This window comes from Rhipicephalus microplus, chromosome 5 (assembly GCF_043290135.1).
Source record: "Rhipicephalus microplus isolate Deutch F79 chromosome 5, USDA_Rmic, whole genome shotgun sequence".
In the NCBI taxonomy this organism is placed as follows: Eukaryota; Metazoa; Arthropoda; class Arachnida; order Ixodida; family Ixodidae; genus Rhipicephalus; species Rhipicephalus microplus.
This window is the reverse complement of record NC_134704.1, coordinates 172,670,560-172,814,738: the sequence shown is the minus strand read 5'-3', so window position 1 is coordinate 172,814,738 and position 144,179 is coordinate 172,670,560. Positions and strand designations below refer to the sequence as shown.

At 46.1% G+C, this 144,179-nt stretch overlaps 1 protein-coding gene across 2 annotated transcripts; it reads right to left on the bottom strand.

Moving 5' to 3' along the window:
* Window positions 1–44,369: 44,369 nt before the first annotated feature.
* On the bottom strand, window positions 44,370–118,638 carry LOC119173316 (uncharacterized). Of its 2 annotated transcripts, XM_075894465.1 has the most exons (7): window positions 118,553–118,638; window positions 117,393–117,448; window positions 85,022–85,150; window positions 73,014–73,153; window positions 65,734–65,801; window positions 61,510–61,590; window positions 44,370–44,560 (listed from the first exon to the last, which is right to left on the bottom strand). In XM_075894465.1, exons 3-7 carry the CDS (start codon window positions 85,139–85,141, stop codon window positions 44,424–44,426), a joined length of 546 nt encoding a protein of 181 aa, XP_075750580.1. In that variant the 5' UTR covers window positions 85,142–85,150; window positions 117,393–117,448; window positions 118,553–118,638; the 3' UTR covers window positions 44,370–44,423. The 2 variants fall into 2 exon arrangements, with proteins under 2 accessions (XP_075750580.1, XP_075750579.1); XM_075894464.1 differs by lacking the exons at window positions 117,393–117,448; window positions 118,553–118,638 and adding an exon at window positions 97,727–97,806.
* Between the last annotated feature and the right edge of the window lie 25,541 nt (window positions 118,639–144,179).

The window sequence follows — 144,179 nt, the reverse complement described above, 5'->3', positions numbered from 1 at the left end:
TGGTGAAAGCGCACGACACTGGACGGAAGGGCTATGCCTTTAGCGACGCAAGTCGACGAAGGGGACACCAAGACGTCACCGTGGTCGATGTCCTCAGAGGTCAGGGTCACAATTCGCTCTTGATGTGGCGGTGATTCCAGATCTTCGCGAGCGAACAGGCGTAGTGGCTTATAAACGTCTTCGTCGAACATGGAGTCCGTATTAGTTAGGTGCAGAATCCGTTCACCACAACATATAGCGGCCTAAGAAGAAGATATGAAGTCCCACCCCAGAATTAGCTGGTGAGAGCACCGGGTAAGCACAGTGAACTGGATGTAATGCAGGATGTCATCAATAAAAACACGAGCAGTACAAAGAGCAAAAGGGCGGATAGTGGTCCTCTGGGCTACGACTAGAGTGGGTTCATTATGAGGTGTCATTACTTTGTGTAGGCGTTTCACAAATCATAACTAATCACAAAAACTGTAGCACCGGTGTCCACCAAAGCGTCCACGAGAACTCCTTCCACCATAACAGACACCATGTTGAACGGGCGTGCTGGAGGAAGATCAGTCCTACTGTTACATGCAGTTTCTCCTCCGAAAACTGCATCATTTAGTTTTCCGACCGGTTGTCAGTGGTAAACGAGGCTGGCCGAAAAGGAGAGGAGGAGCGACGGAAGGGGGAAGGTGATCGGCGTCGGCTTGAACGGTAAGTGTTCCGCGTCTCAGTCGATGCGGGCGGATATGAAGACCGCTGCTGTCCAGATGAATAACGCCGGGCGTGAGAATCCCCAATTGGAAAGTCCCGTTCGCGCATGTCGTACCCGCTACGCTCGTCCTGTGGCGCTTGCGGCAGAAGCGTGATATATCGCCACGATATCCACAGTAAAAACATGTTGGGCGAGACGGGCACCAAGGCGGGTAGTAGAAGGCGTTCGGCGCACCGGAAGATAGCGCACTCAAGTGGGAAAACGGAGGGTCGGGTGGCATTGGCTGTAAGTGTACCGGTGGTGCTGCAGCAACCGACGTGAACGATGGCAGCGGCGGCGTAGAGTTTACGTTGCGAGGAGGTGCGGCCGCAACTTGCGCGTACTTTGGAAGCCTGGACGGAGGTGGCTGTACGTGGGCTGTACCGGTGAATGATGTCAGTTCCTCCCTTACGATGTCACGCAACGTGACAGATGGAGAAGGTGGTGAGAAGCCCATTGATTGGAGTTCTTCGCGTATGATCTCCCGTATCATGTCACGCAGGTCCCTGTCTGCTGGGCGGTGTTTGCTATTGCCCGACTGAAGGCGAACAGAATCAAGTTCGTCGATCCGCTGACACGTAGAGACGACGTCAGCGAGAGTAGAAGGATTCTGGACAACCAGGGCAATGTAGGCAATGCTTTCGATGCCCTTCAGGATGTGACAAAGTTTGTCTGACTCTAACGTCGAAGAATCGACGCGCCAGCAAAGCGCAAAGACATCCTCGATCTACGATATGTACGACTCGCCGGGATGTTGTTGGCGAGTACCTAGGGTTCTCTTCGCTAGGGCAGATCGAACGGCAGGTGTGCCGAATACTCGGCGAAGCTGCTGCTTGAAGGCACGCCAGTCGGTGAGGTCAATCTCGTGGTTCAAGAACCATGTCTTGGAAACGCCCGTGATATAAAGCGATACTCGGCGGGGATTGTTAGAGTCGTTCCAGTGATTAGTTGCGCTTACTCGCTCGTAGTTATCGAGCCAATCCTCCACATTTTTGCCGCGAAGACCAGCGAAGATCGGATGGTCGCGTTGGTGGTTTACGATGTAAAGAGGAGGGGTTGCGGCGCAGGAACCGGAGCAGAAAGGGCGTCCGCCCACACACTTTGAAACATGTTGGCGGACTGAGGGTCCAAGCGGCGGCCTAAACGGAGCGCCAGCGAGTAGGCGTTGTGAGGAGAGGACAGGGATCGTCAATCCACCTCCACCACGTATAACGACTCGGTTGTAACGAGGTTTATTGGCCGTGAACTCGGGAACGAACAAGCGCAATTGATACGAAGATGAAGCGCACGTTCAAAGACGATGATGATTGTCAGCCAGAACAGGTGACGATTGACTGGTGTCGAGATGAGGCTGAAGCGCATAATAGATGCCTACAATATATATATATATATATATATATATATATATATATATATATATATATATATATATATATATATATATATATATATATATATTGTACCGGTGCACATCGGCGCTAGCTCTGTGCCAGTGAGAGAGAAAAGACGACGACGTTCGTGTGTCGTGCTCTCGGCCTCTCTTTTTTCTGTGCTGCAGCGGCCTTGCTTGCCCTGGCGAGATTTTTGCTGAAACTCCTCCTAATAACACGCTTGTTACATTTGGTAAAGCGCTGCTGGGTTGTTCCCCATTTCGTACAGGAGCTCCCCAACCAGACTATACCATTTGCCCCCGGAATGCCCGAGAACACCACTCCTTCCCAAGCACCACCCACGGTCCTGTGTGCTGGGATGCTTTCTCAACATGACCCTGCGATGTTCGGTGGAACTGACGAGCTTGCCGTCGAAGACTGGCTGGTAGAGTTTGAGCGCGTTAGCGGTCCCAGCAAATGAGATGACCCTGCTAACTTGACGCGCGTCAGCTTCTATCTGATCGATGTGGCGAAGCTATGGTACTACAACCATGAAGCTTAGTGCACCACCTGGTGGGCATCAAGCAAGTCATCGCTTTGTTCTTTGGTTGCCCTGGATTGCGCAAGCTTCGCGCCTAACATCGCCTTGGTTCCAGAGCCGAAAGAAACGGTGAAACGTTTACGAGTTATATCTAGTACGTCATCGATCTGTGTAAGCACGTGAATGCATCTATGGCGGAGTCTGACAAAATAAGGCACAAACTGAAAGACGAATATGACAATGCATTTCATATGCTGGTAGCCAAGTGACCTCAGACAGTAGCGCAAGTCATTGAACTGTACCAAAGCTTTGACGAGCTGCGCAAAGAACGCCTTTCTACCGGTCGCGCCGTAATTCCCATAGTGTAACTCTCATCTTTGGAAGCTAAGAGCACTGGCGCTGATTATTTCACCTTATTGCCGCTAAATAAGCAATACATTCCGTGAGGAAGCAACTTGTCAGCTCTCTATTGTCACGTCTGTCACCGAGAGTACCACGGCACTGGATAACTCGCTCCGTCGTGTCATTCAGGCTCAAGTTGCTTAGGCGGTTTCAACTCCTGCACTACCAACGCCGCCTTCAGCGCCTCTCACCTATACTGAGGCCACTACCCGTTCCTATGCTCGACTGACGCCAACACCATCCACCCCAGTCACCAACTTCTACTCGCCACCACGCCCTGTTCACCAAATATGCCCGGTTTTCGCGCAACCCCCTTAGCCTCCCGGACCACCTCACAACCCTTGGCGCACTCCAGACAACAGGCCCATCTGAAACGCCTGCGGCACTTCTGGTCATGTTGCGCGTCACTGTCATCGTCAGTGCAGTCTTTATGCCAATAATTACATCCCCAACCTTGACTACATGCCACAGCAGCCAGCATATCCTGTTTCCGCTGACTTATCGGGCGCTTATTCGCGCCGTGCCAGTTCCCCCTCACGTCGATCTCCTCCTCCCCGGCACCGCTCTATTTCTCCTATACTCCGCCGTAGCAACCCCACGCAAGCGGAAAACTAAGAGCCGCAGTTCCTGAGGCACAAACTGCGCCCTCGTCGAAAATTTCAAGGCCTCGTCTTTCGCCTCCAAACGAGATTATGGTTATTATTGATGGTGTCGCGACGAACACTCTAGTCGATACAGGAGCTGCCATTTCTGTTTTAAGTGAGCTTTTGTGCCGCAAACTTCAGAAAGTGACAATACCTGTTTCTGATCTTTTATTACGGATGGCGAGCTCGCAGCACGTTAAGCCTGTGGTGGCGTGCACGGCACGTATTTTTATCAATGACGCATTCTACATTGTGGAATTCGTTGTCCTACCAGATGCGTCCCATCACGTGATCCTTGGTTGGGACTTATTTCTAAACTTGATGCGGTAGTTGACTGCGCTGGAGCTCGACTCGCTTTGTCCCCTTTCAGTACCAAAGTCGTTGACGTCCCGAGCCCGGTGCCTAAATTGGTTTTCGCTGCTGACGCTATCATTTCTCCGTTCTCTGCCACCCTGGTGTCCATTTCCTCTGACTCTGTTTGTGATTTGACCGCCCTGTTTATACCGTCTGAAGACTGCGCACGCCGACAAAACCCCATACTCCCGTTTGCCGTCGTTACCCTTGAGGATGGTGCCGGTGTGGTCTACGCGTGCAATCCCTGTCCTTGCTCGGCAACTCTGTTACACGGCGAATGTGTTGGACATTTAGACAGTGTTAAGGCCATTTTTGGGTGCAACGTGTGAAAAGACACCATTGACGATAAATGCCGTCACTTCCGCCGCGGCTACCACCTCCCCTGTCCAAGACATCCTCCTACGCCAGTCCAGCGCACTAAGGTTGTTCAACTGCTTGAACGCTTTCGTGCCTCTTTTGACGTTGACCAGCCATTATTGGGGCGCACGTCTGCAGTGGTTCATCGTATTGACACCGGTCGTCATGCTCCCCTGAGACAGCGTTCATTCCGAGTATCGCAGGGCGAACGCCGCGTTATTAGCGACAACATCAATGACATGCTGAAACGGGGCGTGATTCAGGAATCGAACAGTCCCTGGGCCTCTCCTGTCGTGCTCTTGAGGAAAAAAGACGGTTCCATAAGATTTTGCGTTGACTACCGCCACCTAAACAAGATTATACGGAAGGATGTTTTGCCCTACCACGCATCGTTGATGCCCTGGACTGCCTTCAAGGAGCCGAATGTTTCTCATCACTGGATCTGCGCTCAGGCTACTGGCAAGTGGCCATGGCTGAAGCCGACCGTCCGAAAACAGCGTTATCACCCCTGACGGTTTACAAAAATTTAACGTAATGCCTTTCAGCCTTTGCAATGCGCCTGCTACCTTCGAAAGGATGATGGACACCATTCTCAGAGGCCTCGAATAGTATACCTGTTTATGCTACTTAGATAACATAGTGGTTTTATTCTCCAGATTTCCCACCTCATATCGCTCACTTTGAACAAGTTCTCGAGTGCCTCACTAACGCTGGCTTGCAGTTAATTCTAAAGAAATGTCATTTTGGCACCCTTCAGTTCATCATCCTAGGCCACGTCGTCTCCAAAGAAGGAATTTCGCTAGATCCTACCAAACTTCAAAAGGTTGAATAATATTCCAAGCCCCACTCTCCAAAAGAACTGCGAAGCTTTATTGGGTTGTGTTCATCTTTTCGGCGCTTCACCCGCAATTTTGCCTCCATTATATCCCCTTTGACACAGCTTCTCGCCGGCAGCAACGACCTCTCAGCTTTGAATGCCGATTGCGATGAGTAGTTTACGACGCTTGGCCTACTTTTCACGGGTCCTCTAATTCTGCGCCACTATGACCCCTACGCGCCTACAGAAATACACACGGATGCTAGTGGTGTCGGCCTCGGCGCGGTACTCACCCAGCGAAAACCAGACTTTAGCGAGTACGTTGTTGCATATGCCAGTAGTACCCACACAAAGGTGGAGTCAAATTACTCCGTTACAGAAAAGGAGTGTTTGGTAATTGTTTGGGCCATCGATAAATTTCGCACCTACCTCTATGGGCGTCAGTTTGATGTTGTTACTGACCACCACGCGCTATGCTTGCTGTCGTCCTTGAAAGACTCGACTGGACGCCTGGCTCGCTGAGCTTTACGATTACAGGAGTATGATATACGTGTGATTTATCGGACTGGACGAAAACACTCGGACGCTGACAGCCTATCTCAATCGCCACTGCCTTCCGACTCTGCCGGCTCACGAACTTCCACGGTGCACTTGTTATTCATCATCTCTGAACATGACCGACATGCCGGAAGAATAGCGCGAAGATCCCTGGATCACTTTCCTGCTTGACAATTTCTCTCCACGGGCCCCCTACTCCGCCTCATGCACCGTACGTCGTCAAGTCCAACACTTCGCACTTCGTGAAGGCTTGCTGTATTCTCGCAAATACCTTACCGACGGCTATAGGTGGCTCCTCATGATCCCCCGTTATTTGCGCGCGGACATTTGTAGTGCCTTCTACGATGACCCTCAGTGCGGTCACGCTGGCTCGTTCAAGACGTACTCGCATCGTCGCCTGAGGTACTTCTGGTGAGGCATGTATCGATACGTTCGCCGGTACGTTCAGTCGTGCCCTGCGTGCCAACGTCACAAGGTTCCTACTCACAGCAACGCTGGTCCTCTACAGCCATTGCCCTGCTCTGCCCCGCCAACCACTCGACCGCGTCGGAGTCGATCTCTTCGGCCCACTCCCGACCACTATTGACGGATACCACTGGATAATAGTCGCCATCGACCACCTCACGGGGTACGCAGAAACATCTGCGCTACCAGCCGCCACTGCGAAAGACGTCGCGTGGTTCCTTCTTCGTCATCTCATTCTGCACCATGGGGCCCCACGTGAATTATATACTTAGTGACCATGACCACGTCTTCCTCTCAAGTGCCATCGAGGTTCTCCTCAAAGAATACCGCATTGTACACCACACCGCTTCAGCATACCATCCTGAGACTAAAGGCATGACGGAACGCTTTAATCGTACCCTTGCCGACATGCTGGCGATGTACATGTCGGAATACCACACAAACTGGAACGATGTACACCTTTTCGTCACCTACGCCTGCAACTCTGCAACTCAAACTACCACTGACTTCTATCCTTTCTTTCTCCTGTAAGGACGCGAACCTTCATTTTCTACGGACACCATTCTGCCGTACCACCCGGAAGTTTTCGAGGGCAAACCCATCTTTCAAGCTGCTGCTTATGCTGAAGAATGCCGTAAACTGGCTGCTCGTACACCACGCAAGATCAGTCGCACCGAAAATTCTGTCATGACACCTCTGAGTCTGATGCCCATTACCCCCAGGAAAGCTGGTTTGGCTTTGGGTACCGTCCACAACTCCCGGAATTTCCAATAAGCTTTTGTAACGGTACAACAGTCCCTGCCGCATACTGGAGCAGACATCTCCAGTAAACTACGTCTTCGAGCCTGTCAACCCATCGCCCGATCATCGCTGCCGAGGCCACGAAACTGTTCACGTCACGCGATTTAAACCCTGCTACGACCCACCAATAGCGTCTTTTTCTTAAGTCGCCGTAGCCAGGATGGCTCCTCTTTGTGCGGGAAGGAAATCGTACCGGTGCGCATCGGCGCTAGCTCTGTGCCAGTGAGAAAAAAGACGACGATGCTGGATGGACGGACGGACGGACGGATGGACGGACGGACGGATGGATGGATGGATGGATGGATGGATGGATGGATGGATGGATGGATGGATGGATGGATGGATGGATGGATGGATGGATGGATGGATGGATGGATGGATGGATGGTGGATGGATATGGCTGTACCCTTTAGATCGAGCGGTGGCTAGCGCAACCAAGCCGTAATACTTAATGAACCAAAAACTAGATTCATTTTTTCCCTTTAAAAAGTAAGGTTGAGGATTCGTACTTTGCAGTGAAGGGTTTAATTTTCACTCGTGCCTTGACTTTAGCCACCAATCAGATAACCTCCTTCTAGTTATTTCTACCCGCTCAAAGTCTATTTTGCCCTCCCTCTACCTAAACCCCAGTGCTTTGAAAAACTCTGCGCCATCCTCCTGAACTATAGGGTGAAGCCCTTTACAGAACATTATCAAGTGTTCGACAGTTTCTTCTTCCTCTCCACACGCACTGCATACCATGTCTACCCCTTCATACTTAGCCCGATATGTCTTGGTTCGCAACACTCCCGTCCTGGCCTCAAACAGTAGAGAACTACCCCGAGTATTATCATAGATCCTTTTCTTGGCAATTTTCGGCTTAAAACTTCAATAGAGCTCCTCCCTCCCCGCTCCTCCCCCACTTCTCTGAATCGCTTCTCAAATTTTATGTTGCAGCTAGCTTCCCTGCCCTCAAATGATGTCCATCCAATACCACCTTGTACTCCCTGATTTGGTGTATTCGCGTGAGCTCCTAAGGCAAGCCTACCTATTCCACGTTGCTTAATCTCTAATCTTGCTTGAACTTCTGATTTCATGCACAAGACCACATTGCCGAACGTCAGCCCAGAAACCATGACCCCTTTCCATATTCCTCTCACAACATCATACCTATTGTAATTCCACAGTGCCCTATTTTTCATCACTGCTGCATTCCTGTTACCTTTAGTCGTCACGTATATTTCGTGTTCCCTCAAGTACTCGGTCCCATTGCTTATCCATACGCCCAGATATTTGTATTTATCTGTTATCTCTAGCGTGACCTCCTGTATTCTAAGCTCACTACCTTTATTGTCGTTAAAAATCATGACCGCTGATTTTTTCTTAGTGAATCTGAAATGTAACCTATCTCCCTTATTACCGCAGATGTCCACCAATCTCTACAAATCTTCCTTGTTGTCGGCCATTAGCACTATATCATCTGCGTACATCAATACTGGTAGTGCCTGTTCAATGAGGTTTCCTTGTTTGAGGATAGAAATGTTGAAGCCCAGTACACTTCCCTCTAATTTGGCCTCTAATCCTTCTAGGTACATCAGGAATAATAAGGGTGACAGGGGACACCCCTGCCTAAGCGCCCGTTTTACCGCTGCAGGCTTGGATACCTGTTTTTCGCAATTTATTACTACCTTGTTACCTTTATAGATATCCATTAAAAGATTAGTGACTACATCTTCCATGCCTAGTGTGTCCAGTATTCCCCACAATTCCTCTTGAACCACGCTATCGTACGCCCCCTTGATATCCAAAAATGCTAGCCACAGGGGCCTGTCTTCCTTTTCTGCTATTTCGATGCACTGCGTCAGTGAGAACAGATTGTCTTCGAACCTCCTATGTTTCTGAAACCCATTCTGCAGTTCTCCCAGCACCCCCTCATCCTCTATTCATGCCTGCAGTCTTTCCTTTATAGTCTACATCGCCAGCCTGTAGGCCACTGATGTCACTGTTATAGGACGGTAGTTGTTTATGCCAGCTTTGTCCCCCTTTCCTTTGTAGATCATGCTCATCCTGCTAAGTGTTCATCCATCTGGAACTTCACAATCGATTATTATTTTATTCACCGCTTCTCTCAAAGCCTGCTTAGGCTTTGGACCTAATGTCTTTATCAGCGTAATTGGAATGCCATCTGAGCCTGTAGATGTACCACTAGGAACTCTTTTCTCAGCCCTTTCCCACTCTCGTTGTGAAAATGGAGACATTGTGCTACTTGATTCATCCTTGTTTATTGTGGTGCATAAAGTACTTCTTTCTTGAAATTTTTCTGTCACCCTTGTTCTTATATATTCAATAGCTTCGTCCCCTTCTGGCCTAGCATCTTGAGCTGTAGTTATAAACCTCTGCTCTAGACTCGTCTCATTTCTTGGGGAGTTTAGATGGTTCCGAAATTTCGCAGCTGCCTTTCTATCTTTTTTATGTACTTCTGCCAGCCATTGAGCTCCCTTTCTTCTAAGGTGTTCATTGATCAGAAGAGATGCATCCCTTTTACAGCTTAGAAAGATTTCCCATTTTCTCTGTCGGTTCACCCTGCTAGCTAGCATGTCTGTGTTCCCTAGAGGCTTCCTGACGTTTTGCTATGGCTCTCTTAACTTCCTCATCCCACCAACGTTTGGGTTTGTGTCTTCTTTTCCGGGGTGACTTGTTACGCGTCTTAGCAAGCTCTAGCTCAAAGAGTCTAATTAGATTCGTGTATGCCCACACTGTCTTATTATCCTCCGTGATTACTTTCTTAATTTGTTTAGTGGCTATTTCAATTTGCCTTTCTGAATAAAAATTTTCCTGTAGTTGCTCATCTTGCCTCCTTCCCACTTTCACTGCTCTTCCAAAACTTAGCTTGATACGTTTGTGATCACTACCCAGACTTCTGGAGCCACCTTCATCTATGCGCATTCCCCTGAGCTTATCATACATCCTATGTGACATCAGTGCATAATCTATCGTCGACTGCAGCCTTCCTACCTCCCATGTTATTTGCCCTTCACACTTCTCGGTACTGTTGCAAATGAAAAAATCAAGCCTTTCACACATATCCATGATCATTTTGCCTGTTGGGTCGGTATAACCATCTAAATCTTCTATGTGCGCATTCATGCCTCCTAGTATAATTATCTCGCACTCTCTTCCTAACTCCTGAATGTCCTTTGATATACACTCTACCATTGCCTGGTTTTCCTCTCTGGCCTTTGCTCCCGTCCACAAGTACACGAAACCAAGGAGTGTCATTTGACCTGCCACTTTCCCTTTTAGCCATAAATGTTCCTTGCACTCCTGCTTGACCCTTTGGCAGTCTGTACATTTATGAATGAACGCACCAATACCACCCCCCTTTCTGCTGCCTTCTGTTCTATTGCAATATTCCCACGCGTAGTCCGGATTGTTCGGAGGTTGTTCCATGTCCCGGAGATGTGTTTCTACAAAACCGTATACCATCGGCCTCTCTTCCCTTAGCTGTTCTTCTATCTCTTCCCACTTAAGCCTGTTCCTACCACCCTGCATGTAATATACCTTATGTCTGAATGGGCTCGGCGCTCGTGGCTACGTCTATTTATGCTCCGGACTCTACCTATCTTAGACATTGGTGCCACTTTGGAATCGTATCTGTCCATAACACCTGTCGAAGAGTCTCCCTGGTTGTTTTCCTCGTTACTAGCTATCCTGCACCCCGAAGGGCTCGCTTGCCCCCCAAAAAAGCTACTGCGCGTCCTGCAAGCCGCCAGCCCACCTCATGACCTAGCCGCCCATCGAAGTGAATTCTGTCTCGTTGAAAACCACCCCACCTATGCACCTCTCTGTTTATTTCCACCACCTCAAAGCATTTTTCTCAACTCATCCGCCATATCTCTTGCTTTGCGTTGACAACCACCCTTTGCAGGTTTCTATCACGAACCGGTACCTCCGGTATCGTGCATATCACTGCCTGTACCTGAGGAGAAGTGGCACGGATTTCATTGACGCCTTTCACCAGTGTGGTTGCTATTCCTGCTGTATCTTCACTTAAGACATTGTTTAAACCGCCTGAAATTATCGCGAGGTTTCGTCTATCAGCTGTAGTTTTGAGATTTGCGCTCACTTGCCTCATGACTGCTTCCAGCTTGCTTCTGGGAACGCCCCTACTGCAACCCTCTTGTCACCTTTTAGCCTCTCTTTGATGGCTTCTGTGCATCGATTTAAATTCAAGTCCCCGGCGATTATCACATGCTGTGACTTTTCAGCTGGAGCGCCCTGCACATGGGAATTACTTGCACCTGTGACGCCAACTGCTTTGTCCCCTCCCAGCCCCACCCTTACTTCGCTGAAGCTGGGCCTTGCGACAATTGAACCGGCTGAACCTGTTTTTTCCAAACTTGCTTGCTCTTTTTTCTCCGCCATGCTGGTTGCCGGTTCCCTACTGTTCTCTCCGTAGGCCATTCCTCTGTTCACCTTGGCTAGTGCTTCCTCAGTGGACTTCGGCCTTTCTCCCACTGCCGTCGTTTTCTCTTGCCCTGTCGCCAACACAGTCTGGAGATCGGTGATTCACATCAACAGTTCACTCTGGGCAACCATCATTTTCTTCATTTTTTCCTTGACCTTCCATTGCCCACACTTCGCGTCAGCCTCTTCTTCATCCACTTCTACACTTGTGTCCATTTTCAAACTCACCCCACATCCTGAACACTTTACAGTCTGTTTAACCATGTCTTTGTGACACCAATTGTCCGTATGAGTTGTCTCACTCGATAAATACAAAACTCTAGCCCTGCCCTACCAAAATGAGAAAGTCTAAGCTCTACTACAAAAATTTGCGTGTTCAATATACGTGCACCTCCCCCACGGGGTTTCAAAAGAAAGAAACTACAAAAAAATAAAAAATCAAACACACACACACACACACGCACTGACTAGTAAATACCTGGTGACTGACCCCCGAAAAGCCGTACAATAAAATAAGTGCTACAAAGATTTCAACTGCTGCCTTAATATTATAAAGACAAGCTCAAAACATGCAAAATCAGTTATCTGCGCAGTTGATCGGGAGCGTTGTTTTAGGGGCGAAAAAGGCAAGTTTATTGTACACTTAACTTGTACGTACACAAATGAAACATCGAAAACAAGTAAAGACAGTGTATACATCTTACAAATGTGCACCAAAATCTAATTGATCACTGAGTATCCAAATGTTACAAGTGAAAGGAAAATTAAAAAGAATCAAGTTAATCACATTTAACATGATAACACTTATGCATGAGTACTAGAGTGGGCGCATGGCTAGTACGGGACAACTGGAAACTTCAGCTGTCGCTCTCTTACTTTTAAGAAACGTGTGTGCCATCATCGAAGGAAGGCCTCTTCGCCGTGCGTTTCCAGCTGCTGATGTAGGTAATTGCACACAATGAGCCGAATTTTCTGTAGTGTGGGATAGGCGCCTCTACGCGGCTTGTGCCGTACTTCTGCTAAACAGCGTCACTGCCGCAGTACGTACAAGGTTACTGTAAAGACCAGTCTTGCAAACAGCCCATGTCCTGTTCTCATGCGCGCCGTGCGAAAGTCAAAGAGGCGTTGTACCATGTGCCAGACGCCCCTCGCCACCGAGCACTGAAACAGAGAATGTTGGGTCGTCTCTCTTTTGCCACAGTTTGGACAGCGGTCATTTGGAACGACTCCCCAGTGTGCCAACCGGTCACGCGTAGGCAATGCCCTCCATCCTCTCAACCAATAAAATTCGCGCACGTGATTAGGTACGCGATTGCAACGCCATTGTTTCCATTTTCTCGTGCAGGATGCTGTTTCTTCCTCTTTGATCAGTGTGCTACTTGTCACCATTTCGCTTATTTCTTGCGATGAAACATCTTCCAGACTGCATGAACCTATTGATTCCACTGTTCTTTTTAAGCCACTGGCAGCTCTGTAAAACTCAAGCGGAGTTTCTGCTCGTGGTCCGATGAACGGATTGGCCGTGAAAGTACCTTTTAGTGTACTGCTTCAGTACATCATAAGCCTGTACTTGGGGTAGTTGCAGTCATCGAACAGCTTCTGTGTTGTTTTCGCAGCCAGTGCTCTCGTGAACGTTGGTATATCTGGAAGGCTCAAGCCTCCACGGTTTGTGGAAAGCTGTAAAATTTTCCTCTGTACCTTTGCTGGTTCTCCTCCCCAGAGGGAGGGCCCCTCCATAACGGCGAGGCGTCCTGCAACCCGGCGAGGTAGCAGGGCGATGTGTGCTACGTAAAACGCAAAAGCGCATGCCTGTGTCTTGATGACTGTTGCTTTTGCCGTTAGTGACAGGTTAAATGAATGACTGCTGCTAGGACATCGGTAGATCTCCTAAACACGTCATCCCAGGTCTTTTTTGATACATCTCCTTCCTCAAAGTAAACGCCTAACACCTTAACAGCTTGAACGTATTCCAAGTCTCCTGGCAATAGTTCTCTGAAGCCTCCAAAGCGCAATGCCTTACATTTGGTGGTGTTTAAAAGAGCACCAGACAGATAGGAATACTCAGCAAAAATGTCAAGGAATGTACTATAGCTAGACAAGTTACGAAAAAAATACCGAAATATAATCGGCGTATGCTACAATTTTGAAGGTTTCCTTGTCTGGCATCGGGAAACCCACTATGCGCTCGCAGTTTGCAACCTTTCTAATCAAAGGCTCTAGAGACAAAATAAATAATACCGGAGACAACGGACAGCCTTGCCTCACCCCTTTTTGAATTGCAAAGCTTCTGGTCACCTCATTGTTTAAATAAAGACAACTTAAGAGGTACTGATAAAGTATTTCTACCAGTCGCACATACTGCTCTGGGAGGCCAAATATGCGCAAAATAGCGAAAAGATACCCATGTTCAACTCTATCAAATGCTTTGGCCTGATCAAGAGAAATATATACTCCTGAGATTTGGTTTTCTTTGGCATATGCAAAGAGGTCTCTGATGATTGTAAGAGGTACGAAGACGGAACGTCCTGGTACTGCACATGACTGCAAGGGGGACACAATCTCTTCCAAGAAAGGCCGCAGACGCCGTGATAGCAGCGTGGCTACTAACTTATAGTCTGTGTTTAGAAGGGTAATGGACCTCCACGATTTAGGATCTGACGGCTCCATACCCTCCTTCACTAATAGAATCACCCTTCCTTCGCTGAAGGACTGCGGTTTATGGCCATCACGCAACAAAATATTCACGAGTTCAGTGATCGCATCTCGATATCGAAGAAACGCCGATAAAATCCCGTGAGTATTCCGTCTGGGCCTGGTGACGTGGACATATTCATTGATTTTAGGGCGTACCATACTTCTTCTTTATCAGTTTCTGCGTATAATACTAAACAGTCTTCCAAGCCTAGCGATGGCAAAGCTTCGCAAAAGGCTGAGTTTAGCAGTAAACTCGTGGTCCAGTGCGTCATGGCCTGCGGTTAACAGTTTTGCAAAGTAGTCTCGGAAAACTTTTGAACTTCATCCGGGTCATTAACAATGGTACCACCCTCTTTCAGTGCCTCATCTATGTAGCGGGGCTGGCATTGACGATCTCGGTTTCTTTGCACATATGTCAAGTTTTCAATTTCATCTGTCGATAAGTGCATTTCTCTTGCGAGCCTTGTAGTCTGGAACCTCTGCTTTAGAAGATTTTTGATACTTAATTTTTTGTGCTTCAAGGTATTCGAGCATAGCGAACGTAGTTGACCCACCTCTTTCAATAATTTGAATGCATCGGAGAATCTCATTCATCTTCGCCGTGAGGCGAGCGTGGCGCGCTTTTCCTGCCTGTTGAGCTATGAGGCGCCAACGAGATTTTAAGTGGTCCCATGTAGTTGGAGTTAGGCAACCCACTTCTGCCAGTGAGGCCACCAGCTCAGTTTGAAATGCGGAAATGCTTTCGTCGTCATGAAGAATAGTTGGGTCCTCCTCCATGGTTTCTGGATTTTCGTTGTTGTGCTCACGTTAAACGCGAAGAGTAACGGAGCATGATCGCTGAGTTTCTGCTGGCTTGGCGCAAGCTGGACCACCTCACATGCTTGTAGGTTCGCTAAAAAGTCTTCGGGCACATAAACTCTATCAATTGACCATTTGCGGAAAAGTGAGCGTCCCCTGTCGTGTAAACAGGAAAGCTTCGCTTTTGGTTGGAAAAAATCTTCGTCAACTAACACGTAACCTCGACGGTTCGCCAGGCTCATTACGCCTGCTCTTTTAAGAAGAACATTATGTTATACACTTGAAGTTGAACCTTGAAATGTCTGTCGATTAACTATAGGTTCAGTGAGGACGGCTTGTGCACCGTCTGTGAGGTACGGTGTTTGCGTGAAAAGGCAGTGTTCGCCGTTACTACGGGTCATATTGATGGAACGCCAGGCTGATGTTTTCCAACCAAAACCAAAACGCCTGTACAGGAACGCTACCTGTGCGGTTACTGCTCATGCGCAGTGGTTTTCCCGCAAATGGTCAATTCGGCTCTGTGGAATGCCACAAGCGCGGGTTGCGACGAACCCGACTCCATGTAGAGTTAACCACCCATCTGACAGCTTGAGATCTTGAACTAATTGCTGTAGTTCTCTGGCGTAATAATTGTTGGCGCCTTGGCCGGGACCCCTGACGTATCGTGTAGTATCGAGCACGCAGTTGAAATCTCCGACAAGCACATATGATATCGGCTCGATCAAAAAATTTCTGACACATTTATAGAACCCGTTCGTTTCTGACCTCGTTACGGGCGCATATACGTTGACAAATCTGACTCGTTTGCAGTTAAGTACCACATCTACTGTTATGATGCAGCCTTCGGTGTCAACTAGACAGTGAGCACCCCTCCTCAGCGTTGCGTTCATGAAAACAACTCCTGTGCCACGTGCACGCGCATCTGTGAGTGAGAAGAAGGCCTCTACATGAAACCTTTCCTGAAACTCTGCAATGTCAAGCTTAGTACGAAAGTTTGTCTCCTGCAAAAAGAGCATGTCTACGCGATGCGCCCGCGTGAGGTCAAGTACTGCCTGCTGCTTCCCCGGATTTCAAAAACCGCGAACATTGAACGACATAAAAGAAAAAGATGCCATTGTTGAAATAAAGGTGGGGAAGTTGCTTAAAGGAAAAAAAGGTAAGAGAGAGGAGAGCCAAATGCTAAAAGTACATATCGTCATCGCTCACATTTGGTGACGTTTGCCGTGGTGGTGATCCCACGCGGGGTTTCTTAAATGTTCCCTGTTTAGCGGAGTCGCTGCCGCTGCTCCCACTACCTGGCTTGGATCGGCGTTGTGACTCGAAGGACTCGATGCGTCTGCAGATCGTGCGGGTTTGGTAGAAACCTCGATGTCCGCCAGTTTGCTCCGCGTTGGTGGTCGGCTTCTTAGCTGCTTCGTCGATGTCGAAGGCGTGGCGTTCATGTTCTTCAAGGTTGTCGACATTCCAAGGTTAGCGTTTGGTGTGCTGTCACTGGCGTCTGTCCCTGCCGTGGCAGAGGAAATCAAAGCAGTGCTTTCTGCGACGCCTGTTGTAATGGGTACCTGGTCGTGCGGCGTTTGGCGCTTCTCGGACGCCATTGATGCGCTGCAGTTATGTCGAGTTTTGATGCTGCCTACTAGTGAAGAAAAATCACTGGGCGTTTCCGTGGAACTCCCATTTGGGTGTTCATGTTGCGTCTGAGCGGGCTGTTCATCTGAAGTTGCCCCGCCTGGCGTACTGGCCGGCTTGACGCGAGTAGCGTCTTCCGACTGCGCGTCTACGATATCATCAGACAGGCTCTCTTCTTCCCAGTGGTCTGGTGTCTTGACTCGTGTTGTTTTCTTTTGAGGACGCAGTACTTCGTAGGTTCTAGATTGCGTGACCACACTTGAGGAGCTTGAAGAGGATTCTTCAATCGTTGGGAAGTCTTGGACACTCGGTGACGGTGTCTTCAGAGCTGCGTCTGCGTATGATCTGCGCTTGAAACATTCTTTGGTCGGGTGATCACCTCCACACCTTCTGCAGGCTTCACTGCACTCTTCCACAGCGTGTCCATACGCGCTGCACCTATGACAAAAAGGTGTTGCATAGGCCACGGTCATGTGTCCTTCGTTGTGGCAACGCGCACAGACGCGACGCATGCCACGGTACTCCAACATAACGCGGTGTCCGTGGATTGAAATGAAGTTCGGTGCCGGCTTTGCCATTTCCATCTTCACCACTCGTGTACCGGTAAATGTAGACTGACGTCGTTGCAGAGTAACATATGTTATACTACGTACTTTGCCGAAAGGCTGCAAAGCACAGACGACCGCGTCATCGGGTACGGACGGCGGCAACTTGTACACACTCACGAACACACTTGGTGGGCCGACAACTTCCACTTGAACTTTTTTCTTCTGAAGGACAAAACCTTCATTCACCTTGAGCTTGGTGGCTTGTTCCGCTGTCCTCGTTGCTACCAAGAACTTCAAAGCGCTGAGGTGTTGCAGGAACAATACCCCTTCGCTACCGGTCGTCTCTTCGAGACACTCGATGATCTCATCGACGGAGACAGCGCCTTCAGGAACGGTAAACGTGAAACAATGTTCTTTTGGATGGGTGCATACTTGCCTGGACGCCATCTTCCCAGGGGCCCAAGGGGTTGGCGACTTCTCGGCTGAAGCCCCGGGGAACCTGAATGCGGGTGAGACGCCGAAGAGACGCCAAAGAGACACCGAAGAGACGCTGCCGAAACACTGGACGCACGCGTCGGCGACATCCGCACACACACAATAAAACACGAACGCTGATGGCGAAGCTCCTTATAGCGGCACCCGTTCGTCCCGCGTAGTCGTAGTCGTAGTCGTAGTGTGTGACCAGTCTTACGTTTTGGCCTGCAAGGTGGTGCCGGTGGGAGATTTCTCCTGTGCGTTGTTGAACAATAAAAAATGCGTAGCGTGAGCGTTAACTAAAAGCCGAATTCTCCTGTCTCTCATTCCCTATTAGCAGCCATTGCTATGTACATTGAGCGCTATCTGACAAGAAAGGGTCGCTACGCTATACTCCTCAAGCGTAACCTCCTTGGGTTTAAAAAGGTTTAGGGAGCGTTGGGCCGCAGTGCCAATAATACAGTGAACTAGTATATATCATGAAGTCGAGGTGGTTAAAGGTGGTAAGTAGACACGAAGCGCAAGCCGTAAAAAAGTGTGCGTGTGCCACCTGTCGTTTAGTCCTTGGAATGTCCGCTGGATGACGGTGCTTCTATATCTAGAATATATGATGAAAACGTGCGAGATGGTGGTACTTAAGAGTTTTGAATATATGGATGAACGGACACACAGACAGATGCATGGACGCACTCAAGGATGGCTGCACCGACGGATGGACGCATGGACGGCCACAGGGTCGGATGCATGGACGAACGCAGAGACGGACGCACAGATGGACGTCCGGAAGCACGAACCGACGCTCGCACGGACGGCGAATGGACGCACGGATGGTCTCACAGGTGGGCGCATGGACGGACGGAAGCAAGAGTGAATGGACGGATGTATGCTTCGCCCCGCTCTCCATCATTCACTCCGTGGATATGCTGCCAATTTTTTTTATGCGGTAACAGCATAACTACATTTTACGCTCATGATGCGCTGGCGGCCGTTCTGCTAGGTTCACTTATGCCAAGTTTGGTATTACGGGATGTGAATGGATGTCGAAGGTATGACACTGGTCCAAACTTGATAAACATGAGATGCGTGTTATGTAACAACATGACTACATGCTACGCTTATTATGCGCTCGTGGCAGTTTCACTAGCTTCACATATACTAAACTTGGTATTACGCGTTGCGAATGGACAATATAGGTAAACGACACATCCAAACATGATAATCATGACATGCGTGTGATGTAACAACATGACTACATGCCACATTCTTGATGCACTCGCGTCCGTTTCGCTAGATTCACATATGCCAAATTTGGTATTACGTGACCTTAATGGATGACAAAGTTATGCGACTGGTGCAAACATGATAATCATGAAATGCGTGTCATTTGAGAACATGACTACATGTCACAGTCAAGGTGCCAATGCATTTCGACGGGACGCGGTGCACGTGCTCTCCGGCGTTCATTTCATTGCGTCACGCCGGCGTTCCCACACCGGGCGCCAGTCCTGCCTATACTCGCAGGCACGCGCCACACTGCGTTGCTTTCACGCATGCGCGTTTCAGCGCTTTCGATGTCCCACCATCATGAAATGAGGGAGACACAGTGCTGCCTGGGTAACGCATCGGCACAAAATGTAGTATGTCACATTTCGCGCTGGTTGCTGTCGGGCCGCGCTGACAGACGCTCGTCGCGCCGATCACGCCTGGCGTCAGACTGTAGAGTGCTCGCGTTTTGCTAGCGTGGCCTCGCTGCGCCCAGCCTGCGCGTGCGTCAACGTTGCGTCAGAGTACATTGGGCCCTTCTTGATGCGCTCGCGGCCGTTTCGCTAGCTCCACATATACCAAATTTGGTGTTTCGTTACTGTCACAAACATCTGCAAGACTCGTTTCGCCCGCACGCCCCATCATCAAAGGAGGGGCGCTTTTGTGTTGGGAAGATGACATCCTGCGACTGGCGACACAGCGTCGGCGCCGCCACGTCATCCCTACACCTGTACCGAAAGCAGAAACATGTGTGGAGGAAAAAGAAATTACTTCGAGAGGGGATGGGACGCCCCGAAAGAGTTTGTACTGCATCAGAATGGGCAGTTGACATGTAGCTAGCAAGAAGTGCGGTCGTCGGTGTCGAGAGTCTCGCGTCGGCGGCGATCATAGAGTAACCCGCGCAACGTATTGAGACGGCTGCAATTCCGGGCACCCTCGTCGTCTACTAAGCTGACGAGATCTTAAGCGATACCCCGTCAACTCCCCTACGTGTACCAAGCCCTGGCCTGATCTGTATGGAACTTTTTATTGTGACTTTTTAAAATATCATTAAAACCAGCTTTCAAATAATTAAATTTGTGTGCACTGCGTCGCCCTTAGAAGTTCAGAAGTGCCGACCATGATTGTTTTTTTTTTGTAAATGTTTTCTGTATCTCCTTCAATTTCCATAATGTTGTCATTTTAGTAACATTCCGCGTGTTTTTGTTTTTTCTGTACCTCTTGAAGTGTCCACTTAGAGCATTGTTTGTTTTGTAGCTGTTATTTTCGATTGCGCAAGCTTTTGTTGTTTCTTTTCAAGTTAATTTTTGTTAATTCCTTGATATTGCCCTTGTATTCATTAAATGCTTCTTTGCGTTTAATCAAATATCCGTGTATGCTCTACGAGTACGTCAGTCAGGCTCATGCACCACCACACGTGCAACCCCGCACGGGTCGACCAACCTGCAAATAAATTTGAGAAGTGCCACTTCGAGGCCTTTCAGGCGTCGCAGGCCGAAGCGTAAACTGGTAGCCTGTGAGTCTCCCGCACGTCGATGTTGGATTGGCGGGGCCTCACCCGAAATGTGTGACATTATCTGGCGTCTAAGACAGGAATGGCCGACCACGTGGTGATGTCTTGGAGACTGACATTACTCTGAGCGTTCTGTATGTCAACGTCCTAGCATTGTTTTGTTAGTATACAACTGTTTGTAACAATGGATGGCACGGAGTTTGCCAGGCTTAATTAACGGGGCGAAGCCTTAGGCTTTGTAGGCAAGGAGTTATACAATTTTGTCAAAGAAGAACGAAATAGACTTAAAGAGAAGCTCGATGCTGAACAGATTAGGTACATGCAAAGTATAAAACTCGAGGTGAAACGAGAAAAAGAGCAGTCCAGACTCAGAATACAAGAAGCGAAAGAGCGCTTTAAATTAGGACAGTTCACTATGCGGTCGGACTACTGCTCAGGCTCTAGAATTCTCCGTAGCGCGACCATTCATGGCCCGAACGAGTTGATACAGTCGTACAATGAGTACGTTGACATATTGCGTCAAAAAACTGACAGGAAGCGGCGCAACTTTGAGACTTTTGATGTAATGCAGGAAAGATGCAAAGAGACCGAATATCTCCCGCCGCCGAGGGCCGGGCAGGTTGGTAGTACTTGTGAGGTGGACAGTAGGTTCATATCTGAACCAAATGTTTTAGTTGTGGAAAGCGCTTTTGTGGCAAAAGAAGCCAATAAAAGCTGAAGAAATGATGACGAGGAACAGTGCCGGCAGGGTTCCAATGGTACAGAAAAACCCTGTGCAGGTGACTCGCCACAGCCACCGTGTACGTTCGTCTCCATGACGGCTAACACTGAAGTCCGCAGTACTACCAGATTGGCAGGTGAGAACCCCTGTAAATGCAATGGGTCAGAGCCATGTGCTGAAGTGCATTATGAACTGGACAGTACGGTTGTAGGTAGTTCTTTAAGGTGTGAGTGGCGCAGCCCTGAGGAATCCGTTTGCATTTTTCAGGAGCCGGTTAAGCTGTCCTCAAGTGAGGGTAGAATTGAATCAAGAAGAAATAATCCCGGCTGTGCCCACAGTGCATCAATTCAGACCAACCAGACTAGTTCTGCTAAGGATTTGATGGAAGCAGATGCTCCAAATGAGTGCACAGGGAAATGTGCCAAACGAAAAAGATACCATAAAGTACAAAAAATTGGCAGCATATCCATGGCGTGAATGATAGAGAGTGGGGCGAAGAATTCGTTCGTCCATTCGTTCTTGCTTCCGTCCGTTCATGCGTTCGTCTGTGCGACCGTCCATGCGTCCATCCGCCCATCCGTGCGTGCGTCTGCTCGTGCGCCTGTCCCTGCGTTTGTCCATGCATCCGCCCCTGCGTCCGTTCATGCGTCCATCCATCCATCTGTCTGTGTGTCCGTTCGTCCATCTATTCAACACTCCAAGTACAACCATCTCGAATCTTTTCATCATATTGCTACGTAGCTGACGTATCAGCGGTGAAAAGACGACAACGAGGAAGTGGTCTGTCGGTTGCGCGTGCTGCTTCCGTCTTAGTCGACGCCATACGCATCATTTTGAATATAGATTTTAAATAGACACACCTCGTGTCATTTTTACGTAACATCTTTGTGGTGGACGTGCTGGGTATTTCCCCGTCTTCATCACGAAGCTCCGCAACGGCCGCATCATCATAGGTCCAGCCATGTCACAGGTTGAACAACCATCGTCTTCGCCACCTGCCCCTACCGTGACTTCTACATACGTCGTTCTACCTCCTGCTCGTGATCCCGGTGTATTTTCCGGTCAGGATGGCGTTGACGTCGACAAATGGATCAACCGGTACGGACGGGTCAGCGCAAGCTATAGGTAGGACCCGACTCTTATGCTTGCCAATGTGCTTTTTTACCTCGATGGCCCACCGCGCGTGTGGTTCGAGACGCACGAAGCGGAGATTACGAGCTGGGACTCCTTTAAAGAGAAGATCCGCGACCTTTTTGGCAACACCATTGGGCGGCAGATCGCAGCGCGGAATCAACTGGCGGCCCGTGCACAGACGTCGACGGAGTCGTACGTCGCGTACATTCACGACGTCATCGCCCTATGCCGCCAGATTGACGAGCACATGAGTGAGTCGGAGAAACTGGCCCACGTGCTGAAAGGCATAGCAGACGACGCATTTAATCTGCTAGTTTACAACAACGTTGCCACCGTCGACGCCATCATTAAAGAGTGCCGGCGGTTCGAAGAAGCCAAGAGCCGCCGTATTACTCAGCGATTCACCCGGCTGCCCAACACGGCCGCAACCTCATCGTGTGAAGCCGCCCGCCAGTCCCCCACGTATGACAACGTCACACGTATTGTTCGTCGGGAAATCGAAGCCGCCTGTCCGGCTCCTCTTCAGCCACCCGTTTTCGCAACGCTCGCCTCTGACCAACAACAGTCGTCAGTGGCGTTAATACAAGCTGTGGTGAGGCAGGAGTGTGTGAACCTCGGACTTCCCTCGGCATGTCCCCTGACTCGCCCTGAAGTCCCGTCTTACTCCCGAGGACACGCTCGCCGTTCACCTCGAACAATGCCCTTCCGTAACCGTTCGGAATGGCGAACACCCGACGACCGGCCTATTTGTTTTTCCTGCCACCAGCCTGGGCACGTTTCTCAATATTGCCGCCACCGTTGGTCAAACCAACCACGTAAGACTTTCTCTATCTCGGCGCTCATGCATCCGACGAGCCCTCGACGTTCAGACGCCACACCCTTCAATTTCTATTCGTCGTCATCTTACGAGCCTTCCACTGACGCCCCTTTGCCCGGTCGCCGCTACCCTGACGCCCCTTCGTCCGGTCGCCGCAGCTCTCGCTCCCCGTCGCCGCTACGTCGCCAATCCCGCTCTCCGCCACCTCGGCGCTTTTCCTCGCCGAGCTTCTCTGGACGACCGCAGCAGGAAAACTAGATATTGCAGCTTATAGAGGTGAAGCTGCAATACCAATGACGACCGAAAATCCTCTACTGACGCTTCCCACGCACCATAGCCTGCTTGAAGTACAAGTCGACCATGTTCCTGTGACCGCCCTCATTGATACAGGTGCGCACCTGTCTATTATGAGCGCTTCTCTACGCTGCCGCTTACAAAATATTAAGACGCCATCTACGACGCAGGCAATACGTGTTGCCGATAGCGGTACTGTACCAGTAATCGGAATGTGCGCTGCTCGTGTCAGCATTGCCGGTCGTCACGCCGTGGTCCTTTTTGCCGCGCTAGCCTGCTGCCCTCATGACCTCATACTTGGCCTTGATTTCCTTTCGGCACACTCGGCATTAATTGATTGTTCGTCTGGTACCCTCAGCCTTGATCTACCAATCTTTGCCGACTACTCTGCAAAGCCCACCAGCCGCTTGAGCCCAACCACTTTCGTTCGCCTTCCACCTCGAGCCGTCACGTACGTGTCTTTGTCATCGACCCCTCCCGTTCCTGATGGTGATTATATCGTTACGCCAATTACTGACGTTCGGCTGACGCGCAGTGTTACTGTGCCCTGTACCTTCGCGACCATAGCGGATAACTGTGTGTTACTTCCGCTCCTTAACTATATTGTCACGGGGTCGTGACGTGGAGGAATGGAGCACACTGCGAGTCGAATAATAAATTGTTTATTTGGGCGAACCTGTGCCCAGCAAACGGAAAGTCGGACTACAGTAGCAGTCTTAGACTGACACAAAGAGAAGTTTATTAACTTCATACTCAAAAAAACTCTTTACATCATTTTATACATACAGTGCTCGTTTAGACACCCCTCTTGTGCAGTATGGGGCATACAAACTTCATTATTTATAGAGGAAACTTTGACTGACAGCGGCGACGGAGCGTCGGCCGTCGATCAACAACTGACAGGCGGCGAAGTGCGTCGGCATTTATACTCTTGCCATCTAATGTTCTAGCGTTATCGCTGGCCGTGGCGTAGGTTCCAGAATAATCTGTACAGTTCACATAGTGGGCATTATCTTATCAAAATGATCTACTAAAGTCCGGAAGCTTCTCGAAAACTGCACGCGCGTTTTGCGCTGAGAATTGTGTAGTGTTTTGGGGCGATAACAAAACTTGAGAAATGGAACGTGGCAATATATTCCCCATATAGAAGCGCCGCCATCTAGCGGACATTCCAAGGACTAAATGAGAGGTGGCACACGCACACTTTCTTACGGCTTGCGCTTCGGGTCTACTTCCCACCTTTCACCACCTCGAGTTCATGGTATATACTAGTTCACTGTATTCATGGCACTGCGGCCCAACGCTCGCAAACTTTTCTATGACCAAGGAGGTTACGCCCAGCGAGTATAACGCAGCAACCTTTTCCTGTCAGTTAGCGCTCAATGTACGTGCCAATGGCTGCTAATGGGAAATGAGAGACAAGGGAATCCGGCTTTTACTTTCTTACGGCTTGCACTTTGTAACTACTTCCCACCTTTAACCACCTCGAGTTCATGGTATATACTAGTTCATTGAGAGAGAAAACAACTTTATTTTAAATAAGAGAACCCCGGTTTGGGTCTACTAAAAAGAATCTATCCATCAGACAGGCCTAGAAGTTGCAAATGCTGGAGCAGTGTCTTCATGATGTCCGGGGAGGAGTCCGCCAGCCACTCCTCTAGGGTCGCAGGTTTTAGGTTTATAGGTAGGCTTGAGGCTCTCGCCCAAGGCTGCGCGACCACCCGGACAATCCCACAGAACGTGAGCATTATCCGGGAAGCCACCACATGCCGTGCAAGCAGGAGACCCATCTTTTCCTTGTATGTAGTGTTGAATGTGTGGTGTCATTAAAGAGTGAGTTTTGGCACGCCTTATCAGGGATGCCTCGCGTCTCGTCATGAAATGAGGAGGATCAGGATAAACCCTGCGATTGTTGCGCATCTCATCTAATCGTTCACGCTTTTCTAAACGTACCATAGCAAGTAATTCGGTGCATTTCAGTGAATCCGACCCCCACAGAGGAGGGCCTAGGAGATTTACGCAGGACATGGCGTGTGCCACTTTATTCCCTCTGATCCCCGAGTGACCAGGTATTCACTGTATGCGAACACGTAACGAAGCGTGGTCAGCTGAGTGCTTCGTAAGTTTGTTGTAATGCGCGTCTGGAATGTCACCTGTCCGCGAGGGCTAGGCAGGCAGCTTGGCTATCTGTGCGTATCAGTAAATTACGGGCATTTAGGTTGAGCGACAGCGGCAACATCAACAGCGAGTCCGGTCAGCAGCGGCGGGACCTGCTTTCTCTATAGCGGTCCTGGATGCAACAGGAAAAGTTCGGGTCGCAGCATCAGCACGGCTGCCATCATCCGAAGCTGCGAAGAAATGGCCATAGCTTTAGCGGTACTCCATAGCGGTGCAGACGACAGTCTGATTATTAGAGATTCTAAATCAGTGATTCGGAGCTATATTAAAGGCTGGGTATTCGAGGAGGTGGCACGCATGCTTAACGCCAGAGCTAGGAACTTCGCATCAGGCAAGATTACTGACAAGGCCCTCAAGTGGTTTCCCACTCACATGGGGGACAGTGGAACTATCAACATCAACAGCCGTAAAACTAGCAGCAACAACGCCAACAGCCAAAGACTAACCGGCATCCCACCCAACCATAACGAGGACGCCCACCTCATCTCGAGGCAACTTACCCGCCGCGACACAGCCACCCAGGGAGCAGCCGCCGCCGTGGTTGGGAGGAGCACCGGCCGAGGCACGGTGGTGGCCACAGACACTGGCAATGCCGAAATTACCACCCCCACCACGTCCGTTGCTGCAGCAACTAAATTTGGTGCAGAAGAGGCGAGACAACAGAGGCGCGCCGACTGCTACGGAGAAGAATTTCCTGCCACGTACCACGACGTGCTTTCGCGCTATAGCAAAGATCGGAAGAAATTTCTGCAACCCCACGTGCGCCTGGACAGGTCGCAGGCGGTGGACCTAAGAATGCTGCAGACGGGCCCGTTCACCAACCCCTACCCTCTGCACCGCTTATGGCCCACGCTGCACTCGTCGCCTGGCTGCTCATGGTGCGCGCACGAACGAGCCGATATGGCACTTATACTTTGGCAATGCGAAAGAGATGAAGATAGGCCACGAGAAAGGATGACGTGAACTAAAGGACCCACCGAAATGGGGCACCTTGCTGAGCGATGGCAAGCCGCCCTTCTCAGCGAGGCGCTCGAAGACCAGGTGTGGGCCGCCCAGCGGGCCAGGGCCGTCACCGAGGACCTCAAAAGATGTTCCTCGAAACGATGTGTCCCTGCCAGCCTAACCCCGGGCACAGCAACAATCGTTGGGCAAATAAAGTTTATTCAACTGAACTCAACTCATTTGGATTGGGCACAGTAGCTGCTTCTACTATGGCCGTGGTTTCTGCAATGCATTGCATACTAATGTTGTAATGGAAGCCCCGTGACAGTGGTAGTCCATCGGAAGCTATGCCTGTTCGAAAGCCCTCACCGGTATGAGACGGAGATGCCTCCGTGTACAAGATCCATTCTCCTGTGGGTTCTTGGAGATGTACTCGTGATTTACGTCGCCCTGTTTGGTTATCTCGATCAACGTGCCGCGGAACTAGTTTGACGGTGATCTGGTCGAGCGTCGCCCAAGGGGGCCGGGTTGCTTCAAATGCGACAGGTGCAGATATGTCATAGCCTAATTCATGAAGCAGGGCCTTGTGCGGAATGTTTGAGGCGCGTAAATTGTGCTTAGTGGTGAATTTGGGCCAACTCGTCGAGATTTGGTAGGATTGCAGTTCCTTGAAGCTTATCAGACTTTGCATAATGAGGGGCACCCAGTATCGTGCGAGAAATCTGACGAAGCAGGGTCTCGAGCTTGGATTTTTGGGTCTTGGTGATGTCAATATATGGATATTGATACATGACGCGGGGAATGGCTAAAGCTAGGGTCATGCGCCTGAGTTGGTGTTCTTTGATGCCACTCAACTTTCGCGTTGTGCGTTTCAAAAGATGGTGTACTTGCTGCAACTGTTATATTGTATGTCGGAGCCATTCCTTTAACTTGCCGTCATCTTGCAACCATAAGCCTAGCACTTTGATGCAGGGCATCCTGGGGATAGGGTCATTCTGTATGCAGAGTGTAACGGGTTGCCGGTCTTTCTGAGTGTTTGGACGCTTCCCATTCGTTACGACAATAAACTCAGATTTGGCACTGGAAAGAGTGAGCCCTCTTTCTTCAAGGTATCGAGAACTCGTGTCAATGGCCGATCATAGCATCTGTTGTATTTCTGATGGGGAACCCCTTCTAGCCCACAGGGTGATGTCATCCACATATATTGTAAATTGAAGGTCTTGTATTGATCTGAGTTCCCGCGTCAGACCATTGAGAGCGAGGTAAAAGAGTGTCGGTGACAGAATTGATCCTTGCGGAACGCCTCGTTGGAGGTACCGCGTGCGCGCGTTTGCTTTGATTACCTGCACAGCGACTGTGCGATCGGTAAGAAAATTTTTAACAAAGTTGTATAGCTTCTGTCCCGGTCGGATCGCCCTAAGGCCCTCAAGAACCGCTGCGTGGGTTACGTGGTCAAACGCCCCCTTAATATCAAAGCGAAATAGAGCAGGCAGTTGAGAGGTGCTGTGCATGGTGTACACATTCTGCAAAGCAAGCATCGCATCTTGCGTAGACATGTGTTTTCGGAAACCAATGACGCGCGGGTCAATCGGACAGGCTCTGTCCTGCTGCCAGAGTAGTCGCGTTAGTGCCATGTGCTCCATAAGTTTCCCTGGACACGATGTCAGTGTAATCGGACGAAAATTCCAAATTTAGTTTGGTGCCTTATTGGGCTTGGGGATAGGAATTACACTGGCCATTTTACACTCTGCGGGTATATTGCCTGTTTCCAAAGCTTGGTTGATGGTGTCGAGAAGAAACTTCAGTCGTGTTTCGGGCAAATTTCTTAACATCTTATTGCTTATGCCATCCGGGCCTGGCACTGTCTGCCTTTTACAAGCATCGATAGCCATTCGCAGCTCTCTCATTGAGAAAGGTCGGTCGAGATCTGAAGAAGTGTCGTCAGCAAATACCGGAAGAGGATTAGCGCAAGGGATTGTCGTAGCTGTTGGAAAGAAGGGGTCGGCCTAGTTCATTGTATTCATGGCAGTGCGGCTCAACGCTCGCTAAAACTTTCTAAAACTAAGGAGGTTACACCCAGCGAGTATAACGTGGCAACCCCTTCTTGTCAGATAGTGCTCAATGTACATGCCAATGGCTGCTAATGGTGATCGCAGCCTGCGCATTAACTAAAAGCCGAATGCTCCTGTCTCTCATTCCTCATTAGCAGCCATTGGCATGTACATTGAACATTATGTTTTATTGTTCAACAAAACATAAGAAATCTCTCACCGGCACCACCTTGGTGGACAAAATGTTACACTTGTTAAATACTACAATGACTACGAGCGACGAATGAATGACGCTATAAGGAGCTTTGCCCGTAAAAAGCAGCAAAGGCTTTAAGAAAACCCATCCAATTCAGAGGCCCCAAACATGGCACAACGCAACGAAAGGCACGTTTTTGTTTTGCCGCATTTGCCAGACAAACACGTCCGCTGGCGCCTGACCACCCGAAACGCGCAGAGATGAGGCATGTGGCTCTTTCGGGGCGCCGTTGAAAGTCATCGTGCAAAGACATTTCTCGTCTTTTCTCTGTAAGATTCGCCGAACGGAATGCAGAGGGAAGAGACGCTTTTCAGCAAAGCGATGCAATGGCGCGCCGGGACCTGTTCCGGTATAGCGAGGCGTCAATGACGGTATGCCTCCGAGGTATAGACTAGCGGAAAATTGGCGTCCTTGTAGACGCCGTTGTTTCTTTGGGGTTTCCTGGTCTGCTAGAATGACTCCGAAAGAACGACCACCTCGAGCACGGGTAAGTGTTGGGAGTTACCTTCCGTCAGTTGAGCGCCACCAATTGACAAGTTTTTGAGAAATAGTGCTCAAACATTTTGACTTGTTTTTGAAGTTTCTCATAAGATTTTGAGCGTTTTGTTTGTATTTGTTCTTGTCTGAGATGAGCCACTGTTTAAACTTGTTGTCGCGCTAATGTTTAAGAAGCTTTGTTTTAGAAACCTTCATTGATTTACGTTTTCAAATAGTAGGCTTCTTTGAAGACTTACCAAGTTACCTCTGTGTTCGAGGTCTAACCCGGATCGCGTGCGTCCTAACATGGCGAGATGTTCTTCGAAGCTTCTTATTTCTTAGTGAACTTCGGCGACTTTGAGCGTATCTATCTATCTATCTATCTATCTATCTATCTATCTATCTAGCCGCCTACGACTTTTAGCTTTCCTGGCCGTTTCGATAATGGTATCGATAGAAAACTTGGTACGGCATACCGTGACTGTATGAAGAACATATTTGACCAGTCATACCATGAAAATCGTGACGTGGATGTCATGAATGTCATGATTTACATTTCATGGTCCTGCAGCTCCTGCTGTGGTTTCTTCACATGGCATGTTGCAAAACTAGTATGGTATGGCATGATTGCTTGGCGACCACAAGCGACAGACCCTAACATGAAAAGGATTGATTGATTCATATGTGAGGTTTAACGTCCAAAATCCATCATATGATTATGAGAGACGCCGTAGTGGAGGGCTCGGGAAATTTCGATCACCTGGGGCTCTTTAACGTCCACCCAAATCTGATTCCACGGGCCTACATTTCCGCCTCTATCGGAAATGCAGCCGCCGCTGCTGAGATTCGGCCTACCTGTATTTACAAACATGGAATGGGTCTACAACAATGACTACATGCCAAGCTCATGATGAACTCGTGGCTGTTTCGCTAGCGTCACATGTACCAAATTCGGTATCACGGTACGTGAATAGATGAAGAACGCATGTGACTGCTGCAAACATGATAAAAATGATATGCGTGTCATGTAACATGACTACATACTACGCTCATGATGCGCTCGCGGCCCTTTCACTAGCTTCACATATACCAAACTCGGTATTATGCGACAGGAAGGGACGAGATAGGTAAATGACACATCCAAACATAATAATCACGACATGCGTGTCATGTAGCAACATGACTATATGCCACATTGATGATGTGCTCGCGGCCGTTATGCTAGCTTCACACATGCCAAATTTGGTATGATGAGATGTCAATGGATGACGAATGTATGTGACTGGTGCAAACATGATAATCACGAGATGTGTGTCATGTGAGAGCATGACTACATGCCACAGTGAAGGTGCCAATACATTTGGAGGTGACGCGGTGCGCGTGCTCGCCGGTTTTCATTTCGACGCGTCACCCCGGTGTTGCGACGCCAGGCGCTGGTCCTGCCATATACTCGCAGGCGCGCACCGCGCTTCATTGCTTTGACGCATGCGCGTTTCAGCGTGTCCGGCGTCCCTCCGTCACGAAAGGAGAGAGAGACGCAGTGTTGTCTGGGTAACGCATTGGCGCGAAATGCAGCATGTCGTAGTTCGCACTGGTTGCCGTCGGGCTGTGCTGGTGGACGCTGGCTCCACCGGTCGCGCCTTGCGTCAGACTATAGAGTGCTGGCGTTTTGCTAATGTAGCGTCGCTGTGCCCAGCGTGCGCGCGCGTCAACGCTACGTTAAAGTATATTGGGCCCTCATGATGCACTCGCGGTTGTTTTGCTAGCTTCATATATACTGAATTCGGGCCTGAGTGACGACCATGGATGACGAACGTGTATGACTCTTGCAAGCATGATATTCCTAACAAGCGTGTCATGTAAAAAAATTACAACATACCACGCTCATAGCGTGGTCCCAATCGTTTCGCTAGCTCTTCATATACTAAATATGGTATCACGTGACCTGCATAGATGACGAAGGTAAAGGAGACATCCAAACATGATAATAATGATACGGAAGCCATGTACGGCATCATTTACCTGAACTTAGTAACGTTGCGCTGATTTTAAAAAGACATATCAACCTTTCTCAATCATGCTTCGCATATCATTGATTCCCACTACACGTGGGATCTGCCAATTTTTTAATGAAGCGCAATAATGCGAAACTAGTGCTCGGCATGCGCACAAATTGCGTCTAGACTAAGATTTCTTTTGATATATCTGTTTTAAGGCACCTCAATATTAGAATTTTGTATACCGCTTATGGCGTGTATTTTTAAATATTTGGCATCAAAGATTGCTTACGTGCCTTACCTTTGAAATGGGAAGTATTTTTGTCATTTTCCTTTCATATGTGTGTGGGCATGACGTAGTGCGTGAGATCAAAGTGTGCTGTGGCGTGTGTTCTCTGTGGTGTCTTCCTCGTCAGTGAAAGGGTGCGCGAAAAAGAAAACGCGTTTGTGAATGACCGGAATACCGAAAACTTTCGAACAGTGCGCGTTTGTGATTTCTTTGAATATTACGCAGCAATATTGTTGAGGAGGGGGCTGTGTCACAAACGTCTTGCAATCCTCATTATGCAGGGGGAAAATTGTTGTGCAGGTGGAAACATCGTTGTGCAGGTGGAAAACTGGTTATATCAACATCGGCAACTCTTCAACATATGTCGTTTCGTGCAACACTTGTACATATATTTAGCGTCTTTTCATGACGTATTGTTCATAAAAAATTCAACACGATCACCTTCCCTCCGCGTGCTTCGCATAAAGTTGATTCCCGAGTATGTGGGATCTGCCGATTTTTTTTTAAATGATGTAATGCCAGCCAAACTTATATCATCGATGAATTTTTCGCAGTCAGTTACAATTTTAATTGTCACATAATAATTCATCAACGTTCTGTAGCAATAATCTTTCGCACTGCTGTGCGTTGTTAACTTGTCGCTTTGTAATACGAAATTAAACATCGTCTCTAAATATCAGCTGCTTTCTGTGCGTGCTTGGTACATTAAATGCGACGCATTTTTTAGGGAACATCAGTGACTTAGAGCGTATCTATCTATCTATCTATCTATCAATCAATCTATATCTATTTATCTATCGATCTATTCATCTATACATCTATCGATATATCTATACATCTGTTCATCCAGCTATCTATATATCTAGCCGAATACGACTTCTACCTCTCCTAATGACCTTGCTGATTATGCTTCCCGTTCTACCCACGAGGAAGCCCTAACAACCCCAATACCCTTGTCAAGAACTGCCGCTGCAAGGGGCCTTCGCTCCTTCGCCAACACAATGTCGGACTTGTCTGAGTGACGCCAGTGTCGGAAACCGCCGCCTGCATCAATTGGACCCATCGAGAAAGCTTCAAGTTACATCGGGCCTATCCCACCGGGATGCAACTTTACTGTGCCACCGGTGGTTAGGAGTAGCATTTAGGAAGGCGTACTCCTTTCGCCTAGAAATGACGTATAGCTCCATATGTGAATCGTGCGATACTGACGAGACAATAGAACATCTACTGAGTTCATGTGATCGTTTTGTGAGCGAGCGCAACGTGCTTCGTGAAACGTTACAGGAACTAGATAGATCTTTTTAAATGTGAAGCATTTCTTAGCGAACTTCGGCGACTTTGAGCGCATCTATCTATCTATCTATCTATCTGTCTATCTATCTATCTATCTATCTATCTATCTATATATATATATATATATATATATATATATATATATATATATATATATATATATATATATATATATATATATATATATATATATATATATATATTTCTATCCACTAGCCACCTAGTACTTTTGGCTCTCCTGGCCGTTTCAATAATGGTATCGATACCAAACTTAGTATGGCATAACATGACGGTATGAAGAACTTATTTGACTAGTCATAACGTGAAAATCATGACATGTATGACATGAATGTCATGATTTACCTTTCATGGTCCTGCAGCTCTTGTAGTGGTTTCGTTCATATGGCAAGTTACAAAACTGGTATGATATGACATGTTTGCATGGCGAACACAAGTGCCAGACCCTAACATGAAAATCATGACAAGCGTGTCTTGTAACAGCATGACTACATGCCACGCTCATGATGCATTCGCGGCTACTTCACTAGCGTCACATACACCAAATTTGGTATTACGGTACGAGAATAGATGACGAAGGTATGTGACTTGTGCCAACATGATAATCATGAGATGCGTGTTATGTAACAACATGAATACATGCCACGCTCATGACGCGCTGGTGGCCGTTTCGCTAGCTTCACTTATATTAAATTTGGTATTACGGGACATGAATGAATGACAAAGGTATGATACTAGTGCAAACATGATAAACATAATATGCATGCCATGTAACAACATGACTACGTGCAACGTTCATGATGTGCTCGCGACCGTTTCGCTAGCGTCACCTGTACCAAACTCGGTACTACGTGACGCGAACGGATGACATAGGTAAATAACACATCCAAACATGATAATCACGACATGCGCGTCATGTAACAACATGACTACATTCCACACTCATGATGTGCTCGTGGCAGTTCCTCTAGCTTCACATATGTCAAATTTGGTATTACGTGACGTCAATGAATGAAGAAGGTATGTGACTGGTGCAAACATGGTAATCATGAGATGCGTGTCATGTGAGAACATGACTACATGGCACCAATACATTTCGATTTGACGCGGTGCGCGTGCTCACCGGCGTTCATTTCGTTGCGTCATGCCAGCGATGCCATGCCAGGCGCCTGTCCTGCCATACTCGCAGGCGCGCGCCGCGCGGCGTTGCTTTGGCGCATACTCGTTTCAGCGCGTCCGGCGTCCCTCCTTCACAAAAAGAGGGAGACGCAGTGTTGTCTGGGTGACGAAGTGTTGTCTGGGTAGCGCATCGGCACGAAATATAGCATGTCGCATTTCGCGCTGGTTGCCGTCGGTCTGCGCTGACGGACGCTGGTCGCGCCGTTCGCGCCTGGCGTCAGACTATAGAGTGCTCGCACGTTTCGCTAACATAGCGTCCCTGTGCCCAGCGGGCGCACGCGTTAACGCTACATTGGAGTATATTGAGCCCTTCATGATGCGTTCACGGCCGTTTTGCTAACTCTCTATATAGAAAATTTGGTGTTACATGACGTCAATAGATGACGAAATATATGACTGGTACAAACATGATAATCCTGACACGCTTGTCATATAAGAACATGACAACATACCACGCTCATAGTGTGTTTGCGGGCGTTTCGCTAGCTTCAGAAATTCTAAATTTGGTATCACGTGACGTGAATAGATGACGAAAGTAAACGACACATCCAAACATAATAATCATGACACGGAAGTCGTGTATGGCATCATATACCTCCACCTCGCAACGTTGTGCTGATTTTAAAGTGGCATATCAACCTTTCTTATTCGTCCTCTGCATACCATCGGTTCCCCACTGTACGTGGGATCTACCAATTTTTCGAAGAGAAGATCCTTGATTTATTGCTCTACGCGTCCCGGGCCAGCAAAGCGACAAGGGCATTACTAGGTTTTATAAAGATTACCGGACTACGTAGCCGCTTATAAGCGTGCAATAGACAAGGTCACATGTATCCACATGGTGCCCTTCACCTTTCCTCTCTTTTCTTTTAATTTCATTATCCCTTCCGTAAGTGCAGTACAGCAAAGTGGATGTGCGTCTGGTTGACCTCCCTGCCTTTCACTTTTCCTTCCTCCTCCTCCTCCTCCTCCTGGCCGTTTCGGTAAGGGTATGGATAATAGAATTGGTATGGCATAACATGACTGTATGACGAGAAATATGACTATTCATAACATAAATATCATGATATGTATGTTATGAATGTCATGATTTTCATTTCATGGTCTTGCTGCTCTTGCAGTGGTTTCGTTTACATGAAATATTGCAAAACTGGTATGATATGACATGACTGCATGGCGAACGCAAGTGACACACCCTAACCTGGAAATCGTGGCTTGCATACCATACACGTTATGACTACACGCTACTCTCATAGCGTGCTCGTTTCGATAGTCGCATATAAAAGAAATTTGGCATCATCTGAGGTTGATTGATTGATTTTTGGCGTTTAACGTCCCAAAACCACCATATGATTATGAGAGACGCCGTAGTGGAGGGCTGCGGAAATTTCGACCACCTGGGGTTCTTTAACGTGCACCCAAATCTGAGTACACGGGCCTACAACATTTCCGCCTCCATCGGAAATGCAGCCGCCACAGCCGGGATTTGATCCCCCGACCTGCGGGTCAGCAGCCGAGTACCTTAGCCACTAGACCACCGTGGCGGGGCAGCATCATCTGAGGTGAATAGACGACAAAGGCAAATGTCATGTCCAAACGTGATAATCATGAGATGCGGGCAATGCAAAACATGACTACATGCTACGCACATAGCATGCTCACGGCCGTTTCGCTAGCTCCACATATACCGAATTTGGTATCATGTGACGTGAATAAATGTTGAGGGTAATCATGACATGAATGTCATGTACGGCATAATTCACGTCCGCTCGTAACGATGTGCTGATTTTGAAGCGACATATCAACCTTCTTTGTTCGTGCTTCGCATATCATCGATTTTCACTGTACGTGGAATCAGCTTTTCCTTTTCATGCAGCAATATGTGGCGCATACTTCGCAGTTATAAGAGGAAAAAACATGAAACCCCGACGCATTCGAACATTATTTTTCCACCACTCTGCCGTGAAGCACAACTAGCACCGTAGACTGAGACATGAACCCGTAGCTGATAGTAGTGAGTCAAAGCATGCAACTTGGTCCTTCTGACGTCTATAGTAGGTACCAAAAGCAAAAACATATATAATTACAACGTAAGCACGTTATCATCTGAAAGAAGAAAAAAAACACCTGCAATAAATAACTCTCCATGAAACTGCTTTCAAAGTAGCATACCACATATACACGGCTTTCAGAAGAAAGTAATCTTCCAATAAACGTTCATTTTAGTATTTTCTATCTTGTGGTCGCCATTTTCCAGAATTCGCTACACTTTCAGGGCATGCGAGTGACTTGAAATCACGCGCCTTCATTCAACCCAGTGGCACGTTCGCGGGCACCCGGCGGAAAAATGGCGCCGGGTGCAGCGTGCGCCGATAGCAGGTCAGGATACTCGCGGAGAAAACGCAAGCGCGGAGTCGTTACTTGCCTAGATAAAGGGCTTCTAACGTCCACTTCAGTTACTTTATATGGTAAATTTAGGAGGCAGAGTTGCACATAGGTCCGCTATCTTGCCTCCTGAGACGTCCATGGCGTGCAGGAAATGACATGGACATCTCCTCTTCCGAAAGTGCGAGCCGACGCAGCCCAGCGGCTCCGTGTTTTGTCGCTCGTTCATAACCCGTCGCCGGCACACTGACTTTCTCTTCGAAAAAGAAAAGAAATGGAAAACTAGAATAAATAATAGTCCTAAATATTACTGATGGTATAGGTTGTTCGATGGCAGTCACAATAAGATATTTTTGTTTATTATAGCAAGATAGGAAGCCTTGACTCCATTTGTCGAGAATCGTGTACACGATTCGCGGCAACTTAAGCTCTGCAAAGCACTCATTTCACGTAGCTTTTCGCTGCTTCAAACGATTATGCTGGTGGCTCGATAAAACAATCACTAGAACTATCCTCCCATGTTTTACAAAACGCAATCAAATGAGAACTTTAGGCGTATTTATACGTAGCTGTGGAATCCGGTCAACTGGGCGCATGCAGCACGGAGCACGACCTCCTCTATAGATTGGCGACCTGCTCATACCGGTTCTCTCTATGGCTGCGCTTGACTCCAACTTTGGAGGGTCACGTGTTTGTCTAGTTACAAAAGTGTCACGAGAGGCCACCTCAACTTAACCCCATAGCAGCCGACGTGACAACTTGAAAAGGGCGTAGCTCCATCAGAACGGTTCCTGCGTTTCGAGTGTTCCGCGGCAGGTTTTTTTTTTCTTTTACCGTCGGAACGGTTTCTAATGTACCGCGGCAGATATATTTTTTTTCTTCCTTCAGTAACTTGCGAGATGATCTTGGAATTTTCTGTTTGACTAGTGCGCAGAGACGAGGCCGAGAACGTGAAGTAGGCGCATTGACGGCATGCCTCGGCTCATCGCAGCGGTTCCAACAATTACTCAACGCGACTGCTGTGTGTTTGCTCTGTGAAAAACTTTCTGTGCTGCTGTGTGGTGAGCATCCACGCGTCCTTCATCGTGACAACATTGTTAATAAAGTCATCAATGTAAAGGGAATGTCAATGGGAGCCCTGCCGTGCGCGACTAGCGGTTCTCACAGGGTGCCGCCGTTTAAATAAAAACATTGATGGCACTTGGTTCTTCAGACATGACATTTCAACGTCTTCATGGTCGAGGAGTCTGTCATTATTCACTGAAGTAGAAACCTCTAAGGACTATTGCAGCTGTGCAATTTATTCCGCCCATTTGAACGAAGAGAAGTGCTCAAACTGCAATGCTCGCATTTGCGTTTGCTGTAGCACATTGAATCATCCGAATCTCAGTTTCAGAGTTGGAAGCTGTTTAGCACACGTATTGCTACGAGATCACGAATTACATGGAGTACGATTAGCTCCAGGCGTTTTATAAAGCAGCGTAAGCTACGTATAACCACGACCATACTTTACACACAGTTTTTATGCATTACGTGGACCAAGTTGCTGAACTTACCATACATTTAGCCTGCTACTAGGAGTGGCACTTAATCATTTGTTCCAATGACACCAGTACACTTATGTTACTTACAAAGGCGAAATTCAAATGCATTCTCTGTAACTGCAATTGACCCGAATCTTTCTGAAAATATATTTTGCTGCACTTACGCTTAAGCCCATTATTTCAGAAATTCGTCTATGTCATACTAAAGAAAGTTCTCATGCAGAAGGAACACACTTCATGCATTGTAAAACTTCAGTACATTTTATTTGTTTGCCAGGCTCATACCTTGAGCACCTTTCGTGACTGTGGCTTGGCGTGCAGCAACTTCCTTTTCGCATGAGTCTCGGTTACGTTGCTGGAAAAATTTGCCAGAAAGGGTCGCAGAAACTTCACGAGAATGAGCTTAACAAGTGCAGTTGTATAGGCTACACTGTCATTCCTTTCACATTTGAACAGGGGGTTCTTAATGACAGATGGAAGCACGGCACACGTGAACTTCTGCAGTGGCTGTGGTCGTTTGATCAGCAAAGGTACCACTCGTGAGGCAGCATATTCAATCAGGCTATCAAAGGCAACAAATGCTATGCTCGGGTACGACAGTCCACCCCTATCAATGCCTGCAATTATGGCAGTTGTCGTCGAGTGCGACTTCGGCGATTCGAGCTTCATGATGCATTCTTCACACGCAGCCTTCGTCCGTCTGCGAGAGATGGGGGTACGTTGTAGCGCCATGCTTTGCCGTGGCACATTGGAGAACAAAAAAATAATAAACAAGCAAAAACAAACTTGGCGCGCAGGAGCGTCGCAGCACGGGCAGGTCGCTAATCTATAGAGGAGGTCGTGGCACGGAGTTACGGCGCTGCGCCGCGCAGACACCACTAACACTGACGTTCAATAAAAACGGACAACAAAGTCATAAATCCCAACACCAACAAAGAAGTACTTCCGCACTCAGCGGGATCGCCTCTGCTTGAGCAGCGGTGATGTTGGCGCCAGTGGCGCAGTGGTCGCGAGCACCCACATAGTCGTAAAGTTGGCTTTCCCTAAAATACACTTTTTTTTTGCGCATGAGAGATCGCTTGGTGAATGGAGGCTGGAGCGGTGATTTCTTTCAGTGGCACAACTATAATACTGAAAGGTAGCATACACAGTAACTCCAACACCCACTGTGTTGTAGCGCTATCTACATATTGTCACGTTTCTCACGACAAACTTGATATAATGGGCTCGTTGAGTCGACTATCCAAGCAGCAGCTTAGATAGATCGTCTTTGTCCTCTTTCACTCATGAATTTCACCCAAGCAGACCATGTGGCAATATGAGGGAGCAAACCAGCTGCGGAAGATCGTCAATAGATATAGTCTTTTTTGGGAAAGTCCGACGCGAAAATTTGGTTTGTCTGTCTGCCCGTCGGTCGACTTATCTGTCAACCGAAACGGCTACAATTCAATCGCATCCACAACGCCACTTCATATTGCATCAGAAGAGACATTTAGCCAATATTTTTTGCGATATTATTCATTTAAAATGATCATCAACATTGCTCTGGTTTGGGCGTTCATACTTCTGCGTATTATCGAATAAAAAGCAAATGTTGCGCATACCATGCGGCAAAACATCACGTTAGTATATTAGTATATGGTGGCATGTTTTTTTTTATACTAAAAGGCACACGTAAGTTATACTAAGGAGCGTAGCCTTTAATACGCTGCACTGACAACGCTATGCGCGAAAAGGCGGGTGTTTCTACGCTTTGCTAAGATAATACTGCTCTGGCGCCAACCCATCGTCTTGCATTCTCCACAACACGGCCTCCGATGACCGCGCACACACCGCACGCACTTGCTATATCAGAGGCCATGTTTACGTTTTTCAAGATAACTGCCAGATGAAGTTCAAGTTTCACGTGGCGTAGGCAGCGCAGAACGTATAATGAAGTAAAGTAGAGTGCTTTGATGAGCTCGTTCACCTCTGCTACCCGCATCGAGTATTTTTTTCGCCAATTTTGTCGTACAGAGCGCATCAAATAAACGTTTTATTCACTCTCTCTAGAAGGAATACTATCATCTTTCGGCGATATTTGCAGTGAAACATGCAGATATGGGGCCAATTTTACCACCTAAGTAAGTGTACGGCTGTTGTTTTCCAGCAAGAGCATTTACTAGCGCTCGCCGTGGCCAGCGCCCTGAACATTCATTGTGGTTTACCGTTGTGCAGCGCCCTCGCAGTAGCGTCTCGAAACGCCGTGTAACACGCGTTCTCCCATTGAAAACGTATCCGTTCAGCAGGCCGTGCCGTGGCGATAGCAGCATCTCCAGCTTGGGTTACAGTGTCGGCTTTAGCTAATGGAGACGTGTTTTCTCTCTGTGATCACGGCAACCGTGAAATGACTTGGAACGTAAAAAATGTCAACGTAGAAAACGCCAGGGCGGCAGGAGTGCCGCGCCTGAAGGGCGACGGAGCATGCTAGACGACGACCGAAATGTAGCTTTTGAAGCCAAAGTTTCGGCTCCGGTGTTGAAGTGTCTTGGTCACAGGTGGCGTCGAGGCCAAGCCTGTGCAGCAGACGGCACCCTGAAGGTGTCTGCGACAGATAATTGATCTGACCAACCCGACCAGCTTGCCGCACCTTTGCAAAAGAGTTCTGCATCTTCAGCGGCGGGAGTTGGCTGTTGGGGGTGGCAATGGGAAGGTCTATAACATGATTGTACGTACACTCATTGAAGAAGGACGTCCGACTGGTGCTCATGATGGCGACGCAGGCGAAGATAAGGTGAGCCGTATGGGACACAGAATCACGTGTTGTCCTATACGAACGCGTAGTGGCGCCTTCACTAATTCGCAAAAGAAATGACTGTGGAGCAGCGTTACTTGAAAACAATGGTTGTATTAGTAATTCAAAGATACCGTCAAACGGCCAATGTTGCATGCGCAGTCGTTCGTTTTCTTGCGGTATGGTTGAGGCATGCACCGGGAACCGAAGCAGCTTAGCAGTTCAGAAGGCGATGCGATGCGCACACCGCCCGATCGCGCCATCGCCCCCTACTCTTGTAGGCAGAGCTCAATGGTCCTCCACATGTTTATTTCTGCATTGTACCACAGTTTCCCAATTCAAATGCACATATTTGACCACCATATGCATGTGAACGACAAGAGGGGGGGTGGAGATAGGGCAGCCGCTCTCTTGGTTGCATAAAAAGGAGGAGCACAAGGACAGCCCCGCAGATTGGGATAATAGGGAGGGTCACTGCTACTCGCGGAGGGGCTCACACTCCACCCTATACATTGTTAAATAGGGAAGTGGAGCTCCGAGGACCCTTCGCCCCCCCCCCCCCCCTGAAGGGGAACGTTGTGCGACAAGTTCCCGCAGCATTCGTTCTATAGGCACATTTTGTTGAGCGTCCGCAACAGCTCTGCGTATGCAGCTTGCCATGGGATATTCCTCGACCACTGCGTCCGCACAGCTGCTGTGGGCGCCAAACTAAACCTGTCTTATGTCTGTACGAGACATATTGCGCTGCGCTATCATGGCTCCCGTTTTGATGTGGCCCATTACCACAAGTCTATTTTATGCCATGCCTTTCTCCAAAAAAACGTGTTACCTAAATACGACCGCTGTTTTTTTTTATTTGCTTAGCAACCAAAAGCAAAGCATTAGTATTGGTCATCGACGTGTTAGTTATGACTAACACGTTATGACTCACGGGAAGTTCTTTTCAAGCGGACATTTGCTTCTTTCCGGTATTAGGATGCACTCTTTCTCGCATGCAACACACGAGTGATACTCGAGTTTGAGTGCTTGGGCCACAGGAGTTCGACCGTTAACAGCGCTTTGGTGCGAAGCTCATTTTCATGTGCAGCCAAGCAGGTGCCTATTTCTTTGGTTCTCCTGAACTGCAAACACGGAACTATAGTACAGAGTAAGAAAAACACCCCAGCGTTTTCCTTACGCTGCCACAAAAATGCGCCGCTACGCTCGAAAAGCCGGTGTTTCTTGCGCCACGCTGAAAATGTGATGCTGTGCACGAAAAAGCACTCTGCCGAAATTATCATGCTAGCACTTGGTAGTGGAACTCAGCGGCAAGTTTCCCGGCGACGGCACTGACATATTGCATTCATACGCAGTGTCTCCTCTATTTTATCAAAGCCAGCGTGATGCGGCCGCTTCTACGTAGAGGAGGCGCTGTCTGAGGCAAGGCAAAATATATATGGTCAATTGGCCGGCAGAAGACTATCATCTTTCGAGGAAGGAAGGAAGGAAGGAAAATCGGAGGAAAAGAACGGCAGGGTGGTTAAAGAGGAAATTCGCAACGAAGCTTGAAGATAGGTGGCCATACTTTCCTTTCATTCATTTTGCCCTCAATCGTAGATAGCTTTACTGAAAGAGTGTGGCATGTAAAATAAACTTCGAAAAAGCAAACAAAGCAACTTCTATGTAATAAATATTGCAAGACATATTGAAATTCAAAGGTATGAAATACAGCTGAATGCAAGCGTGAGTATGATCAGAAACACATAGGGCAAAGATGGATAGGATATGTGGGGTTTAACGTCCCAAAACCACCATATGATTATGAGAGACGCCGTAAAGGAGGGATCCGGAAATTTCAACCACCTGTGATCCTTCAACGTGCACCCGATTCTGAGCACACGGGTCTACAGCATTTCCGCCTCTATTGGAAATGCAGCCGCCGCAGCCGGGATTCCAACCCGCGACCTGCGGGTCAGCAGGCGAGTATACCTTAGCCACTAGACCCCCGCGATTGGGCGACAGGGCAAAGAAAATGCGAATAATACGTATGTGCAATATACACCTCACGCGTCATCACGCAAGTAATCGATCTTGTATGGAAGAAAAAAATAGGTCTTCATTTGAAATTAAAACAATGCCTGAGGGGAGGTGGTTCATCGTTGAAAGTGCGCAGGACGAAGGCATGGTGGCAAGTGTATTACGGCGGCTAATGGCGTGTTCATTATGGTGGTGATCTAAACGAGCTAGCTGATCGATAGGACGTAGTTGTCATGAACTGAGCTCTCAAAAGTTGATAATCTATTATATTGTGAAAAAGTATCACACGGGATTATTTGCGACGTGATTAAAGAGACACGAGCCATGGTAGAAAACTTGAGCCGTTTATTTTCGCTACACACCACACTAGCATTTTCCTGAAGCTATGCGACCGACGTTATGACTATGCACAGGGTGCGTGGAACGAAGAACGTGTTCGATGGGCTTACACGCTGGAGAACGTCAGGCGGTCATTTAAGGGCGCCGCCTTGAGGAGTACAGCTATCGTTATAATAACATGAAGTCTAAAGAATGTAAACCTTGTTCGTACAGACACCCGAACTAAAATATATAAAATTTTGTTCAGTTTTTTTTAAATATATCTCAGAGAACTAGGCTATTTCTACACATTACATATAAAGTTTTATTGATTTGAAAAATACTCAATTGAAGAATACGTATACGGAATAGAAGCCAACGTTTACAAAGCAATAAAAGCGCCCCAATATAGCGTATATTGTCTCGGGGTCGGGACGTAGAGACGATGGCCGCAGTTGGTGTGTACAGGTCTCGCGGTGTCCAATTCGTGGACATGTCCAATTCGGTGAAACGCGTTAAGTTTGGCCAAAAAAAAACGGAGAGTCATGACGACATGGTGCACTTGGCCTCGTCAGCGCACCGAACCCGCTAGCACAATTCCGGGGGGTAAAAATAAACTAAATGGACGAAACGTTGAGTAACAGAACTCGCAAACTTGGCAAGTCTGAACGTGGGTATGAGCTATTTGAGAGGTTTGAAGAGCGATGCAGGGAATGCGTACCGACCTCTCAGGGGTGTCCGGCTGCCGCCCTAAACTTAATTCAAGGGTTAACGTGGTAGAGTTCATGCAAAGCCTCGGAGAGTTGCGTACGAAAGCGGATCTGAGGGAGCAGCATTCGTTGCTGCGAAACGTATTCCGTCTTTATGATTGGTGTCGAGAGTTGGGAAAGCAGCGTGGCGTCAGAATGACGTCGCGGAAGAAAGACCGGAAACAGGCCGCGCCCTGCTCGCCAGCTCCAACCAATCAGCGGAGGCCGAATTGGACACCCCCACGATTTGGACACTGCGAGAATATTGATGAAACTCATTTTTTTTGCCCTAACTCAGAGGCGTAGCCAGTGCGTCTACTACAACTTCTAGGCAACAATCTACTACATTTGTGAGGGTTCTCAAACACTAAGGCTTGGTCTACGCCCTGCATTACTGTCTTTGCGGGCGTAAACTGAATACAGCAAAACTAAAACAAGAAACGCGTGTGGCAATATGACGAAGCCATCAGCACTATGCAAAACAACTAAAGGTGATTAGAAAATATGTTTATTAACTAAAAATTTGCGCGAATATAGTACTTCACTTTTTGGACGGCGGGGTAATCGAAAAATAGGGGTCCATTTATTTTAGTAGTCCCCTTCTCCATCGTTGCATAGATCTCGGCTATGCTTAGGCACCACAGCGCCACAAGTGTCCACAAATTGGTCGATGCATGGCTGTGGAACAGAATCCTTCAGGGCTCTTCGCGTCCAAAGCACGCACTCTTCAAAAGAAAACCGCAAAACAGAAAGTCACATACAACAATTCAACTACAGAGAAACACCACAATTTCGTAAACACACAGCCATAGAAAAGTACGCCAATCAACATGCGTGCAACTATTGCTAAAAAAACGCATTTGTAAACAACGTGATGCAATGTTAAAGGCGGCATAAAATAGCTTTGTGCAAAAAAATTGGCAGATCCCACGTGTAGTGGGAATCAATGATATGCAAAGCACGAATGAGGAAGGTTGATATGTCACTTTAAAATCAGTACAACGTTATGAGGCCGCGGTAAATTGTGCCGTAAATGGCTTCCACGTGGTGATTATCATATTTGGATGTGCCAAATACCTTCGTCGTCTACTCGCGTCAACTTATACTAAATTAGGTATATGTGGAGCTAGTGATATTAGGGCCGCGAGTGGGCTATAAGCGTAGCATGTAGTCAAGATTTACATGACACGCATGCGATGATTATCATGTTTGCACGTCTCATTTACCTTCGTCGTCTATTCACGTCACGTAATAGTAGATTTCGTATATGTTGAGCAAGCAAAACGGCCGTGATCGCGCTATGAGCTTAGCTTGTAGTGATATTTTACATTAAACGCATATCATGGTTATCAAGTTTTGACCTGTCAGTTACATTCGTCGTCTATTCAATTCACGTAGTATCAAATTTGGTATATGTGGAACTAGTGAAACGGCCGTAAGCACATCCGCTATGAGCGTGAAATGTATAGTCATGCTTTACATTACACGCACATCAAGAGTATCATGTTTGGACGTGTCATTTACCTGCGTTGTCTAGTCACGTCACGTGATACCAAATTTGGCATATGTGGAGCTAGCGAACCGGCCGCGAGCGCATCATGATCGTAGTATATTCTCATGTTTTTACATGACACGCGTGCCATGATTATGGTGCTTGCACCAGTCATATACCTTCGCCATACATTTACGTCACGTAACACCGAATTTCGTATATGTGGCACTAGCGAAACGGCCTCGGGCGCATCATAAAGGGCCCAATATACTCCGACGCAACGTTGACGAGCGCGCAGGCTTGGCGCAGTGACGCTATATACGCTAGCAAAACGCAAGCACAATTAAGTCTGACATCGGGCGCGACCGGCGCGGTCAGCGTCCGTCGGCACGGTCCAGCGGCAACCAGTGCGAAACGCAACATGCTGCATTTTGCGCTGATGACGTATGCCGGGCGAGGGCAACCCCGAGGCAATGCGTCGAGGTCAACGCCACGCGGCGCGCGATCGGCGCCTGGCGTGACATCGCCGGCGTGACGCGACGAAACGAACGCCGGCGCACACGCATGCCGGGTCACGTCGAAGACTACTGGTGCCTTGAGTGTAACATGTAGTCATGTTCTTACATGATAAGCATCTCATGATTATCATGTCTACACCAGTCACATACCTTCGTCATCCCTTCACGTGACGTAATACCAAATTTGGCATACGTGAAGCTAGCGACACGGCTACGAGCGCATCATCAGTGTCGCATGTAGTCAGGTTGTTACATAACAAGCATGTCATGATTATCATGTTTGGACGTGTCATTAAGCTTTGTCGTCCGTTTGCATCACGTAATACAAATTTTGTACATAAGAAGCTAGCGAAACGGCTGCGAGCGCTACTTGAGCGTAGTATGTAGTCATGTTGTTACATGAAACGCACCTCATAATTTTTATGTTTTCACCAGTTACATACATTATTCATACATTCATGTCCCGTAATACCATATTTGGTATATGTGAAGATAGCGAAACAGCCGCGAGTGCATCATGAGCGTGGCATCTGTCATGTAGTCATGTTGTTACATGACACGCATCTTATGATTATCATGTTTGCACCAGTCACATATATACCATCATCATCCATTCACGTCCCGTAATCCCAAATTTGGTATATGTGAAACTAGCGAAACGACCGCGAGCTTATCATAAGCGCTGCATGTAGTCATGTTGTTACATGACACGCATGTCATGGTTTTATGGTTGGAGTCTGTTGCTTGTGTCCGCGATGCAGTCATGTCACACCATGCCAGTTTTGCAACTTGTCATGTGAACAAAACCACCGCATGAGCAGCAAGACCATGAAACATAAATCATGACATTCATGACATACATGTGGTGATTTTCATGTTATGATCCGTCACTTATGTTTGTCATACATTCATGTTAGGGCACACCATGTTTTATATCATACCAATATCGAAGTGGTCGGGAGAGCTAAAAGTCATAGGTGGATAGATAGATAGATAGATAGATAGATAGATAGATAGATAGATAGATAGATAGATAGATAGATAGATAGATAGATAGATAGATAGATAGATAGATAGATAGATAGATAGACAGACAGACAGACAGACAGACAGACAGACAGACAGACAGACAGACAGACAGACAGACAGATAGATAGATAGATAGATAGATAGATAGATAGATAGATAGATAGATAGATAGATAGATAGATAGATAGATAGATAGATAGATAGATAGATAGATAGATAGATAGACAGACAGACGGACAGACAGACAGACAGACAGACAGACAGACAGACAGACAGACAGATAGACAGATAGACAGATAGACAGATAGATAGATAGATAGATAGATAGATAGATAGATAGATAGATAGATAGATAGATAGATAGATAGATAGACAGACAGACAGACAGACAGACAGACAGACAGACAGACAGACAGACAGACAGACAGACAGACAGACAGATAGATAGATAGATAGATAGATAGATAGATAGATAGATAGATAGATAGATAGATAGATAGATAGATAGATAGATAGATAGATAGATAGATAGATAGATAGATATCTGGTGAAGGATTTTCTATTGCGGCAGCAATCAAATGGACACTACGGGCAGGTTCTGGTCCTCGTCGTCAGCGCCACTGTTTCCTTTTGGGTGCGTGTGAATGTGAGTGCGTGTTTACGAGTGCATGCCTGTTTGCGTTGTGTGCGTGTGTATATGTGCGTGCGTTGTGTGTGTGGTGTATGTATGTTGCGTGTGCACGCGCGTACTGTGCGCGTGTGCGTTGTGTGTGTGGCGTATTTGCATTGTGGTGGGCGCGCGTCGTGTGCGTGTATGCGTGTGGGGGGTGCAGGAGTGAGTGTGAGGGGAGGGGGTGTGGGCGTCGAGCGCATGTGTGTGTACGTGCGTGTATGCGCGTATGTGCGTGTGTGTTGAGTGAGTGTGTACGTATGTATGCATAACCTTCAAGTAATAAAGTTCTGAAGAATATTATCTTTGAGTACATTACCAGGAATTCTAACCGAGCCATCACGGCTACAAGGAGCGCTCGCACTCCCAGATCAGCACGCACGTAAATACCCACCAAAGTGGACAAGAGGACGACTGCCATTGATATCAGAGCATCGGGCGCGTTATACGAACGTTTCAGATTCGGTGCCTGACGGCGGCAAGTTGTCTTCTCGTCCACTGAATTTTCCTCGCGTTTCTCTCACACTTCCATACACTTCAACCATCATATTGAGTAAATAAAAAGAAAAACCGCCTATGGTATTCCAATTCTGCTCAGAGCCCGCCGATTTTTTTTTCTTCTTCTTACACTATTTGCTCTCTATTTTGCCTTCCTTCATAGTCATTTCAACTACTGTATTGAATCTTGGGGACTCACATATAAAACCTATGTAAGCCATTAAGCGCATATTCAAAATCAGGCTCTCCGCATAATAACGCACATTGATTATCATGCCCATTGAGCTCCACTTTTTTCTTCACTAAATATTCTTCCTATTGCAAATATGATCGTCTTTAACTTAGCTGCAATTGCCTACCACCTGGTACATATTCCCGTTCTTTTATGTACTGTAGGCAATAAAACTACCACTTCCTCTAGCAATACACGTTTCTTCTCTCAAAACAATAATATCTTATTGCCCAAGGCGCGCACTAATTACGGACTAAAAACGGTGCGCTTCTCTGTCATCAAGGTATCGAACACTCTGCCTTTAGATACTAAAAGCTCTCCCCAATTAAATACCTCTAAACATTCAGTTCGCCTTTATCTGAATCCTTCTTTTAAGTTCTGACTTATGTGTAGTTACTGTCGTTGCCTTTTTTTGTGTCATACATTTTCATGTTCTTTTATCCATTTCTATTACTTTCTTTTTCTTCTGGATTATCAGTTAGTGTTTATTCCTATCGATTGCTTTATTTGCAGTATATTAGCTTCCCTTTTTTAGATGCGGAGCATCTTATACTCGCACCTTGTAGTGCGCCGTCCGCACCGCTTCTCGAACATTCGACAGCTGACGCGCGCGCATGCGCGGTCGCGCTGTCGCCCACTCTTCCACCATCTGTGCATCCCTTCCTCCTCTACACACCGCGCGCGCTTCACTCCTCCACCATCTGTGCACCCTTCCTCCTCTACACACCGCGTTCGACATCTACAATTCTCCTGATTCTCCAGTGGACGCGCATGTGGCGTCGCGCTTCGAGAACATTCAACAGCTGACAGTGCATGCGCCGTCGTGCTGTATATATACTCAAGGTCGGCGCTCGCTCGCTCAGTTGCCGCTCGTCGGTTGGTTTGTACGGCGCGTCGACGTCCAAGGTCGCGGTGAAATGAATTCCAACGAATCCACAAACACAATGATCGACGTCCCTTCGACCAGCGCCGCCCTTTCGCATACGTGTGTACGTGTTCACTCATTTAACACCCCCTCCTACAACCACGTTAACCAATTTAGCCATCGACCCAAGTAAGTCGCAATTTAACACCCCATTTCACAACCACGTTAACCAATTTAGCCATCGACCCAAGTAAGTCGCACTTTAACACCCCGTTAACCAATTATATGGTCCGCATCCTCCTCAGTGTTCCCCCGAGGGAAGCTGCGGGCAATTTTTTGATTCTCCTTTCTGTGTAAAATAATCTCTATGTTATTGCATACTATAATGCCTGTTTTATTGTTTTGTACGCATATCCACGCTTTTTTACGCGATCCTGCTCCTCTTTTATTTTTTCTTTGTGTATTTTATAACAAGAGGTCCCATTGCAGTGTTTACACGAAGGGACCTCTTTCTGTATACCTCTCTCCATATATAACCCCCCACCAAATTACACTAAATAAACTGAATAAGCTGGATAAACTAAAAAGGCGCAATTAACGTCCCCTATACCTTCATAGGCTTCATTATTTGTTGGTTTTCATTAGAACCTCACATCGATGCTCTAATGTTTACTGACAATCCATCCCGTGCCTATCACCGTCCAAAGGTTTGCTTTTTGAAATATTAGCATTTATGAATGTAGCTTTTGTTAGTAATATACTAGTACATATATTTGCTAATCAACGTCCTAAAAACAGCTGGATAGAGAAGCTATTTAAAGAAAGCACCAAAAGAATGGTGACAGGATCAACGTTTCTTTCTTTGTTAGACACGCTCAAATCGAATTAATGGATTATCAAGTAGGGGTTCAGAAAGAAAGCCACCGAAACATCAAGTGACAATGGACCCGGTACCTGGCAATATTATCTATTGACTTGATAGCAGAATGAAAGGCGACACGCATATCAGGCCCTACAGCGTCTCTCTCTCTCTCTCTTTGTTTACTGTTTCTTTCAGCATAACTAGAAACTATGCTTGGTATGAACGGCAATGAGCAATTTTTCCTTCTAATAAGAAAATGTTTATCTTCAATATCTCACCATACAGCAAAGTATTAAGTGAACTACATTTCTGAACGATCTCACAGGCGCAGAAAGCAAGTTTGCAACATTGTTTTAAGTTCCAGAACTTCTAGTAGTAGTGAAAAAAACCGCATATGTGCAATAAAACAGGGTTTTTTCAAAATTTTATTTTTTCTTGCCCCTTATTTGCACACACTGATCATACCACGTTATTTAGACGATGGCGTTCCAGACACTGCGATCAGACTCAACTCCGTCTTTAAGGTATAAGGCAAAAATACTTGTTTATTTAACTGCGTTCGGAAGCGCTCTGCTGTCACCTGAGCATCCCCGCGTCTCTCGCTCGCGCTCTTCTTCTTCTTCGTTTCCTTGTCCCAGCCCAGAACGTGAAAAATAATCAACATTCCCGGCCGCGCAAAGTTAAACACATAGTTCAAGTGGGTACAGTCTTTGTATCGGCCTGATCGCAAGGTGATCACCTTGCAACTTGATCTTGCAAGAACGAACGACACCGTCTGCACTGCGGTACACTTCCGTGACCCTTGCAAGCTTCCATAGCTGGCGTGGAGTGTTGTCCGCATGCACGAGAACGATGTCCCCTTGCTTCAATGCTGTATTTGATTTCGTGTCGGCAAAGTGTGCAGATCGTAATTGCAACAGGTATTCTTTTTCAGAATCAGAATCAAATTTTATTGTTACTGTGAAGTAAAGTCATTTCAGACAGTATACAGAAGGAGGTCCCGGAGTCGGAGACTGAATTGGGACCTCCTGTGCATGATGAACATAAAAACAAATAAAACATAGCTTCGGCAGGAAGGGAAAAATTCCAATAATCATAATGATATGGGTGATCAAGCACATTTCATAATATAAAGAAACCATGTAAACACGAGATGTAAAGAGAAAAAAGAAAAAATATATATAAATATATACACACATATATACACACATACATATATACACACATACATATACACATATATATATATATACACACATATATATACACACATACATACATGTGTGAGAGCACACTTTAGGGGCTATGAGAATGAAGTGCTACGTGTTGTATTGGTTGACAAAGAGCTTTTTAATTCTTTTACAAACGAGTGTGGATACATTACTTTTAAGATGGATGGAAGTGAATTCCATATGGAAAGTGAGCTAAAATGAGCGGTTTGTTTGCCATAGTTAGTCCGGGCTTTCGGTAAGATGAAGTTTTTGTGGTAAGCAAATCTAGTGTTGTTGGTATTGAGAAGTGAGGAGGATGGGATGATGGAAATGGGAAATGGCTTATTGATATGCTTGGATAAACAAGTGACTAGATTATACTTAACCAAATCGCGCACTGTAAGGATTTTGTAGCGGTAGAATAGTTGTTTTGAATCGGTGTAATGTGAACTAGAAGTGACTATTTTAATTGCTTTGTTTTGAACAGTCTGTAACGGTGAGAGGTGAGTGTTGTAGGTAGTGCCCCAGGTAGTTATACAGTAGTGGATGTGAGAATGAATAAATGCGTAGTATAGCGACAAGAGAATGGAACGTGAAAAAAAAGGGCGAGACCGAATGAGGATGCGTATACCGTAAGACAGCTTTTTCTTGACATCTAAAATATGAGAGTGGAATTTTAAGTTTCTATCTAGTTTGACGCCCAAGTAAACACAATCATTACTAGCGTGGATCGAATGATTTGTGATACTAATTGAGGGAGGCGTTACTAGCGATCGCTGATGTGATGAAAAGAGAATGAATTGGGTTTTTTGAGGGTTGAACTGTAATTTGTTTAGCTTACACCAGTGTAGTATATTGCGAAGATCTGTGCTCAGCTTATTTATTAAACAGTCTATGCTATTATCGGAACTAAAAATCGTCGTATCATCAGCGTAGAGCAAATATTTACAGTGTATGATAAAATTAGGTAGATCGTTGATATAGATTAAAAACAAAAGTGGGCCCAGAATGGACCCTTGTGGTACTCTTATGTTCGTTGTTGTTTGTTTGGAGTAGGTACCGCAAATACTGACCGTTTGGTTTCGATTAGGGAGATAACAGCGAAAAAATAAGAGAGCAGGACCACATATTCCCATTGCTTCCAGTTTTATGAAGAGTATCTGATGGTTAATAGTATAATAGTATCAAAGGCTTTTGTTAGGTCAACAAAAACAGATCCAGCTAAACTGCCATCGTCAATCGCCTGCTTTAGAAATTCAGTAAGATATAATAAAGCGAGATAAGTAGAATATTCTGTTCGAAAACCAAACTGAAAATCAGTAAGAATGCTAAACATTCGAAGGTAATTAGTTAGGCGCTTTTCAAATAATTTCTCAATTACTTTGCTGAGGAACGGGAGCACACATATAGGCCGGTAGTTCGTTACCAATGATCGGTCTCCTTTTTAAATACTGGGGTAACTCTAGCACGCTTAAGTTCGCGAGGAAAAGTCCCCTTTTTAAAAATTAGATTAATGACATGTGCAAGAATGTCAGATATAGATAGAGCAATCAGCTTTATGTGTGATGGACTGATGTCGTCTAGACCAGCGCTAGTGGTTTTTAGATTCCGAATTACCGCGGCTACTTCATCGGCAGAAGTAGGGAACAAATAGAAGGACTGGTGTAAGCGAGTGATTTCGTAATCTAAAACTTGGTCCGATGGCAGATTGTTCGAAAAAAAGAAGTCACTGAATGTATCAGCAATGTCACGTGGATTTGAGTGCACAATGCCGTTATGAATTATTGAAGTAATGCTTCCTCGGTCGCCGTTTCTATTTAGAAAGGAATTTACTAATTTCCATTTTTTATCGACGTTACTTCCACATTCCAATATTTTCTGTTCGAGGTATTTTCTTTTTGCTCTTTTTAAGTACGCACAGAGATTGTTACAGTATTTCTTGTACCTTGCTCTTGGCTTAACATTCAAAGGCTGTTTCTTGGTTTTTTTGTAAAGATTCTCGCGTCTACGCATTGCTTTAAGTAATTTATCAGTTAGCCATGGGTTTCGAGGTGACGCAATGGTCTTCTTGCATTTTTTCCTATGCGAATGGGAATGGAAGTAATGTAAAAGTAAAGAAAAAAAGCGCGTGAATGCTTCTTGAGGGTCGTCGGTTTCCCTTACAGCAAGCCAGTCTGATTTCGTAATGTTCTCGATAAGTGCTTCCTTATCCAAAACAAGTTTATGAAAGCATGCGGAACGACAAATAGGAGTTGAAATAGTTTCAAGAATAATGGGATAATGGTCGGTGATGTCACTGGTAAGAATGCCTGCTTCAGGAGCGACCAGAAGGTTTGATAGCGCATGATCAATTAGTGAGCATCCGCCGTCACGAGAAAGACGTGTAGCTTGAGTAATTAGGCATTAAAAACCATAACTGTGATAGCAGCTAGAATATGTCGTGAAGTTAGCGGACGCGGTATCAAGCAGGTTGATATTCATGTCACCAACGATAACTACATTTTTATTTTCTGACGATATTGATTCAAGCACATTGTCTAAAGCGTTGCAAAAATCGGTAATGGAGGTAGAGGGTGAACGATAAATACAACCCAAAATAAAATTTTTGTTGTCAATGTTAGGCAACAAATGATCAAATTCTACCCATACAGCTTCACAGTTAGGTAAATTTAGTGCAAGATCATGCCGTCGTTTGAACGCCAGGTTTGATAATACATAGATGGCTGCTCCACCATGATTGCTTGATGGTCTGTGTGCGTATTCAGATGAGTAGTTGGGGAAGCCGAAAAGATTTTTATCAGTGTCTGAAAGCCAAGTTTCGGTGATATAAATGATAGGAAAGAGCTTTGTGATTGTAGAGAGAAGATTTTGAATGTCGTCGTAATGTTTCCGCATACTACGAGCATTGAAATGAATAAGCGAACATGAGCTGTTAAAAAGAAAATGATCCACCTCCGAAGTGTTTAGGTAAACTGACATGGTGGATCAGATACAGCGATGGCGAAAAAAAAACAACAGCGTATGCGTAAAAAAAAAACAGGGATATCTAGATTATAAAAGAGAGATGAGATTCCTTAGCAATGCGGTAAACCTGACTGTCGGTAGTTTTCCTTGCCTTAATTGCACAATTCTCTGTCCATAAGAATTTCCAGTTATTGGCTTTCTTTAGAGTTAGAGCCTTGGTGAATAATGATTTATTTGTTTGCGTTAGGTGATCATTTACGTACACAGGGCTGTTGATTGCAGAAGAGATACCAAGATCCCCAAGACACAACTTAGCTTTACGTGCCTTAGAAATGAATTCATTCTTCTTCGAACGCGAGCAAAACCTAGCAACAACATTCTTTTTTTTCCTTGACCTTCGTCGGGACACGGTGCACAATGTCAAGGTCAGAGGGCACAAGGGGGCAACCTACAGTATCGCGAACTTTTTGCAAAATCTCTACACAGTCTTCCCCTTGCGTGCAGGGAATGCCCTTGATTTCTACATTGTTGATTCTGGAGTACTGTTCAAGTTCTTGAACCTTTTTTGAGAGCAAGTTGTTTTCGTTCAACAGTCTTGTATTATCGGCAGCGAGTACCTCTTTTTCTGAGCGCGGTGTCTCAACAACGCCACTCAGGATTTCCATGCTCTGTTTTAAATCGTCAATTTCGCTTTTGAGCTCCTTAACATCAATTCCTGAAGATTGCATTCTCAACAAGACTTTACCGAAGACATCATGAGCCAGACGGTCAGTCTCATTGTTAAAGTTCGCTTCAATTGCATCAATGCGCTTCGCAAGTTCGGCACACGTCGGCATCGCTTAACAGTTTTCAGTCACACCATAAATTGCAAAAGAAAAAAAAAACTACAGTACTTCGGTAGCAGCAGCAACAGTGAATTGAACAGAAGGGTTACCTTAGAATACTTATCTACTAACCTGCACGAAAGACAGAATTCACTTCAGTACGTGACCATCCCGCTGTCGCTGCTGCAATGAAGCCTTGGTGGGGACGGTAGCTTTATAAGTGGCGATTCAGAGCAGGAGCGTCACACAGTAGGGCCGCAGGAAGCTCCTTCCGGTGTCGTCAGGCTGCCCTCAACGGGTTCACAGATCAGCACAAATGATCACTTTGATCAGTCAAGGCCTATGGTAGCTCCTCCTCGCGGCGGCAGAATGCCCTACACGTGCCGGTAATCGCGCTGGAAGGGCGTGATAGGGTATCTGCACAAAAGACAGAATTCACTTCAGTACGTGACCATCCCGCTGTCGCTGCTGCAACGCTTCCAAAAACTTTCAACCAGCAGCTTCCTGTAGTTGTGTCTGCGTATGGCGTCTGATCGTTTGGAATTACTGTTGACTTCGTCAGCGGTTGCATACGGTATGGAAGTCAATCTTCGTCCAAGGAGAAGTTCGGCTGGCGTCAAAGTGCAAGGTTCTCCTGCATCTGTCTCGATGAAAGTCAGAGGCCCAGAGTTTACGACTGCTTCTACCTCCGCCAGCACTGTCGATATTTCTTCGTAGTTCAGACGAGCTTTGCCGATATTTTTTCGCAGCGGAAGCTTCACTGATCGTACAAGGCGCTCCCACCATCCACCCCACCAAGGAGCATTTGGTGCTATAAACTTCCACGTAATGCCGTTGGTGCTGAGGTGACCAGCGACGTCCTCTTCAGAGAACATTCGGTTTAGCCGCTTTATGTCTGCCGATGTCTTGTGAAAGCTTCGTGCGTTGTCAGAATAGATCACCCTAGGTAATCCTCTCCGAGCTGCAAATCGTCGTAGGCACAGCAGGAAAGCCTCGGATGTCATTTCCGAGACAAGCTCGAGATGCACGGCTCTAGATACGGCGCACGTAAAAAGTGCAACGTAGCACTTCGTGTCCCCTTTCTCCGTGCGTGCATACAGAGGGCCCGCGAAGTCGACTCCTACAACTTCGAACGGGTTCGTTGGTGTCACTCGATGACTTGTTAACGGAGCAGTCTCAGTAGTTCCTGGGCCCGCACTGAAACGCTTGCATATATTGCAGCCATGCAGCACTCTTTTTACCAAAGAGCAAGCTCGACAAATCCAGTAGCGTTCCCGAAGCTGCGTAAGTGTATCTCTAACTCCTCCATGTAAGACTTGAAGATGGGCTCTGTTTGCCAAAAGTGTCGAAAAGTGGTGACTTGACGGCATTATGATTGGGTGCTTGACATCTTGTGTGGAATGCATGAGGGATAAACGGCCTCCAACCCGAACTGTTCCGTATTTGTCTATGTAAGGGCGTAGTTCAGCGATTCGAGATGTAGACTCGACTGGTTGGCCGTTGATCAAAGTGGTGAGTTCTTCAAGAAAGCCTTGCTCTTGTGTACATCTTATCCAATACTGTTCAGCGTTCAGGATTTCTGGTGCCACGAGATGTCCTGTATGATTACTTCTTTTTCTGCATCGGTCAGTAAATCTGAAAATTCACGCAGTGACTCTGAGTAGCTGGTGAAGCCTGCTGTACCGTTGAATATCAATTATCGGAACTGAGAAGCGTGTCATTAGTGCGACGTGGACTGTTGTAACTTCACCTTGGGTGGCTTCCGCTATGTCTAGTTCACAGAACTGTAGGGGCCATTCAGACATCGGTTTAGTTAGCCACTCGAGACCATGCCACCATTTTGAGCTGCACAGCAGTCTTTCAAGCGTCGCGCCACGTGTGAGTAGGTCAGCCGGGTTGTCTGTTCCAGGACAGTATCTCCACTTTGATGGATCTGTAGTGCACCTAATTTCATTGACTCTGTTGGCTATGAACTATTTCTACTTTTTGGCGTCACCTTTTATCCATTACAACACAATGGCGGAATCTGTCCACATCGTGTAGTCAACTTGAACATTCCTCAAAGCCCTTTTCACGTATGCCAACATTCTTGAGCCGATTAAGGCAGCCAGCAGCTCCAATCGCGGCAGCGTTGTCTCCTTAATGGGTGCTACACGGGACTTCGCAATCAACAGTATCGGCTTCTCAGGACTTGATACGACGTATATCGCTGTTCCGCATGCCACTGGACTGGCATCGCAGAAAACATGTACTTGAAGCACATTGGTCTTCTTTGCTCCACCGCCCAGATAGCGAGGAACGACGACGTCTTGCAGTTGCGGCAGCTGGATGACCGAATCATTCCATTCTTTTTGCAGGTCATTGGGTAGGACTTCATCCCAGCCAATTCCTCGTATCCACAGTCTCTGAAACAATATTCGTATGGCAATAGTATATGGTCCTACAAATCCCAACGGGTCAAATACTCTTGATGCTGACTGCAAGACAAATCGTTTTGTACCCGTCTGTGCTGTCAAAAACCGGAGTAGATTTTCAACCGAAAAGTTCAATTCATCCTTTGCAGGATTCAAAACCAAACCCAGGACCTTGACCGAAGTCTCGTGAAGAACGACCATCTCATTACTAGTAGATTCCACTTGATTTTCAAGCGTGCGCATCAAATTTTCTGAATTTGTTGTCCATTTTCGCAATGTCATGCCGGCCGATTTCATTATTGTGCGCGCTTCTCGGCATAGTTTAGCGGCTTCCTCTTCTGTGTCGGCACCAGTGACTAAGTCATCCACGTTAAACGACTCGGCAAGAGTTTGCGCAGTTTGTGCCATGACAGCCGGTGCTCTTTTCACGTGGTAGAGAATAGTAGCTGTGAGCAAAAATGGGCTACATGTGGCTCCAAAGGGCACTCGTGTCATCCTCCACTCTTGCAGCTTGCCCTTGCATAAATCTCCTTCTGCAAACCAGAGAAAGCGGAAAGCATCTCTGTCGTCCTCCCGAATCGCAATTTGAAGGAATGCCTTTTCTATGTCCGCGATAACTGCCACCGGGTGCGTTCTGAAACGTAGCAGAATTTGCACGAGGTCTTGGTATAAGTTGTCTCCCTTTTGAAGGCAGTCATTAAGGGACTTGCATCCTTTGGCATGTGACGAAGCGTCAAACACCACTCTCATTTTCGTCGTCAGTGCTTGTTCACGCATGACTTCCTTGTGCGGCATGTAATATAATTTTGTCACCTCTGCAGGTACGTCACTGACTACTTCGGCGTGTCCTGCCCTCCAGTACTCCCTTATGGTACGGTCATACGTTTCGAGCAGTTCTTTTCTGCAGTTGAGACGGTTGACAAGCTTGTCCAGTCGAGTAACGGCTACTTGCCTGTTGCTTGCAAACTCGAAATTGTCCTTCCAAGGGAGGGTCACTTCATATCTTCCGTTTTTGAAGTTAATCGTTTGCTCAAAATGCCTCATGGTGTCGCTCATTTCAGGTGGCTTGTTTATTGCGTCCGTAATTTCTATGTTTTCAAGTTCCCAAAAGGAGCGCAATATTTTGTCGGAATCGGTAGCTTGGGCTTTTAGCACGCACACCATCATTTGTGAAGTAGTTGGGCGGGACACCAAGTGCGATGTGCTTCCCTGGAAGGTCCATCCAAGCTTGGAGTTCAGTGCGATCAATGATTCGTTGCCTTCGCACCGTGAAACTTCGCCGGTCAATACTTTCCACATCTGATCGGACCCAATAAGTACGCTGATGCCACTCTTAGTTATGATAGATGGATGTTGGAGCTCATCAACAACATCATTTCCCAGCTTCTTGAAAGACGCAACGAAGGCTACGTCCATTGCAGTCTCTGCGATGTCTTGGCAGATGCTTGGGATCTCTATTGCAGTTAAGACTATTTCCGCGTCGGAAAACTGGCTTCGCAGTCGTAGTTTTACTATGCGACGCCTCTTAGCCTCTTGGTCCGATGTATTTGCGAAAGTATTGAAGGCTATTCGAGTTGCTCCCACGCTTTTCAGCTTGAGGTGCTTCGACAGATCTTCAGTTACGAAAGTCCTCTGACTGCCACCATCGAAAACGCCTCGTATGTAGCGGCAGGTGTCATCATTCATGGCCCATGCTCTGAAAGTCTTAAGAAAAACGGAAGTGGTAGAGTCTTCCGTGACGGGTCTTCTTCCAAGTGACGCACAGACTGTCGAAGTTTTTTCGTAGTTCTTGTTAACGTAGTCTGACTTTCGCGAACACCTATCGGGATTGCACATGCTTGTAGCGTGTCGAGCTTGGCATTTGGAGCAGGAAATCCTCTTTTTGCAGTCCCGTGCCCGATGTCCTTCGGTGGTGCAGCGGAAACACCTTTTGTCGTTGGAAAGCAGTTCCTTCTTCTGCGTCAGTGACAAGTCAGCTGTGCAGGCTTCCGATCTGTGATGGCTGGACGAGCAGAATACGCAGTTGTCCTTTTTTTCTCGTACCGAGTTGCTGTGAAGCACAGATGACGTCGGTTTCCCACGCCGAGAGCACGTCGACTGACTGGCCACGGGGAGTGTTCCAGGTTCTCGTCCTTTGGCATCCTTAAAATCACTCTTCTCCAGGCTTTCCAGCTCGATGCACAGGAAGTTCAGCACACGGTCTAGTGTCAGGGGTGTAGCTTCAGCTCTCGAGTCATATGCCAACTGGACGGCACATGATCGATGATACTGCACGACTATATCCCGTGGAAGAGCACGCAGTAGGATGTCGCAGAGCATTGACGAAAATGACGACTTGTGCACACCCAAAGTCTGTAAGCCTCGGATATTCACGAGAACTTGGTCGTACAAGCTGCGTAGCGCTTTGGTGTCAGTCGATGCACGGAAAGGGCTTAACATCCGTAGCTTGGCAAAATATTCTTGCTCCAGGCGCGTCTTGTCCCCAAATCGCTTCTGTAGCATTTTGATGGCGTCACTGTAGCAACTTTCTGTCGTCGGAAGGCCCGAAATTACTGATGCAGCGTCTCCTTTAAGATACAGTCGCAGGTAATGGAACTTCTCTGTGGCAGTGATGCGATTGTTACTATGAACAATTTGGTAAAATTGTTCCCAAAATTCGGTCCACTTACATATATCTCCAAAAAAAGGAGCTATTGTCAGTCTAGGCAATTTAACTCCAGTTCCGTCTGATGGTGCTACGACTGTCTGGGCAACTGTTTCTTGAGTTCCGGTCGATGTCCTTAGCATGCGATCTTTCTTGCTGAGAATCTCAGCGAGAATGCGCGTAGCAACGTCCTCGTATTGTAAGACAGCGTTATAGTCGACCTCGAACTCCTCGTCAGGTATATTCGGCTCAATCTCGTTGTTCAGGTTTTTAAGCTCTTCGTTATTAGCCTTCAGCCTCTAATATATGGAGTTGAGCTTCTCATAGGAGGCAGAGTCGTTAGCGAGGAGCTCACTTGCCTCGTTTATAATCCTCGTGTTCTGTGCTCGCCTCGACGTCCGCTTCGACTTCAGTCGCTCCATGCCACTGCAGTTGACTGGTAGCCGTCCGTAGAGTCCTGGTTTTCAATCCCGGTTCTTCGGCACCAATGTTTAGACGATGGCGTTCCAGACACTGCGATCAGACTCAACTCCGTCTTTAAGGTATAAGGCAAGAATACTTGTTTATTTAACTGCGTTCGGAAGCGCTCTGCTGTCACCTGAGCGTCCCCGCGTCTCTCGCTCGCACTCTTCTTCTTCTTCGTTTCCTTGTCCCAGCCCAGAACGGGAAAAATAATCAACAACGTAATTTTAATACCTGGTATGATATTAGCAAACTGCAGGAACGCGGAAAGTAAATTTGCAATTTAAATAAACAAATATTTTACATTTATTTATTCAAATATGAAGACAAAGGGAAGGTTGTGAGTTAAAGTGTTCCGAGAAAGTTTACAATTTAGATCACATTTTAAAGTTATTTGCTGACGTATAGGTTGCAAATAATTCCGAGTTGCCTATTTTACAGAGGAACATTCAAGGCACTTTCATGAACAAAATTATAACTCTAATTTCAGAAGTACTCAGAAATAAAGAAGAAACAAAGTGGAAGGCAATTTATCATTACATTGGAGTCGTCACAAGCTATATAATGTGGGATTCCCTGAAAATCTTGCTTCAGTTGTCACTGAAGTCTAGTATTCTTTATTCGGTCTACTAATTTTATGTTCTTTGCATTCGGTCACGTTTGTTTTGGTTGGCTTAGGTCATTACTTTTGTTTCATCACATGTTTAGGGTTCGCCAGAGACAAAAACGACTAGATAGACAGAGCACAAGAAAAGGGAAGGGCGCCGTTGTTTCTTGGTGACCCTTTTTCGCGCAGTTTTTGTAACCACCATGTAGTAGCAACAAGCTCATGCATCCACTTTAGCTTCCTTTAAGCTTCGTGTTTGCCTTCGTTAAAAAGCTCGGACACCACGCTCTACTACAAAATGCATGCAGAAAACATTGAAAAGCGCATTGCTTTAAAAGCAATCCCTTCCTGATCGCCATTGAAGCTGCGGTTTTACACTTACGATGCCCATTAAACTCCAGGTCCTCGATAACACAGTCTTTGTAGTCAGTGAAGTAGAACATGCCACCTTTTGGAGTAGAATCTGAAAGAAACAGACACATTTCTGGCAATTGCTTCTTGCTGATACTGATACTCGCAAATTGACAAACAGAGCCAAATAACAGTAATTACATTGACTTTTTTTCTGTTTACACGAAAATTTAGGAACTCTATAGCCTGGATTATGAGGTATAATAGGGCGCTGGGTCTCTGTGAAATTTCCCGAAAAGCCTTTTTCTGTTATTCGTGGCATCGATAATGATGATATGCCACAAAATATATGTTGCAACGCATAATTACCCATCTGCAAGTGCGGCTGGGTAGACACTCAGTAAAGCGCCATCAGCCATGAAATACAAGAAAGTTATGCAACTTTATTCCAGGGCAAATGATAATCCATTTCAGGAGAAAAAACTTTTAGTGTGTTCTTTTTTACATTTGTCAGTAAATACTTCTAGTGAAACTGTATTCAAATATCTCCATATTGTGAAATCAGTCATCTATAGTTTTGTATAGCGATAATGAACCCACAGACTCGAATTACATGTCAGCAACTATACGCAATATCGTTTTGACAAGCCTGACAGAACGCGGCGCGTAGCCAGGCTCGTCGCACTAGCCACGGTGGTTTAGTGGCTGAGGCGCTCGACTCGCAGGTCGCGGGGCGGCTTTCCTGCCGTGGCGGCCACATTTTCGACGGAGACTAATATTCTTGAGGCCCGTGTACTTAGATTTCGGTGCACGTTAAAGAACACAAGGCGGTCGAAATTTCTGGAGTCCTTCACTACGGATTCTCTCATAGCTATAAGATGGATTTCGAACGTTAAAGCCGAGAAAATATTAAAAAGGCTCTGTTTGCTAAAGTATTCAAATGTGTTTGCTAAAGTATTCATTTATTGAGACACGCAGGGTGATGAAGATGAATCAGCGTAACTTGTTCACTCGGAATAGTGTACAAATCTGGACATATCAATACAAGGCGTTTGATTTAACGAGCGGTGCATGCCAATATTTTACAGTTTGTGCGTGCAACTATTAATAGACATGGTCGCCGATTGGGGCAAAAGGCAGTGGCGATAATGTACTACCACTTCACCTGAGTGAACAGGAATAGTACGACACAATTGTGGATAATTACCGGCAAGAAGGGCTGTAGCAACTGCTGTCACTTGCAAGTATGAACGAATATTAGAGAAAAATACCAATATCCAAGATGTCATGTTATGGTTGAGCAAAAACGCAAGCTGAAGCATTTAGGATTGATAAATTTTTGTACAGGGGGATTACCTCCGAAATGCTTACAGGTATTTGTTACTATAAGCAAATTCAGTTATGAGTGAACGCTGACCCTTTCTCTTTCTTGTCTGTCCTGTCTTCCTCTTTAGAATTAAAATAGCACTCGTTGCAACATCCATGGCAGCCACAAGTGTTTTCCCCAAGCATGCGCGGCAACTAACGAAGAAGTCAGAAAAAGCACATGAAAAATATACAGTTCTAAGAATAGATTGATATGATGGAATAATGTGGTTGTAATAAGTTTAAGTATACCAAGCACTAATGTTTAACATATGCATTTTTGATGTGTCCAGTTTTATTACTAGTGCTATCACTACCTTGGGCCAGTCGTCATGGTAGCCATGCATCCTTTTCCACCTTCCGGTCAAAGCCTTCCTTGTTTTGGAACATACTCTATTTCATTGCGCTAGTAATCTCATGGGCTCTGTCAGCTACGTCCCCATCCGTGGCCCGTATTAAGTCCACATCGATAACGACCCCCAGACATCGTGCACTCTGTGGGCTTGTGGACGCGCGCGACAGCTGCAGAAGAACGTAGTTCAAGCTAAGAAATGAGCGGGCCAACTCCATTGCGCGAAGGGCGCATTCGATGACACCAGCCCGCGCAGTAAGTGCTGCGCAACTGCATGCTTGCGAGCGCCGTCGAAGACTGCAGTTCAAGTAAGGACGAAAAACGTGCCAGTTGTCTGGAATGCGCGAAAAACACACCGAGCTGTGCTGGGGAGAGGGCTGCGTTCCGGAGGCAATAAACACTTGATTTGGCGGGCCGGACATGATCACACGCCATTGTGCATGCTCATATCTTCAGGAAAAATCAGCTCACGGCTCATACCCTTGCACGAGCTGTGTTTTCATCGCAAAGTTTGCGTGAAAGCCGTAGAGTGAAAAAACTCCCAAGCATTTCCTCGAGGGTGAACATGGTTAAGTGCGAATGCACGGGGTGATGCTATGAGGGGTATTTATTAATTCGCACTATTATATTTATTGATCACACTATAGTGCCTTTATGGTGTAATGGTTCCTGGGAATCGCAATTTGATCACACGGGGGAGTGTACGTTAACTCACTGGCGAATGCCAACGAATTTTAACTTTACTCCCCCTCATAGCATCACCCCATGCATTCGCACTTAACCATGTTCACCCTCGGGTAAATGCTTGGGAGATTTTTACTGATGATGATGGTTAAAGTGTAATAATGAATTTAGGTGTTGTTTGTCATGAAGCATTTGTACACAGATACATTATATACGAAGTATTATTTATTTACACTTCACGATTTTCGTACGATGCATTAAATGCACACATCGCAAGCGCGTCACACGCACACGCACAAACTACAATACAGATTAGCACCTATTCGTGTTATCGTTGTAGCTCACCGTTAGTACCAGCGCTTTGTGATCTGAGAAATGTACGGTGAGCGGATCCGGCAAGACAGAGCGGACCGTACAGTTCCTACTGAACGCCAAGTCTATGAAGCCACCGTTGATCGTGGTCGGAAACTCGAGAGACAGACACGTCATCGCGCGGCACGTTCACTGGCTCGAACGGCTTCGGGAACGTCCACTCGCCGTTGACGATTGCGAGCGGCGTCTTGACGCCGGCCTTCATCGCCCTTCTCCGCCTGACGCTTGCGTTGTCGTTCCGCTTCTTGGGCCGCGTTCGCGGCTTGCTGCTGACGCCTCATCTCGGCCTCGCGAGCGCGCAGTTCACCATCCGCTGTACGCTTCGCCCGCTTGTCCTCGGCCTCGCGAGCGCGAAGTTTGGCATCCTCTGCACGCTTCGCCCGCTTCGCCCGCTTTTCCTCGGCCTCACGAGCGCGCAGTTCGGCATCCTCTGCACGCTTCGCCCGCTTGCACTCGGCCTCGCGAGCACGCAGTTCGGCATTCGCTGCACGCTTCGCCCGCTTACGTTCGGTCTCACGAGCCCTTCGCAGCGCCGCCTTGTCTTCCAACGTCGGCGAAACCACCGCGGTACCGTCACCTCCAACGACGGGTGTAGTGCTGGCATTCGGTTGTACTGCATTCGTTGTTGATGGTAGCGTTGCCTCCGGGACATCTATCGCACGACCCGCTCTCGACGGGAGACTGAGAGAAAAGGTGGGCGCGCGAGAGAGAGGGGTGCGTGCGCAGCTGCAGCGAGCGAGGAGAGCGGAGGAGCGAGCGAAGGGGGAGGGGGACGCGCGCAGTGGCGTTAAAGATATAAGGCGCGTCACTGACACCGATATCAGCGTCGCGTCCGTGGCTTATTCGGCAGAGCGTCACGCTGCGGCCCGCCAAGTCCTCTTTCTTTTAAAGATAGAGAGAAGACTGTGGACGCCGCCGACGGCGGTGGATGGTTTGGGGTCGCTTATAAAGTGTATTCACACTTAAAAAATATCATTTTGCTCGCTTATCACCGCAGCGCTTTCTTACGCAGTGTTTGATCAAGTTACGCTACATTGTCTGCTAAAGCTGCAAGCTTTACTTCGTACATCATTATATTGTAAATTCCATTAAATCCACTGCTTAAGTCTTGCAGCGAAACTGAGACGCTTCTGTTTACGCACAAACACGCATCATAGTGCTTTTTGCAGCATGTTGTAGCCCACCCCTGCCACCCTACTTCAGCATTCTGATAGAGAATAACCGTGGTGATGGAATGTCTCTTTATGCTTATTTGACCATGTGTATTATCTTGTCTGTGCTTGTTTATTTATCTGTAAGTGAGCTACTACTCTATTTCATGCATCCAGTTAGGGCAAAACCTGCCTTTGTGTGGACTGAAACGTCTAGTTCTCACTATCAATGCTTGACATTTTCGTTGAAACTGTGACATTTTTTTTTCTAATTAAAAGAACTTTATATGAGGTATGTATTACTATAATTGAAATTTTCTCTAATACTCACCGTTATCCAACGTGTAGGAAAATTCGGGAGAATTTTCTTCGGCTTTCACATGAAATGAAATTTCTTCGCTGTAAACAAATGGAACAGTACAAATTATACTTGCTTATTTCGTGTTCGTATTTCGTGCCATTCTTGTGGTGCTAACTCTTGTAAACATCTCAGGAAAGGGCTAAGTGGAACTCCTTTTGCTAAATGATAGCCTAAAATTAATCAGTACATAGGAGTAATTCTTAAAAAGTCTTATTATACTGTGGTGGCTCCACATTCCTTTAGGTGTATCAAACAGCTGCATGCGTGCATACTGCGAGAGCTCACACCGATTTTGCATTATGTTGTGATGAAATCAGCACCAAGTATTTGTATTTGGTTATCGTGCTATAAACAGATATATATGGTGGGCAAGTAACACGGTGGCAACTGCGTCAAGAAGACTGCACAGGAGATGTATGGTCGCATAATATATTGGTGTTTAATTAAGCGGAAAACCATGCTCCTACAGCAGACAAGAAAAAATGGAAACAGAGAGGTGGTTTTGAGGGCAAAACAAAGTGCCTTCTATCGCATGAAAAGGCAGTGCGTCAAAGTCATTTCATTATGTTAGTCCACACATATGGAAAAACGTTCAGGAATGAAGGGCGGAGCAGCAGTTTTACTGGGCCCCTTGCTTAACCTGGGGTGCTGTGCAGGATGGCCTGAGCTTGACGGAAGTCGGGATCTTTCTGGCCTCTTGTAAAAATCCCTGTCGAACCAGCCAACAGTAAGGAAGGTGAAGTCCACCACTCAGTGTGTGCTCCATTCCAGTGTTTACGACAGAACATGGTGTCACATCAAGGGCAGTCTGCAAAGTTGGGCGGTGTTTTCAAACCAGAGGCTTAATCTTTCATTTGCTTGTCATTCCACTGAGTGCACCTATGCAATAAAAGTGTGAGAAATGTTTTACTGGTAATGTTTTTATAAGCACGGGCTTTTAAACTCATATGCAGACTGTTAACGTCGGCTCTGATAATTGTTTTAAAAGAATAGCACGTGTTGGCTCCCTACATTAGTTCTGGCCGAGCGCCTAAAAACATCGCGACCTTAGCTACACCCGTGGTCGGCCTGTACATTCTAGCGCTCTGCTCGGCCGGTGCGCGCCTCTTCGTCGTCTTCAGCGTCTGCTAGCTCCCTGAACACGTGTGGACAGCCCAGCTACTTCACGGGGTGGTATGCTAGGTTAGCTAGGTCAGGACATGCTATGACTAGGCTAATGTAAATGAACGACACAGAAGCAGCACCGTTGCTGGGAGCCGGCTGTTTTGCTCCTCTTTATTCTCTTCTTCCCGGCTTCTCTAGCCTCCTATCTATGACCTCATTGTTCACCACACTAATAAGTCATTTTCATAGTAATATCAAGGCAATTCAGCATCATCTTATTTGTCGTGGGGTCTTGACGTGGCCGAAGACAGGAGAGTGTGTGTTGAGATCAAACTGTTTATTTGGGCGAACCTGTGCCCCGTGAACGGAAAGTCAGATTCCAGTCGCAGTCATTCACTGATAGCGGCGAACGGAGCATCGGCCGTCGATTGACTTACAAGCCGAAAAGTGTAACGGCATTTATACACTCGCCATCGAACATGCGAGTGTTATCGCTAGCGGGACGTATGCACATTCCAGAATAATCTGAAATGCTCATGAAGTGGGCGCAATCTCAACAAAATAATCTACTGCACTTTTGAAGCTTTTTGAACACTGTAGGCGCATAACTAAATGCAGGAACGGCGCAACCTAGAAGTAGTTACTTCGTAACTACAGAAGCGAAAAAAACAAGGACAGAAAAGAGCGTTCTTTTCTGTTCTTGTTTTTTTTCGCTTCCGTAGTTACGAAGTACCTACTTCTAGGTTGCGCTGTTCCTGCATTTAGTTATGTCCTACCAACTTGCCCAAGCTTCCACGCTGTAGGCGCAGTTTCGGCTGAGACTCGCGCACAGCGTAACTAGGTGATAAGAAAACTTGACGAAGGAACGTGGCATTGCCCCCACTCCCTCTGACAAAGGCATCGTCTCGATGCTTCAACAGAAGATCAAAGTGCAATAATATTGTAAAAAATACAAATATATTGCAATAATAACAACAACAAAATACACTCAGTTCACTAACGTTCATGAAACGGCTTGAGGCGCGTGACATGGACGATCTCCGGGCGCGATCAGCACCGTTGAGTAATGCAGTCGAATACAAGCAGTCGGGTAGTAATACAGTGGGGTACAACCTCGTAGTCGACTGGGCCGAGACGTCGTACTACCCTGTATGGTGCGAAGTGCCGTCGCAAAAGTTTTTTACTGAGCCACGTCGGCGTATCGGCGTCCATACCCCCTTGCCTCGCCGCGGTGGTCTAGTGGCTAAGCTACTCGGCTAGTGACCCGCAGTTCGCGGGATCAAATCCCGGCTGCGGCGGCTGCATTTCCGATGGAGGCGGAAATGTTGTATGCCCGTGTGCTCAGATTTGGGTGCACGTTAAAGAATCCCAGGTAGTCGAAATTTCCGGAGCCCTCCACTACGGCGTCTCTCATAATCATATGGTGGTTTTGGGACGTTGAACCCCACATATATATCAATCATCAATCGGCGTCCATACCAAAACACGTTGCCCAGGCAGGTATTTTATAAAGCGTCGCCGAAGATTGCAACAGTGGCGGTCGGTCGTCGGCTGATTCGGGATGCGCAGGCGGGCGAGTTGATGAGCTTCTTCAGCGCGCTGAAGATAGAGGCTGACGTCGAGGTTTTCTTCGTCAGCGACGTTGGGCAGCATTGCGTCGAGCATCGTTGCCGAGTTTCTTCCGTAGACCAACGTGTACGGGTGCATCTACGTCGTCTCCTGTACGGCCGTGTTGCATGCGAAGGTCACGTACGTAAGGATGGCGTCCCACGTCTTGTGTTCGACGTCGACGTACATGGTCACCCTGCCGGCGATTGCCTTGTGTAGCCGCTCGGCGAGACCATTTGTCTGTGAGTGGTTGGTGGTGGTGCGGCGATGCCTTGTCTGGCTATGTCTCAAGATCGCTTGAGTCAAATCAGCAGTAAAGGCCGTACCTCTATCGGTGATAACAACCTCTGAGGCGCCATGACCAAGGACGATGTTCTCAATGAAGAACTTGGCTGCCTCTTCGGCGCGGCCTTTAGGTAGGGCCTTTGTTTCGGCGTAGCGGGTGAGGTAGTCAGTAGCTACTAAGATGCACTACGATAGAGCCATAGTCATCAGGAGGGATCTTGTCAATGGCGGCTAAGGACGAAACAGATGTGGAAAGACTATCCAAGCATTCATTGGTGAAGTTATTAGTGGAAACAGTAGATGCCTCCGTAGGAAGTGGGCAGCAAGAAAGCACATCTGCGTCCTTGTGATTTTTACCACACAATAGTGAATTCGTATTCTCGAAAACGTACAATTCATCGACCAAGGCGTGCTAATAAATTCTTGGGTGTGAAAAGCCAATATAAAGCTTGATGGTCTGTAACTACGGTAAAATCACGTTCAAGTAGATTAGGTAGGAACTTTTGCACTGACCACAAGGCAGCTAAACACTCCTATTCAGTAATGGTGCCATCTTCTCGGTATTGGTCAGTACACGGCTAGTGGCTCCGTGACCACTAGCATCAGTATGCAGGAGTGTGGGTGCTGTTTCATCTAAATGGCGAAGTACTAGTTCAAATGTCAGACGTTTTTCAGGCGACTAAACGCTTCTTTGCGGGCAGGAGACCACTGAAAGCAAACTCCTGAACCGAGTAATTTGTGCAAAGGTGCCGCTATCGAGGCAAAGTCTCGTATAATTGGGCGGAAGTATGAAGCCAGGCCAAGAAAATTACGTAAGTCTTTGGTGCTTTCGGGATGAGAAAAGTGAAGAGCGGCCGATATTTTATTCTGATCAGGACGAATGTCATCTTTACTCACAATGTGGCCTAAGACATTAATTGTCTTGCTGGCAAAATGAAAATTTTCTGTGTTCAGCTGAAGGACAGCGGTACTAAGGCACAAGAAGGCTTCGTCTAAACGGTGTAAGTGTTGAGGTAAGGTTGACAAGAAAACAGTGATGTCGTCCAAGTAGCGCGGGCAAGTTTTCCACTTCATACCACACAGAACAGTGTAATCATGCGCTGATACATTGCGGGTGCGTTTCAGAGGCCGAAGGACATTACATTGAACTCGTAAAGTTCGTGTGGTATTGAAAACACCGTTTTTTCTTTATCATTCTCATGGATCGGTGTCTTCAAGTATCCCGAATGTATAGATCCAAACTCAAGAAGTAGTGAGCTTCCTGTAGCGTACCAAAAACGTCATCTATACGTGACATATGGTATACATCCTCGCACGTAATCTTGTTTAGCTCTCGGTAATCTACGCAGAAGCGCACAGAACCGTCCTTTTTTCGAACTGAGACAACAGGCGATGATCAAGGGCTATCAGAGGGGTGCATTATGTTCCGTCTATACATGTCGTCAACGTTTTCTTCAATAATCTTCCACTCAGCTACAGCTACGCGAAATGGTTGACCACGAACGATGGACGTACCGTCAGTCTCGGTTCAATGCGTGGTGACGCACATCTGTCCCAATACGGGAGAATGGACGTCAAACGAGGTTTTGTGCTAGTGAGCATGACAAGCAGCTGTTGGGTCTGCGAAGAGGTCAGGTCGGAGGTGATAGTAGTTTTGAGGGTTGATATGGATGGGGAACATTCAAGAGGAGGATCTTCAGGGTAAGCGTCCTGAAAAGTTATCACAGATAATGTCTCAGGTGTAGCAATGCAAGCGATCGCTAAGCCCTTCGGAACCAGTATTTTTGCAGGCATTGGCTTTGTCGCGCAAACGAATGCGAAGCCATCGTCGAAACGGACCAGGCCTGATGCGAAAGCTATCCCTCTGGTGACTCAGCGTACGGAGGGTTGAACGAGCACATCGCCGCAGTCAATGACATCAAACAGAAGTTTGGCAATTCGCTGACTGTGCGGAGGTAACTAAGTGTCTTCTGCAGCATAAAAACGAAGTGTTGCGTCATCTGCGTGAAGCGATGAGGCAGTATTGTTCATGGAAAGAACGCGTTACTGGCAGCAGATGGACGCGGAAGCCGTTGAAAGAAGGTCCTATCCTAATATTAGCTGTTGAGTACACCATCTTATCACTAAAAATTGTTCATTTATTTGTGGGGTTTAACGTTTCAAAACCACCATATGATTATGAGAGACGCCGTAGTGAAGGGCTCAGGAAATTTCGACCACCTGGAGTTTTTTAACGTGCACCCAAATCTGAGAACACGGGCCTACAACATTTCCGCCTCCATCGGAAATGCAGCCGCCGCAGCCGGGATTCAATCCCGCGACCGGCGGGTCAGCAGCCAAATACCTTAGCCAGTGGATCACTGCGGCAGGGCATAACGAATTGAAATTTGTACATAATGCAAAAGTCCACCAATGTAGACACGTTCAGTCCACATAGTGAAAGGTCAGATGGCGTCTCCTTGAGCAGCGAGTAGCGTAGGTCCATCGTAGGGCGTAGTACCTTTGCAGAGACGGGCACACAAATCTGTGTGTATGACTGACAAACTAGCACCACTGTCTATACCTTCCACTTAAACAGATATCTTATTATGAGGATGTTCTGGACGGATTTTTCTAACTTCGCTAAATGCAGCTTCTCCCCCGGAAGCTGCGTAATTTAGTTTTCCTGGCGATGGTCGGTGAACTGAGAGGCTAGTCGAAGTGCCGACGTAAAGGAACTAAAGGGGACGGCGAGCGACGCCTGGCACTACGATAGCGAAGAGCCATTTCAGGAGTTGCGGATGGTGAGGAGGAGCAACCGTGAATCGTAGCGTAAGGACAGTTCTGGAAAGTGGTCGCAGTGGGAAAGTCGTCCCGGTCGTAAGTGTCAGACCCACGACGCTCGTCTCGCTGACGCTTGCGACAGCCACGCGCGATGGGTTCACGATATGCTCAATAGTAGCAGGTAGTCTCGTCCGGCATCATGGTTAATAGTAGGGTTGGGTGTTTGGGCTGGGAACTATAGAAGCTAGGTGTGCTGGCGCCGGTGGTGCATAGTAACGCTAATTCGTACTATGCACCTCGCGGCCATTTGGCTATTGTCTATTGTATAAATTTGGTAATGCGTTGCGTAAATGCATGACAAAGGTAAACGACACGTCCAAACATGATCATCATGGCATGCGTGTTATCGAACACATGACTACATGCTACGCTCATAGCGCGCTCGCGGCCATTTCACTATCTTCACATATACCGAATTTTGTATTACGTGACGAGAATAGACGACGAAGGTAAATGACACGTCCAAACATTACAATCATGACATTCGCGTCGTGTAAAACATGACTACATGCTACGCTCATAGCGCGCTCGCAGCCGTTTTGCTAGGTTCACATGTACCAAATCTAATATAACATGACGTGAATAAATGACAAACACATGTGCGAGGCGCAAATATGATAATCAGGACATGCAAGTGATGTGCGGAATAATTTACACGCCTCTCACTGCTGGTGCTGGTGTTATGTGGCTATAAAAACGTAATTGTATCTTATCTAGAACATTACTAATTGGGTTTACCGTGTACTACATCCGTCCGCCTTGTAACGTTGTGGTGATTTTAAAGTGGCATATCAGCATTTCTCATTCATGCTTCGCTTAACATCGATTTTTACTGCACGTGGAATGTGGCAATTTTTTTTTTTGCCTTGTGATCATGCATATTATTGACGTCATTTTCGTGAGGGAAATATTTCACTAAAGTCTTGATGAAGCGCGGCATAACACACTTTCATAATAAAACATTTCGTTCCAGTGGCACTCCAACCCAAGACTTCTGCATGGCAAGCAGGCCATCGATATGCCTGGAGCCACGCCATCGGTTGGAACTATTTTCGAGAAAGTCCTATGGTAATGTCATTTTGGGTGAGGAATGATTTTTACGCACGTAACATTTCGCTTTGGAAGCGTTGAACCACACCAGGCATCAAAACACGTGAGTCAAGCAATGGTTGGGCGCTTCGATGGTCCACCCATTCCAAAGTGCTTGGACCTATTAATTGATATTAAGGAAAAGGCATCAAAAAAGCGTGCAGCAGCATATGTGTGCGCTTTTTCCTACAGAGGCGTAGAGGGCCCTGCGCAACTGTACTTGCAATGGGCATTTTAGAACAGTTCCGCACAGACCCTAGATACCTTGCAGAACGTCTGAAGGATCTAAGCTATAACGTTCTACCCTTCAGGTTCACTGAAGTACATGAGCACTTACGTACCCTGTAGTTGGAAAAGCAAGGACGTAAGTTGCTGTATGTGCACCACGGTCGATTTCCGTTCTCTTGGCTGACCAGCATTCAAGTATCTCGTCGTGGTCAGAGTCTAGGATAGCCACGGCATACACGAAGCTTTCCATCACCTGCAATATTAGCATGCCATGAAAATACATAAAATGCATCTCCTAAAAAGCATGCATACGTAGTTTCCCGCTTTATTTATTTTTCCTCCCATAGTTCTTTTTATCTCTCAAGGTGAGAAACACGGTATTAATGTGTGCTATGAACTTGTGCACTACGCCCGCCTTCGTACCAGGTGACTTACCTTATCTAAAAAAAGCGTACTCGATTTGTTGTGCAAATATTGCAACCCGGAGATAGCCAAGATCATGCGCAACAAGAAGCAGGTACTCATTATTGATGCTGCAAGATATTGGAATCGAGGCGCCTGCGTAGTCTCCTTGGTGGATGTTCATGGCTTGCTCGTCCACGCAGCTACAGTAGTTACCAGCTTCGCCCATGAAGTAGACGAAATCGCCATAGCGGTAGCCCTTCGAAGCTGCACGGGAGGCTCTGTAATTTACTCGGACTCCACAACAGCTATAAGGAGAGTTTTGGCGACCCTAGTCTCTTCGAAGGCAGCTACGGTTGTTATTAAGCTCTTCAACCACGATAAGGGGGCAGAATCCTCGCACATGACCTGGTTCTCAACTCACATGAACAACATTGCCCGATCTACTCGCTACAACACTAGTGGGCACACCACCTTGCTCCAGAACTCACTCTCCACGTCGGCAATCCACCCCCTCATTGCAATTCAGCCTGCACGAACCTAGACCACAAAGACTCACTCGTGTCCTATCGCGAACTCACCTCTCCTCATAGGCTAGGACATTGAACTTTCCTTCCTCTTCACGCAAAGCCCAACAGCGCACAAGCAATCACTTAGACAGTTGCAGACCGGTACGTCCTTCACACAAATGACACCAAGCAGGATCAATCTTTACTTCCCTTTTGTATGCCCACTCTGTGGCCACGAATATAACGATTTCGACCACATGCTCTGGCTGTGCCCAGCCAACGTAAGCACAGACTTTCCTCACCAGTTCTCGAAGAACTTCGACCTTTGAAGCACAGAGCTCATCGCTCAGCACAAAGTTGTGCAGAGGTCCCGGATCATTGCCGAAGGAATCTATCTAGGCAGAGACTGCTGCGCCGCGCGGCGCACGAGCCACCCCCACACAGAAACGGCTGCTGCGCCGCACGGAAGTGACGTCATGCAGTTTCTGTTTAGGCGTTTTGTTTGAATAGTCGGCAGTGTCTAGCGGTACGTCTAGACATGACGATAGAAGCAGTTAAAATTACGTCCAAACGAAAAAGTGAACAAAAATGTTAGTTAGGTTTAGCGTGACAACAATACAAAACCGGCTTGTTTGTCATCTCAAACTGATCGGCAGATGTGGCGTAATTGGTTAAAGCAACACATCAACTGGTGAGGTCGGTGGTTCAAGTGTCGTTGCAGTTATCGATACTTCCTCTTTTTTTTTGTTCACGCATGTATTGTTTTACCATTTGCGCCTCCTCATCAGCCCGACTTGCTGCTGTTGGTGGTGGTCCCGTCCACAGGCCCTTTAATTATGAATCTTCGATGACTCTTGCAGGATTGACTATTTTTATTATGATAAAGTGTTTTGCGAATTAGTGCTCTTAATCGGCGAGACGCAAAAGAACACAAAAACTCGAATGCAGCTGGCTGCATTGGTTTTTTCGGCACAGGTGTCAGGAATGTTGATTTGCACGGTTTATCAAAGTTTTGATGACAGAAAGGTGCACTGCAACGTAGTCTCGGGCAAATTTTTTTATGTCGTTCAGTGTACCATCACCTGACGAGGTAACCGGCAGGCCGCTTTCTTTAAAGATACTGATGTGTCACCACAATGTTCTAGGCGATCAGCACTTGATAAACAATGCCCAAGGGCAAGTGCCGACGGCGTTAGCCCATCTAACTACAAAACAGCTTGTCTGCCTTGCTCAATAACACGCGCGGCCTGTGACAGCACGGAAGCATTCACGTAGCAACGGATGAGAACGGCCGTACGTGTTCGCACTTGACAAAACAGATGGCAATGCAGTAGCTCTGGCCTTCGTAGATCACAGGCTTCGTAAGAACATTACAATAAAGTTGTTTCCATCCATCGTATGAACACTTTGCCGACGCAATGTGGTTTCATGCATGTGCGTCCGGTCAATCACACGTGAACTGTGCGAAAGCATTTATTTCATCGTGGACCTTGTCCTACGCGACAAGCAAAACTCGGCAGCAAGAACACTTTTACCTTTGACAACACCACGCTTGGCATTGCAGTCTAGAAAATGCAGTACGTCCAACAACTGTAATCCGAACATCATACTGAGAAACTTTGTGGCGCACACACTTAGATGAAGCAGCGGCGCGGTGGACGGCCGCGCTAGCTCCAACCACCAGGTTCAACTAAGCATCCAGCAATCACATGAAGCAGCGACGACACTCCAGTCCTCCTTGGGGGCGGCCTAGGCCATGGCCGCGATTTCATCGGAGTTTTCACCACCTAACACATCACAGGCGGCTTCCATCTCGCAGTGTTTACCTTTCGCAGCCACAGCGCCCATGGCGCCGCCTGTATTTAAAATACTTGTAATATGTATTTAAGTAACAAACCTAGGCTAGTTGACTCGTTAAACACCTGCTTAGTAAAATTTTTGTAGGTTTAACGCATTACACACGAATAATTTACACATTTAACTAGCTTTAAGTAATAATTTTTAAAGTGACGTCACTTCCGTGCGGCGCAATAGCCACTTCTGTTTGGGGTTGGCTGCTGCGCCGCGCGGCGCAGGAGACGCTGCCATCTACCTATGCCGGCCGCGACCTGGGTAGCGTCGTCAGATTGATTGTCGAGGCTTTCGTCACCGCTTTCTTTCTCCTCAGGACCTCAGTAAAGTGCATAATCAATCACTTGCCCACGCTAATATTGTATTTCGACTTAAAAGTTCAGCAGTGCATGACTAAAGCAGGACATAAGTGTATTCTCGCCCCAAATGCAGTGCTGATAAGGATAAAATGACTTGATGTTTGATTTTTTTTATTTTCTTGTGTACGTTTCTCTGATTTTCTACCTGAAACTGACGCTCTAATTGTAAAATACATTGGCAATACAAGTGCGCAAATTTGTGTCTTGAATCGGTTTGATTGATATGGGGAGTTTATCGTTTCATATGGTAGTTTTATCACCATGTTATATGATACGCTGTAGTGAACGGCTCCAGAAATTTCGACCACCTGGGTTTTTTTAACGTGCACCCAAATCTGAGCACACTGGCCTGCATAATTTTCGCCTCCATCGAAAATGCAGCCGCCCCAGCCGGAATTCAATCCCACGACGCGCTAGTCAGCAGCCGAGTACAATAACAGCTAGGCATCCGCGGCGGGGTTCTATGTCTTGCATGGGCACTTAAAAAAAGGCAATATGATGTTTGACAGCTGAAAAATCATTGGGGGCTTTATCTTCTACGTACACTTCTTTACGTTACTGTGTTACCGAATACCTCCGAAAATCTGAGCATGCGTAGGCCTGTGTGGAAAGCGTACTCTACGCCATCTACTCATTATCTTGGCGTCGTCGCTGTAGGTGGGAGTAGAAGTAGTGTCAAAGATGGCTTCTGTTGGAGAAAACGTGAAACGTTTAGCTCAACCTTTACTTGAAGCTCATGATCATTGAGACGAAAATTACGCTCGTCTACAGCTATAGAGCACAGACTAGGCTAACGTTCACCTGCAGGTAAAAAAAAAGTCCAGCTTTGTCACAAAGGCGAAGCAATGAACGTGATAGCAACAAATTGGAAGGTGGCGTGTGGAATGGAAAGCTGATTGAAACGAGTCACGCGTTTCTCACGCGCCGATGACGCTCGAAACGTACTCACAGGTACAGATGCACGCGAATAAGTGTCTCAGTTGTTATTTCACTGTGTCTGAAAAGTGTGCGCTTTTCGCCTACGGAGACTGCAACAACTTCAGTGACCTTTGTGCACCCACCAACTACAATAGAATCGTTCCAGGTAAAGCCCGAGGCAAGCCAAGACGTATGATTCTCCCCCCCCCCTCCCCACCGCCAGATAAGGGCATGTGAGGGAGCTTCGCTTTTCTCCTCTAAGCGGAGCCAAGTACGCGTGGGTGATCAGTGCGCGCGCCGCCGCACGATCTGGCGAGGCGCACTCATTTCGTCATCTTGCTAGTAATGTTTAAAACACGATAATTCCTCCCGCGATGCCCGTCAGCAGCAGTAAGTGCTAGATATCATTAGCTTACCGTTTGAACGTTTAAGGACGTGCTCCTCGGTGGCTCAGTGGTTAATGCCTCACACTCAAGATTGAGGGGAACGTAGTTGAATTGCGCGCACCGCATTCTTTCTGGTTTTTGTTTCTTTCTTCCATTTTCACATATATTGATACCTATACATATACGGTGAGTGTCGCGGACGTCGACGACGGCAGCAAAATCTAGCCGAGGGTGCTCATACAATTTCTATCGCAATAAACTTACCATGGCCCACTAAAAAAGCCATGAGTACCATGCGAAGCAGCACATGGGGGTCGACGACCTAAAGTTCTATTCCGGACGGCCACCATTTTCGATGTTAACGCTTCCTTACACATCATTATTTCTGAGTAGTTTCTGTTGCTCGTCCCGTACTCTTGTTGGAGCATGCCACGCGGGTTTATCTCTACGTCACACGAGAGCACGTGCGTTCATCGTGCAGCTGCAAAATCTCGTTATCCGACACCATCACGTGATTATTAGGAGAGTGTAAGAGGAAGAGCCGACATCGTCTTACCCAGCGCCCTACACACACCGGGGAGCGTTAGCGCATGAGTGCGTCCTCGCAACGCTTGGGACAGCTGTTGCACAAGTGCAGAAGGGTGGTTATGCACACCGGTGAGCGTCGCCATGAGCTTGTTCGCATCTTGTTCGCTTCGTATTTATTGTATCGCGAGTGAAGCAATGAATGAAATAGCAGCAAATTGTAGTAATATACGAGGTAAGATGGCTGCTAACGCTTTTGTATTCGGTATGTCTATCTCTGCAAAACTTTCGTGTAAGCAAGTACAGTCGTCCTGGGAAAGAAGCTTCTTTGTCGCTCCATTTTCATATAGAGAGCGCATTACGTAGAATTGTATATGCACCAGGCACGTAGCCAGACATTTTTTACAGCGAAAGCTGTTGTGAGATCACTTTCCGGGCCACGCGCAGTTGCATGTTGTCCACCGCCACCGCCGGTGTCCGTAACTACATCACGCGAAATTATGAAAAAAAGCCTTGCACCAATGACACAGTGGGGCTGGAGCCCCGGTCCGCTGAGTACCAGCCAATACTCTACCATTGAGTTACGCCGGTGCTTGTAACTTGTCAAACTTGCCTTAGGCAGGCATGACCGCGCACCAATGGCACAGTCGGGCTCGAACCCGTGTCCACAGGGTGCCAGCCCAGTATTCTACCACTGAGCTTCACTGGTGCTTTTTTTCGTTAATGAATGGAATTATCACTAGTAAAGTACACACAACATACTTCATCAGAAGTCAGGCACACACAAGCGTCAAGAATGGGAAGCCACTCCGGAACGGGGTCAAAAGTCTCAACAACACTTCGCACTTGAGCAGCTGCTTCTCGGAAGACACATCTCGTCGACCATGGTGGCTCGGCGTGTCTATTCATCATGCAACTTTTCCATAGTGAATAAAGTCCCAACAACATAAACAGGTCATAAGGAGTATTATCAGTCAGACTCTTTTTGAATGGGAGGAACTTAATACCATGAGCTGTGATTGGAAGTTCTTTTCTTAATGTACTTTTTAGAACATTAGGCTCCACCGGTGCTTGTGAGTTGTTGTCAAACTTGCCTTAGGCAGGCTTGATGTCGAGAAATCAATCGTTTTAATACGACTTATAAAGCGTTTTACAACAGCAAAATAGCTACCAGTCGTCGCACAATGCGAATAGCGTAATGAGTGGGATATCCAATGCTCCAACCCATTACAAAATTTTGTTCTTGTTTCCCTATTAATAGTGGTGCATACCCACTTCAGGCTTAATTCCTCATCGTCATCAGCCACTGCATAGACAATTGGTACAAAATTCCTTGCACGTGTTTAGCGGATACCACGCTTCAAAAAATAATGACAAAAATAGCATAGCGAATACAAGCCTACTACCCAAAAGCTTATTAATAATGCACTAGTGGGTACCAAGCAAGTGTGCTTGCAGTAGTTACCCAATGAGTGTTTTGAAAACGCTCTGGAAGGCCGCTCTTCTAGCATTTCTGTGACTGTGCTGCGCCTACCACGCAGGCCTGGCGTTTTTTGCAAAAAAAAAAAGATGCCCCATTCCACGAGCAGTGGGAATCGATGTTATGTCAAGCATGAATGAGGAACGTATAAGTCACTTTAAAATGAGCACAACGCTACGAGGCGGACAGACGCAGTACGCCGCAAACACAATTAGAAATGCTATGCGCAATCACGTATCTAGATCAATATGAAAATATGCTGTTTAGAGTCACGTAACAATGGCACCACTAACGTTTACAACACCAGCACAAGCAGTGATAGGCGTGTAAATTATGCCGCACATGACTTGCATGTCGTGATTGCCATGTTTACGCCTGGCATTTGTGTTTGTCGTCCACTGAAGTCATGTAATACAACACTTGGTATATGTGAAGCTAGCAAAATGGCCACGAGCGCGCTATGTGCATAACATGTCATCCTGTTTTTCATCACACACATGTCATGATTGTCATGTTTGGATGTTTCGTTTACCTTCGTCATCGATTCCGGTCATGTAATACTAAACATAGTAGATGTAAAGTTAACAAAACGGCCGCGAGCACGCTATCAGAGTAGCATTTGGTCATGTTTTACATAACTCGCATATCACGATTATCATGTTTGATTGATTGATATGTGGGGTTTAACGTCCCAAAACCACCATATGATTATGAGAGACGCCGTAGCGGAGGGCTCCGGAAATTTAGATCACCTGGGGTTCTTTAAAGTGCTCCCAAATCTGAGCACACGGGCCTACAACATTTCCGCCTCCATCGGAAATGCAGCCGCCGCAGCCGGGATTCGAACCCGCGCCCTGCGGGTCAGCAGCCGAGTACCTTAGCCACTAGACCACCGCGGCGGGGCACGATTATCATGTTTGGATATGTTTTACTTTTGTCATCCGTTCACGTCACGTAATACCAAATTTGGTATATGTGAAGATAGCGAAACGGCCGCGAGTCAGTAATGAGCGTGGTATGTAGTCATGTTTTTACATTACACGCATGTCATTATTATCACGTTTTCACCAGTTATATACCTTCGTCATTCATTCAGGTCTAGTAATACCGAATTTCGTATATGTGAAGCTAGCGAAATAACAGCGAGCACACCATGAGCGTGGGGTTTAGTCATGACTTACATGACATGCATATCAAGATTTCTACGTTAGGGCCTGTCATCTACGTTCGCCATGAAGTCACGCATACTTTACCAGTTTTGCAATATGTCATGTAAACAAAATCACCACAAGAGCAGCAAGACCATGATTTGTTAATCATGACAATCATTACATACATTTCATGATTTTCATGCTATGTCAAGTCATTTATGCTCGTCATACAGTAATGTTTTGCCATACTAATTTTGGTATATATAGATGCCATTAGCGAAACGGTCAGGAGAGCTGAAAGTCGTAGGCCAATAGGTAGATAGACAAATACATTCAACCAAAGTCACCGAAGTGTGCTAAGAAATGCTTTGCATTCAGTAAATAAGTGCCGCCATATCCACGAGGTGAATGATGATGAGTGGGCGAAGCTCTGGTGGTAAACCTGGTAAACCATGAATCCTCCGTACATTTCACCGACTCCATTTTATTACAACGCTCCCCCTAGCGTACGTCGCCGCACTAAATCGAACAATTTTCTTCCACCAATGACACGCGCCATATGTGACATCATTCCTATTTTATAACATCTCGCATCTTTCATCACCAACTACACGTACCGCCGTCTAGTTTCTAACATCTTGCATCTTTTATCATCAGCTACAAGTACCGTTATCTAGTGAACACTGCAAGAACTAAACGACAGGTGGCTACATACAGGAGATGGTACCGCCGTCTAGGGAACACTGCAAGAACTAAACGAGAGGTGGCTACATACCGGGGACGCACAGCCCACACCTTATGGAGCTTCGCCCCTAAAAACTTAACGGGTGGGGGACACGTGCCCATTGTGCCATCTCTTGGCTACGCCCCTGATACTAGCCGACAGCCGCTGATGCCTGTCCAGAACCGCCGTCATGAGGTCACTCACGAAGACCGAGGCTGTGGCTACACTCGCAGCACATTGAGTTTACGGTTGTTTTCGTCTTTTTTTACGTATAATACAAACTTTTGGAGGACAGAGAGAAACAACTTTTTTCATGGCTTAGCAACGTCGGTGAATTCAATTTGTTTGTGTAACAGAACTCCTGAAGCACTCGTTGCTCTGACCAACTTACCCAATAGAAACACGGGTCATCTAGGACTATTAGATCAAGACGCTCGCGCGTCCTCTTCTAGGTCATTATGACAGCGCGTGCTGGGCATGCCTGGAGAATAATCCTGTCACTGTCATGTTAGCTTGACTTTGAGTAGTTTCTTTACTGCTTGAAAGTCGATTTTGAAAAACTGTGCTTGCCAGTAGGTACAACTACAAACTTGAACCTTTACTGCTTCTCAATGTCTGCTACCGTTTTCTCACGTATACGGCACACTACATACCCAAACTTGGAGTCCACGCTTTCAATGTTATACGTCACGACTGGTTCTCATAAATCTATGAAGGATCGAGCGAACGAACGAACGAACGAACAGATGGATGGATGGACGGACGGACGGACGGACGGACGGACGGATGGACGGACGGATGGATGGACGGACGGACGGACGGACGGACGGATGGATGGACGGATGGATGGATGGATGGATGGATGGATGGATGGATGGATGGATGGATGGATGGATGGATGGATGGATGGATGGATGGATGGATGGATGGATGGATGGATACACGGGGCAACAAAGGTACATATTGCTAAAGAATGTGTTGCATTTGAAAAGAAATAACATTTTTGGAAAAAAATACAAGGCTAACATCTCTCCCAATAGCAATCTTGGAAGTCTCCGCACGTATTCGGCACTTTGAGCACAAAGCTGCAAACCTTTGGTGGGCATCTCTTTAGAGCGAAAGCAGTGATGAGATCGCAACACGGGACGCATGCGGGGCCATCGTTGTCCGCCGCTGCCGCCGCAGCTAGCACTGTTCGTAACCACTATCACACGAATTAAGAGAAGTACTCAGTAAAGGAAAACCACCAAATACAAATAGGAATTTCAACCCCGATCCCCTGCGCGCCAGTCCAGTATTCTACCCCCGAGCCACGAAGATTTTTTAACAAAAAATACCTGAGCCGCACTGATGCTTAAAACTCATTTGCTAACTATCTTTATGCAGGCTTAATGTCGGGGAAGGCATTCCGCTAATGTGAGTAATAAAGCGTTTTAGAACAGCAAAGGAACCACCAGGTGTCGCTGAATGCGAATCGCGAAGCGAGTAGGTCGTTCACTGCTACAATCCATTGCCAAAGCTACTTGACCCCTATCAGCTGTGGCGCATACCCGCTTCCGAAATAATCCTTCATCGCCGTCAGTTGCAAGATGAAAACTTCCACGAAGTTCCTTGCAAGTGTACAGCGTATACCACGCTTCTCCGAAGAATCATGAACGACAGTTAAGTGAATCCCTGCCTACTACACAAAAATCATAATTATTTATGGCATAGTGAGCACCCAGCAAGTGTGCCTGTAGCAGTTACCCAAAGAGTGTTCAGAAAATGCTCTCATAGTCGCAGCTATAGTTCTCATAGTCATAGTCTCTCATAGTCATAGTCTCATAGTCTACGTGCTGCACTCTCAACGCGAATAGAACGTACCAAGAGTGTCCCTCGAGCGGTCGTATTCTCTCAAAACAGCGTTTTGTGATGTTTCGTGAGATCGGTATCCAAAAGAGTTAGCTGCCAGCCTTATGTCGTATAACCTTACAACCTGTTTGCTATTGCATTCATTGCTTCAACTTTGCGGTGAAGCTCTGACTTTTTACTTTTAGCACGACAATGACGAAACATGGTGCCTGGTCAAATCGACATTATGTCATAACAGTGTCCCAATTATAATAATATTGGTGATTGTTAAACTACACGTACGTGGTGGAAAAGACTTCGTGAGAACAGACTTATAATAAAGGTTTTTGCGCGTCTATAGAAGATCCTTCGACAACTTCAAGAACTGTTGAGCCCTTGGTACGTGGCAGCACCGCATTTCAGTTATTGGTAATTGTCACTTAGACTTCCCGCGCTTTCCACTATAAGAGAGCCCTGACGTTTATTCGTCTAGAGTGATAACTGCGGCACCGAACAAACAATCGCAATGGCAGTGTACCCGTCTCAGCGTGCCAAGACAAAAACTCACCGAAGTTCTGAATAGACTAGATGATCGCCTATTGTTGGAATAAAGGCTTCTGGGTTATTGGCCAAACCCATATTCAGCACAGAAATCTTTGAAAGCTTTCTTACATTTCTTGCAGACAACTGCCTTTAAATACAGGTTTTAGTGTCGTATATTATTTATTTATTTTGCTCTTTCCCAGTATTTTGTCTTCTCTCTCTTTTTGCAGCACCTCTTATTGGTTACCTTTTCTTCCCCTCTTCCCCTTATCCCCTTTTCCAGCACAGGGTAGCCAGGTAGTCTAAAAACTGGCTAACCTCCCTGTCCTTTTAAGCCCCGCCGCGGTGGCCTAGTGGCTAAGGTACTCGACTGCTGACCCGCAGGTCGCAGGATCGAATCCCGGCTGCGGCGGCTGCATTTCCGATGGAGGCGGAAATGTTGTAGGCCCGTGTGCTCAGACTTGGGTGCACGTTAAAGAACCCCAGTTGGTCGAAATTTCAGGAGCCCTCCAAAACAGCGTCTGTCATAATCATATGGTGGTTTTGGGACGTTAAACCCCCCAAATTAATTATCTTTGCTTCTCCCTGACGTTTATCAGTATGAGGCACCGCAATGTTCGGGCTCGACAAATCAGAATCTTTGGGAAGATATTTCTACCGATATTACAACATCCGCTGAGTCATTCCCAACAGATGCTAAGGCAGGTGCATAATGTGTATAATCACGTAATACCACCAGGTTAGCTTTAAAGGCAGAAACCAAGAAGTCACACTTGCTTTATGCACTTGTAATGTCTAACCATGATTTCAGCCACTTGAACCACAAATTTTGCGTCATACAACAGGGTCACACAGATTAAGTCTCACTTCGGTTCACAGATCGCCCCGCCGTGGTGGTCTAGTGGCTAAGGTACTCGGCTGCTGACCCGCAGGGCGCGGGTTTGAATCCCGGCTGCGGCGGCTGCATTTCCGATGGAGGCGGAAATGTTGTAGGCCCGTGTGCTCAGATTTGGGTGCACGTTAAAGAACCCCAGGTGGTCTACATTTCCGGAGCCCTCCACTACGGCGTCTCTCATAATCATATAGTGGTTTTGGGACGTTAAACCCCACATATCAATCAATCGGTTCACAGATCCTATCCTGGTGCAAAAATCTTTTCTGGAGCGCTTGGAGTACCACAAAGATAACGATAAGCGATAACGATAATAATTTGAAGATTACCATTGTACGCAGACGTCTGACTCTATATCATGCACAACTTGGAGAAGAAAGCGAAACTGGACTTACTGTACAATGGCTTGAAAGAGTGTTGCACATTTCAACTCAACAGGAGGAACACGTGCAGAACTACGCACTGCATACGCAGCCGCAATTCCGTAGCTTGATTCTCGTGAAACTTCAGTCTACAGTTAGAAGTATCATTTTTGTGCAATAATAATTTACCTTAAAGCTGTCTGTGACGTTGTGGTGTAATTTTCGTGCACCTCCTGGAGCTCCAAGCTTTCCAAGTGCCACGCTGCAGCAGCACAGGACTAGAAGTGCATGCCCTGAAAGACGTCTCATCTTTGGATCCTGTTTTATGAAAAAATACCAGTACATTATATTGTAGTTGAACTGGTAGAAACCTTAGACAATTATATACGGCAGGCTCATTTTGAACCCGCTAGCCACGGTGCCCGACTACTGAGCCAACAGTCAGGGTATCGAATGCAGGCCATGGTGGTTGCATTTTATTTTATTTATTTATGTTTACTTCTACATACTGCAGCCTTACTTCGGTTATCGCAGGAGTATTATTTTTTTCAACATCAGCACAGAAGCAGAAAGGCAACGCAACATTGCAAGAAAAAGAAAAACTAAAACAAAGAAAAAAACTAGAATAACACTCCTAATAAACAATGCGAGATCTAAAATGTTCGTTCAAAAAATCATCTAAAGGCAATGATCTGGTTGACCAAAGTGCAATATTCTATTTTTCTACAGTGTACGGAAAGAAGCTGAATTTAAATAGGTGAGTACGTGTACGCAATGCAGCGACATTGAGTTTGTGACTAGTCCTAGTGGATTTCAAATTATTGGGGCACAAATATTCGTTCATGTTTTGCATGGATAATAACAAGAATATGCAGCAACTTTAGACATTAGAAGTCGCATCGCTCGTACAAAGTTTGCAGACTCAAAGTATCAAACTGAGAGGGTGATAAATTCCAGGCGTAGCGGCGGAAAATGAAACAAATGGCTTTCTATTGAACCGATTTCAGTGTATATCATGTGCGATGCTTTATGAGGATTCCATACGAGGCAGGTATATTCGAGTATCAGACGGATAAGCGATTTATATGTGAGCAATTTTTTTCACGTGGAAAATTCTTTATTGTACAATTTAGATAGACCGAATTTTTTTAAGCTTTATTGCAGGTGTACTCGATATGTTTAGACCAAGATATGTTGGCTGTGAGTATGAGGCCTAGGTGCTTATAATTGAACACTTGTTTCATAAAGAGGCCATTCAATAGTAATCAAACCAAAAAACAGAGGTGTATTTGTGGAAGGAACGAGTGATTGTTGTAACAAAGTTAATGCTCATTTGCCATGTGCGGCACCAACCGCAAAACTGTGCAGAAGAGTGATTATGTAGAATTTGATCATAGTTGTTATAATTAAACAATACAGTACACAGTCGTCAGCGTAAAGGCGGTATTCAGCCGACACATAGTGTCCAGGACCGAGCCCTGAGGGGCTCGGTCCTGGACACATTCAGAACAGGCGAGTTTGAGCAACTCAAAAAAACATACTGGAAATAGTTATTTAAAAAGCTAGCACTTTAGTCAACCAAAACGTGATTGCTAAGAACAGTGTAGTTTTATGCGAAAGTTTGCAATGTGTAACATTGTCGAATGCCTTCGAAAAGTCGATGAAAATAGCATCAGTTTGGTAACCGAAGTCTAGAGCATGTGAAATGCCGTGTGAGACGATAGTTATAGCGCGAGAACAAAACGACGACACAGAGACAAGAAGGACACGAAAGACACGAGCGCTCGTGTCTTTCGTGTCTTTCTTGTCTCTGTGTCGTCGTTTTGTTCTCGCGCTATAACTATCGTCATGCCATACCGACTAGCCCAAGCTGCCACACTTCCGCCGTGTGAGAAGTTGAGCTATTGTAGAGCAACCTTAACCAAAACCATGCTGAGCATTAGTGAGGAAGTTACCGTTTTTAAAAAACGCCATGATATGCTTAAAGAGTATGCTCTCTAAAAGTTCGCATGAGTGAAATGTTAATAAAATCGGGCGATAATTTATTGGAGACTGGTTGCTGCCAGATTTATTCGTAGCAAGAATTTGGCTAATGTCCAGATTACAAAAACAGTCGAGGAGGTTAGGGACTTTTGAAAAAATACGATCTGGAACTGGACTCGCTCGCTGGATTCCGTGCCGACCGGTTGTGCCCTCGCGATTTCCGACGTCAGCGTAGATCTCGCCGTCTGGGCTGGCCCTGTACATCATCTCCTGACGCCGACCTCCGACGTAAGCGTAGCTCTGACCTACTGGGCTTGCCCTATGCCATCTCCTGACGCCGACAAGAGCTCTCGCAAGTGGTGCCCCGTCCTCGGGCTCCTGTCACCGTGTTTCCATCTTCCCTATCCCTCCTATCCCCTCTATATGACCTCACTCGTTGGCTTAGCGCATATATCTCTATATATATATATGTATATACATTTAATCATATTTTTTAACTCCTCCTCACCCCCATTCCTGGTGAGCTACTTTTGAGGTGTCGCACCGTGATACAGACAGTTACGGGGCTCACTTTTCTCATCCTTTCTCTCTTAGAACCACTCCAAATACGGTCAAATGGCAACTGGTCTTCTCACGATATTTATGAAGAATATCACAATAAGTATTATTTAGAAACGACATCAGAAAGAAGAGATTTTTATTTCCTAAGTTGAAAATTCAGTTCATAACCTCGTTGACAGACACTGAAACGTTACTGATTGAGTTATTTGAGCCGTTAAGAAAGCGAGGGATATTTAGGTTGTCACTTGTGAATACGAATTGAAAGTATTCATTGAACGCATTCGAAACAGTTAGCGGGTAACTACAGGGGACATTATCTGTAACAACTTTATTTGTCGCAGCTGAGGTGGGTACAACAGATGCCCTAAATTTTTTAAGGTTGCTTTTCAATAAATCTTGCAACGTAACATTGGAGTGTTACAGTGAGCCCCCTGAAATACACTCATTGAACCTTGCCAAATAATTACTTTGGATCGAAATTAATTCGAAACACCTCCTTTGAAGAATCATTTTGATCCGAAGTCCTTCTTTGTCAAGGTTCAAATCTTGTATACTAAGAAGTTCACCGTTTCATTTTAGACGCCACAGACTGGCATCATGACGCGACAGGTGAAGTACGTCACGCGATGTCCAGAGAAGTTGGGGGGTTTCCATTTCTGTTTTTGATTGGACAAAGTGCTGAATAGGAGTTCCCGCATCCTTTTCAAAGAAAGTCACCATGCCTATCACATCATTGCATTCGTTGAGGCTTCCGACAACAATAAAATACCCAGACAAAAGATCAATTACAGACGCATCGTCGACTCGTCAAAAATCGGTAAATGTAACGTAAACACAATGGTTGCTACGCACAAGAACAACCATAGTTCCTAGAATTTCCTTGTGGCCCGAGATACTATCGGAAAGTTTGCATTCAAGACCATTGTCTAAGAGCATAGGACCAACAAAACTAAATATAATACTGCGTCTCCTCAAGTAATAGTTTCAACAATCTGTTCTAAATGAAAATCTAGCGGAAAATCTTACAGAACTTTGCTGATTTTTATGCCATAAAAAGCCTGTAAGCGAAAGAGATATTCATAAAATTCCAGAAGTGTTGAAATGACAGATCAGGCTGGAATTAAACAAAAGCTCGTGCATGGAAGTTGTTGAAGTGAGCAGCTGAACTATGTTTGATGCAGATGAGCAGCGGCACACCACGCCAAGTACTGTGGAAATACTTCCGAAAAATGTCTTACACCAAACAGATTCTGTTTAAGATGGACTGGAGATATCTAAACATTTAAGATCAGACCGTAAAAATAGTCTGCCATGACGTCTGTCAGTTGTGATGACTGTGAAACCTGCAGACGTTATTTCGCTGCCATATACAGGGTGTCCCACGCAGCTTTAGCCAGAGTTAAAAAATTTATTGGGACACGTAATTACGACGCGACCAAATGCATGTTGCTCATCGTTGCCTGGAGTAAGTCAGACTATTTTTGATGTTCTAAAATATTGTATAATTAGATCTGTTTAAATAACTAACATTTGAAGGAACAAGTATGGATAAAAAATTTGAATGAGAAAGTGGTAGATCAGTTTGCGAAACGTCAAAATAGATTGTTTTGAACTTTATATCTCTTAAGCATCAGTGTTTTTCTGCTAATTACAAATGCTCAAGAAATACAAAAAATTACCACGTGACAAACCCGCTAGCGTGTCAGTGCGCACGATAATGTCAGTGCTTCCTAACGTTCCGCGTAAGAACAACACACTTCCCTCGCACCAGTTACCCCGCCGCGGTGGTCTAGTGGCTAAGGTACTCGACTGCTGACCCGCAGGTCGCGGGATCGAATTCCGGCTGCGGCGGTTGCATTTCTGATAGAGGCGGAAATGTTGCAGGCCTGTGTGCTTAAATTTTCGAGCACGTTAAAGAACCCCAGGAGGTCAAAATTTTTCGGGCCCTCCACTACGGCGTCTCTCATATTAAAACGGCAATTTTGGTACGTTGAACCTCACATATCAATCAAATCATCAATCGCACAAGTTCATGACAGCAATAAGCAGTCACAGTGGTTACACTTTTGTGGCCCATAGCAAAACGTTTTCATCGTGAAGCCACCACCATCGTTGCACCCCTGCCGAGACAGCACAATCGGGCAATTGCTTTTACGCGGAACGTTAGGGAGCACTAGAATCATTGTGCGCACTGGCGCTTGAGCGGGTTTGTCACATCATATTTTTTTTTAATTCGCGGCCATTTGTAATTAGCAGAAAGACACTAATAGCTAACAGATATAAAGTTCAAAACTGTCTAATCGGACATTTTGCAAACCAATCTACAAATTCCTTATTGGAATTTTTATCTTCGTTTCTTAAAAAGTTAGTTAATTAAACATATCTAATAAAACAATATTTGAGAACACAAAAAAATAGTCTAACTTCAGGCAACAGTGAGCAACATGCATTTCATCATCATCATCAGCCTGACAACGTCCACTGCAGGACAAAGGCGTCTCCCATGTTCCGCCAGTTAACCCGGCCCTGTGCTTGCTGCTGCCAATTTTTACCCGCAAACTTCTTAACCTCATCTGCCCACCTAACCTTCTGTCTCCCCCTAACCCGCTTACCTTCTCTGGAAATCCAGTTAGTTACCCTTAATGACCAGCGGTTATCCTGTCTACGCGCTACATGCTCGGCCCATGTACATTATCTATTCTTGATTTCGACTATAATATTCTTAACCGCCGTTTGTTCCCTAATCCACTCTGCTCTCTTCTTGTCTCTTAAGGTAACACCTACCATTTTTCTTTTCATTGCTCGCTGCGTCGTCCTCAATTTAAGCTGAACCCTCTTTGTAAGTCTCCAGGTCTCTGCTCCATAGCTAAGCACCGGCAAAATACAACTGTTATATAGGTTCCTCTTGAGGGATAGTGGCAATCTAGCTGTCATAATTTGAGAGTGCTTGCCAGATGTGCTCCAGTCCATTCTTATTCTTCTAGTTACTTCAATCTCGTGGTTTGGCTCCGCGGTTATTACCTGCCCTAAGTAGACATAGTCCTTTGCAACTTGAAGTGCACTATTACCTATCTCGAAGCGCTGCTCTTTTCCGAGGTTGTTGTACATTACTTTCATTTTCTGTATATTAATTTTAAGACCAACCTTTCTGCTCTCCTTGTCTAACTCCTGAGTTGCAATTCGTCCCCTGAGTTACTCAGCAATGAAATGTCATCGGCGAAGCGCAGGTTACTAAGGTACTCTCCATTAACTCTTATCCCTAACTGTTCACATTCTAGGCTTCTGAAAACCTCCTGTAAGCACACGGTAAATAGCATTGGGGAGATTGTTTCCCCCTGCCTTACACCCTTCTTGATTGGTATTCTGTTGCTTTCTTTATGAAGCACTATGGTAGCACTTGATCCCCTCTAGATTTCTTCCAGGATGTTTATATATACTTGATCGACGCCCTGATTCCGCAGTGTCTGCATGACGGCTGATATTTCTACCGAATCAAACGCCTTCTCGTAATCTATGAAGGTTATGTATAGTGATTGGTTATATTCTGAGCATTTCTTTATTACCTGATTGAAAGTAATAATGTGGTCGATTGTTTGGTAGCCTGTTCGAAATCGTGCTTGTTCCTTTGGTTGATTGAATTCCAATACTTTCTTTACTCTGTGAGCAATTACCTTTGTAAATAGCTTGTATACTACAGAGAGCAAGCTGATCGGCCTGTAATTCTTCAAGTTCTTTTCATCTCCTTTCTTATGTATTAAGATGATGTTAGCATTCTTCCAGGGCTCTGGCACTCTTCCCGTCAGGATACACCTCGTAAACAGGGTGGCTAGTTTTTCTAACACAATCTGTCCTCCATCTTTCAGCATATTTGATGTTACCTGACCCTGTGTGCTTCGTGGCAGAGTGGTTAGCGCTGCGCGTGGCGAATTGAGAGGTCGCTTGTTCGATGCCCCACGAAGATCAATTCAAACAGGTCGCGAATGTTTGGGCGAAAACCAGTTCAGAAGCTATTGCCAGTGACATCGGCATGAGGAGTTCTGGGAGCTGCGATTGAAGCGCGAGGGAGAGTCTATTTGCACCTCAACAGCTCGGGGTCACGCGATCCAAGGTAAACGTCACATATGACGTCAATGATAAAGGGATCGGCTTCAACTGGCACTGAACTGGCTACGTCTTGTCGAGTGAGTTTGAGGTCACTTGTCAAAAATAAGCAAAAACTCGTTATCTTACATTCTTGTGGGCGTCATCCACGCTGCGTAGTTCATTAACATGCATTTAGTCGCGTCGTAATTACGTGTCCTGGCTTATTTTTAAACTCTGGTTAAAGTTACCTGGGACACCCTGTATATATACTCAGTCAACCAAGTTTCCGTTACCTCAGCTTTATGCGGTGATTGGGTCGGGATAAGTTAAAGAAAAATTCGACACTTGTTCACTACAGGCTTGTGGCGTTAACATTTAAGATGCGCGGCGTTTCGTTATGATCGTTCCAGAGGTGTCAAGGAGCATTAGTAGTGGAGTTGGAAGGGGCGTTTTCTGGCGGAGAATCAATCCTAACGAGCGTATTAGTGTCATCCTTCCAGTTGTAACCAACTTCATCTCTTGATCTATAAACACATAATCAAAGCTCAAGAGTACACTAGAGGCATTATGTCAAAAGGATTTTGCTTCTTCCAATATCTTCTTTTTGGGGGTGCTTACGTGCGATCAATAGTATCCGAAAATACCAAAGTCTGAGCCTTTAGGTTTTTAGAAGTTTTAAGAACAAGTGTTATCTCGCAATAACCGAGCAACTTTATGATAATGGGACGTGGTCGACCGGCTTGCCGATGTCCCATCCTGTGGCACCTTTCAATATTCGGGTAATTTATTTTGTACCACTTCAAATGGTTAGACAGAACAAAGTAGGAGGATTCATCCTGTGTCTCAGTGAGATCATGCAGCAGCAAGTTATTATGGTGATATCCGTATTCTACATTACTACGCATAGTACTTGATTGATCTTAATTTGTAACTGCTGGATATCTCTGTTTACATTATTACCGCTAGGTATGCATGAGGGAAGCCATTCAAATGAGGAGACACGAATCTCCAAAGCATCAAACCTAGAATTGACACCTTCATCAAATTTCTTGATATTGTCGCGGTACAACGCGAATAAAACACAGATACACCTTGGGACGACGAAATCAGCATGTCCTCGACAGCTCAGTCACAAGATCGTCTTTTTCAGCCTCGAGAGAAACTAGAGGCCCACTACCTCGTGCCCGCTAAATACCCCATCATTGTTATCGTCCACATGTAGACACGCGTCATTTGCCTCTCTCCCAAAGAGCATCGCCCCGATGCGCAGTCTGTAATGCAGTTTTTTTTCTAAATTAAAGTATCATGCAATCACTCGCTGACGTAGGGTTTCATGCGGACTACGTGAACGAGTTCAGGATGGTGCTGGCGACGCCTTGTACTATACGAACAGTCGGGAACAACTTCGTAAGTGACATCGCTCAGTCGTCGCACAACTAGGTACGGTCCAAAGTATCTTCTTAAGAGTTTTTCAGAAAGTCCTCGTTTTTGTATGGGCGTCCAGACCCATACTTTGTCGCCAGTTTGGTATACGACTGTTCTGCGGTGAGTATTGTAGCGGCCTGCATCGTAGTCTTGCTGCTGGCTGATCCGTAAACGTGCAAGTTGCCTAGCTTCTTCTGCGCGTTCTGTAAACGTGTCGGCGTGCAGATGACGAGCAGATAGGCAGATCCCGTCGACGAAAAATTTCTTTTATAGAGTACTCCGCCACGTAAACAAAATGATGACAACGCTCTTGCGAAAACTCTTGGCGCCTTCCGAGATCTGCCATCCAAGTAGGTAATTAAGCCAAGCAACTCAGCGTCGTCTCGTTGTTGCTGCGCAATGGTGGTCGTGTCAAGGACACCGAGAAATGATGTTTCCTCCTCCTCGGGTAGGGTTGCCGACTTAATGGGTGAACGGGACAAACAGTCGGCGTCCATATGTCGCTTCCCTGACTTATGTACAACTGCCATGTCGAATTCCTGCAGCCTGAGACTCCAACGCGCTAATCGGCCGGTAGGGTCTTCAAGATTAGTTAACCAACACAGTGAGTGGTGGTCGCTAATTACTTTGAAGGGGCGGTCATATAAATACGGACGAAATTTCGTAACCGCCCATACCACGGCGAGACATTCCTTCTCAGTCGTGGAGTAATTAGCCTCAGCACGTGTTAACGTTCTGCTTGCGTAAGCGATTACCCTTTCTGCGCCATCTTGCTGCTGCACAAGCACAGCTCCCAGACCAACATTGCTAGCATCGGTGTGAAGCATCGTAGGGGCTCTCTCGTCGAAGTGGGCAAGGACTGGGGGTGTTTGTAGTCGCTGGCGAAGATCGTTAAAAGCAGCTTCCTCTTCGTTCTTCCACTGAAAGGTGACGTCTTCTCTTGTTAGGCGAGTTAGTGGTGATGCTATGCGTGCGAAGTCCGCGATAAATCGTCGATAATACGCGCAGAGGCCGAGAAAGCGCCTGACAGCCTTTTTATCGGTCGGCATAGGAAACTGGTCTACGGCTGCGATTTTTTCATGATCGGGACGAATACCAGCATGACTGACGACATGACCAAGAAATCGCAGCTCTTCGTAGCAAAAATGGCACTTCTCAGGCTTCAACGTCAGGCCCGCGGACTGTATGGCTCGTAAGACCACCTCAAGTCTTTCAAGGTGCTCGTCAAACGTCGCGGAAAACACTATGACGTCGTCCAGATATACTAAGCATGTTTTCCACTTCAACCCAGAAAGCACGGTATCCATGAGTCTTTGAAAGGTAGCAGGGGCTGAGCACAAACCGAATGGCAAGACCTTAAATTCATATAACCCATCTGGTGTCACAAAAGCGGTCTTCTCGCGGTCTCTCGGGTCCACCTCGATTTGCCAATATCCACTCCGCAAGTCCATTGAAGAGAAGTATCGAGCATGTCGAAGTCTGTCGAGAGAGTCGTCTATACGCGGTAGTGGATACACGTCTTTCTTGGTCACCTGATTTAGCTTCCGGTAATCCACACAGAAGCGCAGGCTGCCGTCCTTTTTCTTAACGAGGACTACAGGCGACGCCCAGGGGCTCTGTGAAGGCTGAATGACGTCATCTTCAAGCATTCTGTCTACCTGCTGTTGTATCGCTTCACGTTCTTTTGGAGCCACGCGATAAGGGTTCTGGTGAATAGGTCTCGCCGTTTCCTCGGTAATTATTCGATGCCTGGTTAGAGGCGTGCGGCCAACTCTTGATGTTGTCGAAAAGCAGTCTTGAAATTTGGCCAGTAACTCAAGGAGTCTGCGTCGGTCGTCTTTTGGCAAAGTAATGCTAACGTCCAGAACAGGCGCTGAATCAAGATTTAGCGACTCGTCGACTACCGCCAAGCAGCCTTCGGCATCTATGACATCGTCGAAGTAAGCGACTGCCGTGCCTTTAGGAAGCTGCCGGCGCTCAGCACTAAAATTGGTCAGCAGCAAGTTCGTACGTCCAGCAGCAACTCTGACGATACCTCGTGCGACAGAAATACCGTGGGTGAAGAGCAGCGAGCTAATTCGGTCCGCAACTCCTTCGGCGTCAAACTGAGCAGCGGCGGCCACAGAAACAAGCGTGCATGACTTCGGAGGGAGAACCACATCGTCATCAGTAAGACGCAGTTGTTTTGGTCGCGCCTCTGGGGAATTGGGTAAGCCCGAACTGTTCCAAAACGTAATCAAGCTCTTTGGTATGTTGATGACGGCACCATATTCCCGTAAAAAGTCCATGCCGAGAATTACGTCTCTGCAGCATGCGGCGATAACGACGAACGACGCAGTGAAAGGAGAACCTCCGATGTCAATTCTTGCGGTACATCTTCCCGAGGGCATCAATAACTGGCCTCCTGCTGTTCTTATATGAGGGCCTGTCCACGGCGTCTTCACTTTTCTGAGGCTGTCGGCGAGGTCCTGACTTATAATGGAGAAGTCGGCACCAGTGTCGACTAAAGCTGTCACTTTCTGGCCGTCGAGAAGAACACTAAGGTCAGCAGTCACAATTTCATCGTTTTCACGGCTTATCGGCTGTATGGCGTCGTGCTGTGGGGGCTTCTTGTCGTTATCTTTATGGCCTGCAACCTTGCCCCCGGAGGTCGCCGCTCTCAGTTTCCCCGGCGCGGGCTAGGTGACCTTCTTGTATTAAGGTTCGCATAGGTGTGGTGGTGCGACAAAGGCGAACGCGCGGGGAACGGAGAGCGGGACTGACGTCTCGGACCAGGAGGGTGAGCAGGCATTGCCTTCTCTGCAGTGGTAGAGCCGTCCTCAAAGTGATAACGGGCTCCATAGAAAGAAGTGTCGTCACGGCGCGGAGTGTATTCGTCATTGGCACGTCGACCGTCAAACCAAGGTCGTTGAGGACGGAATGAATCCCCTCGATGCCAGCAATGACGGGCAATATGTCCTGCACCCCCGCAGTGAAAGCATAGTGGACGCCTGTCCACGGTGTGCCATGCATCTTTTTTCCGGGTCGGTGGACGCGTCGATGCCCATGGGGTGGCTGTGGATGGCTGGTTGTATGGCTGTAGCGTAGGTGGTTGATGCAGTGTCTGCTCTTGCGGCGGATACGAAGGGGCCATCGGCACCTGGTGGTACGGCGTCGGCATAGCGGGTGGTGGACGTCGGAGAGCGGCAGCGTAGCTCATAGGACGCTGCTGAGAATCAGGACTAGCCGTAGACAACGCTTGGTGGATTTCATCGCGTACGACTTCAGCGATCGATGCGATGGGATTTTCGGCAACAGGATTCCGCAACTTCTGCAGTTCCTCGCGAACTAACTCCCTAATCAAGTCTCGCAAGCAGCTCTGACTCTCAGACGTCATGGCGATAGCATTGATTGGGACATTGCAGGACATGCGGTCATATTGCCTGCAGCGTTGATGAAGGGCCCGCTCGATAGCCGTAGCCTCCTTAATGAAGTCAACCACGGTAGTCGGAGGGTTGCGCAGTAGCCCGGCAAAAAGCTGCTCCTTGACACCGCGCATGATGTAACTCAACTTTTTATCTTCCGGGTTAGCTCGTTGCGGGTTAGCTCGTTGCGGGTTAGCTCGTTGAAAGAGACGAGTCATGTCCTCGGCAAACATTGCAACGGTTTCGTTGGGTTTTTGAACCCGTAGCTCCAATAACTGCTGCGCATGGTCCCTTCTATCGATATTGGCGAAGGTATCGACGAACTTCTCTCGAAAGTCGGGCCAAGCTGACAGATTGCCTTCTCTATTCTCATACCAAGTACGAGCACCGTCGTCAAGGTAGAAATAGGCGCGTGAAAGCTTTTCCTGTTCTGACCAATGATTTACCTTGGCAACACGCTCATAGTGGTCAAGCCAATCGTGAACGTCTTCATGGGCACCGCCACTAAAGCGATCGGGAACGAGGGGTTGAAAGAGGGTCACCTGAGATGGGTGCGTCGGAAAGCTGCCTTGGGGCGCCTGTTGCGAGCTTGCGTTGGCCATTGGTTGAGCTGTGCGGTGCCTAGCAGGTTCCGGTGAGTGAGTCAGCTCTGGCGCGAGGCCTCGCAACCGTCGACTGGAGCGATGCACCGGTGTTTCTACAGGTGACAATGCGTTTGGATTCGATGAGCGGCTCCCAGCGGGCGTGTGGAGCATCAGACAGGGTTGCGGCCCAGCGCCTCCACCAGTGTCGCGGTACAACGCGAATAAAACACAGATACACCTTGGGACGACGAAAGCAGCGTGTCCTCGACAGCTCAGTCACAAGATCGTCTTTTTCAGCCTCGAGAGAAGCTAGAGGCCCACTACCTCGTGCCCACTAAACGCCCCATCATCGTTATCGTCCACATGTAGACACGCGTCAATATCATCTATATCTTGTGGAATACGTTTCTGCTCCTACTTGACTCGATGAGCATTTGAGTCACTGAAGAGAAGTCAACTTTCGCAAAATCATAATCGCCCATCTCGTCGGAAAAAGACAAAGGACGAACCACGTAGGCTAGTGTTAATCTTGTTTAACTTAAGGGACCCCGGCTTCAAGTCTTCATCACAACGCAAAATAAGTCTGCTCACGCAGAATTTCGATGGAGGCAAAAATGCTTGAGGCCAATTTTGGTTTATGGGCACGTTGAAAGAATCCCGAGTGGTCTAAGTTTCCGGAGACCTTCACTACAGCATACATTATGATCACATTCATGTTTTGAGACAATAAACCTAATCTATTATTAATCAGATTCACTTTCGCAATAGAAATAGCACTCTAACTGAAAGAAAAGCTTCGTGGTTCAAATAGCCGCGTTTCTTTAGTTACAGGCAAAAAAAAAACAGCTGCTTACACAATGTATGACTGCCAGCAAGTAACAGACGAAATAGCCCACAGCCGTAGACCGCCAATAAGTGTGCACCATCGACACCAGGTCACTGTTTTGGAGTATTGCATTGCGCACGAGTATATGTTGGATACTACAGCGCTTGCACTCTGCTGATCCCTTTGATAGCGTTAGTGAACTGTCACTCATAACCTGAGGAGCGTGCGATATACAAGCATTAAAAAAAAGCATCGACACAGAACGGCAGCTCTAATACGTACTTTGTTCCGTGCAGGTGACATGTTTCATGATGAACATGTCACCTGCACGGAACAAAGCTCATACATAACATACGTAACAGTGACAAGCCGTTCTGCGGTGCAGTTCAGGCAGCTTTGCCCCGCCGCGGCGGTCTAGCGGCTAAGGTAATCGGCTGCTGACCCGCACGTCGCGGGATCCAATGCCGGTTGCGGTGCATGACTGCATTTCCGGTGGAGGCGGATATGTTGTAGGCCCGTGTGCTCATGCAGATTTGGGTGCACGTTAAAGAACGCCAGATGGTCGAAATTTCTGGAGCCGTCCACTACGGCGTCTCTCATAATTATATAGTGGTTTTGGGCCGTTAAAATCCACATATCTATCAATCATGTTCAGACAGCACATGTTTTTGATTAAGCGATATTGATAAAAAATAACATCGCGAACAACCATGGTTGATATGATTCTAGTGTCATAGCTATTCAATACGCGCCATTGAGGTCGTCTCCTGAATAGCGTGCTTATGTTTGTTGGTAGCTCGTCCGTGCTGTAGACGAAACACACTTAATTCTTGGTCTGGCGGTCTCATGCCGCCAGACCACGAATTAAGGTCATCCTCTTCTTTTTAGACAGTTTACAACAATGTCACACATAAATATTACCCTTAGAAGGAATACATCGTCAGTATGAAACGTATGTCCAATGAAAAGTAAACTAGCATTGTCTAAAACGTGTAGAGGAATGACAAGTATTTTTGTAAAATGTATAAATATGCCAAATTTTATCATAGACACAGCCTGGCAGTTGCTACAAAGTTGGCAAGTATTTTCACATTTGTTTTGAAAACAAACATTGCTTATGTCTCTCTGCATTGGCCGCTACATGTCAAGTTACTGAACTCCTGAGCGAGCGAGGCTCATATTGGCATCCTGAAAGTAACGCTATTAATTTTTTGGTACCTATTGTAATTATTTGTGGTAAAAATAAAAATTCTCATTCACAGACATTTATTTCCATTTCGACGTCATTAAGGCATTTCTTTACTACTACATACCTGCATATCTATTTTGCTAGTATAAGCACGCCGTCAAAGTGGGCCTTTTTCGAGTAGGTGGACTGTCAATGTGCATGATTTCCGGTGGCCAGAACGCGGCAACATGTCTGGACCATGGGCCATTTTGTGTCACAAACGTGCGAATCATTCCTCCTCGATCCCCCCAAAAGAAAGGTACCAATGCAGGCATCCGCGACCTCTTACAGGTGCCCGACGCCAGAATTTACCGACTGTTCAGTGGTGCTTTCTGTGCTGATAGCGTGTACTATTGAATCCAATATTGCGTATAATGTCACAATTAAAAATGGGTTCATTATATCCCATAGTGAGACGCTATCACGCGTAACTCTATACAGACATAAGCTACTATAAAATTATTTGATAAGTTCCGGTACATTCTAATTTGTACGAATAATTCTCGCTAACTGAGCACTTTGCGTGCAAACTTTGTTTGGTTTAAACGTTGCACGTGTAACATAAATTCTCCTTTAGAAATCAGAATTTCGGGTTAGTGCAACAAAAACATAATAGTCGAAACTTACCAGTGCGAAGTGACGGCAGTGATAACGTTGCTTACTTTTTTCGGTAATGGTAACAATAACGAGTTACCTTTCTTTCGGTGGTAACGTAGGATAGTAACGCGTTCCTTTTTACTGCGAAGGCTGTTATGAGAGCATTTTCGGGTCACGAGCAGTTGTCCGCCGCCGCCGCCACCGCTACCGGTGTCTGTAACCACATCACGCGAAATCAGAAAAAAATTGGTAGATCCCACGTACAGTGGGAATCGGTGATATGCGAAGCATGAATGACAAATTTTGATATATCACTTTAAAATCAGCCCAACGTTACGAGCTGGAGGTAAATAATGCCGTGCATCACTTCCGTGTCATGATTATCATGTTTGGGTGTGTCGTTTCCTTCGTCATCTATTCACGTCATGTGATAGCAAACTTAGTATATGTGGAGCTAGTGAAACGGCCGCGAGCACGCTATGAGTATGGTATGTTCTCATGTTCTTACATGGCACGCGTGTCACGATTATCATATTTGCACCAGTCATACATTTGGCAATCAGTTGACACCCCGTAACACCAAGTTTGGTATATGTGGGGCTAGAAAAAAGGCTGCGAGCGCGTCATGAAGGGCCCAATATACTCCAATGTAGCGTTGACGCGGCCGCACGCTGGGCACAGCAACGCTACGTTAGCAAAACGCGAGCACTCCATAGTCTGACGCCAGGAGCGACAACCGTCCGCCGACGCGGCCTGACGGCAACCAGCGCGAAATGCGACATGCTGCATTTCGCGCCGATACCATGGAGTAACATTACTCTATGCCGATGCGTTACCCGGACAGCACTGCGTCTCCCTCTTTTTGTGAAGGAGTGACGCCGGACGCGCTGAAACGTGAATGCGTTAAAGCAACGCAGCGTGGCGCGCGCCTGCGAATATATGGCAGGACCGGCGCCTGGCGTGGCAACGCCGGCGTGGCGCGATGAAATGAACGCCGGCGAGCACGCGCACCGCGTCATATAGAAATGTATTGGCACCTTAACTGTGGCATGTAGTCATGTTTTCACATGACACACATCTCATGATCATTATGTTTGTACCAGTCACTTACCTTCTTCATTCATTGTCGTCACGTAATACCAAGTTTGGTACATGTGAAGCTAGCGAAACGGCCGCGAGCGCATCATGAGTGAAGCATGTAGTCAGGTTGTTACATGACACGCATCTCATGTTTATCATGTTTGCACCAGTCAAATACCTTCGTCATACATTCGCGAACCGTAATACCTAATTTTATATATTTGACGCTAGCGAAGTGGCCGCGAGGGCATCATGAGCGTGGCACGTAGTCATGTTGTTACACGACACGCATGGCATAATTTTCATGTTAGGGTCTGTCACTTGTGTTTGCCATGCAATCGTGTCAAGTCATATTAATTTTGCAACATGCCATGTGAACGAAACACCCGCAAGAGCGGCACGACCACGAAATGTAAATCATAATATTCATGACATACATATCATGATTTTCATGTTATGACTAGTCAAATGTGTTCTTTACACAGTCATGTTATGCAATAACAAGTTTGGTATCGATATCATTATTGAAACGGCCAGGAGAGCTAAAAGTTGTAGGCGGATAGATAGATAGATAGATAGATAGATAGATAGATAGATAGATAGATAGATAGATAGATAGATAGATAGATAGATAGATAGATAGATAGATAGATAGATAGATAGATAGATAGATAGATAGATAGATAGATAGATAGATAGATAGATAGATAGATAGATAGATAGATAGATAGATAGATAGATAGACAGACAGACAGACAGACAGACAGACAGACAGACAGACAGACAGACAGACAGACAGACAGACAGACAGACAGACAGACAGACAGACAGACAGACAGACAGACAGACAGATAGATAGATAGATAGATAGATAGATAGATAGATAGATAGATAGATAGATAGATAGATAGATAGATAGATAGATAGATAGATAGATAGATAGATAGATAGATAGATAGATAGATAGATAGATAGATAGATAGATAGATAGATAGATAGATAGATAGATAGATAGATACTCTCAAAGTCGCCGAAGTTCGCTAAGAAATGCTTCGCATTTAAAAAAAAATTAGCAGATTCCATGTACAGTGGTAATCGATTATATGCGAAGCACAGATGAGAAATTTTGATATGCCACTTTAAAATCAGCACAACATTATGAGATGGAAGTAAACGATGCTGTACATGGCTTCTGTGTCATGATTATTATGTTTGGATGCGTTGTTTACCTTCGTCATCTATTAACGTCACGTGATACCAAATTTAGCATATGTAGAGCTAGCGAAAGGGCCTCGAGCAAGCTAAGAGCGTGGTATGTTGTGTTTTTACATGGCACGCGTGTCAGGATTATCATGTTTGCACCAGTCATATATTTCGTGATCCATGGACGTCACGTAACACCAAATTTCGTATATGTGGAGCTAGCGAAATGGCCGCGAGCGCACCATGAAGGGCCCAATATACTCCAATGTAGCGGTTGACGCGCGCGCACGCTGGGTACAGAGACGCTACGTTAGAAAACGCGAGTACTCAATAGTCTGACGCCAGGCGCGACTAGCGTCCGTCGGCGCTGCCCGACGGTAACCGGCGCGAAATGCGACATGCTGCATTTTGCGCCGATGCGTTACCCAGACAACACTGCGTCTCCCTATTTTCATGATGGGGGGACGCCGGACGCGCTGAAACACGGATGCGTCAAAGCAACGCAGCGCGGCATGTGCCTGCGAATATATGGCAGGACTGGCGCCTGGCATGGCAACGCCGGCGTGACACGACAAAATGAACGCCGGCTAGCAAGCACACCGCGTGACGTCGAAATGTATTGGCGCCTTGTCTGTGGCATGTAGTCATGTTGTTACACAAACATGCATCTTATGTTTATGATGTTTGCACCAATATCGTACCTTCGTCATTCATTCTTGTCCCGCAATAACAAATTTGGTGAAATGAAGCTAGCGAAACAGCCGTCAGAGCATCATGAGCGTGGCATGTAGTCACGTTGTTACATGACAACATGACACCGCCGTGATGCAGCTTGCCTGTGTTCCTGGTTTTCGAGTTGCCGTTCACTCCTTCGTTCTAACCCATCAGTGTAATTCGGGCGACGCTCAAAGTCGCATCGGAGGTACCGGTGGTTCACGGGGCCGTTGGTCGAACGCACACTGATGGCAGACAACGGCGGTGTCCAGAGCTTGCACTTGAGCAAGTTCTTCCTTAACAACTCGTCTTATAATCGAAGAGATGCCGTCTTGCGACGGAAGGTTGACACTTGCAATCGTGGGCACATGGTAAAGACGTCCGAATTTTCATAGAATTCTCCTCCTCGTTAACGCGTTCTCCTCCTCGTTAGCGCTTCAAGCGCTCGGCAGTATTTCCTTAGGTTGGAAGGTGTGTGTAGGTCTTCCTTGGTGATAAGAAAATTGTACACGTCTTCCGCGATTCCCTTGAGCGGATGACCTACCTTATCTTCGTCAGACATGGTCGCACTCACGATTCCACAAAGCTTCAAGACGGCCTCGATGTAGGTGGTGCATGTTTCGCCAGGTAACTGAGCTCTGCTTGAAAGCGCCTGCATGACTTCAGAAGTCGAGTCACCAAAGCACCTGTTCAGCTCCTCCGCGAAAATGTCCCATGTGGTCAATTCACGCTCGTGGTTGTCGAACCAAAGAGACGCGGTGCCGACGAGAAAAAAACACCACGTTCTCGAGCTGCTTAGCAGTGTTCTAGCGGTTGCTGCGACTCACTCTTCGATAGTGCTTGAGCCAATTCTCAACATCGTCATCCGGCTGCCCCGAAAAGGTCCTTGGTCGACGTTCAGGCGTGCCGCAGTGAGGTTGTCCTGACGGGTGAGCATGTTGCTCATCAGCAACGAGGCTGTTATGGCCTGCTCCGGCGTCCTCCATGTCTAGTAGCTGCGGTGACAAGCCTGCCAAGCGTCTGCTCCATCGCAGAATCAGTAGAGCTGGGTCGTCCAGATTTATGTACCCGGCACCTCCACCAAACTGTCGCGAGTGACTGTAATTAATTACAGATGAGGTGAAATGGCGTTGGGAAAGAGCGGCGTACTTCTTAGACAGGCTTAGTCCGGTTCACCCAACGACACAGTTCAAGCGCTGCTCCACTACTATTCTTCTTCCGCGCCCCGTACGCTCGCGCATCTACGTTGCAATATATATATATATATATATATATATATATATATATATATATATATATATATATATATATATATATATATATATATATATATATATATATATATATATATATTTATTTATTTATTTATTTATTTATTTATTGAAAAATCCTTACAGGCCCTTTACAGGACATTGAGTAAGGGGGGTAATTGGTGAAGTTTTACAGATCACACAAAATAATTCACGAAGCGTATCACAAATAATTCACAAAGAGTATCAGCACAATGAAAGTATGACGCGGATCGTAATATAAGTTGAAGTTAACAGGTGATAACAAGAAAAAAGAAAAGGCGATTTCATAGTGCACACACGACAGTGGGAACTGAATACAGTCATTATAGCATATGAAGGCGACATCAACCAAAGATAGCGAGCTGGCTTTACCTCAACGACGTGCCGTTATTTGGTTATAAGTTGCAGAACATACAATAGAAAAAGCACCATATATATATATATATATATATATATATATATATATATATATATATATATATATATATATTTATATAATAAGGGCGTTGTTACATAACTGTTTTTGCTAAGGCGAAAAAAGGAGAGTGGGAGGGGTCGTAGCAGCTTTCAGTGGGGTGCATGCCCCCCTGATTTCGAACCTCTAAGAGCGATGGCCTCCACTGCCCCCCCCCCCCCTGGTTCCGGAGCGCCTGCCGACACACCAATGTCAATGAGCCCTGCTTTGTCTACAATCCCGGATAAAAGCTCGGCACTCCTGTCTCGCTGATTATTCCGATTGCTACGTTCATTTAGGTCACATGCACAATTGAAGTCACCCATGAGCAGAGTGACACGGTCTGAGTCAATTAGACTGGACATTTTCCAATTTATTAAAGACGCTTCGAAATCTCATTAAACGCATATAGGTTGATAATTCGCCATGGCGTTCCTTGCAACACAAACAACATATGTATTGACCCTCGTTATCAACACAAGTACTCATTGCTGAACGTGGCAGGCTCTTTCTCAGAAACAACCAACAGCCCGCAAATAATCATTTTGCATGGGAAACGCATACTATTTACTATGACAGAAAGGGTCGAAGAGCCCTCTCTGTCTCTTCAACGCTCTTAATCTTTCTCTCCTGGATGGCGACAAAGACTGAAAAGTCTATACGCAGCTTTCGAGTGAAAAGTCTATACGGAGCTGCGCCTCTTTCTGCGATGACCTGAGGCCACGTACATTCAGTGTTGCAAATAAAAGTCGTTCGGACTTCGCCAGGGTGGCTACCTTATGTTGCGCTTGTTGTCGCGTGTAGTCAGTCGGGGAGGTGAATGGTGAGCTTTTTCTGAACCCCTACCAGGCCTCCTAGATCGTGACTGCCAGCAATTTTCTTTCTGAGTATTCGTTCGGCTATGGCGCGTCTTCTTCTTAAAAGTCACTGCATCACCCTCGTTGCTTGATCCTGAGCTGTACGTCGCCCTGCGCTTAGGCATTGCGTAAGAAACTTTCTGTGGTCATTTATGGTTAGCTGCTTGCAAGAATCTCTTCGTCATTTGCGTGCAGGAACTTCATCTGTTTTTTTTCGCGTCGGACGCCTTTGCATCTTGTGCACCCTTGTTGGTGAAGTTCGTGGAGTCTGTCATTGACGGAGTGTCTCTTGTTGCATCCAGAACTTCTGTGGCATCTATGATATGTTCTTGCAGGTTATCGTCATCGTGCTGTGTGTGCTGTCGTAGCTTGTTAGAATAGGTCACAACACAGTTCTCAGCTGAATGACCGAAGCGCCGACAGTCAACACAGCGAGGAGACTTGCGGTTTCGACGAATGTACCGAACCTTATTTGAGTGAAAGCAGAGAGGTGGGCGGCGGGGGATTAGAACGAGACTTTGTACTCCGCACACAGTCAGAAGGTGACTAACGTCACCCACTCAGACTCCATCAGCAAGGGACAACACAACATCGTGATTAAGAGACAGCATTTTCTCCATGCCTGATACTTTCCAGCATTCTACAGACATTGACTTGGTTTTCCCGAAAACATGCAGTGCCTCTCGAATGTAGGCGTCTTCCAAATGATCAGGTAGCCAAAAAAGCTTCATTCTTACTTATGTGAGTTCCAGGTCAATTACAAGGCATCTACGGCTTTTGACGAAAAATTCACCTGGTGTGACTAGCTTAGTTTTCGTCAGCGTGGACTTGCAAGCGACCATCTATACATATCACATTTGAAATTGTCCCAGAGAACTTATCTCTTTCAGTTCAATCAATATTGTCCTAAAGAGCGTCTCAGAAGTCCTGAACCCGGTAAAGGTGACCACCTAAGTCCGCATGTAGGAAAACGGAATCCATGACCAACTTACCGGTGGGAAGACGAGGCAACACAACACGGTTGTCATTGCCGCTGGCTGAAGCCTGAGCAGCATAGCCGCTGGCTGAAGCCTGAGCAGCATCCTTTGCGGTAAAGAACATGGAACAAGTGACCGTTCGAAACATCCCTGAGCTACATCGATGCTTGTGACTTGTCAAACTTGCCTTAGGAAGGCTTGATGTCAGGTAAGCAATCGCGTTAATACGACTAGTAAAGCGCTTTACAACACCAAAAAAACAACCAGTCATCGCACAATGCGAATAGCGTAACGAGTGGGCCGTCCAATGCTCAAAAGCATCACAAAACCTTGTTCTTGTTCCCCTATTGACTGTGGCACATACCCACTTCAGCCATTATTCCTCATCGTCGTCAGCCACTGCGTGGACAATTGGCACAATATTCCTTGCAAGTGTGCATGCAGCAATTAACAAATGAGTGTTTTGAAAAGGCTCTAAAAAACCGATCTTCTAGCTTTCGCTGAGACAGTGCTGCGCCTACCACGCAGGCCTGGCGTATTTTTTGTTTGAGTAACGAGTGACTTATGTAGTTACTTATTTAGTAACGTATACAACATTGTTTATAGGCGAATGCATTAGCCATTATGCGAGTAATTTTTCTTTTTCAGAGCCCTTCATTATTTTACACTGCTAAACACGAGTGCCACACGTTTCAGCTCTCGCTGGTTAACGGACTGCTTCAGCAATATTTTTTTTTGTGTCAAGTGTCCAAAAGAGTTGATGTCACAATAACCGATCATTATCAATCTTGATTGCACTTGATAGACCAGCAGCTCGCACTTATGTGACTTTCGCTACAATGCACTTTGACAATGAAATTTCAATCCAGAGAGAGAGAGAGATAGAGATAATTTATTTACAGAAAGGTAGAGAGGTCGGTCTGAGCTACAGTTTCCTCTGGCCTGCTAATCTACACTGGACAAGGGTGACCGGGAAGTAAAAGAGAGATGAATGACAAGGATAAGGTACGGATAGGAGAGCATGGTCTTGTTAGGCTGGGGTAATCTACAGGCGCGCACCCACTCCAGTGGCTTCTAAAAATGCGACGACAGCTCTTATCACCATATTCATGCTGCTCGCCTCAGGCCAAAGACGTAACACAATCTCATCGGTTAATGGTCGACTAATATATCGTCCAATCGAAGATATGAGAAGCTGGCGTTCACTTGCGTACGCTGGGCAGTCGAAATATATATGTTCGAGCGTTTCTGGCAACTGACAGTGGCCACAATCAGAATCTGTGTCACTAAAGCCAATGCAGTGGATGTAACGTCTCGTGCAAGCCACACCGGAGTGAATGCGGTGGATGATGCCTCAGATGCTTCGCTTTAACTCGTGAGGCATACGGAACTTCATTTTTGAGTCCCATTTGTACAGCCGCTTATGTTGGTGTTCTGGTTTATTCCAATGCTCCAAGATAAAGTTGTGTATTATATCTCCAGGCAATATTTTAAAGTCTTCTCGAGAAATACAATGCACACTTCGGGGCATCATTTAAAGCTATTTTAGCTTCAACGTCCGCCTCTTCATTGCCCATTAGGCCACAGTGAGGATGTGTTCACTGGAATGTTACATGATGTCAATTTTTTGTAACAATGCCAAGGAGCTCTCCGATTTCTGTCAGTAAAGTTTTTACGTACCTTGGCCACCTTGCAACCAAATCCTGCCAGCCGCGTTACTAGCTCTACGGAGACTTGGCACGTACCTTGTCCTCGCACAAACTACGGATTAGAAACACTACGTTACCGCCTTCCAAGTGTGATGAACAAATGGAAACTAACAACTGATAGTCTGCGTATATTGTCTAAAAGTGAAATGTTATATCGGATGTGCTGATTGTGTTGTAAATGAATGTTGGGTGATTTCTGTAATGGTTATTCAGTTTGAATTCTTTAATGCATTGCTTTGTTATGAAAATTTTTGTATGTATTTTAGAGTTGTGATTCTATTATTTGCTGTCATGGGCCACATGCGTGTTTCTTTTTGTATTGTCGCTTTTCGCTGCCTGTAATGTTTGTAACTTTTTGTAAATTTGTAGTTTAGATTTTTTTCTGGGTGAAGGAGCTAGTCAAGCTGTGAAATGCAGCTTTTTTTTCCTTCACACCAAACCAAGTATACATTGTATTTTCATGTACTTTTCACGTGGTTGAATAAACTCAAACTCAAACTCAAACCTCAAAAGTACGACTGGACCTTGTCCCATGAAGCCATCTATAGTTTGAAGAGCACCTTTCGCATCGCACAGCATCATCCATCTACGAGCGGGCTCTCCGGACACGAAACGTATTGCCTCACGAATAGCAAGAAGTTTCGTGGCAGTTTATGTGGTTTGTAACCCAACTGGAAACGTGGAACTATCTTTATTTGCTGAAGGAAGATGGCTGTGGCGGAGTTACACGATGTGGTAGGTCTATCAGCATATACGTGTGCTACATTATAGTACACTGTATAAATGTGCAGGAGTGGAAGTTTATTTAAACCAATAGATTATATAAAGAACTTCTTTATAATGCCAGGAATATAAATCCTGACAAGTGGTTTAGGCAGGAGCCATGTAGGTGTCTCAGGAGCACGAGGGAGAGAAAATCTTCAGTAATTTGTTCTCGGACCGCAATTTAGCCCTTGAATAACTGCGTTTTCGGTGGCTGGAAGGGAGTGCTGATAGGGTATAATTCCTGTGTCCAGTCATCAGGCGAAAGTGCAATCGAAGAGGCTCGCAGAGTACATATTCTTTGATGGGACAAGCCTGCGCTTCGGATAGAGTTCCCGTGGTTTATGTGCATCGAGGTAAACCCAAGCATGAGTACTACCGTTGAGCTTGGATGTTTTATAGCATGCTCGCACAACTGGTATTCGTGCGTGAAAGCACAAGGATGCTGTATTGTAAGTACCCTACGAATAAAGATTGGTACAGTTGAAGGACAGCTGCATCTTGCTCCGGTTATGACCCGAAGAACGTGAACAAAACTCTTTATTTTTGGCTCTGCCCCGCCACGGTGGTCTAGTGGCTAAGGTACTCAGGTGATTATCCGCAGGTCACGGGATCAAATCCCGGCTGCGGTGGCTGCATTTCCGATGGTAACGGAAATGTTGTAGGCCCATATACTCAGATTTGGGTGCACGTTAAAAAACTCCAAGTGGTCGAACCTTCCGGAGCACCCCGCTGTGGCGTCTCTCATAATCATATGGTGGTTTTGGGACGTTGAACCCAACATATCATCACCTTTGGCTTCAAGACAGTTATTTGTTTTGACCACGATAGATTTCGGTGGATGATACACCTTGAAATTTGTGTTGCTCTACAGCACGAATTTCTGTTCTATTAACAGTTCGTGGGCATCTTATCATTTCTTCTCGTGTAAATGCAAGCATTGCGCAATTTTCTGTTGATAGTGCGAAGCCCTGATGACGTAGGTACCTCACTGTGATGGTCACGGCACGTTGCAGTCGAGAACGCAGTTGGGGGCGAGTAGCTAAAAAAGCCGAAATGCAGATGTCGTACGCATATGTGCTCACCTTCACCTTATCAAGAAGTTCAGCAGCAAGTCCAATCGAGGTGATGCTAAAAAGTGTTGGACTGTGAACACTCTTTCAGGAAATTTCACAGTGAATGTTATTAGGATCTGTATATCCATCACTTGTTGGCATATACAAAGTTTCAATCAAAAGCTATACATTCTTAAGGTATCATCAGACTGGCTTTAAATGTTCTGAACAATTACACGTTATGCCGACCGAGCAAGGTCTTTGGTGGTGGCTCTTACTCTGACACTAACATTCTAAAAGGAAGGTGTTACAGAAGGGTTCATTCTTGGCCCCTTCTATTTCTGATTTACATAAATATTCTCCAGGACATCCTATGCTCTCGTTATTGTGTATTGTATGCTGACGACACCACCATAAGCGTGCACAGGGTTCCTCACCATGCGGGGGGACGTGCGTCGCAGCGCCCTCTTTCTAAAACAATGTGCGGGGCAGATTTTCTGTTCCCCCTCTCTTTGGTGAGGGGGGGAGGGGGTGGCCACCCTTCCCGTGCGCACGCCTATGAGTCATAAGGAGGGCCAAAGTACTTCCATATCGAATGTCAAAAAAAAATCACTTTGCTAAAGGACCAAGTTATATGTACTAACAAGAATAACCTTACTATATAATCGCCTCAAAGGTTCAGTTTATCTGTTTGAAATCTCAGAGACCTTTGTTAACTTCAGCTGTTCTAACGATAGTTCTAATACTATTCATGGTTATGATTCTGTCTCTTTTCTCAGAGCAAATTTAAACATTACTCTTTGTTTTAGTGTGTTAACGCTAAAGAGCTCGTTTTTTAGCAATTCCTGCGTCGGCGCCGTTGCTTGTGAGCGTGAAACCATCTTGGCCATGACCGTAAAATTGAGATATTTGCGAATATAATAAATAAAAATCTTCAGTCTGAGTGAAATTCAAATTGAGGCCGTTAACATGGCACGGAGGTGTTCTATCCCACTGCCACGCGTCTGCTTGGAAACATGGGGAAAACACCTTCTTCTGCTTGGAAATGGTGTGTAAATAGCAATCATACTTTACAATCACAAGCGTCCTACATACAGTTTTCGCAATGAGAAATTGGGTGATCCTTAAGCCTCGAGTTTAAGAGTTGAACGCGAAGGTGATATCCTGTCCCTATATTGCGTACTTCAAACACTCAGGGCATATTTTTTTTCATTTTATGATGTTCCTCGGGAAACTTAAGTTGTACATTACTATGAATTATTCTACGTGTGACCGGTTAGTACATTAGGGAGTTGTTCAAGAGATCGTGGTTCAAACTTTGGAACAAGAAAGACGGCACAACATGATATTTTCGTGTGGTCGGTGGGGAAAGGCGTCCGGCACATCGTGCAATGCCTTTTGGCTCTCTGGCTTTCATACAACGCGCATGGAAACAGAACGTGGGCTGTTCGCAAGGCTGGTTTTTACAGCGACCTTGTATGTCCTGTGGTGGCAACGCTGTTTAGCGGAAGTACGGTGTAAGCCTCCACAAAATATCCCGCACTCCGGAAAATGCGGCTTATTGTGTGGAATTACCTCGATGAGTAGCTGAAAACACACAGCGAAGAGGCTTTCCTTCGGCGATGGCGCACACGCTTCTTCAAAGTAAGGAACCGACAGCTGGAGTTTGCAGTTGTTCTTTACTAGCCATGCGCCCACTCTAGTACGCATGCATGCGTGGCATTCTCTGAAATGGGAATAACTTGATTTATTTGAAGTTTCATTTAAGCTGTAGTATTCAGATACACAAAGACAAATGAATTTCAGTGCTCATTTGTATGCGATATGTACAGTGTCTTTACTTGTCGTCGATGTTTCGTTTGTGTCAAGATGTGTCAAGGTTCATCGCAGCGTGCCCCCATATCTATTAGGTCCACGTTTGGGGCTGACTTTGAGCCCACCACCCACGTGTCGCAGCACCTCATCCATATATTGTCGATATATGCGGGTGATCACTTTGCGCCCCCCCCCCCCCTCTTATCCAAAACTAGGAATGTGGCTGCCCCCCCCCCCTCCGCGAGCACGCCTGTGCGTACGAGTGATGCAAAAAATTATCGGGTGATGTCGTCACCATAACATAAACGATGCCAAAATTTGTGATGCCATCATGTCGCCTCATTGTGACGTCGTCGTTTTACACTGTCGCCGTGATCTGCCAACCAATCACGGACGCAGTGCAAAAGAAAATGAGGTGCAGAAGCTTCAATTAATATACTTAAGACCCTGCAGGCAGTGCAAAACCACATTCGATGCAGAAAACTCTCATGGAGGGGGGGGGGGGTTAAATAAATTTATCGACTGAAGAAAAACAACGTGTATTTCCTATGCTGTCTTATATAGGCGACAGCACAATTAGGGACCTTGTGAGTTGTTATTGTTAATAGTGGCATAAAAGGTAAGCATTTCCAGTTATTGATCCCGTGACCGATTAGTCACGTTAGTTACACAAGAGTGCCGATCATAAACCAATTGAACGAGTCGCTAGACTTACGCCAATTACCTCTTTTTCTCAGTACCGTGCCCACACTTGAAGGGCACTTACCGCTTCTTATGTGCTATTTAAAGCTTTCAACTGTCCGAAAAAACAGCATAGGTCAGTAGGAAGACTTAGAAAATAAACCTAACGCACCAAATAAAAGAGGTATCAAACGCATTAGCATGAGCTAGCCACTTACTGCGCGCACACCTGCTATATTTCAGTGGTTATTTATACAATTTCTAGCCTATGATCTTCTGCAGCACGTGTACATTCGTCCTTCCACACAAAACTGAATTAAGCCCCCTTCGCTCATGATAAAGAGCGTCCAGAAAGTGTTTCTCACATGGCCAGGCATGTCTGTACCATTGCGTTGATATACCAACTAGAAGTAAAAAAACCATATCTCCCTTTCACATCACACAGACACGTTCTAAGCACGGTGAGTCAAAGGAGTGTTGCGTTGCAAAGACATAGTATTCAATATTGCCAAAATTATCGCACTGTTGGCTAACAGCCGCGAAAATATCAAGTGCGTAGCAGACCCCGAACGTTTTGCCACGGCTTTCATCGCGCGAAAAGCCTACGACGAATGGATAGATTGATGTATCCGGCTCATGCGATTAGACAGCGAGGTGGCTCAGGCCACCTAATCATAAAGTTATGTACTATCACTATGTGTTTAAGGATTTAATTTCACCCCCGCCTTGATTGTAGCCCCGAATCAGTTAGCCTACTCCTGGTTATTCCTACCCCTTTAAAATCTATTTTGCCTTCACTATCTCTAAACCCCAATGCTTTGAAAAATTCCGCGCCATTATCTTCAACTATAGGGTCGAGCCCTTTACAGAACATTATCAAATATTCAGCTGTTTTCTCCTCCTCTCCACACACACTGCACACCGTGTCTGTGCCTTCGTATTTGGCTCGGTACGTCTTGGTCTGCAATGCGCCCGTTCTGGCCTCGGACAGCAGAGAACTACCCCGAGAATTATTGTTGATCTTTCCCCTTGCAATTTCCTGCTTGAAAGTTCAGTAGGTCTCCATTGATGATATCGTAAGCATTTCAATCTTCTACAAGTCCCTCTCTGTTTCTTTCACCTTTTTCTTAACCGATGTTTCTTTTTGACTTGGTATTCTGCTGTTGTCTAAATACATGCTTGACAATTTTTGAGTTAACTTCCTCCATTTCGTACCAACATTCTTCATGTACAAGTAGCTGAAAACTTTCCTAGCCCAACGCTCCTCTCCCATTTTTTTTCTCAATCACTCCTAAAATTATATATTGCTGGTATCTTCCCTGCTCTCGAACGATGTCCATTCCATGTCTCCCTGTACCCCCTGATTTCGGGTATTCCCGTGTGCTCCCAAAGCAAGTCGACCTATGCCACGCTGTTTAATTTCCCAACTTGCTTGAACCTCTGATTTCATGCACAAGACCACATTGCCGAACGTAAACCCTGGGATATGACTCATTTCTAAGTTTCTCTCACAACGTCATATCTATTGTAGTTCCACAGTGCCCTACTTTTCATTACAGCTGCATTCCTGTCACCCTAAGTCATTACGTATCTTTTGTGCTACCCTTAGGTACTCAGCGCCATTATTTATTCATGCGCCCAAATATTAGTATTTATTCAATACTTCTAGCGTGACTTTCTGTATCTTATGCTCACTGCCTTTGTTATCATTAAAAAACGTGATTGCCGGTTTTTCCCTCCTGAACTTCAAGTCGAACCTATCACACTCATTACCACAGATGTATATCAATGCTTGCAGATCTTCCTTGTTGTCAGCTAATAATACTTTATCATCTGCATACATCAATGCTGATAATGACTGTTCAATGTATTTTCCTTGCTTGGCAAAAGAGAGGCTGAAGCCGAGTTGACTACCCTCTAATTTGGCTTATAGTCCCTGTAAATACAGCATAAATAACAATGGTGACAGGGGTCATCCCTGTCAAAGCCCGCGTTGTATTTTTATTGGTTCAGATACCTGTTCTTCCAATTTGATAACTACCTTGTTGCTTTTATAAATATACTTTAGAAGATTAGTTATTCCAGTTTCTACATCTAGAGTGTCCATTATTCCCCACAAGTCTTCTTGAATCACACTATCGTAAGCTCCCTTGATATCTAGAAATAACTGCCACAGGGCCTGTGTTTTTTTTCCGCTACTTCAGTACACTCGTCAATGAAAAAATACTGTCATTTCATTTCCTTCGTTTACGGAACCCATTTTGTAGTTCTCCCAGCTCCTCCGCCCCCCCCCCCCCTCAATCCCGCCCATGTGTCTAGTCTTTACTATCTGCATCACCAGCCTGTAAACTACTGATCTCACTCTTACAGGACGGTAGTTGTTTGTGTCAGCTTTTCCTCCTTTCCTTCATAGATCATGCTCATCCTGCTTGGTTTCCCCCCACTCCAAGCCGCTGAAGAATTCCAAGCCGGTGAAGAATGACATTGCAGAGCAATGTCATTCTTCACCGGCTTGGAGTGGAAGGAATGGTATTTAAAGAGCGCTTTAGTCGACCGGAGTGTGTACATCCAGCATACGTGCTGACACGAAAAATGCAAGGATAAATCGAGAGATTTTAGGCTGATGCAGGCTGTTCAAATCGCCACCTCGATGGATAAAAGCTCGTGATACCTCACCCAAAAATGACTTGATTTCTGCAGTTCTCGTCAAGAGCGAAAAATCGCCGACTTACCAAAATACTCCAAATGTTATGCCTTACAAATCTGCTTCCACGTTCCTGTCAACCTTGCACAAAAATATGCTACTAATCATAGAGGTGCGCCATGATTATATGCATACCCCCGACTTTTCCACAGAAACCTCATTCTTTAAGAGCTCAATGGTGTTACATTGGTAGAAGCTTAATAATTCTAAAAAGGCCTCCACCGTGGTACCACGGGCATACCTGAATTCTACTTCATCATTATATTCAACTATGCATTCCTCAACGCGTTGCATCAATAAGTAGAAGGGAGTAGAAAAGGTCTTCCACATCAATACTTATAGCCGTACATGCGGAGAACTCCATGGTAGACAAAAATGAAACAACTTGCTTTTGGAAAACAAATCATAGATTGACAAAGCATGCAGGTGTTTCTGAAAAAAAACCTGACACTGCCATGTGCCACGTTCAGAAACGATAGAGCGAAAGGGAACGCCAGGCTTGTGCGTTTTTGCTGCAAAAAATAAAGTCTACGTCAGAAACGTTGACCGTTTTAAAGCTACTGCCACACTTTCTAAATTTTGGTTTCCGCACAGGTCAAGTGCTCGTTTTTCGGCATTTTTTGGTGTCATCTCAGCTTACTTGAAGTTCTTCGCCACCGCTGCCCACCCTTCCTCAGCAAACATGGACTCTTCTAGGACTACGAAGTTGCCTTCATTGTAAGTCACAAGTAACCGTGCTGCCTTCGCAGCCAAGGCCGAGGATGTTGAGCTTAAGGAGCCCCCGCAACGACATCAATGCACTTCGAAACAAAATGATCCATCTGTCAATCCGCGACAAAACGTGCAACCTTGCGCGTAATGCTAACCGTTCTACAGTCTTCAAAGGGGTGTCTAGAAAGCGTTTAGGGTCGAGGGCCCAGTACTGTTTCGTCATAATGATCCAAGGGCACATTTTCTATAAGCGGCGGTTTTCCATCAGCAGGCCTGAATTTCTTGGCAGCCTGTAGACTTGGACGCACATTGTTCCACAGTAGCTCCGTGAGTATTTTTGTGTGGGCAGTCCACTGTCAAAACATATTGATGTTTAGGCGGCGCGTTCTCGGAGACACGCAGTCCAGCTTCAAGCAGTCTCTGTAGTGTCACTCCTGGCTTTTACACTCGTCACAAACCATCCTGAACATCCTCGTCACATGGCCAGGTGAAAAAGTAGAAACCCAAACACACCTTTGAGCTTCGGAGGGCAAAGTCGTCTTCGGAGATGCCAAGTGTACACTCGAGCCTTGCACGCACACAAGGCCACAACTGGTGCCAAGGTAGCAGCATTGATAAGGTCAAGGTTGAAAAACACAGAAAAAGAGCTCACGGAACCAGAAATAAAGTGAAGAAACACTCGCTCACCTCTCCGTTTTGCTACACTTTAGGGGCTTTTAGCTTGTAGGTATACTTCTTTACGTTACCGAGTGACCGGATAGAATCTGCGCATGCGTGGGTCTTTACGGAGCGTAAATATTTACGTTTCCCGCTGAATGTGGTTTAAAAGTTTAAGTTTCCCACCATATAGACGTCAGACTCTGCCCAGGTGGCACTGCGAAAAACAGTGCCACCAGCGCCCCCATCGACGCGCCGGCCGTAAATGGGTAGTGCAAAGAGAGCCGCGCGCAAGCCAACGTGCATCGACCCTTCTCTTTTGTCGGTCTTGAGGCGCAGTTTCTTGAAAATCAAGGACCTGGCAAGCTTCTTCCGTCATTCCAATCTCGCTTCAGTAAAGTAGGAAGCTCATCAAAGTGAACTGTGGGTACACCGCAAAAGATGTTTCAGTTATTTGGGTGTGCTGCAGTTCCAAGTGCAAGCTGCCATCGCATGACATCGACTTCGAGGAAAACACTCCGACGTGCGTCCTTCATCGCCCAAATACGTTAAACTTGGGCATACACATGGTTTTAAAGTGACCAAGTACATATACGAGCAATCTATCTTACGATCAGTGGTACGAAGCTCGCTTTATCCGGCACTAATGACTCTCACGATTTTCGTCTTTGCAGCTGCATTCTTTATCGATCTGTCGCTTCCTGTGCGTTGAACTGTTGCTAGAGTGTTAAGATGACGGTTGTTTTCTGAATACTGCAAGGGAAGATCCGTGCGTGCCATTTTCTCAGTGAATAACTAAAGGCAAAAACGAGGCCCCCGAGATAGCTATGGCAATCGCGTAAACAAACTGCTAAAAAAAAGCCTCATTGTGGTCGCGATCATTTTGCGATTTAGCTTTGAGACGTGCGTGTTCTCATTTCCTAGTTATAACAGGAACTTAGCTCCTTCAAAGCTCTACATACGTAATGCTGCGTAGTGGCGACCACATCAGATTATCAGTGGTCGTGGTGATTGCGAGTTTATTGCGCGCGTCACCTCTTTACTATTGCACAGCGCGCACGGCGCTCAGGGGCTCTCTTAAACGTCATAATCAGTTATCACAGTTTTCTGTAGTAACGATCGAGCGCATTATCATAAAGTTTTCATTATCACACTTTTTCATGCGGCTGGCTGTGGAGAACGCGAGTACTTCACTTACCCAACACGTTTACGACGGCCCGTATCCAGCGTTCTCGCCGTTCTGCTTCGTAAAAGCTGCAAAAATCAGGAAAAATTAAGTCATTTACGTCAGCGGCGATTCGCAACGCAACCGTAGCGCCGACAGGGGTAGGTTTTGTACAGCACGGAGCTGTTGTATCTGCTCTTGTTCATGCCGTAGTTCTGGCAAGTGAATCCGCAGGCACTTTGTGGTGGTTCAGTGATGCGTCCGCATGCGGAGAGAAATTCGTAGCTCTTTTTCAAAGTGTTCAATGTGCAAACACACATAATGTTTAGCTGAATCTTTGTTTCGCACGCTGTAGTTGCACCTGGTTGCGCACCAACTACGCACGGGAGTCGGGCTTTGCACTACTCAAAACTGCGTCTATAGGTGGCGTTGCGTGTTCGCAAACCTCCAGAGTCTCACGTCTATAGCCTTTACGTTTATCACCCTATCTCGGAAATCCACCTTCTTTCGTAGAAACTTGTGGTATCCACGATGTAGGACTCGAGCCGCCAAGTCGAAATAAGCCGAACTGCGAGCGCAAATAGCCATTACATTGTTTCAGCGGGATTACCAAAGTTAGAGTGTCCTGGAATACAGACACCGTGAACGTGCGAACTGCTGAGAAGCTGGATAGGTGGCGTCATCTATCGAGGCAATAGTGAAATAGGTAATCAGAAAATTGTTGTTGCAGAAACGTCATGCATTGTACGTCTGATGCGAAAACCGCGCAGCATCGCTATCACAAATGAGTTACCTTTTTAATCATTTTCACTTAAAAAGATTACGCGTAAGTGAACGTGTTAATGAGTGCGGTTGCAAAGAATATCGCAAGATGTCGACATCATCGTTACAGTAGCGTTGTATTTTTTGCCATTTTGCGCATACGGGGATATTGTATGCGATAAACGAACGTCTCGTGATTTTGCCACAACGGTGATTCAATCCTATGTAAGTTCAATGCAATTTATATGCAGTTAGCATCACCATTTATAGTTTGCGAAAACATAAAGGTGTACGCGTTCACATACGTACGTAAACGTTTATGTACAAGGAGCTAAAACGTTCAAAGATTTCCGTTTCGGTAAGACGCTGAACGCAAACCGGTATCCGGTAACACGTTAACGTAAATAACTATACATACAAACTGAAACTACCTTTTATTTCTAGTTCCGGGAGTCTTGCCGGTAGCGTCTATTGTTGTGGTGAAGGTACTCTCACTGTGCGCTGGGCAGCACGACGACACTGTAGATAAAAGAAGTAGCGAGGAACAAAAACTGGCATATCGCACGTACACTGGGAATCGATGATACGCGAAGCACGAATAAGAAATGTTCATATATCACTTTAAAATCAGCACAACGTTATGAGGTGGACGGAAATGATGTCGTACATGACTTTGGTGTCATGATTATCATGTTTCGATGTGTCGTTTACATTCGTCATCTATTCACGCCACGTGATATAAAATTTAGTACATGTGGAGCTAGCGAAATGGCCGTGAGCACGCTATGAGCGTGGTATGTTGTCGTGTTCTTACATGACACGCGTGTCAGGATTATCATGTTTGTACAAGTCGTATGTTTCGTCAGCCATTGACGTCAGATAATGCCAAATTCGGTATATGTGGAGCTAGCGAAACGGCCGCGAGCGAAGCACGAAGCGCCCAATATATACTCCAATGCAGCGTTGCCGCGCGCGCACGCTGGGCACAGCGACGCTACGTTAGAAAAAACGCGAGCGCTCTATAGTCTGGTGCCAGGCGCGATCAGCGTCCATCGGCGCAGCCCGACGGCAACCGGTGCGAAATGCGACATGCTTGTGATGCAGGTTTACTATTGAATAAATTGTTGCTCGGAGGGAAAGCCTCGGAGCTGAGAAATGGCGAAGCCGTTTAAGGTGTGAAAAGAAAAGTAGAAACTTTAAGCATAAACAAGAGGAAAAAAAAGATCAAGTTGTTATGAACGGACACCGAGTTTAAGCTGGCAAATAAAAACATGTCCTGTAAGTTGTCCAGTTGTAATCTTTATAAAAAAAATTCAACAGTCACCGGTGGCATTGATGGTGGCGCTGGCTTGGTGGGTTGAGGCGGCGGACGCTGGCGATGTCTCAGCAGCTGGAGTCACGCGCTGACCAGCACGGCGACACTTGGCGGAAGACGAGGTAGCCCTTGCCTTAGAAAGAACTGCGGCCGCTTACCGCTGGTGGCTCATTTCGAGGAGATGATCACCACCCAGAAGGTTCCACCCTCCATGGGTGGTTCAGAATTGGAGTCGAAGCCCGGACACCTGGGACGTGACCTTGAACGATCACGGCCGGAACGAACACCTGGGACATGACCTTGAACACCCACGGCCGGAACTCTGAAGGCCGCGTATCTCCAAGTACACCATGGGCAGCTGGAGCGTCCTGGCCTTGTCTGACTCCACGCGTTAGGGTCCAGAACCCGACACCCCAGTCGCGCAACACCCTGGATCGGCACTCCACCCAGCTCGATCTCGTTCTGCCCCCGACTCGTCTTCCTCTTCTCCCCTCTCGTGCATTGGCAGCGCAACCTTTCGCGCAAACTTCTTCCTTTTGGAGGGCCGCAGTTTCATGCGTGACGTTTCGCGCCAACGTCATCGTCTTTCCGCCGCTCAATCGAGAAGCACCGCTGCCGTTGCCTCCGAGCACGTTGTACATAACACCACGGTGCCACCATACTTCACAAACACCACCACGTAACTATACTACACCACAATAGGCCCCTTTTTGGGAATGTTATTCTGCATGAAAAACTGCTGCTCAATTCTTGGATGAAGTCACTCAAAACACACACTCACACACGGTAGGCCGAAAACCGAGTATGTCCAGTGGGATTATGTCAGCGGTTTACTGCATTGAGATGTACTCTCACCATGCTGAAATAGTTTCACCAGTGTATAGTCACTGAATTCGGCTCATGTAATCCGCCCCGACATTTTCAGATCCCTTGATATGCTCTACATGGAATTCATATTCCTGCAAGGCCAAACTCGAGCTCAAGACTCTGCTGTTGAGGTGTTTTGCCAGCGACAAATATTGCAAGGGTTGATTATCGGTCTGAACTACAAAAGGGGTTCCGTATAAATATATACAAAAATTTTCTATAGCCTACACAAGAGCTAAGCACTCACGCTCTATACCCGAGTATTTCTGTTCTCGAGGTAATAACTGTCGGCTAGCGTATGAGACTGGGTGTAACACCGAGTCATGGTGTTGCATAAGGACTGCGCCGATGCATGTATCCCAAGCATCACTGCGTAGTATGAAGGGTCGTTTGACATCCGCAGCCTTGACGATCGGCACTTGGGTGAGCGCCTTTTTGAGGATTTCGAAGGCGGCTTCCCTCTCGCTGTTCCAGCGGACCTTGTTGCTTTCTCTTTTCGTCGTCATTTCGGTTAGGGGCTGAGCCTTCTCCACGTAATGGGGTATCAAATCACGATAACACCCTGTCAGACCAAGGAAAGAGTGAAGTTGCTTCTTGCTCTCAGGTCGTGGAGCTTTTGCTATCTTCGAAATCGTGTCTTCCACCGGTTGAATTAGTCCACCTCCAAGTCTATGGCCAAGGAAAACTACAGACGTCACGCCAACTTCACACTTCTGAGGCTTCATCGTCAGTCCGGCCTCGTGGATCCTCCTCAACAGGTACCGCACGGTTTCCGTGTGTTCTTGCCATGCCGTAGTGGCGATGAGCACGTCATCGATGTAGTGTACGACACTTGGTATACCCTGTAGAAGGCGTCTCATTAATCGAGTAAAAACAGCAGACGCCGTTTTGATTCCAAATGGCATGTACAAGGAATGATAATGTCCTGATTGAGTGTAAAATGCCGTTTTTGGCTTGAAACTCTTGTCCAGAGGCACTTGCCAGTATCCTTTAGTGAGGTCGAACTTTGAAAAGAACTTTTTAGCTCCGGTCTCCGCAAATATGACATCTGTCCTTGGGATAGGTTCCGTGTCGGAAAACAAGACATCGTTAATCCAACGGAAATCGATGCAAGCACGGTAGCTTTTATCTCGTTTCTTAACCAGCACCAACGGTAAATTGTATGGAGAGTCGGACCGTTCAATCACTCCAAGCTTGAGCATATGTTGCACCTCTTTTTCAATGACTTATTTGATGGAAAAGGGCAGTGGATATTGTTGAGTGTGGATGGGCTCAGAGGTGGTCAATTACAGACGGCATTCCAATAAATTTGTTTTTCCTGGTATTTCCGAAAAGACGTCTTCGTGACTTGCCAAGATCTCGGAAAGTTCATTACGCTGGCTTTCTTGGAGGTCTCGGCCAAGCTTATCCGCTTCTATACCAGAGCTCGCAGTAGCCTTGAAAGTAGGTATTGGCGTATCGGTATCTTCCTCCTCCACTACAATAAAGGTTGCCGACCGTGATGCATTTTCAGGTTGACGCTCTTCATAACGCTTCAACATATTCATATGAAAGAGCTTAGTATTTTGACCCACGTCCAACCAGTAATCAAAATTTCCTCTCTTTCCCGTGACTATAAAGGGTCCCTTCCAATGCATCAGTAGTTTCTTCTCTGTACTTGGAAGCAGTATGAGGGCTCGATCACCTATGTTCAGTCGACGGGTTTTACTTCCTCGGTCATAATACTTTTTCTGGGTCGCTTTGGCACGTGACAACCTCTCTTGTGCCAACGATATGGTTTTTTCTAAACGATCTCTGAGGTCTAAGATATGCGCATACGTGGTCTTTACTTCTTCACATATATGATCTCCTGGCCATAACTCTTTGAGTATGCTTAGCGGTCCTCGAACATGTCTGCCATACAACAACACGAATGGCGAGAAGCCCATGCTGGTCTGCGGTACTTCGCGGTACGCAAAGAGCAGAGGTACCAACAATCGATCCCATGACTTGGGTTCATCTTCACTCAATTTCCGCAACACTTACTTCAACGTATCATTGAATCGCTCCACCAAACCATTACTCATTGGATGGTAAGGCGTCGATCTAAGATGCTTAATGGCTAACAAATCATTCACTTCTCTCATCAGCTCAGATGTATAACATGACGCCTGATCACACAGTATCTCGTTAGGGAACTCATTGCCAGAAAACATTTCGATTAATTCTGCGGCGACAGTAGCGGAATCAACCGATGGCAAAGCTACCGCGTCTGGGTATCGAGTAGCGAAGTCTACCAGAGTCAGTATGTAGCGGTTCCTCCTATGCAATGTGTGCTTTAAAGGTCCTATGATGTCCACCGCCACTCTTTCAAAAGGAGTGTCAATTAACGGCATGCGACCAAGAGGGGCCATTCCAACCTTGCTCTTGGGATAGGTCTGCTGGCATATGTCGCAAGATCGTACATATCTTTTCACTGCCTCCTGAATGCCAGGCCAGAGTAGAATGCGCCTAAAACTCGGTCGATAGTCCTTTTCATTCTCTGATGCCCCGACATCGATGTTTCGTGAGCCAAAGCCAACACTTGACTACGCAGTTTTTGGGGTAGCACCACTTGTTGAATCATTTTGTCTGAGGGTCCTCGGTAACAACGGTATAGAATTCCCTTTTCTATCTTGAACGAGTGCGTTGCACTTTCCTCGCAACACTTGACCCACTTTCTTTCAACGTGAATCTAAAGTTTTGTCATCTTTTTGAGCTTTGCTCACATCCTCTCTGGTCAAATTCAATGTCTTCATGTTGACCTTAGATGATGTCGACTGTTCTTGGCCCTTGACACCAACCACTACAGAATCTGGCGAATCTTCTTCCTTCGTTCCTCTCCTACATTACCATTCGGATTCCGACTTACTTTCAAAAATTCTCTCTTTCCAGTTTTCATCGGGATTTTGAGCTTCCCTTGCTCCTGGAATATTGCGAACAATGACATCGTACAGAGGTCTTGTCATGCATTTGACCACTGAAATACACAAAAAATAGGGTGACTGGATTTCAACCTTAGCCTCCGGAACGGCAATGCTACTGCCATCGGCGAGAAACAACGTATCAGTATTACCTGTTAGAGCTTTATCTGGCACCAGATCTCGACGGACTACTAGCGTATTGCTTCCCGTGTCTCGCAGCACTGAAACTGTCTGGCCAAACACTATGCCCTGCAAAACCGGTATCTGGCGAGTCACAGCGTTTGGGTGAGTTTCACCACGCTAGCAACATTTCTCTCTGGTTCGTTGGATGGTGGATCGGTACGTTCAGTGGGGTCCTTTTCAGGAGACAGCAAACAAGATGTTTTCTTTATAGAACCATCTCTTTTTGTGCAGACCTTAGTATCGTGCCCTGGCTTATGACAATATCCACACTAAGGTTGTTTAGGCTTGGTTCGGCAATCCGAGGTCCTGTGACCAGCTTTTTCACATATAAAACACGTTATGATCGTTTTCACAGGTGAGCCTCCACTCTTCCCCGTGATACTACTATTCTCCGTTCTCTCACAAAACAGGAGCAGGTTGGGCTGTCGTTGTGCGTCTCAAAAATCATCGGCGGCTTCTGCTATGTCTTCAAGCTTGCTGTGCTTCTTTTCACGAACAAACAGCGTTAGCCGTTGATGGCAGTTGTTCAAAAATTGCTCCGACACAATTAGATTACGGAGTGCCAAGTACTCTTTGTTTGTATTTGACATTTCTACCCACCGATCAAAGAAACTCGAAAGCCTAGCCGCGTATTATTTTCCGGTCTCGCCATCTTGGGGCTTGCTCTGGCGGAACTTCTCCCGGTAGCCCTGCACCATAAACCGAAATTGTTGAAGCAAAGCTACCTTCGCCTTATCATAGTCGAGTGAATATTCGCGAGACAATCATCCAAAGACTTTCAAGGCCTCCCCATTCAAACACAAGCTTAAGGCTATGACCCATTTTTCTTTCGCCCACTCCTGTCCGGTGGCGACGTTCTCGAACCTTTTTAGGTAGGCATCCAAGTCGTCCCGGTTTTCATTAAATCCTGGAATGAGACTGCGAGGGTTCATATTGCAAAAAGCGTTCCCTCCAGATTCACGGTCAGGTGTTCTCGTCCCGCTACGACTGCCCTCCGATTCGGCTACTTTCAGCTGCAACTGCAAATTTCTCTCCCTTCTTTCTTCCAGCTCTAGCAACTCCTTTCTTGCCTCATGTTCTGCAGCTCGCTCATCTCGTGCCCGTGCCTCCAACTCATCTAACCAAACCCTCAGCTCTTCGCCTTCGAGCCGCACGCGCTCGGCCAAAGTGACTAGATATCGTGCGCTTGTCATTCTTAATACGCCTACCACTACTGCTAATGGCTTCGTCCTGTCGTAGCGGACGCCAATTTGTGATGCAGGTTAACGATTGAATAAATTGTTGCTCGGAGGGAAAGCCTTGGAGCTAAGAAATGACGAAGCCATTTAAGGTGTGAAAAGAAAAGTAGAAACATTAAGCATAAACAAGAGGAAAAAAGAGATGAAGTTGTTATGTACAGACACCGAGTCTAAGCTGGCAATTAAAAACATCTCCTGTAAGTTGTCCAGCTGTAATATTTATAAAAAAATTCAACACTCACCGGTGGCGTTGATGGTGGCGGTGGCTTAGTGGGTTGAGGCGGCGGACGCTGGCGATGTCTCAGCAGCTGGAGTCGCGCGCTGACCAGCACGGCGACACTTGGCGGAAGACGAGGTAGCCCTTGCCTTAGAAAGAACTGCGGCCGCTTACCGCTGGTGGCTCATTTCGAGGAGATGATCACCACCCGGAAGGTTCCACCCTCCATGGGTGGTTCAGAACTGGGACGTGACCTTGAACAGTCACGGCCAGAACTCTGGAGGTTGCGTACCTCCGAGTACACCATGGGCAGCTGGAGCGTCGTGGCCTTGCCTGACTTCACGCGTTCGGGTCCGGAAGCCGACACCGCAGTCGCGCGACACCCAGGATCTGATGATGATGATGATGATGACCTTTTATGGATGGCGCTCACCCACAGAGGGGGATGGGCCAAGAACCGGGCGGCAGGATACCTAAATGAAAATAAAATGGAAATGAAGCCAATCTGAAAAAGTAGTTCAAAAATAATACTACCGAAAAAACAAAAACAAAAATGTTTGCTGAGCAAGCGGTCAAACCATCTCTTGTTTTTGATAGACATAACTACGAATTATAAACTAAAAATCTGAAAAGGTTGGGGTTCACTAGCACGGTAATCTTTTAGTTGCATTCATGTAATCAAACACAGTAAAGCATATATTCCTGTGGCAGTAACCAAATGAAGTTCCGCCAAATGATAAAATTACTGGTAGATTTACTTGTATTCCTAGCTTTTCTAATAGGGCTACTAAAAATCGTTTTCTCTGATAAGAATAACGAAGGCAGAATAAAAAGAAATGTTCAATTGTTTCAATTTCGTTGCACCAAATGCATAGCGGTAACGCCTTGAGTCGAGCTTCGTTGAGGTAATAATTTAGTTGTGGAACAGCACAGCGCAATCTGGTATAAGTGACCTCTTACTGGCGAGATACACACCACTGTTCATTCGAGCAATAGCTCAAATGCTCGAAATCTTTGAATTTATCCAAGTTACCTTTTCCCCACTGCAGGCAAGCATTTCGGAACCTTAGCGCTGTCACGTAAGCCGTATCTGGCAAAACTGGGATGGTGGGCCCACCCAGGGATACTGCTGCTAAAGAGTCTACCATTTCGTTCAAATATAATCCGCGGTGGCCCGGTACCCATAGCAAATGCAGTTTTTTTACGTTTTTCGGTACTAAATGCCGAAAAGTATTCATCAGCTCTACATTTACTGCCGCAGAAAGTGCATTACAAACTGATAACGAATCTGTAATGATAACTGCTAATGATTCGCTTGAAGGCAATTTGCGTAGGGCAAGAACAATGGCCAATAATTCTGCAATGAATACCGGGGTATAATCTGGGAGTCGAATCGAAAAGGACCAGTCCAAAGAAGGAGAGAAGATGCCAACCCCAGCCTTTTCTTTTGACACAGATGCATCAGCCGCAATGATATTGCTTATCTCTAGGTGAGCTAGATAATCTGCTAACTGGTCATTTAAATACCTATGTGCCAATTGTTTCGCGTTATGAGGAAATATGTCATCAAATCTGCACTCCAGCCATCTCGATCTCGTTCTGCCTTGACTCGTCTTCCTCTTCTTCCCTCTCGTGCATTGGCAGCGCAACCTTTCGCGCTAACTTCCTCTTCCTTTTGGCGGGCCGCAGTTTGATGCGTGACGTTTCGCGCCAACGTTATCGTCTTTCCGCCGCTCAATCGAGAAGCACCACTGCCGTCGCCTTTGAGCACCTTGTACATAACACCACGGTGCCACCTCACTTCACAAACACCACCACGTCGCTATACTACACCACAATGCTCCATTTCGCGACGATGCGTTACCCAGAAAACACTGCGTCTGCCTCTTTTCGTGACGGAGGGATGCCGGAAGCGCTGAAACGCGTATGCGTCAAAGCAACGCAGCACGGCTCACACCTGCGAGTATACGGCAGGACCGGCACCTGGCGTGGCGTGACGAAACTAACGCCAGCGAGCACGCGCACCACGTCACGTCGAAATGTATTGGCGCCCTTGACTGCGCCATGTCAAAATGTTCTCACACGGCACGTATCTCATGATTATCATGTCTGCATTAGTCACATACCTTTGTCATTCATTGGCGTCGCATAATACCAAATTTGTCATATGTGAAGCTAGCGAAACGGCCGCGAGCGCATAATCAGTGTGGCATGTAGCCATGCTGTTACATGACACGAATGTCGTGATTACCATGTTAGGATGTGTCATTTGCCTATGGTGTCCGTTCGCGTCGCGTAATATCGAGTTTGGTACATGTGAAGTTATCGATACAGCCGCGAGTACATGATGAGCGTATCATGTAGTCATGTTGTTACATGACACTCATCTCATGTTTATCATGTTTGCACCAGTATCATAACTTCGTCATCAATTCACGTTCCGTAACACCAAATTTGGTACAAGTGAAGCTAGCAAAACAGCCGCCATTGCATCATGAGCGTGGCATGTATTCATGTTACATGACACGCATCTCAATGTTATCATGTTTGCACCAGTCCATACCTTCGGCATCCATTCACGTCCCAAAACACCAAATTAGGTATAAGTGAAGCTAGCGAAACGGCCGCGAGCGCATCATGAGCGTGGCATGTAGTCATGTTGTTACATGACACGCATGTCATGATTTTCGTGTTGAGGTCTGTCGCTTGTGTTCGCCATGCAATCATGCCAGTTTGCAACAGTTTGCAACCGTACCAGTTTGCAACCGTACCAGTTTTGCAACATGCCATGTGAACGAAACCACCGCAACAGCCGCAGCACCATGAAATGGAAATCATGACAGTCATGACATACATATCATGATTTTCATGTTATGACTTGTCTAATATGTTCTTCATATAGTCATGGTATACCATACCTACTTTGGTATTGATACCATTATTGAAACGGCCAGGAGAACTAAAACTCGTAGGTGGCTAGATAGATAGATAGATAGATAGATAGATAGATAGATAGATAGATAGATAGATAGATAGATAGATAGATAGATAGATAGATAGATAGATAGATAGATAGATAGATAGATAGATAGATAGATAGATAGATAGATAGATAGATAGATAGATAGATAGATAGATAGATAGATAGATAGATAGATAGATAGATAGATAGATAGATAGATAGATAGATAGATAGATAGATAGATAGATAGATAGATAGATAGATAGATAGATAGATAGATAGATAGATAGATAGATAGATAGATAGATAGATAGATAGATAGATAGATAGATAGATAGATAGATAGATACGCTTAATGTCACCGAAGTTCACTAAGAAATGCTCATTTAAAAGCATCTATTCAGCAACGTAGCCGAGTATACATTGGAGGCTAGTGATGAGCGGGAGAGCGTTGCGCATATGCGTTGGTTGACGTGCAAGCACGTTCTTGCGCTCCGTTACATGTTCAATTCATTGGGACCAAAGAAGGAAAAATCACAGCATGTCCATGGAGTGAATGATGATGAGTGGGGCGAAGCGTCTGTCAGTTCGGCCATGCTTCCGTCCGTCCGTTCGTTTTTGCTCCCTTCCGTCCTTGCGTCCGTCCGTGCGTCCATCCATCCATTCGTCCGTCAAACAGACAGACAGACGACGGACGGACGTGGCCAGCGGGTGGTTCACGAGAGAGAAAAGGGACGATAGAAAGGCAAGGAGATTAACCATGGCTGAGCGCGGTATGCTACCTTGCACTGGGGAGAGAGTAAGGGGAATGAAAGTTAGAGAGAGAGAAGGAAAGAAAGGTCACTCATGCCGTCGAGAAAATGGCAGTTTTCTGATAAAACCCTCTGAAGCTTCGCCCCCTCGTCATCATTCACAACGTGGATAGGCTGTGAGGCAGTTACCACATACTTGCATGCATACAGGTGACGACCGACCCACGCCTAAAGGAGATTCGCCCCTAAAAGCCAAGTGCTACAAGACATTTTGTTTGCAAACAAGATTAGCTTTTAAATTGTCATATTCGGGCAGTGCGTAATATTGCGGCTCCGGGCGTGTGCACTGACTTCTTCAAAGAAAGCCTTGAGTTAAGTCTGCTAGTGTTGCTTGGGTTTCTGCAGGGGACTCATGGGCAGGCGCCGCGATTTACAATAGGCAGCGTAGCTGCTGCCTATTGTATGTAGCCACCATGTACGATCGCGTGGGCCCTGCAACCATATAGCTGGAGTTCATGTTCTGTTATGCGGGTCATATACGGACGCTTGGTTCTCACTATGAAGATATGGCTTACTACGTGTCATTGTGCTGTAGCAGCAACGCTGTTATGTCGAATTTCATCCAGTCGCTGACGAACGGTTTAAGTGGGGACAGTTTTCGGCTCCGAGGGACAGTTGAGGACCAGCAGTTGCCTTCGTACGTAACTTATGAGCCTTTGTGCTGGCGATTGTAGCCATTCGTTTCTCAGAGTGTTTCGGCATTCTGAAACTGCGAAACTCAAGGTTGGTAAACTGGCATATGCTTAGCAAATGTTTAGCTTCCTGAACAGCTCGTTCTGCTAAGCCGTTGCCACGCTGGCAGTACGGGTGGTTGGTGTTAGAATCACTTATAAAAGCCTGGGAGGCTGCACTGTTCAAAGGCGGGCCGTTGTCACTGATCAGCTTTGCTGGAATGCCATGTGTCGTAAACATTTCTATTTTTCCATACATCACAGCAGCCACAGTGGCATGATTAAGCTTGCGAACTTCAAAGAGAAACGTATAAGTATCGACCACTGTTAAGTATTTTTTGCATTCGTGGTGAAAAAGATCTCCTCCTGCCACTTGCCTTAGCAGAGTTGGTAGATCGTGTCTGAGCATGGGCAGCCTTGCATTTATTTTATTGCACTTGTTGCAATAAAATATGACTTCCCTACATCTGAAATGTTAGCATACGTGCTTGGGCAGTACATTACCTGTAGCGCTCGTGCTTTCATCTTGTTCTCACCACAATATGCAGAGTGGACACCAGGCCGAAAAGTTCTGTGTGCTTCACTGGCGGAATGACAAGTTTTTTTTATCTAAGAAGCTACCCATCTTTGATTCGGATTACCAAAGTAAAGTCAAAGCTCTAATTTTTTTAAACATCCACCAGCTGGGGCTGGCTTCGTTGTCACTCTATACTTGCGCAACAGCAGATCTTCGCCAAGAAGAGGCCCTTTTTGGTCACTGCTTTCATGCTGAGCCGCCGCTGATCTGAAACAGGTAACGAACAAACTGTTATAAAGCGTAGAAACTTGGGTAACTTGGTAGAACATAACTGAATGTACAGACAGCGCAACCTAGAAGTACTTGCATCGAAACAACGGAATCGAAAAAACAAGAATAGAAAAGAGCACTGACTTGCAACAGTTATTTATTAGCGCAGTGGTGTGCATATGTAGGCGAAAAAAGAGAAGAGAAAGAGCATGCGTAGAAGGGTGCAGTTTAAAACTACTGTTATACAATGTCAGCAAAACCCTTGCATCTTGTTAATTGAGCTGGAAGAAAAACACAGCTTTAAAAAATTTGCAACAGCGAAAATCAAAGGGAACTCACACATGTACCGTCAAACTTACACAGCCGCAGTCTCGGCTGTAGATTTCAAGGCGTCCTTGAACCGCATTGGGCACATCATTATTTTGCTCTCTTTAACGGTAATTCAAGCACCTTCTGGTTTGCCTATCTAAATGTTACCCCAGGATAGCGGTATAAGGTATACGACACCGATAACACTAGGTACAAAACGTGATCTGTGTTTGACAGAGCATCGTGTGCTCTATTCTAAGCTGGATTATTCACCAAGTTACAAAGATTTCATAGCTTTTCCGGGACGGGAAATACGAGGATGCCAGCGCATTTCCCTATTTTTTTCAGCTTATGCAAAATGTTGTGCAGATAACGGACTGCAACACAGTTTTAGGAACTGACGCATTTTGAGGCGGAGATAGCCCTCCTTGATTATTTATTTGCTTCAAAGCTTTTCCGCAGCAGCTTAAATCTGGGCGTTCAAGTAACCAGTGCTTAAGAGGCGCTCGACCTGTGCTTTACTTTAAAACTGCGTTGCAGCCCCGCCGTGGTGGTCTAGTGGCTAAGATACTCGGCTGCTGACCCGCAGGTCGCGGGTTCGAATCCCGGCTGCGGCGGCTGCATTTCCGATGGAGGTGGAAATGTTGTAGGCCCGTGTGCTCAGATTTGGGTGCACGTTAAAGAACCCCAGGTGGTCTAAATTTACGGAGCCCTCCACTATGGTGTCTCTCATAATCATATGGTGGTTTTGAGACGTTAAATCCTACATATCAATCTAAAACTGCGTTGCATCGAGTGCGGGCATGACCTCCTATGAGCGTAAACAAGGCAAACATAATGATACCCCTTTTCACCAGATTTGAATGAACTGAGTGGAAATGTAGAAGGGGTTCACCACTTCTCAGTGAGAGCAGCCGGCACAAATGATTGCTCCGAAGAGAGAGTGTTAGGCCTAAAAACCTGATCGAATTACTAGACGGTAGCTGATGAGTAAGTTCCAGAGCATGCAAGCGCTTCTTAAACAAACCTGGAAGACTAGGGACAACTCAAAAAATGGCAATAAAACAGTCAACAAATACAATAAAATCATCGACGAACCTACAGACCTTCACAACAAAAGACAAGTCGAGATTTTTTTTTAATGTGGCAATCCTTACGCGCGAGAAAGATGTCGCTCAAGACTGGTGCCAAACAAGAACCTATGCAAACGCCACTTTTTTATTGAATTATTACTCATTACAAAACACAACCATTGATTTTAAATCAAACGAAAGCAATTCTAGAAAACCACGAATTGACGTACTGGACGCATTTGGGAAATTTATCGACCCAAAGGAATCAAAGCGTTCTTCTATGCTCTGCAGCAGTGCATCATGTGGAAGAGAATAATACAAATCCTTTACGTCTATTGAAAAAGTCTTCAGTTCATTTTCTTGGCTTTTTAAAAACTTAATAACCGCATCGGAGTTTTTTTTAAGTATCGTCAATAGTCAGTATGTTAAGCTGTTCTTGTAAAAACAAGGCAACCTGTTTTTGCCAAGTCCTGTTTTCAGACACTATTGCCAGTAGTAGGCAGTCAATTTTGTGCAGCGCACAAGATTGACTGCCCACTACGGGTAATGGTTCTTTAAGGGCGAAATCAATTCTTATTGCTAGTTTGGGGGCTAATTGTACATCAGCATTTAGCTGCATGCGATAGCTGAGCCTTCAAGGTGTCCTAGACCCTTTAAAACATAATCAAATCCTGATACCAAGATGTCAGACGCTTCGCCGTTGACTGCACCTATGCGTTGCACTAGACCCAGTCTTTCAGCCACGTGACCACTTAATGTAACTGGCACGTACCTGTTTAACGACAACAAAAAACGTGACCTCAGTGATTTGTTCTATTAGATGAAAGAAGGTTTATCTTCCCGACTGCGTTTTCCGCGAGCCCAAAAAAGTGCGCAAGGTAGTGGAACTTATTTGCACATGAGCCACCGATAACTTTCAAAAGGCAGTTTCTGGAGCGACGCAACACTTCGCTCCTTTGCCCATTTTGCACCTGATCATAACACCGGCCACATTGAACGTCACCGCCCAGTGCTCGTCGCTTTTGACCACGTGAACTTCCGACGTGTGCAGGAGGTATTCTTCGCCATCAGCCATTTCTACTTGTCGTATGTACCATCCTTCTGGCGACATTCTCAGGCACTTCCTGCGGCACCAAATTTCAAAATAGTACTGGCCCATTACGCTTTTTGCAACATTTCCCTATCGCCGGACATCCTGCAGCTTTGTTGCGATGTAACCCGCATTTTTAGCAGGGGCTGGTTTTTCTTCTACCACGTCAATGCAATTTTTAGGTTCAAAACAAGGGCTGCCTCGCATTTCCGTGACCTCATGTTTGCTCTGTTCTTTAGCACAACAAATCTCACCTGGTACTGCATAGGAGAAATTTTCAGAGATAATTTCCTGCTGAAGTTCTCTGTCTCGTATCCCAAAATTTATTCTCCTGTGTACAAGCTCATCTTCGAGCTCTCCGAATTTGCTCTTATCTGCTAGGATTCCAATATCCATGCGCCAATTGTTAATTAGCTCGCCTCCTCGCTGTTTTCTGAAACCCGACTGAAACCCGTTGAAGGTGAGGTTTGTAACTGGTGTGTAGTGCCCTTCGAACTTCTTAGTTAAGGCTTTCATGTCATCTTTCTGCTCCTCGTTCTCAAATTTAGAGGTTCAAAAAACACGCCTTGTTTCTTCGCCGATTGTCATTAAAAACGTAGCGGCTCACACCATCCTGCGACTGTAGCTTGAGCTTTGTTGCTCTTGCGAAAATTGCGAACTCACTTTCTCATACGCTTCAATATGGTACACGTCACCAGTGTTGTCGAGCGGATTGGTGGGGGTTAGGCGGTAGAAGCATCAAACTCATCGTTGTTACTGCAGTTCCGGATGATCCGGTAGTTGTCTCGAACTCCGGTATGAAGATCGCTCGTCCCGTATTGGTTTCGTTAACGCTGTAGCCACCCGGAAAGGTTTGCTGCATACCGTAGACTAACTCCCGTGCCCACTTCTAACATCATATAAGCCAGACGAGTAGCAGCGAACAAAAAGCATATATTCAGCGACGCAGCCAACTATATAGGAGGCTAAGCAGTGGGAGCGTAGCGCATGCCCGTTGGTTGACGTACAAGCTTTATTTTGCGTTCTCTTACATTTGCACACTGTATTGCGAAGCATGTGTACAAAGCACGTGTGTTTATGAAGCGTGAAAGTTACTTTCAGTGCATTTCAAAGCAAAGCAAGTGATTTTCACTCAATTCGCAAGAGACGCGTTGCTGTGCAATAAATAAAAAAGACAAAGCAGGCCCGTTGCTGTGTGGCAGAACACCTGCTTCCCCCACAAACGACCCGGGTTCGATCTTTCCTCGGACCCGGAATCATTCTTTTTATTTGCATCCTTCTATCATTTCGTGATCACGCACAAGATGATAATTTTTCACTCACAAGAAGTGACACCGACACCAGGATTTCTGCAAAACAAGCTCTTCAAGGCTCCCGTGTTAAAAAAAAATAAAATAAAAATTTGGCAGATTCCACGCACCTTCGGACGTTATACGAAAGGAGGATGACCATGTTATAATTTTTATATAGCGACACGTCATGAAATGACGCTAAATATATGTACAATTGTTTCAGTCAAAGATATATGGTGAATAGTTAGAGATGTTTATGTAACCAGTTCTTTGCATTTGCGCAATGATGCCAACAGGAACATGAGAATTAGCAACACCATAAGCGATGACCTGATATGAAGCGCTGGTGCTCGCGACAATGGCTGCCCTGGATGCTGCTACATTAGTCAACTTCAGCGTATGGCACCAAACAACAATTGACGTTAACGTGACGCGACGGCTGTATTCTAAGATACAGCTGTCGCGATTGATTAGCCAGCAAGGCAACCCCAATTGACGTAATATGAACATTATGGTCTATTTGAAAAGTAGTTACAAACCCGGACATGGCTGTGTCGCGCAATGCTTGATTGTCACGCAGATTGCTTCGGTTCAATTTCTGCGTGGACCCTCACATTTATTCTTTGTATTCGTCATGTCAGCGCTGCCCATGTCAGATTTTTCGTAACGCTGATGCGTTAAAATTTCTCATTTGTGTTCTCGACCTTCCTGGGTATATATTAACACCTGTGGCACATACCCAGAAACCAGTGGCACACACACGCCCCGGGTATGCGCCACTGTTTTGTAAAGTTCTTGACGATGTACGCGAGCGCATTTTGACAATGTTGATGTTCTGACCAGCGCGTCATATTTCTCAAACTATCTGACCCTTCCATACTAATTTTGTTCACGCCAAGTAAAAAGGGTGATCACGAGAGTGCCCAGACGTAAGCGGCTCCATTGATAGATACGCAGACAGGCACCAAAAGTACTTCCAATACGCAAAGAAATCCTTCGCTTTTAGAGGGCGAAACTCCATAAGCTCCCCAGCAGCTGCATTATCACAGTTATCACTGTTAGAACGGTAATAACATGGCTGGGCTTTAGGGTAATCCAGGAACCATCAGACGCGTTTTGACTACTGATACATTGAGATTTTCTTTTATATCTCTGTTTTTATCGTCCTTCGCGACGCATCTTGCCACTCTGCGAAATAAAGTTAGCTGCTAGCCAGCACTTTTTAGGTCTTTTTCATACTTTCCTTTTTTTCTGTGGTCTGTCGCTGAAAAAAACCTCCCAGTATGTTAAAATACAAATTATGTAAAAGAAAATCTAAAATGACGTCTTCGTCATCTTCGGCTGCCAACTGTCCCTCTACACGAATTCTGTTAAGGCCTCCCATCCTCAATGTGGTCTATGCGTATCACCCGTGTCGAAAATCTCATTTCTTGTTTGCGCAGTGCACGAGCGTGTTTTGTGCCATGGGCAAAATTTTTGAACTCGAGGATGCAATAGGGCTATGCCAGTTGATATATAGTCCGCACAACTCTCCCAGGAAAAAAAGAAACATCACTCGAGTAGAATGCTTCAAAACAGAAAGCAAGCGTCTCTTCATAATTACTCGATACAGCCGCCGCGGATGTCCGAATACTAGAGCCAACACTTTCGCACATGAACCACAACTCGTTCGGAGATTAACTGTCAGTCGCACGACTTCTTTCTTGTCATTTGGTGCTATGAAAGATTGCGTGGCCTAATTCTACGTGCCTCGTTTCTTTACACAAAGAATGAATCACTCCGTACTGATGCGACAGCTGAACATATATTCGCTGCGGCAGTTGAACAACAGTTTCAGACGCTTCAGCTGCATTGCACCAAGCCATATGAGGTTGTCCACCATGACACTCTTCAATGTCACTTGAAATTGAACAATACGACACCACTTTCATCATAAAAAAAGAATGTGCCAGAAGTCCCCACTGGAATTGTCACGCTGTATGTGAAGGCTTTATGCAATTTTCCTAAATCTGGAGTTGGGCAGAGAACCATCAGATCAAGAGGCGGCATCGCAAAAAAGGAATAAAGATCAACCGCAATAAAAGCAATTTAAAACAAACAAGTGCGGAAGCCTCGTTCACTATGAATTAAAAAAGGCAGGTATGCCCTGTAGTCAGAAAGTGCCTGAGTTTAGCCTTTCAGTTTTGCCAACAAAACTATCATGAGATAATCGTGGCAACTTGTTTATTCTAAACTGGTTTTAGCAATTGTTGTTTAATCTTTTTCTAAAATGCAATCACATTGTTTTACCATGATGTAGCAACAGCTAGCTGACATATTCACAACTAGCACACCTTACCCAGCATTTTAAGGAATACCAGTCGAGATCATAACTGCGCACACTGCTAAGCAGAGGCATGTTCCATGTTCATCCATTAACCGGGTCATTAGTTTGCCTTGGCCACGTTATGTCGCAAATGTCTTAATCTCATCTGAGGACCCAACTTTCCGCCTTACCCTGCCGGAGGTACAAACCTCAGAGTCGCCTTGCCACGGTGGTCTAGTGGCTCAGGCACTCGGCTGCTGACCCGCAGGTCGCGGGATTGAATCCCGGCTGCAGCAGCTGCATTTCCGATGGAGGCGAGAATGTTGTAGGCCCGTGTGCTCAGATTTGGGAGCACGTTTCCAGATGGTCGAAATTTTCTGTGCCCTCCACTACGGCGTCCCTCATAATCGTATAGTGGTTTTGGGACGTTAAACCCCACATATCAATCAATCAATACCTCAGAGTCAGGACTTCAAAGGTTTATGACGAGTTTCTGAAAGTTTCTACCAAGTCGCACAAATATTGGAACGGGGATGCAAAGGCCTGTCTCCGCCCGCTGGGCAACCTATTTTTCTATTTCTGTATATTTCTCAATGGAGCAGGAGGTATTGTCCTCCTTTTGTTTTCTATTTCTTTCTCCCTCTTTTTTTTCTTTTCTCCCTCCTCATTGCTTTTGTGTCTCCTTTGCCTCTTCCTATTTCTTTTTCTTCCTTTCTCCTTTGTTTTACTTTCTCTTTTTTATCTTTCATTCGTCTTCTTTCTCACTTTTGCACCACTGTCTAATTTTGCATTTTCATTCTCTTCCTTTCATTCTTTGTCTGCATTTATTTTGAATGAGGAGCATCTCTTAGTCGCATGAAGTTGCGCTTTAGTGTCTGCGGCTCCACCCACACTCCCACTGCATATGCTCGCGTCTCGTTCCGGCCCAGGAAGACACTCGCTAAACTGTCGCTCCAGGGGTCAATGAAGTATCAACTTAGAGATAAAAAAATTCCAGAAATTTTGAGAAATCTGAAAAACTGTTTTTTAAGTTCTTTTAGAAAATTTGTAGATATGAAAAGTTACCAGTTTTCTTTATCATATGACATTAGTTTATTGGCATATGGTAATTTTTTATTACCAAGTGCCAAAATCAATAACTTTCATTATGTAAAGAACAAAAATGAAATGCTTTTTTCTTTTTTCACAAACGAATCGGGCATTAAAATGATCGAAGTTTGCCTACAAAAGGCCGACGTCAAGTTTCTCCAATCTGATAAGGAAGAATGATTTGTGCTTATGCCGAAGCAATTGTATGACAGCAAGGCTGAAGAAGCTATACGAAAGAATTTCAAGGTGCTCCCTGCCATCAAAAGAACTAGAGTGAGGACACAAGCGGCAAAACTGTGCGACGAAGTGGGGCTAACCACTTTGGCATGGTCTGTAAAAACGGCAAAAGTCCTGAGCCTTTCGGTCTTCTTTTCAGTGAAGACACACAAAGAAGGCAATCCCTTCAGAGCCATCGTCTCCAGGCGCGCTACTTGGCAGCACCCCTTTGCATTGTATCTTCAGAGGTCTCTAGCAGTACTGCCCATTGATGACCCTTGTCGAATCAAGAGCCCAGTCACCGTCAGTGATTATTTCGGGACTGAGTGCCCGAAACGAGCAAGCGGCTTCTCTGTTGATGTCATGGACTCGTTTTATTCTTTACCTCATTACCTTGTGTGCGATGAAGTTAGCCAGTGCATTGAGCGTTACGGCTGCACCAAATTTCAGAATGCATGTGAAATTCATGTTCACAGGTTTTTAGAATTATTGCGCTTTTATCTACTTTCGACCTTTGTACTTCACAAGGGCACCTTCTACACTCAGCGGGAAAGAGTGTGCATTGGCTGGTATTTAGCTCCGGTTCTTAGTGACCATTTACTCGCGCGGTATGGCAGAAGTCTTATGACTAACCTTCATCGAACAAGCACACTCAAAGTGTTCCGCTACGTTGACTACATTTTAGTGTATTACCGCATCAATCAGTATGACCCTCGGCGAACCACCGGTGAGGTATTTGACGTATTTCGGCATGAAATGAAGCAAGCAGAATTAACGTCGGACCTTATTTCTGATGAGAAGTTTCGATTTCTAGACGTTAAAAATGCTTTTTTTTTGTGGACTATGTCTGTTAGCGGTACGAGCTTCGCTCAAAGAAAAGCCTTCTTCCTTTTACGTCCACCCATTTTAGGCTATTCAAGGAAGCATTGCTTTTTCCTGCCTAAAGGCAGCTCTGACTCGCTCGTGTCACCCCCAGATAGAATGCAGTTTTTCGCACCAAGTTCACCGCCTTCAACAAGCAGGTTTACCTAATCCCCTGCTAACTTCCATAGCAGAGACGCTCCTTATGTCACTAAGAGTGCCTGATAAGGTACAAAGCAACAGCCAACTCAACAAGCCTCGATCATGTCCAGCTAATATTCTCTGCGCACACGAGGCTTCCTATATGCTACAGAAGGTCCCTGGCAAACTAGGTGCAAGAGTTGTGTTTTGCGCACGCGAGAAGCTCGCTGGGCTATGTCGCAGGGTCAACAGCGAAGGACCTAAGAAGAAAGCATGCACTAAGAAACGCACTTAGCGCTATGTTGAATGTGTTTTAGAGATTGCATACAAAATATTGTTTACTTGCGGGCTCTGTTACATTGGCCAAACAGGCCGATGCACAATTGATCGATTGAGGGTTGCCCGCTTACTCTCTAAAAGGCTCCGTTCCCAGCCACTTGGCGGACCATTGTAAAAAGTGTGGTTGTCAATCAATTCTTGACAAGTGTGTGATCATGAGGCGATATAAAAATCAGCGCAAGCGAAAGATTAGCTACGCCTTCCACATTCAACAACTTGGTGCTTCCTGTGTTAGCGTACCTTCGATTTTTCTTCACGGCTGTGGATTTTTATATCTGGGGTCCACTGATATGACTGACTCTTGATAAGGTAGACTTTCTGGCGCGTGTATGTTTGATTTTGCTGATGTTATGTTGTTATGCGCCGATTCTGTTTTTTCTATATAGTGCAGTTGGTTTCCAATAAACTTTCATTGTTAGTTCAGCGCTCTGTTCTCGTCTCTTCTATTAACTCCTGTTGTTTTCGCTGTTATGCACTTTCTACGTATACCAAGCAGCCAGAAGCTTAACCGCGAACTTATTCAGCTCTTGATTAAATATTCAACGTCGCACCAAAAGAACAACCACACACAGAAAGAAATAAATATAGACACCACGGGCTCTTTCAGCTCTTTTTGAGTGGGTGCGGCTTCCTAGAGTTGTTACGGCAGTTAGAACAAAGAACCCGGCAATTTGTATTTCGTCATGGCGTGGACTATGAAAACATTGATCAAGATTCTAAAAAGATGAAGTTGTAACTCATAATCAGAGTTAGTGTCACTAGCTTCATCTGTAGCTTTCTTCATCATGTTTAAATGTAGCATTGCGAAAAGCGTAGCTGCTGTTGCAGTGCTTACAGACAGCGAGTCCCCGTTTCCCGCCACCGGTCCCATCGACCATGAAGTGCGTCCACACGTCATGAATTAGCCCAACCATTGCAGAATCCGCTTGCACACGCCTTTGATTGATTTGTGGGGTTTAACGTCCCAAAACCACCATATGATTATGAGAGACGCCGCAGTGGAGGGCTCCGGAAATTTTGACCACCTGGGGTTCTTTAACGTGCACCCAAATCTGAGTACACGGGCCTACAACATTTCCGCCTCCATCGGAAATGCAGCCGCCGAGCCGGGATTCAATCCCGCGACGTGTGGGTCAGCAGCCGAGTACCTTAGCCACTAGACCACCGTGGCGGGGCTTGCACACGCCTTTATAAGCGGACTTCTGCCGCAGGTCGCAGAAGTGTACGAGGGAAAGTCAAAACTTAACAATAATAGGTAGAAAAATGGGCCACGTATCTGCATCTCAATCTGCAAATGTCATCGAAACACGATAGTCTTGCGTGTGGGCAGAGTGAACAAAACATTTAGTTTATGATCTGCACAAGAAAATCGGTGAATGGTATTCTGGAGGTGCTGCGTTAGAGTGCTTCGACCGTGCAGCGGAGGCGAACGAGCGCATCAAGTCACGCACGTGAGACATGAGGGCCATCTGGCAGTTTTATAGGAAAACTAAGTGCGTGGCTCTGAGATGGGTGGGCGCGCCCACCTCAGAGGGGGTAAGGTGTAGAACGCAAGGCGACAGGAAGGTGGCACCACCATCTCGTCTTAGCAAAGCGTTGGGAACCCTCGACTTTTTTTGCAAGCGTTGCACGGTCAGCGCAGCATGATAAGCGCTACGGTCCCTAAAATTACTTATGTATGTCTTTTCTTGTAAAAGACGCACATGCAGAATATATACGTGTTGTAATGGTGCCCCAGACATGCGCAATAATTGCTTTATAATTGACATTTGCACAAGTATGAATGCTAAGTTTTGAGCAACATTGGAGGGCGCTGCTGATAGGGTCGGCCGTTTCAAGTAACCGGTGCCGTTAAGAGTGGACAAACAGACAATTTTACAGACAAACAGACAGACAGACAGACAGACAGACAGACAGACAGACCAAATTTTTTTACGTCGAAGGTACCCAAGAAAGACTATCGTCTTTAAAAACATCAGAAACTACCCTCAACATGACCACACCAGACCACACCCGAACGATGAAGCCACGATATAGACTCAAGCTAAGCTAACGCTGGAGGAGCTGACTTCATGCTATGTCGAGGGTAAGTGGTCAGCCGACTTTTGATGACTTGGTATTATGTGCGATGCCTTGATTTGCCATTCAACGCTGGGTGTTGCCCAAGCTTTATTTCTGTACGTTTTACCCAACGGAAATCTTGGCCAATTTTTTCAACAGCGCCCAAAAATCCAAAAAAATCTTTTTTTTTCTTGAATTTTTTGTTTTCTTAGCACTTCACATCTCTAGATAAGACACCCTCCAGAATGCTCAGTGGCGGTGCGGACCTCTCCCCCGTTCTCCTCTCTCTCGTACGCGAGCGGTGGGTATCGAAGCAGTGGAGCGCGCGTTCGGACTTCAGTCAAGGGCGTCTTTTATTAGCTTTCGCTTGACTTGACGCTTCGCTTGTTTCGAGTAGACGCGATGAAAGCAACAGTACTTTCAACGAGTAGCTGGGCACAACCAAACACTACCATTTCATCGATGAAGGCAACGCTTCTCCTTCGTTCAATGAATAGGAATAATAAAGAGGAAATAACAATAGAGCATTCCGGAGTCATACCCAAATACGCAACCTTCATGCGATAACACCCACCTCTGTGGCGCACTTACTCGAGTTCTCCTGATGGAATATGCAGATGGCTATTTTTCCTAATTCTCTACTCATTGTCCTCCTTTTGCTGTACTCATTGTCCTCCTTTTGCTTCTCGTCCCTTAACACTCACGTCTTGTCTTCACTATTCCTGTACGGTATACCAGGATATGCTATGCTATATGTGCTCCGTCAACGTGCCACATATTCCATTGAGTCATCATCATCATCAGCCTAACTACGCCCACTGAAGGACGAAGGCCTTTACCATGATCTGCAAATCAACTCGGTCTTGTGCTTTCCATTGTCACGTTATACCTGCGAACTTTTTATTATGATCAGCCCACCTAACTTTCTGTCTCCGCTTTGCGTGTTTGTTTTCTCTGGAAACTGAGTGAGTTGCTCCTAATGACCAGTGCATATCCTGCCTACGTGCTACATGCTTAGCCCCTGTCCATTTCTTCTTCTTTATTTCAACTATGATATCCTTAACCCTGGTTTGATCCCTGATTCACAATGCTCTCTTCTTGTCTCTTAAAGTTACACCTACCATTCTGCAATTCATCGCTCACTGCGTAGTCATCAATTTAAGGTGGACCTTTTTTGTAAGTTTCCATGTTTCTGCTCTGTAGGTGCAGATACAGCTGTCATACACTTTCCTTCCTCTTCAGTGATATTGGCAATAGATTAGTCATGATTTGGCAGTGCTTGCCGAATGTGCTCCAGCCCATTCTTATTTTTCTAGTTACTTCAATCTCGTGGTTCAGCTCCGCAGTTATTACCTATCCTAGGTAGACGTAGTTTTTTACAACTTCAAGTGCACTATTACCTATCTCGAGGCGCTGCTCTCTTCCGAGGTTGGTGTACATTACTTCCACTTTCTGCAGAACAATTTTACGACCTACCTTTCTGCTCTCCCTGCATAATTCAGTAATCAGGAGTTGCAATCCGTGCCCTCAGTTCCTCAGCAATGCATTGTCATCGGCGAAGCGCAGGTTACTAAGGTACTCTCCATTGACTCTTATCCCTAACTCTTCCCAATGTAGGCCGTTGAAAACATCCTGTAAGTACGTGGTAAATAGCATTGGGGAGATTGTATCCCCGTGCCTTAGACCCTTCTTGATTGGTATTCTGTTCTTTTCTTTGAGAAGCAATATGGTAGCTATTGATTCCATGTAGATTTCTTCCAAAATATGTATATATGCTTTGTCAACGCCCGGATTTTGCAGTGTCTCCAACACTGCTGATATTTCTACTGAATCAAGTGACCTCGTAATCTATGAAGGCTATGAAGGTTGGCTGTATTCTGAGTATTTCTCTATTACGTGATTGAGAGTTTGAATGTGGTCGATTGATGAGTAGTCTGTTCGAAATGCTGCTTGTTCTTTTCGTTCATAGAATTGTAATGTTGTTTTAACTTTGCTAGCAATTACCTTTGTAAATTGCTTGCATAAGACGGAGAGCGAGCTGAGCAGCCTCTAATTCTTAAAGTCCTGGTCATCTCCTTTCTTATGCATTGAGATGATGTTAGCATTCTTCCAAGATTCTGGTGCCCTGCCCGTCGGGAAACACTTCATAAACAGGGTGGGTAGCTTTTGTAACAGGGTGATTCCACGAGAGATCAACACGGGTCCAAAAGTTGATATTTTAAATTTCATTGAGTATCTTATATTTCGTGCACCTCTCACCAGGTAGCCCGAAAGTCAACTTTGTTGTAGTCTTAACGGCATAACTTACGAGAAAAAAAATATTAAACTTCACCAACACGGAGGCACCAACTTCGTCACCTGTCATTTTCGAAAATTGCAGATGCTATAAAAAGACAAATATTTTTGTTTCAAAAAAGATATTTTTTACCCGAAATGTATGTCTAATGAAGAATGAATTTATACGGTTTCAAGTTTGCAGACTTTAAGAAAATAGCTTTTAAAAATGTCTAGTTTTGCGACAGCTTAAAATAAGGTACGTATTCCCCATTTTTTTCTCCGGAAGAGACGCAAGCACCGTTTTCAAACTTAACACGTTTTAAGAATATAGTGTGTTCATTAGGTACATAAATTATTGCTGCCGTAGGGCAAATGTAAATTTTCATATATTGCCTCAAATTTCTTATATTGGCAAAAGTGTACTCCACTAAAATTTGAATAAAAAAACACATCTTAGATTTTTCTTAAAATTTCGCGAATCGACAACCGAAGGCTATCATACAGTAATATAGAAAAACTTGTTGCATTATTTTGTTTTTAGCGACAATATTCGTGGTGCAAATCAGAGCTTTTCGAGAATGCGCTGATAAGATGAGAAATCTAGAAATCGGAACGCAAAAGCGGCAATGAGCTTCAAACGCGAGTAAACGTGACCGCATTTGGTGCAGAAAGGCTGTTTTAGCACTGTGACAAGTACGTACAATGAAGGCGCATTTATGCTCCTGATAACACAACTCTAATGGAGGAAATCCTCGACACTGTAACTCAGTTGCGAAACATCTGTCTATATTTGCAGATAAACTCAAACATGAAAATGTTCCAACGCAAGTGTTGGGTCTCGTTAGAAAAAGCATATGCGCATGAAGTACCCTCACTGGTATTTTGGTGGTGACTGCGTGAAACAAGAGACGCGCTCAAAATGGCTGCATCTTTTGCAGATCACATTTAGCAGTATGTGACGCTAAAACACGACCGCGATCAGTACCCTCAGGTATGCTTAGCCAAACATGC

Excerpts from the sequence above, each read along its gene's own strand:
- LOC119173316 (XM_075894464.1), bottom strand. The coding sequence starts at position 97,798 with ATGGTGCACACTTATTGGCGGTCTACGGCTGTGGGCTATTTCGTCTGT. Across the intron at positions 73,154-85,021 it reads ACGTCACAGACAGCTTTAAG|GTGATGGAAAGCTTCGTGTA; the intron begins GTAAATTATTAT and ends CTAATATTGCAG. Across the intron at positions 44,561-61,509 it reads CCTGGAGTTTAATGGGCATC|AGTGCGTGCTTTGGACGCGA; the intron begins GTAAGTGTAAAA and ends TTTCTTTTGAAG.